Source organism: Saccoglossus kowalevskii, chromosome 13 (assembly GCF_978046115.1).
Source record: "Saccoglossus kowalevskii chromosome 13, keSacKowa6.1, whole genome shotgun sequence".
In the NCBI taxonomy this organism is placed as follows: Eukaryota; Metazoa; Hemichordata; class Enteropneusta; family Harrimaniidae; genus Saccoglossus; species Saccoglossus kowalevskii.
In genome coordinates, this window is record NC_140653.1 from 2,463,358 (window position 1) to 2,579,604 (window position 116,247).

Below are 116,247 nucleotides of genomic sequence, written 5' to 3' on the forward strand. Positions count from 1 at the left end.
CTGCTACCTCCGCTATTCGGCTATCACACCACTGCTACCTCCGCTATCACACCACTGCTAGCTCCGCTATTCGGCCATCACACCACTGCTACCTCCGCTATTCAGCTATCACACCACTGCTACCTCCGCTATCACACCACTTCTACCTCCGCTATTCAGCTATTACACCACTGCTACCTACGCTATCCAGCTATCACACCACTGCTACTTCCGCTATTCAGCTATCACATCACTGCTACCTCCGCTACTCAGCTATCACACCGCTGCTACCTCCGCTATTCGGCTATCACACCACTGCTACCTCCGCTATTCAGCTATCACACCACTGATACCTCCGCTATCACACCACTGCTATCTCCGCTCTTCAGCTATCACACCACTGCTACTTCCGCTATCTCACCACTGCTACCTCCGCTATTCGGCTATCACACCACTGCTACCTACGCTATTCAGCTATCACACCACTACCACCTCCGCTATCACACCACTGCTACCTCCGCTATTCAGCTATCACACCACTGCTACCTCCGCTATCACACCACTGCTACCTCCGCTATTCGGCTATCACACCACTGCTACCTAAGCAATTCAGCTATCACACCACTGCTACCTGCGCTATTCAGCTATCACACCACTGCTACCTCCGCTATTCAGCGTTCACACCACTGCTACCTCCGCTATTCGGTTATCACACCACTGCTACCTTCGCTATTCAGCTATCACACCACTGCTACCTCTGCTATTCGGCTATCACACCACTGCTACCTAAGCTATTCAGCTATCACATCACTGCTACCTCCGCTATCACACCACTGCTACCTCCGCTATTTGGCTATCACACCACTGCTACCTCCGTTATTCGGCTATCACACCACTGCTACCTCCGCTATTCAGCTATCACACCACTGCTACCTCCGCTATCACACCACTGCTACCTCCGCTATTCGGCTATCACACCACTGCTACCTCCGCTATTCAGCTATCACATCACTGCTACCTCGGCTATCACACCAGTTCTACCTCCGCTATTCAGCTATCACACCACTGCTACCTACGCTATTCAGCTATCACACCACTGCTACTTCCGCTATTCAGCTCTCACATCACTGCTACCTCCGCTATTCAGCTATCACACCACTGCTACCTCCGCTATTCAGCTATCACACCACTGCTACCTACGCTTATCAGCTATCACACCACTGCTACCTGCGCTATTCAGCTATCACACCACTGCTACTTCCGCTATTCAGCTCTCTCATCACTGCTACCTCAGCTATTCAGCTATCACACCACTGCTACCTCCGCTATTTGGCTATCACACCACTGCTACCTAAGCTATTCAGCTATCACACCACTTCTACCAACGCTATTCCGCTATCACACCGCTGCTACTTCCGCTATTCAGCTATCACATCACTGCTACCTCCTCTATTCAGCTATCACACCACTGCTGCCTGCGCTATTCAGCTATCACACCACTGCTACTTCCGCTATTCAGCTATCACACCACTGCTACTTCCGCTATTCAGCTATCACACCACTGCTACCTAAGCAATTCAGCTATCACACCACTGCTACCTGTGCTATTGAGCTATCACACCACTGTACCTCCGCTATTCAGCTATCACACCACTGCTACCTCCGCTATTCGGTTATCACACCACTGCTCCCTTCGCTTTTCAGCTATCACACCACTGCTACCTCCGCTATTCGGCTATCACACCACTGCTACCTAAGCTATTCAGCTATCACACCACTGCTACCTCCGCTATCACACCACTGCTACCTCCGCTATTCGGCTATCACACCACTGCTACCTCCGCTATCACACCACTGCTACCTCCGCTATTCGGCTATCACACCACTGCTACCTCCGCTATTCAGCTATCACACCACTGCTACCTCCGCTATTCGGCTATCACACCACTGCTACCTCCGCTATTCAGCTATCACATCACTGCTACCTCGGCTATCACACCACTTCTACCTCCGCTATTCAGCTATCACACCACTGCTACCTACGCTATCTAGCTATCACACCACTGCTACTTCCGCTATTCAGCTATCACATCACTGCTACCTCCGCTATTCAGCTATCACACCACTGATACCTCCGCTATCACACCACTGCTATCTCCGCTATTCATCTATCACACCACTGCTACTTCCGCTCTCTCACCAATGCTACCTCCGCTATGCGGCTATCACACCACTGCTACCTAAGCTATTCAGCTATCACGCCACTGCTACCTGCGCTATTCAGCTATCACACTACTGCTACCTCCGATATTCAGCTATCACACCACTGCTACCTCCGCTATTCGGTTATCACACCACTGCTACCTTCGCTATTCAGCTATCACACCACTGCTACCCCCGCTATTCGGCTATCACACCACTGCTGCCTAAGCTATTCAGCTATCACACCACTGCTACCTCCGCTATCACACCACTGCTACCTCCGCTATTCGGCTATCACACCACTGCTACCTCCGCTATTCAGCTATCACATCACTGCTACCTCGGCTATCACACCACTTCTACCTCCGCTATTCGGCTATCACACCACTTCTACCTCCGCTATTCAGCTGTCACATCACTGCTACCTCGGCTATCACACCACTGCTACCTCCGCTATTCAGCTATCACACCAATGCTACCTCCGCTATTCAGCTATAACACCACTGCTACCTTCGCTATTCAGCTATCACACCACTGCTACCTCCGCTATCACACCACTGCTACTTCCGCTATTCAGCTATCACATCACTGCTACCTCCACTATTCAGCTATCACACCACTGCTACCTCCGCTATTCGGCTATCACACCACTGCTACCTGAGCAATTCAGCTATCACACCTCTGCTACCTGCGCTATTCAGCTATCACACCACTGCTACCTCCGCTATTCAGCTATCACACCACTGCTACCTCCGCTATTCGGTTATCACACCACTGCTACCTTCGCTATTCAGCTATCACACCACTGCTACCTCTGCTATTCGGCTATCACACCACTGCTACCTAAGCTATTCAGCTATCACACCACTGCTACCTCCGCTATCACACCACTGCTACCTCCGCTATTCGGCTATCACACCACTGCTACCTCCGCTATCACACCACTGCTAGCTCCGCTATTCGGCCATCACACCACTGCTACCTCCGCTATTCAGCTATCACACCACTGCTACCTCCGCTATCACACCACTTCTACCTCCGCTATTCAGCTATTACACCACTGCTACCTACGCTATCCAGCTATCACACCACTGCTACTTCCGCTATTCAGCTATCACATCACTGCTACCTCCGCTACTCAGCTATCACACCGCTGCTACCTCCGCTATTCGGCTATCACACCACTGCTACCTCCGCAATTCAGCTATCACACCACTGATACCTCCGCTATCACACCACTGCTATCTCCGCTCTTCAGCTATCACACCACTGCTACTTCCGCTATCTCACCACTGCTACCTCCGCTATTCGGCTATCACACCACTGCTACCTACGCTATTCAGCTATCACACCACTACCACCTCCGCTATCACACCACTGCTACCTCCGCTATTCAGCTATCACACCACTGCTACCTCCGCTATCATACCACTGCTACCTCCGCTATTCGGCTATCACACCACTGCTACCTAAGCAATTCAGCTATCACACCACTGCTACCTGCGCTATTCAGCTATCACACCACTGGTACCTCCGCTATTCAGCTTTCACACAACTGCTACCTCCGCTATTCGGTTATCACACCACTGCTACCTTCGCTATTCAGCTATCACTCCACTGCTACCTCTGCTATTCGGCTATCACACCACTGCTACCTACGCTATTCAGCTATCACACCACTACCACCTCCGCTATCACACCACTGCTACCTCCGCTATTCAGCTATCACACCACTGCTACCTCCGCTATCACACCACTGCTACCTCCGCTATTCGGCTATCACACCACTGCTACCTAAGCAATTCAGCTATCACACCACTGCTACCTGCGCTATTCAGCTATCACACCACTGCTACCTCCGCTATTCAGCGTTCACACCACTGCTACCTCCGCTATTCGGTTATCACACCACTGCTACCTTCGCTATTCAGCTATCACACCACTGCTACCTCTGCTATTCGGCTATCACACCACTGCTACCTAAGCTATTCAGCTATCACATCACTGCTACCTCCGCTATCACACCACTGCTACCTCCGCTATTTGGCTATCACACCACTGCTACCTCCGTTATTCGGCTATCACACCACTGCTACCTCCGCTATTCAGCTATCACACCACTGCTACCTCCGCTATCACACCACTGCTACCTCCGCTATTCGGCTATCACACCACTGCTACCTCCGCTATTCAGCTATCACATCACTGCTACCTCGGCTATCACACCAGTTCTACCTCCGCTATTCAGCTATCACACCACTGCTACCTACGCTATTCAGCTATCACACCACTGCTACTTCCGCTATTCAGCTCTCACATCACTGCTACCTCCGCTATTCAGCTATCACACCACTGCTACCTCCGCTATTCAGCTATCACACCACTGCTACCTACGCTTATCAGCTATCACACCACTGCTACCTGCGCTATTCAGCTATCACACCACTGCTACTTCCGCTATTCAGCTCTCTCATCACTGCTACCTCAGCTATTCAGCTATCACACCACTGCTACCTCCGCTATTTGGCTATCACACCACTGCTACCTAAGCTATTCAGCTATCACACCACTTCTACCAACGCTATTCCGCTATCACACCGCTGCTACTTCCGCTATTCAGCTATCACATCACTGCTACCTCCTCTATTCAGCTATCACACCACTGCTGCCTGCGCTATTCAGCTATCACACCACTGCTACTTCCGCTATTCAGCTATCACACCACTGCTACTTCCGCTATTCAGCTATCACACCACTGCTACCTAAGCAATTCAGCTATCACACCACTGCTACCTGTGCTATTGAGCTATCACACCACTGTACCTCCGCTATTCAGCTATCACACCACTGCTACCTCCGCTATTCGGTTATCACACCACTGCTCCCTTCGCTTTTCAGCTATCACACCACTGCTACCTCCGCTATTCGGCTATCACACCACTGCTACCTAAGCTATTCAGCTATCACACCACTGCTACCTCCGCTATCACACCACTGCTACCTCCGCTATTCGGCTATCACACCACTGCTACCTCCGCTATCACACCACTGCTACCTCCGCTATTCGGCTATCACACCACTGCTACCTCCGCTATTCAGCTATCACACCACTGCTACCTCCGCTATTCGGCTATCACACCACTGCTACCTCCGCTATTCAGCTATCACATCACTGCTACCTCGGCTATCACACCACTTCTACCTCCGCTATTCAGCTATCACACCACTGCTACCTACGCTATCTAGCTATCACACCACTGCTACTTCCGCTATTCAGCTATCACATCACTGCTACCTCCGCTATTCAGCTATCACACCACTGATACCTCCGCTATCACACCACTGCTATCTCCGCTATTCATCTATCACACCACTGCTACTTCCGCTCTCTCACCAATGCTACCTCCGCTATGCGGCTATCACACCACTGCTACCTAAGCTATTCAGCTATCACGCCACTGCTACCTGCGCTATTCAGCTATCACACTACTGCTACCTCCGATATTCAGCTATCACACCACTGCTACCTCCGCTATTCGGTTATCACACCACTGCTACCTTCGCTATTCAGCTATCACACCACTGCTACCCCCGCTATTCGGCTATCACACCACTGCTGCCTAAGCTATTCAGCTATCACACCACTGCTACCTCCGCTATCACACCACTGCTACCTCCGCTATTCGGCTATCACACCACTGCTACCTCCGCTATTCAGCTATCACATCACTGCTACCTCGGCTATCACACCACTTCTACCTCCGCTATTCGGCTATCACACCACTTCTACCTCCGCTATTCAGCTGTCACATCACTGCTACCTCGGCTATCACACCACTGCTACCTCCGCTATTCAGCTATCACACCAATGCTACCTCCGCTATTCAGCTATAACACCACTGCTACCTTCGCTATTCAGCTATCACACCACTGCTACCTCCGCTATCACACCACTGCTACTTCCGCTATTCAGCTATCACATCACTGCTACCTCCACTATTCAGCTATCACACCACTGCTACCTCCGCTATTCGGCTATCACACCACTGCTACCTGAGCAATTCAGCTATCACACCTCTGCTACCTGCGCTATTCAGCTATCACACCACTGCTACCTCCGCTATTCAGCTATCACACCACTGCTACCTCCGCTATTCGGTTATCACACCACTGCTACCTTCGCTATTCAGCTATCACACCACTGCTACCTCTGCTATTCGGCTATCACACCACTGCTACCTAAGCTTTTCAGCTATCACACCACTGCTACCTCCGCTATCACACCACTGCTACCTCCGCTATTCGGCTATCACACCACTGCTACCTCCGCTATCACACCACTGCTAGCTCCGCTATTCGGCCATCACACCACTGCTACCTCCGCTATTCAGCTATCACACCACTGCTACCTCCGCTATCACACCACTTCTACCTCCGCTATTCAGCTATTACACCACTGCTACCTACGCTATCCAGCTATCACACCACTGCTACTTCCGCTATTCAGCTATCACATCACTGCTACCTCCGCTACTCAGCTATCACACCGCTGCTACCTCCGCTATTCGGCTATCACACCACTGCTACCTCCGCAATTCAGCTATCACACCACTGATACCTCCGCTATCACACCACTGCTATCTCCGCTCTTCAGCTATCACACCACTGCTACTTCCGCTATCTCACCACTGCTACCTCCGCTATTCGGCTATCACACCACTGCTACCTACGCTATTCAGCTATCACACCACTACCACCTCCGCTATCACACCACTGCTACCTCCGCTATTCAGCTATCACACCACTGCTACCTCCGCTATCATACCACTGCTACCTCCGCTATTCGGCTATCACACCACTGCTACCTAAGCAATTCAGCTATCACACCACTGCTACCTGCGCTATTCAGCTATCACACCACTGGTACCTCCGCTATTCAGCTTTCACACAACTGCTACCTCCGCTATTCGGTTATCACACCACTGCTACCTTCGCTATTCAGCTATCACTCCACTGCTACCTCTGCTATTCGGCTATCACACCACTGCTACCTAAGCTATTCAGCTATCACATCACTGGCTACCTCCGCTATTCGGCTATCACACCACTGCTACCTCCGCTATTCAGCTATCACATCACTGCTACCTCGGCTATCACACCAGTTCTACCTCCGCTATTCAGCTATCACACCACTGCTACCTACGCTATCCAGCTATCACACCACTGCTACTTCCGCTATTCACCTATCACATCACTGCTACCTCCGCTATTCAGCTATCACACCGCTGCTACCTCCGCTATTCGGCTATCACACCACTGCTACCTCCGCTATTCAGCTATCACACCACTGATACCTCCGCTATCACACCACTGCTATCTCCGCTCTTCAGCTATCACATCACTGCTACCTCCGCTATTCAGATATCACACCGCTGCTACCTCCGCTATTCGGCTATCACACCAATGCTACCTCCGCTATTCAGCTATCACACCACTGATACCTCCGCTATCACACCACTGCTATCTCCGCTATTCGGCTATCACACCACTGCTACCTACGCTATTCAGCTATCACACCACTACCACCTCCGCTATCACACCACTGCTACCTCCGCTATTGAGCTATCACACCACTGCTACCTCCGCTATCACACCACTGCTACCACCGCTATTCGGCTATCACACCACTGCTACATACGCTATTCAGCTATCACACCACTGCTACCTGCGCTATTCAGCTATCACACCACTGCTACCTACGCTATTCAGCTATCACACCACTGTTCCCTACGCTACTCAGCTATCATAACACTGCTACCTCCGCTCTTCAGCTATCACACCACTGCTACCTCCGCTATTCAGCTATCACACCACTGCTACCTAAGCTATTCAGCCATCACACCACTGCTACCTAAGCTATTCAGCAATCACACCACTGCTACCTCCGCTATTTAGCTATCATACCACTGCTACCTCCGCTATTCAGCTATCACACCACTGCTACCTACGCTATTCAGCTATCACACCACTGCTACCTGCGCTATTCAGCTATCACACCACTGCTACCTACGCTTATCAGCTATCACACCACTGCTACCTGCGCTATTCAGGTATCACACCACTGCTACTTCCGCTATTCAGCTATCACACCACTGCTACCTGCGCTATTCAGCTATCACACCACTGCTACCTACGCTATTCAGCTATCACACCACTGCTACCTGCGCTATTCAGCTATCACACCACTGCTACCTACGCTTATCAGCTATCACACCACTGCTACCTGCGCTATTCAGCTATCACACCACTGCTACTTGCGCTATTCAGCTCTCACATCACTGCTACCTCCGCTATTCAGCTATCACACCACTGCTACCTCCGCTATTCGGCTATCACACCACTGCTACCTAAGCTATTCAGCTATCACACCACTTCTACCAACGCTATTCAGCTATCACACCGCTGCTACTTCCGCTATTCAGCTATCACATCACTGCTACCTCCTCTATTCAGCTATCACACCACTGCTACCTCCTCTATTCAGCTATCACACCACTGCTACTTCCGCTATTCAGCTATCACATCACTGCTACCTCCACTATTCAGCTATCACACCACTGCTACCTAAGCAATTCAGCTATCACACCACTGCTACCTGCGCTATTGAGCTATCACACCACTGTACCTCCGCTATTCAGCTATCACACCACTGCTATTTCCGCTATTCGGTTATCACACCACTGCTCCCTTCGCTTTTCAGCTATCACACCACTGCTACCTCCGCTATTCGGCTATCACACCACTGCTACCTAAGCTATTCAGCTATCACACCACTGCTACCTCCGCTATCACACCACTGCTACCTCCGCTATTCGGCTATCACACCACTGCTACCTCCGCTATCACACCACTGCTACCTCCGCTATTCGGCTATCACACCACTGCTACCTCCGCTATTCAGCTATCACACCACTGCTACCTCCGCTATCACACCACTGCTACCTCCGCTATTCGGCTATCACACCACTGCTACCTCCGCTATTCAGCTATCACATCACTGCTACCTCGGCTATCACACCACTTCTACCTCCGCTATTCGGCTATCACACCACTGCTACCTCCGCTATTCAGCTATCACATCACTGCTACCTCGGCTATCACACCACTTCTACCTCCGCTATTCAGCTATCACACCACTGCTACCTACGCTATCCAGCTATCACACCTCTGCTACTTCCGCTATTCAGCTATCACACCACTGCTACCTCCGCTATTCGGCTATCACACCACTGCTACCTCCGCTATTCAGCTATCACATCACTGCTACCTCGGCTATCACACCACTGCTACCTCCGCTATTCGGCTATCACACCACTGCTACCTCCGCTATTCAGCTATCACATCACTGCTACCTCGGCTATCACACCACTTCTACCTCCGCTATTCAGCTATCACACCACTGCTACCTACGCTATCCAGCTATCACACTTCTGCTACTACCGCTATTCAGCTATCACATCACTGCTACCTCCGCTATTCAGCTATCACACCGCTGCTACATCCGCTATTCGGCTATCACACCACTGCTACCTCCGCTATTCAGCTATCACACCATCGATACCTCCGCTATCACACCACTGCTATCTCCGCTATTCAGCTATCTCACCACTGCTACCTCCGCTATGCGGCTATCACACCACTGCTACCTACGCTATTTAGCTATCACACCACTACCACCTCCGCTATCACACCACTGCTACCTCCGCTATTCAGCTATCAAACCACTGCTACCTCCGCTATTCGGCTATCACACCACTGCTATCTACGCTATTCAGCTATCACACCACTGCTACCTGCGCTATTCAGCTATCACACCACTGCTACCTACGCTATTCAGCTATCACACCACTATTACCTACGCTACTCAGCTATCATACCACTGCTACCTCCGCTCTTCAGCTATCACACCACTGCTACCTCCGCTATTCAGCTATCACACCTCTGCTACCTAAGCTATTCAGCTATCACACCACTGCTACCTCCGCTATTCGGCTATCACACCACTGCTACCTCCGCTATTCAGCTATCACACCACTGCTACCTACGCTATTCAGCTATCACACCACTGCTACCTACGCTTATCAGCTATCACACCACTGCTACCTGTGCTATTTAGCTATCACACCACTGCTACTTCCGCTATTCAGCTATCACATCACTGCTACCTCCGCTATTCAGCTATCACACCACTGCTATCTCCGCTATTCGGCTATCACACCACTGCTACCTAAGCTATTCAGCTATCACACCACTGCTACCAACGCTATTCAGCTATCACACCGCTGCTACTTCCGCTTTTCAGCTATCACATCACTGCTACCTCCGCTATTCAGCTATCACACCACTGCTGCTTGCGCTATTCAGCTATCACACCACTGCTACTTCCGCTATTCAGCTATCACACCACTGCTACCTCAGCTATTCGGCTATGACACCACTGCTACCTCCGCTATTCAGCTATCACACCACTGTTACCTCCGCTATTCGGCTATCACATCACTGCTACCTCCGCTATTCGGCTACCACACCACTGCTACCTAAGCTATTCAGCTATCACACCACTGCTACCTGCGCTATTCAGCTATCACACCACTGCTACCTCCGCTATTCAGCTATCACACCACTGCTACCTCCGCTATTCAGCTATCACACCACTGCTACCTCCGCTATTCAGCTATCACACTCTGCTACTTCCGCTATTCAGCTATCACACCACTGCTACCTCGGCTATCACACCACTGCTATCTCCGCTATTCAGCTATCACACCACTGCTACCTCCGCTATCACACCACTGCTACCTCCGCTACTCGGCTATCACACCACTGCTACCTCCGCTATTCAGCTATCACATCACTGCTACCTCGGCTGTCACACCACTGCTACCTCCGCTATTCAGCTATCATACCACTGCTACCTACGCTATTCAGCTATCACACCACTGCTACTTCCGGTATTCAGCTATCACATCACTGCTACTTCCGCTGTCTCACCACTGCTACCTACGCTATTCAGCTATCACACCACTACTACCTCCGCTATCACACCACTGCTACCTCCGCTATTTAGCTATCACACCACTGCTACCTCCCCTATTCATCTATCACACCACTGCTACCTCCGCTATCACACCACTGCTACTAATCTATTCAGCTATCACACCACTGCTACCTGCGCTATTCAGCTATCACACCACTGCTACCTCCGCTATCACACCACTGCTACCTACGCTGGTCAGCTATCACACCACTGCTACCTACGCTATTCAGCTATCACACCACTGCTACCTCCGCTATTCAGCTATCACACCACTGCTACCTCCCCTATTCATCTATCACACCACTGCTACCTCCGCTATCACACCACTGCTACCTCCGCTATTCAGCTATCACACCACTGCTACCTCCGCTATTCAGCTATCACACCACTGCTACTTCCGCTATTCAGCTATCACACCACTGCTACCTCAGCTATTCGGCTATGACACCACTGCTACCTCCGCTATTCAGCTATCACACCACTGCTACCTCCGCTATTCAGCTATCACACCACTGCTACCAACGCTATTCAGCTATCACACCACTGCTACCTCCTCTATTCATCTATCACACCACTGCTACCTCCGCTATCACACCACTGCTACCTCCGCTATTCAGCTATCACACCACTGCTACCTCCGCTATTCAGCTATCACACCACTGCTACTTCCGCTATTCAGCTATCACACCACTGCTACCTCAGCTATTCGGCTATGACACCACTGCTACCTCCTCTATTCAGCTATCACACCACTGCTACTTCCGCTGTCTCACCACTGCTACCTCCGCTATTCGGCTATCACACCACTGCTACCTCCGCTATTCAGCTATCACACCACTGCTACCTCCGCTGTCACACCACTGCTACCTCCGCTATTCGGCTATCACACCACTGCTACCTAAGCAATTCAGCTATCACACCACTGTTACCTGCGCTATTCAGCTATCACACCACTGCTACCTCCGCTATTCAGCTTTCACACCACTGCTACCTCCGCTATTCGGTTATCACACCACTGCTACCTTCGCTATTCAGCTATCACACCACTGCTACCTCTGCTATTCGGCTATCACACCACTGCTACCTAAGCTATTCAGCTATCACATCACTGCTACCTCCGCTATCACACCACTGCTACCTCCGCTATTCGGCTATCACACCACTGCTACCTCCGCTATTCGGCTATCACACCACTGCTACCTCCGCTATTCAGCTATCACACCACTGCTACCTCCGCTATCACACCACTGCTACCTCCGCTATTCGGCTATCACACCACTGCTACCTCCGCTATTCAGCTATCACATCACTGCTACCTCGGCTATCACACCAGTTCTACCTCCGCTATTCAGCTATCACACCACTGCTACCGACGCTACCCAGCTATCACACCACTGCTACTTCCGCTATTCAGCTATCACATCACTGCTACCTCCGCTATTCAGCTATCACACCGCTGCTACCTCCGCTATTCGGCTATCACACCACTGCTACCTCCGCTATTCAGCTATCACACCACTGATACCTCCGCTATCACACCACTGCTATCTCCGCTCTTCAGCTATCACATCACTGCTACCTCCGCTATTCAGATATCACACCGCTGCTACCTCCGCTATTCGGCTATCACACCACTGCTACCTCCGCTATTCAGCTATCACACCACTGATACCTCCGCTATCACACCACTGCTATCTCCGCTATTCGGCTATCACACCACTGCTACCTACGCTATTCAGCTATCACACCACTACCACCTCCGCTATCACACCACTGCTACCTCCGCTATTGAGCTATCACACCACTGCTACCTCCGCTATCACACCACTGCTAACACCGCTATTCGGCTATCACACCACTGCTACATACGCTATTCAGCTATCACACCACTGTTCCCTGCGCTACTCAGCTATCATAACACTGCTACCTCCGCTCTTCAGCTATCACACCACTGCTACCTCCGCTATTCAGCTATCACACCACTGCTACCTAAGCTATTCAGCCATCACACCACTGCTACCTAAGCTATTCAGCAATCACACCACTGCTACCTCCGCTATTCAGCTATCACACCACTGCTACCTCCGCTATTCAGCTATCACACCACTGCTACCTGCGCTATTCAGCTATCACACCACTGCTACCTACGCTTATCAGCTATCACACCACTGCTACCTGCGCTATTCAGGTATCACACCACTGCTACTTCCGCTATTCAGCTATCACACCACTGCTACCTCCGCTATTCAGCTATCACACCACTGCTACCTACGCTATTCAGCTATCACACCACTGCTACCTCCGCTATTCGGCTATCACACCACTGCTACCTAAGCTATTCAGCTATCACACCACTTCTACCAACGCTATTCAGCTATCACACCGCTGCTACTTCCGCTATTCAGCTATCACATCACTGCTACCTCCTCTATTCAGCTATCACACCACTGCTAACTCCTCTATTCAGCTATCACACCACTGCTACTTCCGCTATTCAGCTATCACATCACTGCTACCTCCACTATTCAGCTATCACACCACTGCTACCTAAGCAATTCAGCTATCACACCACTGCTACCTGCGCTATTGAGCTATCACACCACTGTACCTCCGCTATTCAGCTATCACACCACTGCTACTTCCGCTATTCGGTTATCACACCACTGCTCCCTTCGCTTTTCAGCTATCACACCACTGCTACCTCCGCTATTCGGCTATCACACCACTGCTACCTAAGCTATTCAGCTATCACACCACTGCTACCTCCGCTATCACACCACTGCTACCTCCGCTATTCGGCTATCACACCACTGCTACCTCCGCTATCACACCACTGCTACCTCCGCTATTCGGCTATCACACCACTGCTACCTCCGCTATTCAGCTATCACATCACTGCTACCTCCGCTATCACACCACTGCTACCTCCGCTATTCGGCTATCACACCACTGCTACCTCCGCTATTCAGCTATCACATCACTGCTACCTCGGCTATCACACCACTTCTACCTCCGCTATTCAGCTATCACACCACTGCTACCTACGCTATCCAGCTATCACACCACTGCTACTTCCGCTATTCAGCTATCACATCACTGCTACCTCCGCTATTCAGCTATCACACCGCTGCTACCTCCGCTATTCGGCTATCACACCACTGCTACCTCCGCTATTCAGCTATCACACCATCGATACCTCCGCTATCACACCACTGCTATCTCCGCTATTCAGCTATCACACCACTGCTACTTCCGCTATCTCACCACTGCTACCTCCGCTATGCGGCTATCACACCACTGCTACCTACGCTATTTAGCTATCACACCACTACCACCTCCGCTATCACACCACTGCTACCTCCGCTATTCAGCTATCACACCACTGCTACCTCCGCTATCACACCACTGCTACCTCCGCTATTCGGCTATCACACCACTGCTATCTACGCTATTCAGCTATCACACCACTGCTACCTGCGCTATTCAGCTATCACACCACTGCTACCTACGCTATTCAGCTATCACACCACTGTTAACTACGCTACTCAGCTATCATACCACTGCTACCTCCGCTCTTCAGCTATCACACCACTGCTACCTCCGCTATTCAGCTATCACACCTCTGCTACCTAAGCTATTCAGCTATCACACCACTGCTACCTCCGCTATTCGGCTATCACACCACTGCTACCTCCGCTATTCAGCTACCACACCACTGCTACCTACGCTATTCAGCTATCACACCACTGCTACCTACGCTCATCAGCTATCACACCACTGCTACCTGCGCTATTTAGCTATCACACCACTGCTACTTCCGCTATTCAGTTATCACATCACTGCTACCTCCGCTATTCAGCTATCACACCACTGCTATCTCCGCTATTCGGCTATCACACCACTGCTACCTAAGCTATTCAGCTATCACACCACTGCTACCAACGCTATTCAGCTATCACACCGCTGCTACTTCCGCTTTTCAGCTATCACATCACTGCTACCTCCGCTATTCAGCTATCACACCACTGCTGCCTGCGCTATTCAGCTATCACACCACTGCTACTTCCGCTATTCAGCTATCACACCACTGCTACCTCAGCTATTCGGCTATGACACCACTGCTACCTCCGCTATTCAGCTATCACACCACTGTTACCTCCGCTATTCGGCTATCACACCACTGCTACCTCCGCTATTCGGCTACCACACCACTGCTACCTAAGCTATTCAGCTATCACACCACTGCTACCTGCGCTATTCAGCTATCACACCACTGCTACCTCCGCTATTCAGCTATCACACCACTGCTACCTCCGCTATTCAGCTATCACACCACTGCTACCTCCGCTATTCAGCTATCACACTCTGCTACTTCCGCTATTCAGCTATCACACCACTGCTACCTCGGCTATCACACCACTGCTATCTCCGCTATTCAGCTATCACACCACTGCTACCTCCGCTATCACACCACTGCTACCTCCGCTATTCGGCTATCACACCACTGCTACCTCCGCTATTCAGCTATCACATCACTGCTACCTCGGCTGTCACACCACTGCTACCTCCGCTATTTAGCTATCACACCACTGCTACCTACGCTATTCAGCTATCACACCACTGCTACTTCCGGTATTCAGCTATCACATCACTGCTACTTCCGCTGTCTCACCACTGCTACCTACGCTATTCAGCTGTCACACCACTACTACCTCCGCTATCACACCACTGCTACCTCCGCTATTTAGCTATCACACCACTGCTACCTCCCCCATTCATCTATCACACCACTGCTACCTCCGCTATCACACCACTGCTACTAATCTATTCAGCTATCACACCACTGCTACCTGCGCTATTCAGCTATCACACCACTGCTACCTCCGCTATCACACCACTGCTACCTACGCTGGTCAGCTATCACACCACTGCTACCTACGCTATTCAGCTATCACACCACTGCTACCTCCGCTATTCAGCTATCACACCACTGCTACCTCCCCTATTCATCTATCACACCACTGCTACCTCCGCTATCACACCACTGCTACCTCCGCTATTCAGCTATCACACCACTGCTACCTCCGCTATTCAGCTATCACACCACTGCTACTTCCGCTATTCAGCTATCACACCACTGCTACCTCAGCTATTCGGCTATGACACCACTGCTACCTCCGCTATTCAGCTATCACACCACTGCTACCTCCGCTATTCAGCTATCACACCACTGCTACCAACGCTATTCAGCTATCACACCACTGCTACCTCCCCTATTCATCTATCACACCACTGCTACCTCCGCTATCACACCACTGCTACCTCCGCTATTCAGCTATCACACCACTGCTACCTCCGCTATTCAGCTATCACACCACTGCTACTTCCGCTATTCAGCTATCACACCACTGCTACCTCAGCTATTCGGCTATGACACCACTGCTACCTCCTCTATTCAGCTATCACACCACTGCTACTTCCGCTGTCTCACCACTGCTACCTCCGCTATTCGGCTATCACACCACTGCTACCTACGCTATTCAGCTATCACACCACTACTACCTCCGCTATCACACCACTGCTACCTCCGCTATTTAGCTATCACACCACTGCTTCCTCCCCTATTCATCTATCACACCACTGCTACCTCCGCTATCACACCACTGCTACCTCCGCTATTCAGCTATCTCACCACTGCTACTAATCTATTCAGCTATCACACCACTGCTACCTGCGCTATTCAGCTATCACACCACTGCTACCTCCGCTATCACACCACTGCTACCTACGCTGGTCAGCTATCACACCACTGCTACCTACGCTATTCAGCTATCACACCACTGCTACCTCCGCTATCACACCACTGCTACCTCCGCTATTCAGCTATCACACCACTGCTACCTAAGCTATTCAGCTATCACACTACTGCTACCTGCGCTATTCAGCTATCACACCAGTGCTACCTCCGCTATCACACCACTGCTACCTCCGCTATTCAGCTATCACACCACTGCTACCTCCGCTATTCGGCTATCACACCACTGCTACCTCCGCTATTCAGCTATCACACCACTGCTACCTCCGCTATTCGGCTATCACACCACTGCTATCTAAACTATTCAGCTATCACACCACTGCTACCTCCGCTATTCAGCTATCACACCACTGCTACTTCCGCTATTCAGCTATCACACCACTGCTACCTCAGCTATTCGGCTATGACACCACTGCTACCTCCGCTATTCTGCTATCACACCACTGCTACCTCCGCTATTTGGCTATCACACCACTGCTACCTCCGCTATTCGGCTATCACACCACTGCTACCTAAGCTATTCAGCTATCACACCACTGCTACCTGCGCTATTCAGCTATCACACCACTGCTACCTCCGCTATTCAGCTATCACACCACTGCTACCTCCGCTATTCGGCTACCACACCACTGCTACCTCCGCTATTCATCTATCACACCACTGATACCTCCGCTATCACACCACTGCTATCTCCGCTCTTCAGCTATCACATCACTGCTACCTCCGCTATTCAGCTATCACACCACTGATACCTCCACTATCATACCACTGCTATCTCCGCTATTCGGCTATCACATCACTGCTACCTCGGCTATCACACCAGTTCTACCTCCGCTATTCAGCTATCACACCACTGCTACCTACGCTATCCAGCTATCACACCACTGCTACTTCCGCTATTCAGCTATCACATCACTGCTACCTCCGCTATTCAGCTATCACACCGCTGCTACCTCCGCTATTCGGCTATCACACCACTGCTACCTCCGCTATTCAGCTATCACACCACTGATACCTCCGCTATCACACCACTGCTATCTCCGCTCTTCAGCTATCACATCACTGCTACCTCCGCTATTCAGATATCACACCGCTGCTACCTCCGCTATTCGGCTATCACACCACTGCTACCTCCGCTATTCAGCTATCACACCACTGATACCTCCGCTATCACACCACTGCTATCTCCGCTATTCGGCTATCACACCACTGCTACCTACGCTATTCAGCTATCACACCACTACCACCTCCGCTATCACACCACTGCTACCTCCGCTATTGAGCTATCACACCACTGCTACCTCCGCTATCACACCACTGCTAACACCGCTATTCGGCTATCACACCACTGCTACATACGCTATTCAGCTATCACACCACTGTTCCCTGCGCTACTCAGCTATCATAACACTGCTACCTCCGCTCTTCAGCTATCACACCACTGCTACCTCCGCTATTCAGCTATCACACCACTGCTACCTAAGCTATTCAGCCATCACACCACTGCTACCTAAGCTATTCAGCAATCACACCACTGCTACCTCCGCTATTCAGCTATCACACCACTGCTACCTCCGCTATTCAGCTATCACACCACTGCTACCTGCGCTATTCAGCTATCACACCACTGCTACCTACGCTTATCAGCTATCACACCACTGCTACCTGCGCTATTCAGGTATCACACCACTGCTACTTCCGCTATTCAGCTATCACACCACTGCTACCTCCGCTATTCAGCTATCACACCACTGCTACCTACGCTATTCAGCTATCACACCACTGCTACCTCCGCTATTCGGCTATCACACCACTGCTACCTAAGCTATTCAGCTATCACACCACTTCTACCAACGCTATTCAGCTATCACACCGCTGCTACTTCCGCTATTCAGCTATCACATCACTGCTACCTCCTCTATTCAGCTATCACACCACTGCTAACTCCTCTATTCAGCTATCACACCACTGCTACTTCCGCTATTCAGCTATCACATCACTGCTACCTCCACTATTCAGCTATCACACCACTGCTACCTAAGCAATTCAGCTATCACACCACTGCTACCTGCGCTATTGAGCTATCACACCACTGTACCTCCGCTATTCAGTTATCACACCACTGCTACTTCCGCTATTCGGTTATCACACCACTGCTCCCTTCGCTTTTCAGCTATCACACCACTGCTACCTCCGCTATTCGGCTATCACACCACTGCTACCTAAGCTATTCAGCTATCACACCACTGCTACCTCCGCTATCACACCACTGCTACCTCCGCTATTCGGCTATCACACCACTGCTACCTCCGCTATCACACCACTGCTACCTCCGCTATTCGGCTATCACACCACTGCTACCTCCGCTATTCAGCTATCACATCACTGCTACCTCCGCTATCACACCACTGCTACCTCCGCTATTCGGCTATCACACCACTGCTACCTCCGCTATTCAGCTATCACATCACTGCTACCTCGGCTATCACACCACTTCTACCTCCGCTATTCAGCTATCACACCACTGCTACCTACGCTATCCAGCTATCACACCACTGCTACTTCCGCTATTCAGCTATCACATCACTGCTACCTCCGCTATTCAGCTATCACACCGCTGCTACCTCCGCTATTCGGCTATCACACCACTGCTACCTCCGCTATTCAGCTATCACACCATCGATACCTCCGCTATCACACCACTGCTATCTCCGCTATTCAGCTATCACACCACTGCTACTTCCGCTATCTCACCACTGCTACCTCCGCTATGCGGCTATCACACCACTGCTACCTACGCTATTTAGCTATCACACCACTACCACCTCCGCTATCACACCACTGCTACCTCCGCTATTCAGCTATCACACCACTGCTACCTCCGCTATCACACCACTGCTACCTCCGCTATTCGGCTATCACACCACTGCTATCTACGCTATTCAGCTATCACACCACTGCTACCTGCGCTATTCAGCTATCACACCACTGCTACCTACGCTATTCAGCTATCACACCACTGTTAACTACGCTACTCAGCTATCATACCACTGCTACCTCCGCTCTTCAGCTATCACACCACTGCTACCTCCGCTATTCAGCTATCACACCTCTGCTACCTAAGCTATTCAGCTATCACACCACTGCTACCTCCGCTATTCGGCTATCACACCACTGCTACCTCCGCTATTCAGCTACCACACCACTGCTACCTACGCTATTCAGCTATCACACCACTGCTACCTACGCTCATCAGCTATCACACCACTGCTACCTGCGCTATTTAGCTATCACACCACTGCTACTTCCGCTATTCAGTTATCACATCACTGCTACCTCCGCTATTCAGCTATCACACCACTGCTATCTCCGCTATTCGGCTATCACACCACTGCTACCTAAGCTATTCAGCTATCACACCACTGCTACCAACGCTATTCAGCTATCACACCGCTGCTACTTCCGCTTTTCAGCTATCACATCACTGCTACCTCCGCTATTCAGCTATCACACCACTGCTGCCTGCGCTATTCAGCTATCACACCACTGCTACTTCCGCTATTCAGCTATCACACCACTGCTACCTCAGCTATTCGGCTATGACACCACTGCTACCTCCGCTATTCAGCTATCACACCACTGTTACCTCCGCTATTCGGCTATCACACCACTGCTACCTCCGCTATTCGGCTACCACACCACTGCTACCTAAGCTATTCAGCTATCACACCACTGCTACCTGCGCTATTCAGCTATCACACCACTGCTACCTCCGCTATTCAGCTATCACACCACTGCTACCTCCGCTATTCAGCTATCACACCACTGCTACCTCCGCTATTCAGCTATCACACTCTGCTACTTCCGCTATTCAGCTATCACACCACTGCTACCTCGGCTATCACACCACTGCTATCTCCGCTATTCAGCTATCACACCACTGCTACCTCCGCTATCACACCACTGCTACCTCCGCTATTCGGCTATCACACCACTGCTACCTCCGCTATTCAGCTATCACATCACTGCTACCTCGGCTGTCACACCACTGCTACCTCCGCTATTTAGCTATCACACCACTGCTACCTACGCTATTCAGCTATCACACCACTGCTACTTCCGGTATTCAGCTATCACATCACTGCTACTTCCGCTGTCTCACCACTGCTACCTACGCTATTCAGCTGTCACACCACTACTACCTCCGCTATCACACCACTGCTACCTCCGCTATTTAGCTATCACACCACTGCTACCTCCCCCATTCATCTATCACACCACTGCTACCTCCGCTATCACACCACTGCTACTAATCTATTCAGCTATCACACCACTGCTACCTGCGCTATTCAGCTATCACACCACTGCTACCTCCGCTATCACACCACTGCTACCTACGCTGGTCAGCTATCACACCACTGCTACCTACGCTATTCAGCTATCACACCACTGCTACCTCCGCTATTCAGCTATCACACCACTGCTACCTCCCCTATTCATCTATCACACCACTGCTACCTCCGCTATCACACCACTGCTACCTCCGCTATTCAGCTATCACACTACTGCTACCTCCGCTATTCAGCTATCACACCACTGCTACTTCCGCTATTCAGCTATCACACCACTGCTACCTCAGCTATTCGGCTATGACACCACTGCTACCTCCGCTATTCAGCTATCACACCACTGCTACCTCCGCTATTCAGCTATCACACCACTGCTACCAACGCTATTCAGCTATCACACCACTGCTACCTCCCCTATTCATCTATCACACCACTGCTACCTCCGCTATCACACCACTGCTACCTCCGCTATTCAGCTATCACACCACTGCTACCTCCGCTATTCAGCTATCACACCACTGCTACTTCCGCTATTCAGCTATCACACCACTGCTACCTCAGCTATTCGGCTATGACACCACTGCTACCTCCTCTATTCAGCTATCACACCACTGCTACTTCCGCTGTCTCACCACTGCTACCTCCGCTATTCGGCTATCACACCACTGCTACCTACGCTATTCAGCTATCACACCACTACTACCTCCGCTATCACACCACTGCTACCTCCGCTATTTAGCTATCACACCACTGCTTCCTCCCCTATTCATCTATCACACCACTGCTACCTCCGCTATCACACCACTGCTACCTCCGCTATTCAGCTATCACACCACTGCTACTAATCTATTCAGCTATCACACCACTGCTACCTCCGCTATCACACCACTGCTACCTACGCTGGTCAGCTATCACACCACTGCTACCTACGCTATTCAGCTATCACACCACTGCTACCTCCGCTATCACACCACTGCTACCTCCGCTATTCAGCTATCACACCACTGCTACCTAAGCTATTCAGCTATCACACTACTGCTACCTGCGCTATTCAGCTATCACACCAGTGCTACCTCCGCTATCACACCACTGCTACCTCCGCTATTCAGCTATCACACCACTGCTACCTCCGCTATTCGGCTATCACACCACTGCTACCTCCGCTATTCAGCTATCACACCACTGCTACCTCCGCTATTCGGCTATCACACCACTGCTATCTAAGCTATTCAGCTATCACACCACTGCTACCTCCGCTATTCAGCTATCACACCACTGCTACTTCCGCTATTCAGCTATCACACCACTGCTACCTCAGCTATTCGGCTATGACACCACTGCTACCTCCGCTATTCTGCTATCACACCACTGCTACCTCCGCTATTTGGCTATCACACCACTGCTACCTCCGCTATTCGGCTATCACACCACTGCTACCTAAGCTATTCAGCTATCACACCACTGCTACCTGCGCTATTCAGCTATCACACCACTGCTACCTCCGCTATTCAGCTATCACACCACTGCTACCTCCGCTATTCGGCTATCACACCACTGCTACCTCCGCTATTCATCTATCACACCACTGATACCTCCGCTATCACACCACTGCTATCTCCGCTCTTCAGCTATCACATCACTGCTACCTCCGCTATTCAGCTATCACACCACTGCTACCTAAGCTATTCAGCTATCACACTACTGCTACCTGCGCTATTCAGCTATCACACCAGTGCTACCTCCGCTATCACACCACTGCTACCTCCGCTATTCAGCTATCACACCACTGCTACCTCCGCTATTCGGCTATCACACCACTGCTACCTCCGCTATTCAGCTATCACACCACTGCTACCTCCGCTATTCGGCTATCACACCACTGCTATCTAAGCTATTCAGCTATCACACCACTGCTACCTCCGCTATCACACCACTGCTACCTCCGCTATTCGGCTATCACACCACTGCTACCTCCGCTATCACACCACTGCTACCTCTGCTATTCGGCTATCACACCACTGCTACCTACGCTATTCAGCTATCACACCACTGCTACCTCCGCTATCACACCACTGCTACCTCCGCTATTCGGCTATCACACCACTGCTACCTCCGCTATCACACCACTGCTACCTCTGCTATTCGGCTATCACACCACTGCTACCTACGCTATTCAGCTATCACACCACTGCTACTTCCGCTATCACACCACTGCTACCTCCGCTATTCGGCTATCACACCACTGCTATCTCCGCTATTCAGCTATCACACCACTGCTACCTCTGCTATCACACCACTGCTACCTCCCCTATTCATCTCTCACACCACTGCTACCTCCGCTATCACACCACTGCTACCTCCGCTATTCAGCTATCACACCACTGCTACCTAAGCTATTCAGCTATCACACTACTGCTACCTGCGCTATTCAGCTATCACACCAGTGCTACCTCCGCTATCACACCACTGCTACCTCCGCTATTCAGCTATCACACCACTGCTACCTCCGCTATTCGGCTATCACACCACTGCTACCTCCGCTATTCAGCTATCACACCACTGCTACCTCCGCTATTCGGCTATCACACCACTGCTATCTAAGCTATTCAGCTATCACACCACTGCTACCTCCGCTATCACACCACTGCTACCTCCGCTATTCGGCTATCACACCACTGCTACCTCCGCTATCACACCACTGCTACCTCTGCTATTCGGCTATCACACCACTGCTACCTACGCTATTCAGCTATCACACCACTGCTACTTCCGCTATCACACCACTGCTACCTCCGCTATTCGGCTATCACACCACTGCTATCTCCGCTATTCAGCTATCACACCACTGCTACCTCTGCTATCACACCACTGCTACCTCCCCTATTAATCTCTCACACCACTGCTACCTCCGCTATCACACCACTGCTACCTCCGCTATTCAGCTATCACACCACTGCTACCTAAGCTATCACACCACTGCTACCTCCGCTATTCATCTATCACACCACTGCTACCTAAGCTATTCATCTATCACACCACTGCTACCTCCGCTATTCAGCTATCACATCACTGCTACCCCCGCTATCACACCACTGCTACCTCCGCTATTCAGCTATCACACCACTGCTACCTAAGCTATCACACCACTGCTACCTCCGCTATTCATCTATCACACCACTGCTACCTAAGCTATTCATCTATCACACCACTGCTACCTCCGCTATTCAGCTATCACATCACTGCTACCTCCGCTATCACACCACTGCTACCTCCGCTATTCAGCTATCACACCACTGCTACTAATCTATTCAGCTATCACACCACTGCTACCTGCGCTGTTCAGCTATCACACCACTGCTACCTCCGCTATCACACCACTGCTACCTACGCTGGTCAGCTATCACACCACTGCTACCTACGCTATTCAGCTATCACACCACTGCTACCTCCGCTATTCGGCTATCACACCACTGCTACCTCCGCTATTCAGCTATCACACCACTGCTACCTCCGCTATTCGGCTATCACACCACTGCTATCTAAGCTATTCAGCTATCACACCACTGCTACCTCCGCTATCACACCACTGCTACCTCCGCTATTCGGCTATCACACCACTGCTACCTCCGCTATCACACCACTGCTACCTCTGCTATTCGGCTATCACACCACTGCTACCTACGCTATTCAGCTATCACACCACTGCTACCTCCGCTATCACACCACTGCTACCTCCGCTATTCGGCTATCACACCACTGCTACCTCCGCTATCACACCACTGCTACCTCTGCTATTCGGCTATCACACCACTGCTATCTACGCTATTCAGCTATCACACCACTGCTACTTCCGCTATCACACCACTGCTACCTCCGCTATTCGGCTATCACACCACTGCTATCTCCGCTATTCAGCTATCACACCACTGCTACCTCTGCTATCACACCACTTCTACCTCCCCTATTCATGTCTCACACCACTGCTACCTCCGCTATCACACCACTGCTACCTCCGCTATTCAGCTATCACACCACTGCTACCTAAGCTATCACACCACTGCTACCTCCGCTATTCATCTATCACACCACTGCTACCTAAGCTATTCATCTATCACACCACTGCTACCTCCGCTATTCATCTATCACACCACTGCTACCTAAGCTATTCATCTATCACACCACTGCTACCTCCGCTATTCAGCTATCACATCGCTGCTACCTCCGCTATCACACCACTGCTACCTCCGCTATTCAGCTATCACACCACTGCTACCTCCGCTATTCAGCTATCACACTACTGCTACCTAAGCTATCACACCACTGCTACCTCCGCTATTCATCTATCACACCACTGGTACCTAAGCTATTCATCTATCACACCACTTCTACCTCCGCTATTCAGCTATCACATCACTGCTACCTCCGCTATCACACCACTGCTACCTCCGCTATTCAGCTATCACACCACTGCTACTAATCTATTCAGCTATCACACCACTGCTACCTAAGCTATTCATCTATCACACCACTGCTACCTCCGCTATTCAGCTATCACATCACTGCTACGAGCCTTATTGATATAAATAAAAAAATGGACTTCATGAAAAGGAAAAAAACTACTCTGTTGTAACCGGATACTACGTTATGACGAGATACTGAATAAATAAATACAAAAACAGCAATATTAAACTATATAATGTTGTATAAAAGATCTGGTCCCGAAGGTATAGTAAATAAAATGCCGAAAAACTGTAATGAATATATTTATTACTTGTTCAATTCAATGTTATTGTCCGGTAAATATCCAATCAGCTGGAGCACCTAATAATTTATCTCTAACTAAATTGTGCAACAAAACGACGCTGTTATGGAGGCATTTTCTTGCTGTACTCAACAAAACTTTCACTAACATTTTGAAAGATGGCAATGAAATGAACATTATTCTTGAAGCTGGGTTTCGTGGGGAGTACAGTGTCATCGACAACATGTTTTCATGGCAGTGCCTTGTACAAAAATATGTATCGATAAAGAGCGGTGTTTATTCTGTGTTTTTATTGATTTCTCAAAAGCATTTTAATCGGGTGAACATACACTTTTATTTCACATAGTAGTTTCTTATGGTTTACATGGTAATGTACAATGTGATTCGTGAAAAAGGGGTTTACAGATTATTATGAGTGTAAAATAGGCACTAGACGGGGGTGTAAGCTCAGTCCACTTTAAATTTATTTAACTTGTTTGTAGACGAACTTGCTTCATATATGAATACGTTAAAAAATGGGGACATATCAGTGATTTTAATATTCTTACGTACGCTGGACACGTCACAGAAGTAGCTAACTTACCATTCAAGTCATAACTAGCAATGGAATATTATGTGATCGTTGGGGCATGCATGTAAATTTAGCAAAATGATGATTTTTTTGGATTACTTTGGCCACCCGCCAAGGAAATTATTTCTTCGGAAGTTTCTCTCCCTAGTACTACAAATTACGACCAGGGAAGTCCCATTCAGAAAAGCCTCTATATATTGTTTGATGTACGGTTGTGCCGGTCTTATGTTATGACGCAGAATTAGGGGCATGAATACATGAATAACATGAGAAAAAGCACATTTAAATATCTTTTGATTATTAATTGGTGTTAATTAATGCAAATACGGTTGTTCCTTTTTAGATGAATGTGCTAGATTGTCTCTTCATTGTGTATATGTGAAACGTAGTGTGTCATATTAGTTTATATTGTTAAATATAGATACAACACGTTAACTAAGAGGTTGCTACGTAATACTGGGAAAACTAGAATCAACAGGGAGGATTACTTGGAAGACCAAAATTTACATTTATGTTAATGTACAGGTTTGGAATAATGTAGAATACTGCATTGATGTATATATATATTTTTTTATTACAGAGAACAATCAATCTACTAATACAGAAGCGATTATTGGTGATTTCACGCACGATGTCTGTTGAAAATCAATCGACAGATTGTGTCATGTTTGGATGTTTGAAATATAACGGAAAAGAATATTATATATGTATCTAGTGTTGACATTAAAAGAGTATATATGGCCAATGTTAGAATTCATTACTTAAAATGTGCGAAACTAGGTTAATGCGCTTTTAAGCTCTGTTTAATGACGGCATCTGCCATGCCACTTTAAACTAGTGTGTGACGTGACAATAATATAATTACAATAAAAAGGGCTAACCTCAAAGAGAAGATCAGGGGCCTCCACAGTCGACATATACCTTGTTTCGTCGTATATATAATATTTATCACAACATTTAGTGAAGTCTTGAAGGCGTTCAACAAATAACAAATTGGACGAAATTCCTTGTATGTATTTATTATCCGCGAATTGTAAACAGATTCCGTTGGATATGCAAGCACAATCCCGTAGGCTTATCTGATATTCAACTATTATAAATCTGTCTCAGTTTCATGTCATTGAGTAGTTTTAGCTTCGATGCAGAAAGAATTTGATCGCTAATCAACTGTAACATTTAAACTATCATACAGCGTACTTAAGCTGGACACAATCCAGCGCATCCTACTCAACATGCCCAAGGAGGCCACACGCAAGTTGATAATAATGATTGATTGTGACATGTACGATAATACATAACTGTGCTGAATGGTTTATATGGAATAGACAACAGTAACATAAGAATAGATGATGTATTGTATAGTGTATGGGAAATAGACAACAACGAGGGAATAGATGATGTATTGTATAGTGTATGGAAAATAGACAACAACGAAGGAATAGATGATGTATTGTATAGTGTATGGGAAATAGACAACAACGAAGGAATAGATGATGTATTGCACAGTGTATGGGAAATAGACAACATCGAAGGAATAGATGATGTATTGCATATAGTGTATGGGAAATAGACAACATCGAAGGAATAGATGATGTATTGCACAGTGTATGGGAAATAGACAACAATGAAGGAATAGATGATGTATTGTATAGTGTATGAGAAATAGACAACAACGAAGGAATAGATGATGTATTGTACAGTGTATGGGAAATAGACAACAACGAAGGAATAGATGATGTATTGCATAGTGTATGGGAAATAGACAACAACGAAGGAATAGATGATGTATTGCATAGTGTATGGGAAATAGACATCAACGACGGAATAGATGATGTATTGCACAGTGTATGAGAAATAGACAACAACGAAGGAATATATGATGTATTGCATAGTATATGGGAAATAGACAACAACGAAGGGATAGATGATGTATTGCATAGTGTATGGGAAATAGACAACAACGAAGGAATAGATGATGTATTGCATAGTGTATGGGAAATAGACATCAACGACGGAATAGATGATGTATTGCACAGTGTATGAGAAATAGACAACAACGAAGGAATATATGATGTATTGCATAGTATATGGGAAATAGACAACAACGAAGGAATAGATGATGTATTGCATAGTGTATGGGAAATAGACAACAACGAAGGAATAGATGATGTATTGCACAGTGTATGGGAAATAGACAACAATGAAGGAATATATGATGTATTGTATAGTGTATGGGAAATAGACAACAACGAAGGAATAGATGATGTATTGCACAGTGTATGGGAAATAGACAACAATGAAGGAATAGATGATGTATTGCACAGTGTATGGGAAATAGACAACAATGAAGGAATAGATGATGTATTGTATAGTGTATGAGAAATAGACAACAACGAAGGAATAGATGATGTATTGTACAGTGTATGGGAAATAGACAACAACGAAGGAATAGATGATGTATTGCATAGTGTATGGGAAATAGACAACAACGAAGGAATAGATGATGTATTGCATAGTGTATGGGAAATAGACATCAACGACGGAATAGATGATGTATTGCACAGTGTATGAGAAATAGACAACAACGAAGGAATATATGATGTATTGCATAGTATATGGGAAATAGACAACAACGAAGGAATAGATGATGTATTGCATAGTGTATGGGAAATAGACAACAACGAAGGAATAGATGATGTATTGCACAGTGTATGGGAAATAGACAACAATGAAGGAATAGATGATGTATTGTATAGTGTATGGGAAATAGACAACAACGAAGGAATAGATGATGTATTGCACAGTGTATGGGAAATAGACAACAATGAAGGAATAGATGATGTATTGCACAGTGTATGGGAAATAGACAACAATGAAGGAATAGATGATGTATTGCATAGTATATGGGAAATAGACAACAACGAAGGAATAGATGATGTATTGTATAGTGTATGGGAAATAGACAACATCGAAGGAATATATGATGTATTGCATAGTATAGGAAATAGACAACAACAACGTGTGAATACATGGTGTATTGCCTGATCTATATGAAATAGACCACAATAACATGTGAATACGTGGTATACCAGCCTCATCACTGATCATAATGATGTGACACGTATACATATAGCGTCACTATGATCCTGGTTCTCCGAATGTTCAGAAAAATGTGCACTAGATACATGGCCTAGAGTTGTTTATCGTTGGACGATTAAAAAATCTCAACCTATCGCCATAAATATATAATATAAATATATTACTAAGTCATTCACATCTCAGGCAATAATTTGAAAATGCTATCTGGAACGTGAGAGTACAAACAGTACATACTCATATCATAATTATTTATTACTCTATTTATTGTGGCGTATTTTTTCTTTTCATGATTTGAAGACTTTGGTGCACCTATCTCCACCAATGGGTTCTCATTGTTCTTTATTACAAATGGAAGCGTTACTCGGTCGATGATCATGGACTATAAAGAATTGGACAGTTAGAAAAACAATCAAACAACAAGTTTATATGAGCGCTGAAGAATGGAAAGAAATGCGCTTAAGTTTAGGTTGTTTAACCTAAGATTTGATATTTCTTTAGATATACACAAATGCAATATATTGCATCAAACTACATGTATATCGGCGTAGATAATTTATTGGTACTGAAACTCCAAATGTAAGTCTCAATTAAACGAAACAACATCGATGACATTTTAAAGAACATTTGTGGTTGTATTGCTATCACTCTCACCCAATAATTGGATAAACGATAAGTATTGAGATTTCGATCGGCGGCTGTTGGTGTCGTATGGATTAACTGCCGTCACAGTTTGAACACATCAATTATCAGTCTTGTCATAGCGTTTTTTTGTGACACTGAGATTAAAATCCAATTATTGCTTTGCCATTTTGTGTATGGTAACGTCTCCGTATGATTTATAGCAACATGTATACAAGAATTAACAAGGGATTTTAATTTGCTATATTTTCTTTTTCAACAAATCCCGAGTTATCGATCACGGATGGCAGCTTGTAATAACATTTGTTTTTGTCAGGACAAGGTTTGCTCAGTATAATTGGCACACTGGCAGTAAATGCAATCATATACCTTAGAAAAGGTCTATGGTGCAATCAGAGTACCGGATAAAATATTATACAAAATATTTACCTCGGCGAAGGTTGATACACAGATCGGGTCAACCCGACAACATCATTGAAGCAGAACATATCTTTGCTCACACAGACCGTTGTATCAACATGATGATATGGAGGGCTGTGTCAATTCTATAGCACGCTTTTGGTCCCGAAAAAGAGGTGGCATTATGTTGTCGCACTGTCACGATGTTGTATACGCCGCTAAGTCTTGAATGATGCAAAGTAACTGCCGTGTTATTTATCTAGGCAATAGACAAACTAGTAAAAACACTAATTAATACGTTGGAATATTTACAAAAATCCTCACCTCAAAAAAATTGAGAAGACCATCTTTCAGAAAACACAGTTCACATTATCAACTCTATCCTTGGAGAAGTGTAATGCGATTAGAAACAACAACGTATAATTGCACAGACTGCAAAAACTCACATGGCAACAAACAGACCAGTTACCACTTTATGACCGTGGTGGATAAGGCGTACTCTCACTTGTGGGTCATAAAATAAAACGACACTCAAAGTGAAGCCGTGTGCAAGAACAATACTCCCATTAGATGTGACGTATGCTATGTGCGTGGCAGTGTACGTAGCTTCACTCAATCCCCAGTTTAGTGCACAGAGCGGCTACTCAATACTATCGATGAATACGAGTGATTGTATTATCTCTTACAGACACTTTTGAAGGGGTATTATTTGACGAGCGCGTCGTATCCTTGTCCAAAATAACTATACGTAGCAGGGACTCATGAAGCACTTGTTCAACAATTCAACTTTTTATTTATTTTTTATCACACCCAACGACGTGACGACGACCTCGTCTGAACAGTAAATACAGCACACGACGTACAATTACACAATGACGTCACAATAGTAACTATGGTGACACTAATGACAAATTTTGGAAACAATATTTGGGACGGTTTAATTCAAATCCCCCAAAGTGCGCAATAGTTATCTAACGATACAACCTTGCAGTACTTGTTATAGTTGAACGATTCATTGTCAAAATCACTTAGATCGATGCCAACTCCATTTTGTCCTAGAGGGCGACAATGTTTTTTTTTTTTATTATGTTTGTTCGACGACTCCTTCAATTTTTTAAAGTTCGTAAATATCTCTCCCTATAACCTATCACACATACTGTTAAATGTCATGAGATGGGAAACTAAAACATGAATCCGCCGACGACTATCAAATGACCAACTACACAGCCCTGCACTGCGAGAATCGCTCTATTCCAGAACACGCATAAGAAACAATGTCTCGTCACAGTTAAGGTAGCGGGACTATTATTGCATACTTGTGTTTATCTTCTAATTGTGACCAAATGACTACAAATAGACCCAGGAAAGTATATTTTTTTAGAATCGCCAGACTTCAAGCTTTACAAAGGTGTGTTTGCCATGCCCATATCTGCATTCTATGACCCGTTACTTAATCAAAGGTGAAAAATTACTTTTTCTGTAAAAAAATAAATTACGCATTTATGCTGGCGATAAGAAATTTTTTTTTCACTTTTCCTAGTTGTTCAATAGTCTGGTAAATTGAATGTGTCTGGTCAGTTTTATGCAAGCAACGCGTTTTAAAAAATAGTGTGCTGAATTTCAATTACTGTTTTAGTCGCATTGCCCCCAACTCAAACCACAACTCGTTGGTAAATAATCGATGAAATAGTTTGTCTGGACACATTCAAGTTCCTCTCATTGTCACCTTAAGCTGTGAAAATTTGGTGTTAATCCGACGACAATAAGTATACGTTATTTTTTGTTAAAGACCTTGTACATTTGTATTTTGAAAAACATAAACTCCTAGAAAACGTCCATGAAGTAACAGCAAAGATTTTCAAGCTTGTTTATCGGCACAATCAATTTGTTTTCCCATCAAGGTCTGCTTTAACATGTGTAGGGACATCCAAATGTGTAAGGCTATTGGAAACCAAAAAATAAAGGAATGGGATAGCTATAATTGGATAAATTCGGCATATGAAAACACCAAAATCAATGATTTTTTTTAGTGGCTGTGTGACCTTGTGTCTGACCATTCATATGCAAATGACTAATCTGTGAAACAAACAGGGGCGGAGACAAACCACCCAAATGTTTGGAACACTCATTGTGTGTCAGATAGCTACTGATAACACATACTAACATTGCTTTGTCTTGAGTTTATCTTTGAAACTTATAGGCACACAGATTAAACCTGTGTTGTTGATTTTGGAAAACACTACTGAAGCTGCCTTGCTTCCCTTCAGAAAATCTACATTTTAACCAACTTACATGGCATTCTATGTTATGTTGACTTTATCACATGAAAGTTTATAGTGCAATTCATCAATTAATAAATAAATGTGAAAATCATAATTTTCAACACAAATAATAGTCTCGCTACCTTAAGGTAGAAGCCTACTCATAAATTAAAAAACCCAGAATTTATTCATTTTGCAACAAACTGTACTCCAAGGCAATATAGGCATATTGACTTAAAAAAAGTTGGGGGTCACCAGCCTTATTTTGGAGATATTGATGGTTTTATTTTAGTGGAAAGTCGCCATTTTGGCACTATCATAATGCTTTTACCATAGGTTCCTATGGCAGAGATATTATGCAATATCTCAAAATCTAGCCTGGTGACATAGGCTGAAAAAATCATATATTGTTAATGAAGGAGTACTTTTTGTTGTTCTGAATTTTTTTAAAAATCTGGGTTTTAAAAAGTGTCAAAAAATGCAATTTTTCTTTAACAAGGTGTTCTATGGAATTGTTCTAAAAATAGCGATTTTCAAGAAATATTAGAACACGTTTCTCTAAAAACTTAACTGTAACACACAAAATAATGCTATTTCATTGTATCATGAGACATAGTCATGCGATTTATGACCAATTTTGTCAAAAAATTGTGAGTAGGCTTCTACCTTAAGAAAACACAACCACAAGGGTAAACACAGTACATCTCAAGTCCAGATCACCTTACGACATATTTTTCATTTCACTGACACGGCCCCTTGTTGTAATACATCTAGATGTTACCACAATAGTTTCCCAAAATGCTGATACTTACACATAATGAGTGTTCTAATGATAAGGGCTTGTGTGAAAGTGTGAAATTTTCCCACAATCCAATGCAAAACAACTTCTACAAACTATCACAGCTTTCCATTCATTTTTCGACGTTCAAACTTTTTTCATTTTGAAGCCATTTTTTGTTTCTAACTTTCATGACTTTTCAATCAACTTTTTTTTTTTTTACAAATTCTCTAATTATAATTATTTTAGACTTTCCATCCAACGTGTCAATGCACTTCAACTAACTTTTTCTACTTCCCAAACAACTTTTTTTTCTTTCACGAATTGTCCGTTTACTTCGTGACGTTCTAACTTGTATAGGTTTCGAGGTGACAGAATTATGGCGAGGGGCGTGATCTAACCGACTTAGTACTTGGCCAATCAGCAAGAGAAAAGATTTGTATTAGCCAATCAAATGACATTTTGACAGCAATCAAACTTGTGAAATAATATTTAAGTACCTTAATGTTACATTTTGTTAAAATGTTGCAACGATTGCCTATGTGCTGCCAGTAGAATCGAGTATGATCAATGTTAGTAGACTCGCTTGAGTGGTCAGTGCTCATAATTTACACACGCCATGGTTAAATTGGAGTCCGAAGTAGAGGCACAGTTTGACTTAAATTTTACATTGGAAGATTTAGAGAAGTTTTATTTTGATGACATCAGTATCATTGTGAAAAAAAAAATGACAATGAAATATTGTGGTTTTCTGTAATTCAATGTTGGTGACAGTTATCTGTAATATTTGGGAATTCATTTGGTGTATGTTCTTAACACTAACCTAACTACAGGAGGCATGCTACATTGGCTTTTAGTGTTATGTGATCACAATACAGTGTTGTATGATCAGAATGGCAAAGTCAGGACTTTCATTTTACAAAAAAAGAATGCAAATTTAGCCTTTTTAGGATGAGTGAAATTCATGGTAATTTTCAAGATCATGCTAAAAGGATTTAAAACTATTTTCTTTTGTAGAAAAACCAACTTTTTGTAGGATCAGCAAGTTACTACTCCGAAACAGTTGTAAATTAACAAGACACCACTTGGCTGTAAAGATGGTGGTCGTTTTGTGTGGAATTCATTTCACTGATTTGACTAGTTGAAATTCACTGAATTAATCATAAATTGTTAAACAAAAAAGATTTTTAGAATAGACCAGAATTCAATTATTTTTCTATTTGCAAGGACCAATTTTTTAGTCAAGCAGTGAAGTGACCAATACAAATTTAGCTAGTAGTTTGTGAATACATATTGTATTAGACAAGGGAAGTACAAATAGACTGAATTTATATTCAATGATCTATAGCAAAATTAGAGAAGTTGTAAGATAGCAAGTAATTATTTTGGAAATTTGATTAATTAGGAATGTGGATTTATGTTTAAAATAATCGACCTGCTGGCATAGGCAGAATGTTAATTCACTAGACAAGCTAATTATTGAACAAATATATAAATTAAAAAGTTTATTTCTAAAAAGTCCACTACAACAAATGAAAATTACAGAACACATTCACATAAAAAATTTAAAATGTACATTGATTGTAAAATAGTTATAAATGTAAAATGAATTTGGACAAAGCTATGTATTTACAAATATTGCAGCACAAGGCAACTGCAAGACTTGGTATGCATTTTCAGTAGTGAAATTAATAATTGTACAAGGTTTTGAGTAACAAACTCTTATTTCAAGAGAAACGAGCATAGAACTAGTTTACATTATCACTTTTATTATTCTACTATTGAAAAATTTAGTTACATGATATGCACTTTACCTTATAAAGGCCTTAGTTACACCAAGTAAAAAGAATTATGTATCTTGATTCAGTACTTTTGTAACAATAATATGACCACAAGTCAAGAAAATCATGTATACAGCTTTAAAGACCGAATTAAAACAAATATTGTAAAGAAGCAGTGTGCCAAACAGCTGTGAATATGATTATAAATTACCCCACTATGATGCTTGATCTGCAAATTCCGTTACTATTGATGATTTTAGTTCAGATATACAGCTAATCTTCATAAATTTACTGCTGTTGTATTTATTTCTCACAGCCTGTTAAAAGAGAAAGAACTTGGTTATACAAATAACAGGTTTTATGTTTAAACTAAATGTATACTGTAAAACGATTAATTATTCACTGGGTTTTAATTTTCTTATTTCGCTGACTGGAAAATGCGCTAAATTAAAACTTACTGAATATGCCTGAAACTGTAAATCAGTGAAATTTTAATCCAGTGAAGATTAGTAATTTTACAGTAGCATGATTTGGAGAGATGTGCACAAGGCATTAAATTATTCTTAATGTAGGAATAAGTAATTGATCTCATTTTTAAGAGAAAAATGTTAATTATACAAAACCCATTTGAATTTATTAAAAATTGAAATGGAATATAGTTAATCATTTTTTTTTGCAGTAATAGGACATAATTATTGCACTGGAAATCCTGTTTTGTCACAGAAAGGGTTAATATTTGGTAATGTTGAATAATCATTACAGAATTTATATATTGTATAGAGTATTCTTGGGTTGGGACTAATAAAACTTGCCTGTAATTTGGAATTTTCTGACTTCACCAATTGCTTGCACATTTTCTTAATGATAGGCAACACTTTTTCCTCTGAGTATGTACTATAATAATAAAGAGTGTCCGTCTGAAAAAAACAAAACATGAATGTTAAGATAGTACCACAGAATAAGCAGTTAGCAATGGATTACTGTGAATGGAAGGTAGAATCTTATCAAGTACATTTCTGAAGGAAATTCATTTGCAACTAAAGTGGAGTTTTAATTACAGTTTTGCCTTACAATTAAAGGGGAGGACCAAAGAAAATAAGCAATTTTAAAGAAACATACCCATGTTGAAGATTCATCTAGAAGTTTCATGGATAGACACAAAGCAGCAGCTGCTATTTCTGAAGGATTGTATTGCACAAAGCCATACTCTTGTAGAGTCAATTCCATTAGGTATTTGGCTAAAGTGTGTTTCTGAGCATCAACCTGAAATATCAAATTATTCATTAAAGTTAAATATTTACAATTTGTGATGCATTAATTAACAAATTATGTTGGAGAAACAAAGACGTTCTTGTGGTAAGAAGCTTCAAATACTATAATTGCTCACCATTTATGAAGTTTGACATAAATTGTTGACAAATACTTACACCACCAGCTTTGGAATTTCTTCTAAGAAAATGTAAACAAAGTGGTTTGCCAAGGCTGTAGTCTATAGTTTTCAACATCATGCATTCCATGGCTCTTATCTGGCTTTTTGTGTAAGCATTATCTGTGATGTAGACAAAGTCTCCAATCTCTGGTGCGTACATTTCTTCATATTTTGAAGCTATGAACATTGCTGTTACTCCAACAAGTTGTAATTTGCTTCGAGACACTTGTTGGATCTGCAGGGACAGACAATATAACAAAGCAGAGATGAAGGGAAAGAATTAAAAACAATTCAAATTATACAGTAAATAAAATTTAGTAATTAGTTTTTTTAATGAAACTAGCCAGATATGCACGTTTGGCAATGGCATCAAGAAGTTAAATGGCCAATGTTTTACCTGCAAAAATCTGTCTAATATGGATACAGTGAGGAAGAGAGTTTCTTGCAAGAGATGAAATCTCAAATGAACTTGGACTAGCCAATCAATGAGAATTGAGCGCATACGTGCATTGATCTCTTGATCTTCCATGTAATCACCACGAACTTTAAATTCTTGCTGCAAGTATAAAACAGTTTGGTTCAATATATTTTAGTTCACATAAACATTCATGCCATGAACAAATCGATGCAATAAAATAAAGTGTTTGATTATAGAAGCACAACAAGGCCAATAAATCATTTCTCTTCTTAAAGAAGCATAAATTTATCAATGTTGGTGTTCAAGACCATTAACTAGGGAAAAAAAACCAAGAACAAATGCTTACCTCTAGGTGAAGCATATATTTGTAAATGTCATTAACATATTCACTAACAAGCTGTGGGTTCTCATGATCATCTTTGTCTATGTCTTCCACATTTGCTAGTTGTTGTTCTGAGAAAGCTTGCTTAATCACTTCCATGATAGGTGGACTGGGTGATCTTTTCTATAAGGAAGAGTAAATTGAAGAAATTAGAAGGGCCATTGAACAATTTTCTTGAATTAGCAACTTTGATTTTTATGGCATGTGCTATGACAACAATAATTTTCTTTCACACTTTTAGTGTAGGGTAGGATTGGATAGGATTCACTAACCTGTACATCTTTCTTAGTTGGTATATTTTCTTTTGACACATTCTCTACTACTGGTTCTAATGCAGATGCTGGTTTTAGAGATGTTGATCTTGCAAGCTGAAAGTATTAAAAAAAACACAATAATTTCTGTGAAAGCCATTTGTAGTATAGCAGCATTTATTCGCATTACTGAGGTGTCAATTTAGTAAAAAATAAATGCAAACTCTGATAACAATTAAGAGTTTATTTCCGAGAGGGGAACGAATAACATGCATTTATTAAAGCCCACAAACAACTAGCATTACAAATCCTACCTTCTTTCCTCTGGTTACATTTTCTTTGTTGATTACATTACCAATAGCTCCTAGTGCTGATCTTCCGGTTCCAACGTTGGAGAAACTTTTGGATTTCTGTACAACAAGGTCATTTTCCCTGCTAGGAAGTCTGCTCTGGAGTGCGGTCTGGAAAAGTAAACAAAGAACGCAAAGTTTATGTCCGTTCTTTAACAGTGTTCGAATTATTCTAGAACTAAAGCGGGAAATCCACCTAACTTATAGAAATTGGACGCCATACAACAACATTAGTTATGTTTAAGTAAACTTAGCACCTTGCAGTTTAGGGGGAAACACGCAAGGTCACTTTCCGTTGTTAAAAACAAATACTGTAGAATACTTTATTTTCGCTTGGAATTTATTTTCGCCATTTTCGCTGAAGGGATTATTCCGTGAAAATAAAATCCAGTGAATATACTTTTTTTCCTATATTTCACATAAAACTCATCAAAAATCAGTGAAAATAAATTCCATACAAAACGCCCAAAAAGCCTTTTCAGCGAAAATTAATTCCAGCGAAAATAAAGTATTCCACAGTAGTAACATCATGGAACATTTTTGAAATTTATCAAGCAAGTACTAATTATAAAGTACTTCCGGTTTTTAAACAAATATTTTATGAATATATACACACTCCAACGGCAAACTCGTCCAGTCGCAACACGTCATTACCAGCAAAGGTAACAAATTGAAGTAAAAACAAGTACGCCGCCATTGCTAATGAAAGTAACAATTAATCAAATTATGGTCTTTACCTCCATGGTCAAATGAAGTTTGAGCTGAGCATTGGACCAACTGAACGGGGAGTTGAGACAAAGTGTGTACTTACGGCGTTGCTTCTAGTGCGGTAAGCCATTATTCTTAAAAAGGTGGTACAGTCAAGAGAATATCCGAACAAAAACTTGTTAATCAACGTTTGCAAAGATTTTACGCTAGCAGTATGCAATTCAGGGAACACGTCTCTTTCACAAGTGAATGGAAGCTACTGAAGAAGAACTCGGAGAATTCTCTTTTGAATACACCCTCGTTTGCTGTGATTGGCTTATCTTGTTTACTAGCATGTTCATTGATTGGTCGAACTCGCAATCACGTGATAGCAACTGGTCCGCAACTATTTGTTGACAGGTGGAGGAAAGCGAACTGGAGGAGAGAAACAATCAGATATTTAAATTAGGGTCATTGGGTCAAGTCAGCAATGCCGGTAATTTGATTAACTAGAGTAGAACACAGTCCCTCAGGTGTTGTGGGACTGTGAGTAGAAGATGTAACCATGAAAGTAAAAAAAATGTGACACTGATCAGCTCAACTTTACAACACCTCACAATTCGATACTGTAGGTTCATTTCGATAGCGCACAGTTAGTGTACGCCGTCTAATAATCTACACGGCTGTGCGTGTCTCCCGATTTGGATTAAAAACATTTGTTGTGGATTTGTTGACGTTTTTAGTTCCCGTTCGGACGGGAAGTAGTGTTTTTGGTTATGTGCGTGCGTGTGTGCGTGCGTGCGTGCATCGTCATATTTCAGACACACTTTGATGGATTCCATTCAAATTTGGTACACATACATGAAGGTATACATATGCACGTGAAGTTGTTTTGAGATTAGATCAATTTTGAGCGTTTGGCAGCTATTTTAAACCCGAAATTGTGCGGATTCTGATTAAGATGGACTATAAATTACATGCATCTAATACAAAGTTGTTTTTATGTTGTTAAATTGATGTCAATAAAGTAGTAGTATTATGTTGGTTTGTCAGAATGTTACCTTTATTCGTATTTTGTTTGATATCCTGATTTGATTATGATTGCAATAAAGATATCAGTATTTTTACCACGTACCTTGATCATGCTAAACGGGGCATGATCTTCGGGTTCAGGGAATGTGTTCTACTGTTGCATCATGGGAGTGAATTCGCTTCAATGAGGTAAATGGTAAACAACCTCATGTAGAACAATTTTTTTATGGCTGCTCTCTGCGACTTCGCGCTAATACTGAATAGTTTGAAGATCAATAAATTATTTGGTAAGTACATGATATATTTGTAAGTACTATGATATATGAATGTTTGGGACTTTGCCGATCTATGGAGGTAATTTGTTCGGTGATCACTGCACTGCGATGGCCGTCATTTGTGTCAACGATCGAAATTACAATATTGAGCAATAACACTAAAATATATTCTATTTTTGCTGTGTGCCATGTGAATTATGCACGCTTCTAACCACAAGGCGTGTATTTTAACCGTTTTTGTGGACCGGACGTTCCCGGGAGAAGCCCGGGCGGTCCCAGGAGTCGTTTGGTGGGATTCTCCCACACTGTCTACATTACTGGTATTCCGGTATCTATCTTTTAACAAGTTAATTATTTTCAAAAATAATAAGTTTCCTGTGATCGATTTTTTTTGTCTGATGGGCGCATTTTTTTTATTTTGAGTGGAATGTATGTCAACATTCTCATTTTAACGATGTCTCGCCATGTCACAGTCTATGTTCTGAATGTTAGTCGGCAACGGTCGACAGGGTGATTTTAGGGATGTGCAAAGCAGGCAGATTTGTAGAAATTGGCATCAGCAAATGCTGTATTTGAAAAAAAATCACTGTGATGGAACAATGAAATTTCGTAGCATATTGGAAAGATCTTGGAGGTTTGTATCGTCACGTCATCGCATCCCGAAGACTGGCTACACTATTCGAAGTGCACTGTCAATATATATGACACGGTCAGAACAACTGAATGGTTTAAAATTTTACTATTTTGACGATGTAACTGGGTGTTTATCTAACTGCAATTTTTAAATGACCTGAATTAGTGTACGTTAATATCGTGACTACCTTCAGTGCTTTTCGTGAACACGGACGCCATCTTTAATATTTTAAGTCCGTCTTGTTGCTATCACAGCGCCATCTACGTCCAATGTGACTTGTTTGAACCTATTTGTTTAAATGTACTTTTTTTTTGCTTTTTTACAGGATCTGTGTTTAAAAGAAGATTTTTTTGTCTTTAATTTTTTTCTGTATTTAGTACTGTACTCCTCTCACCAACTGTTTTAGAGAGGCTTGCAGGTGTCAGTTGTTAACATACTGTCACATACACTGCTTACCAAGGTACTCCAGATTGAACCAGTATACATTATACCATAATATACCATATCTTTACCATACTATTAGTACCGTAAAATCTCTATTAAAAGCCGCATCCCTAATAGAAGCCGCACCCATTATTTTTGAACAATTGAGACCCAAAAATTTACCATTTCTCATATGTGTAGATGCTCTAATAGAAGCCACATCCCCTCTGTTGCATTGTACCATTTTAATAGAAGCTGCGGCTTTTAATACAGATTTTACAGTACCATATAAATTATCGTACAACAGTACCATATCCAATATTATATTACAGAGAAGACTTTCTGACTGAGAAATCATGCACATAGAAGTATGTATTTGGTCTTCTGAATTTGTCATTGTATACAAACTAAAGTTTGTAATAAAAAGATTTTTTCCTGTGTGGATTATGCAACTTTATTTGTACTATATGAGAATGATTCTGTTGCTAAGTGGTGATATAGAAAGCAATCCTGGTCCTACTTCAAACTGACATAACAGGTCAAGGTAAATTAGTGATTGCAGGTAATGTTCATCAAGGTTCAACTAAATATTTGGGTACCACATCTGGAGCCAGTACATGCAGCCCTGGTATATTCAATGATTATGGATGCTGCTAACTGGAACAGTGCGAATATTGATAACATACTAGATATAGGGCAATTGTTGTATTTAAAACTTTATCCTAACAGGCATACCAAAGATTCTAGTACATATTTACAGGTTGCTGATTTAAATAGTTGCATTTCATTTGGACCATATCATTTTAGCTGTATTCCATGCACATCAATTTTTGGGTGCCTTGCTGAAGTTGACTTTGACATTGACAGTGCATTTCAGGCATTGGACACTGCATTAAAACATGTTTTTGAAAGTACTGCTCATGCCATTATTATTGTCAAAGACTATGGGTTGGGCATATTTACTGATAAGACTATGTTCTATGTTTTTGATTCACATAGCAGAAATGGCCAAGGTTACATGGATAGTGATGGAAATGCTGTTGTGGTTGTTTTTCATAATTTAACTCAAGTTGCTGCCCATATCCAACACTTAACCACCACTTTAACCAAACAATCTCTTGATGTCGTAGTATTTGAAATTACCCCATTCCAACTTAATAAGTTGAACAGTCGCCCAAACTTAAGTTACAATCTGTCATCAATAGTTATTTGAAATTCTAAATAAACGAAATAGTATGCATACCTGTTACATAATGAAATAACCCAAACCACCATATATCCCTGGACAGCTAGTTGAAAGATTTGATGCGACGTGAAGCCTTTCACCTGAAAGATTACTAATTGTACCACTTTTGGTCATGTGACCATTCTTTTGGCCCCTCCAGATAACTATGCTTGTACTGAAGAGGTGCACGTAATTTTAAAACTGGAGAAGCAGGGTTAGGATAGGTGAGGGTGCCACTTGCACACTCTCACCAGCACATTTATTAACTGCTATTAAAAACGGACCTCTCAAATTGACCAGCTTAACGCTGAAGTTGATGAGGAGATGGAGTTTTCTCTTAACTTTCAAAAATTGGAAAAAGAAGGGGGTTTGCACTCACAACCAGAACAGCTACAGCCTCTAACTAGATATTGCGATTTTTTTGGGGAAAAAAGGGTCATATTGACGTAAAGTGGTATGCATTGAATAGTTATGAGCAAATGAAAAAGTCTTGTTTTTTATGTAAAATAGTTTAGGCAATATGACCGATTGCAAATCAAAAATTTGTTCTTGTACTTGCTTTAAAGTATAGGTTTACAGTTTTTGTCTGCTAACACAGGATTTTTACCTGAAAACCTACACTTTCTCCTTGTGTTTCTAATCAATACACTGCCATATTACATTCCAATCATAAACGTCCCTTTAAGTACATTGCTGTATACACTGAAGAATTAAGTAAGCTATGCATTTGGAAGTCTGATTTAAAGTGCGATAATTGTCGTGCCACGCATGCACGATATATATGGGTCTCATATAAACAAAGATGGCGACTTTGACTGATCAAGCTTTAATTGGGTATTTTTTAGGTGATTGGATTTAAGGTATCAAAGAAGTCACTGGCAATAATTAGTACAAGTTTGGCGACCAGGTCAAAGCTCATACTTGCGCATTGGATTTTGGAAAAATCTGTTTATCAACACTAATGTCGCACATGCACAACACGACGACTACCTCCCTCTAATTTGCCTTCAAACTTGATCACTGTAAACCAAATTTGGTGTTTTTCCATGTCATTGCACCCAGTACTCAGTTTCAAGTATTTATACAGGCATAACCTGTATTTGAAGGGTTTTTTAGCACTTTGTAAATACTTGAAAATTGTCAAGACAAGTTTAGAACATGAAGATCAATTTTAACAGTTTGAACGGGAACTGTGTCACTTTCAATGACTTGTTTTTTTCGTTTTCACTTGTCGGTCGCTATCCATGCCGAGAGACCACCGACGAAATTACCATGGAGTTACCAAACTTTACCGACACAGAATGGACACAGTACCTCTATGACCACATGGAAAAATAAAACAATGTCTGTCGAGATGCAGAAAGCTACTTTATTGTCGAAATTTGGCCTAAAAATGATTTGCCACTAGTGTCCATGCAAGTAAAATGTAGAAAAATTGTCGTTCAGAAAATATGTGTGCTAATTCTATTTCCTCCCTTTATATACACAGGGGGACGTCGCAATAATCGTAGTTGGTCATAATTTTGGCCGTATTTTATCATTTTTAGGCCAAATTTCGACAGGATACATGTCCTCCAACAGTCTGTGTATGTGCGTGCGTGCATCTGTCCGTTCGTCCGCCTGTGTGTGCAACCGTGCAGAGTTGTATTTCAGAATCTTTTGGACCAATTTCATTCATTCTTTGCATGTGCCTAGTACCATAGACCTTAGAAAACAGGGACATGCTACTGTAGGTATCCCTTTCATGTAACCTTAGTTATAATCCTCTACCCAATTAACACCTTAGTGAAACTGACAATAAAGCTATGTCAACACCACTGTTACATCCTCTCCTGTTACATAAGACAAACATGGCAGCCAGGGAGTAGCTACACAAAATGAGCCAACTTTGTGGTTAGAATATAATCAGAAAAATTACATTTGATTAAAACTGAATAGCCAAGCCCATTCCATTGATACAAGTGAAACTAAAAATTGCAAAGTTAAGTTGTTATTCCACTATGAAAACAGTAAAGGGAAATAAAAATGGGCAGTTTTCTCTCCAAGAAAACAAAACTGCCTAAATGTAAACAATGACCTGTCAAAATTTGTGTCATTATAACAAGTGGATTTTTCATCATATTTAGAGCAGATATAGCATAGTGCACTCGTTATACACTGACTAATGTGAATATTGGCACAGCATAACTTATCAAACATATAAAAAAAGCATAGAAAGGTAAGAACTAAAACTGTTTCAGATGTATAGGTATATGTATTAATGGAATTATCTATACGGGGGATTATAACCCACATTGCACACAGGAAACTGGATTTTCTTTTGTCTTAGAAGTTGCATGTCCCTGTTTTCTAAGGTCTATGCTAGTACTTTATGTGGGACATATCATTTTTATGATATTTTATCTTATTGTCTTTCTTGTTTTTTCTTTCATCCACACTTTACTGTAATTTAACTCAAGATCCTATAAAGGATACAATATCAATAAAGTTTATTATTATTATGCACATGCAGTGGTTTAGTGATTCGATTCAAAATGGCCGACTGGCAGCCATCTGTCTTTTGAAAATGTTGTATTTTGGACATGTCAGTTTTCATTCAATATTGGTACATAGATTATACATGTTGGGATAAATGTCCATGACGATTTGTTTCAAAATCGGATCAAGGATATCTGATTGACAGCCATCTGACTTTTTTGCCTTACTACAGTCACTTGGGGGCTGAAAATCAATAAATACTAATTTAAAAAAAAATCATCCGCTATACATATATAAATAAACAAGTTATGAAACATGGCACAGAGTAAATCGACACCCCGTCGGTTTCTAATTTTGATTTCTTACCTTAAAATGCAAAACAACAATTTTAGAGGGAATCAGGTGTTGCGTTAATAACCATTGTTCATAATCGCTAACTTGGTTTTATTCAAAACTGGACAAATCCCGCGTTTTCTGATGATATCCGACGATTTCATGAAGTACGCATACTCATTTTCAGCCAATCAGGCATACCGTAACAGCGAGTATTTCCTTGATTTACCCAGAACTCTGTGCGAACTCTCCTTGATTCTGGCTGTTGGCCATTTTCGTTCATGTCAATTCTATTTGCAATATGATCAAATGTGGCCGACTGGCGGCCATCTTGTTTAAAATATGATAACTTGGACATGCTTTCACTTGTCAGGCAACACAGTCTGTTGTATACTCCACTTTGGACTCAAGTTTCAAGGACACGCTCGCAACAACCTCTCCACTTTAATATGACAAGCACAAAGAGAACTTTCACAAATTTAACGGGGACTGTGTCATTTTCAATGACTTGTTTATAAAATGGCCTTAGCACATAACAGAATGTCAAAGAGCTCCAAGGTAACATGCTTTTGAAAAAGGAATATCGTATATCCTGTGTACCTTCATTGATTTGGCAAGATGAAAAGATGGTTAAAGCAGCAACATGCATCTCTAACACTGTTCATTTGTACAGTTCAATATTTGTTTCTCATTCTATCTTGTATGGCATACTTCACAAAACTGATGAGTAATGTTGTGAATGAGTCATCGTTAAATGCAATGATTATGTAAAATCAATATTGCAATATGTACTGTAGTTTATCGTTGCTGTAGAAATCAGCCACCAGTCGGTCAAAAGGACCTAGTTTGTTTTTGGCAATGATAAACAAAAAAATACACCGACAGAAAATTGTGTTCCTGTTTTGTTGAGACCACCTATATTCCATTTTCCCTTACTGGAGAACAAAACTGCATGTCTGGTTTATAAAGTGTAACACTGATATCTACTGTCATCCTTTGTCAAATGTGTTAAATACAGGCAGCAGTTAAACCATTTAATTTACATGCCTTTGTGAAATACTGTATTACATGTATGCTTGACTATATTAAATATACTAATTCATGAAAAGTGTATGTACCAGTATTTGTCATTGTGAGTAATGAAGTGCAAGTTATTACATGTATAGCATGATGACCACTGCCCTTTAATCTTTACTTTGACGACCCTTTAATGTTGCTCAGAACCACTTTCATTACCAATATGTACATTAACATACAAGTCCCATAGCAACAGGACACTCCATGATGACCATCACCTTTTAAGTTTGACATCTGACATTTATTGAAAAATGGCATGAAATGTTCAAAATACTTTCTGAAATTTGGTGTGCAGTCTATTGGATAAGTACCTTACAAATAGAGGTTCATGATTAGTCGCATGGTGTGCTCTAAAAATTGGGATTGAATACAAACTGTAAAAAAGACTTGAAATTAGGGTACACAATGTATTTATTATGGCAAAACATGTAACATTAGCAATCATGATTCTGATGTGAAGCAATTCAATCGTGTATACAGTGAGGACCCTTGACAGGCTGATGAGATGGAATGTGCCGTGTGGTGGATTAAATCCATGACTACCCTTTACCCATGAATGCTAAAATGATACTGACAATCAAGGAAGAGAAATAACAGAAAAACAGTGTTCACATACCAGTGCTAACATTTCATTTAATCTTAAAATAAGTACAATTCATGTGATTTATTTACATTTGTTACAAATTGGGTTCATAAATAAGCTATAACATGGGGTAGCCACCAACTGTGTTGATGAAAACATCTACGATCGTGATTTATCCATTGAAATTAGGCACTAACTTTTGGTTGTGTCCATCTCGAGCCAAACTGAGCTATGTCAAATATGCAACATTCCAATACAATGTTTTATTTGGAGATCATTTTTCCGCCAGTCTGCCATATTTAATCAAATTTTAGTTATAAATCAACAGCCGAAAACACGTTTTTTTTTTGGAGTGAAGTGGGTCACCTCTTTCTATGTGCTATTTGTCATTTACTGTAAAAGGATTAATTATTCACTGGGTTTTAATTTTGCTTATTTCGCTGACTGGAAAATGCGCTAAATTAAAACCCACTGAATATATGTAAAATTTAGCAGAGAACACATCGTCTAAATGATAAAACAGAGTATTTAAAACCCACTGAATATGCCTGAAATGGTAAATCAGCGAAATTTAAACCCAGTGAAAATTAGTCATTTTAAAGTACTTGATGGAAATCAATTCTTAACACAAATTAAAATATTTTTGTACAAAATTTAATAATAAACTACACATTCTAACTGGTATTTATTGCATTGCACCAGTGTTGCAAACAAGTTCATGATACAGCTCATATGAAAGTGCATGTGTACTTTATGTTCAATGTATTTCTCTGGAACAGTATTTGTTGAAATTTGATCTATTATGTTCCATGTATGTCTGAAAAGTCTGCATGATCAAGATCTAGAATGACAGGAATGTTAGGATCTTGATTTTTTAGCTTTTAAATTAGAATCATTTGGTCATCTTGAATTGTATCGATTATGTATATATTTAACATGAGATGTATAATGTACATGTGAAGTCTGAACATGTTAAGGTATGTCAATGATATGGATCCTAAAATGTAACAGGTTTGAATAAAATCCATTTACACACAATCAAGATCTGGTCCGAAAATGACAAATGCTTGATTTTGAAGAATTTTATGCATTAAAATGGCTGCCATTCGACAATCTTAAATTGAATCATGAAACAAGTACACATGCATATGTATCCCATGATATACGTGTGAAGTTTGAACATGATTGGTTTAGGTAAGTGCGAAATATGGATTCACAGAGGTGACCAGTCATAACACTGAGTATATGAACCAGACAATATTGTCAATGAGCAAGGATAGTTGAGTTATCCACACTAGCAGTGTACTGTTTGTTGCAAGGAATTGATAAATTATGATAGATTGAAAGCTTTGTAGGAGCATTGCAGGATTGTGTGGCCTCAGTGTGTGTTCAAAAAATATGCTAAATCATAACATTATTCAACTATTGTCTTCAGTGTTCTGACGAAGTCCAACTTTTAAATATGGATCTAAATGTTGAAAAATTTGGCGTGGCAGTAAGTTGACTAAAGTCCTGATCTCCAAGATGGCACGGATCTGTAAAAACAAACAAATAAACATTTAATACAAAGATCCTTCAATGGTCAAGAATACCAGTTTTGTGATTTCAATTTGCTTTGTTAATAATTGGGATGACCAATATGCAGAGCAAATAAAACCATACCTATGTGGTATATGCAGCATTTGTCCTGAGTGTGAGCTTTCTGAATCCTTCTGTCTTTCTTTCCACCCTTCTGTTAATTTATATAATCGAGACGGATCTCTCTGAACTTGAACTTTGACCTGGAGGCAGTAAACATTCAATAGATTACAACACAGTACTACTCTTTATTTTGCTCAGTGCAGAAAACTTCTGTCATACAACAAAATTGTTTTACCTGTCCCTTCAGTTTTTCTAATTGTTGTTGTTTCTTCTGCCATGCAGCTTCCTTGGCTTTCTCTTTTGCTTGTTTCTCTATCAATCGCCTCTGATCTCTTTCTTGAAAACGTGAAATCTCAGCCTCCGCAACCCGTCGCTTCTCCTCCAGCTCAATTTCTCTTCTAATCTGCATCTCAATATGTTGATTTTCCTCTTCCTCCTTCTTCTGCTTGGCATATTCTCTCACTCTTGACTTGAGTTCCAACTGCAATAAATATAAAACATTTTAGATTTCAGGAATTCCATTTGTGGGTTATGCTTCTAAATTTCAGATGGGTAAACACTATTTGACACTGCATAGGTGTAATTCAATTTTACAAGTACAGTTTGATATACTGAACATACATTGGAAGTTAATCTTTCAAAGAAATCGCATAATAATACAAGTCATTGTCAATGACACGTCCCCGTTCCGTTCATATTTGAGTGACATATACATTCAAAGCAGATCATGACCGAAATGCACCTGCATATTTACCACACATTGTGCTAAATCTGAACAAAATCCATCCATGCATGACTGAGATCCGGTTCTGGAATTGTGAAAATACGTGATTTTGATGCATTTTCGGCCTTAAAATGGCCATCATTCCACTATTGTTAAGCAGATCATGAAACAAATGCACATATCTATTTGTGACATGATGTACCATGTGTGTGTGAAGTTTGAACTTGATCAATCCAGACATGTCTTGGATACGGATCCAGAACTGAATTCTTTAACAAAATGGCCGCCAGTCGGCCATTTCAAACTTGATCCGAAAAAAAAAAGACGTGCATCAAGGTCCTATTATGTTTAATGTATGTACCAAATTTGAACAAAATCCATCCATGCATAACTGAGATACGGGTCCGGAATGGTGAAAATGTGCGATTTCAATGCATTTTCGGCCTTAAAGCGGCCCCCATTTGGCTATCGTTAATGAGATCATGAAACAAATGCACAGACATATTTGTGACATGATGTACCTTGTGTGTGTGAAGTTTGAACTTGATCAATCCAGACATGTCTCGGATACGGATCCAGAACTGAATTCTTTAAAACAAAATGGCCGCCAGTCAGCCATTTCGAACTTGATCCGAAAAAAAAAATGACGTGCATCAAGGTCCTATTATGTTTAATGTATGTACCAAATTTGAATGAAATCCGTCCATGCATAACTGAGATCCGGGTCCGGAATGGTGAAAATGTGCGATTTCAATGCATTTTCGGCCTTAAAGCGGCCGCCATTTGGCTATCGTTAATGAGATCATGAAACAAATGCACATACATATTTGTGACATGATGTACCTTGTGTGTGTGAAGTTTGAACTCGATCAATCCAAACATGTCTCAGATACGGATCCAGAACTGAATTCTTTAAAACAAAATGGCCGCCAGTCAGCCATTTCGAACCCGATCCAAAAAAAAAAATGACGTGCATCAAGGTCCTATTATGTTTAATGTATGTACCAAATTTGAACGAAATCCGTCCATGCATAACTGAGATCCGGGTCCGGAATGGTGAAAATGTGCGATTTTGATGCATTTTCGGCCTTAAAATGGCCGCTATTTGGCTATCGTTAATCAGATCATGAAAAAAATGCATGTGCATATGTCCCATATAATGTGTGATGTATGAGTGAAGTTTGAACTTAATCGGTCCATGCATGTTCGAGATACAGGTGATCACGGACGCATGGACGCACACAGGGCAAAACATAAGTCCCCGTTTTCGGACTGCGTCCGAACGGGGACTAATAATATCAGCACACCATAATATAGGTATAGTTATGTCTGCAATTCTGTAGATTAAAATTACAAGTTTCTTGATTCTGTAAATAGAAACGTCTTCTCTATCATGTATTTTTCTATGATGCAATGTGTGAAACTGAGTGAAAACATTTGTTTTGAGATAGTGATATTTGAGAAAAGGTTGTAGTAGCTATACATGTACAGTAAATAAACTAGGTAAATAAACCGTACAAAACAATTTCCCAGATTTCATAACTTCATTGAAATATGACTGCATCTAAAACAATAAGAAATCACCTGTCTTTTTCTTTCTTTCTCTCTGTTTTGAGCGTGTCGAAGTTGTTCTTTCATTTTCTTCTCTTCTTCTTGCATGCGTTCCAACTCTTTTTGCACCTGAAGACAACATACAAGTACATGTACTAGTAAATGATTCAATTGTATATGACCCACTAGGTGTTCTTAAAAAGGGATATACACTTAATTTGGGAGAGGGCAATGAAGGGTAGGGCTAGGAGTTACAGTTAGGATATGGATGGGGTGCAATTTAAAATCTTGTTGTAAATGGTATTCAAATTTATTATGACAAGATTGCATACCTTCCACGCATTTAATTTTTCCATTTTTTCTATTTTTTCCTTCTCCATTTGTTGAGCTTTTTTCTGCTTTGTTTCTTCATCATCACTGCTCTCAATATCATCTTCACCAACCTTAGATATCAACTCCTCCTTCTCAGCCTGAAAGAAGAAATCAAAGTAAGCACTCCTGTGTGCTGAAGATATTGAAGGCATGAGTACAAATAAGGAATAGTGTATTTACCATATATTTACATTTAAAACATTTGTTCTATAATTGTAGCAAATACAGCAATGTTCAGGGTGGTTTCAAGTTATTAAACAAATATAAATGGTTTAACAACTCAACTCTGCTTGCTCATTGACAAGTCAATGTATGACTTAATATTTTGGTAATATATCTTGTCAGATAACAAAATTATAGCACCAGTTGCATGTCCCTTTCTGCAACAGTACATTAGATATTATAGTTATGCATTTATTGAGGTCACATCGTCATCTAAATATTAGTCATATCACATTGATCTCAACTAAAAGCTAATCAGGTTTGTGCATTATCCCAGTGTACATGTATCTATGTACCATGTTTCATCAAAACCTGTTGAATGGTACTTGAGAAACAAGTGACAATGCTTAAAATTTGCTAATTAATAAGCAAATTAGGGTATTAATATGAACTAGACTTTAACCAAAAACTAATCAGGTCTGTGCAATATCTTGTGCCTCAAGATTCCTTTAAAATCCGTTGAATGGTTCTTCAGAAAAAAATTTAAAATCTTAAATTTGGCTAATTAATATGCAAATTAGGTAATTAATATGCACTAGACTTTAACCAAAAACTAATCAGGTCTGTGCAATATCCCAGGGCATCCATGTATCAAGTTGTACCAAGTTTCAAATCTGTTGAATAGTACATGACAAACAAATGAAAATGTTTAACATTGGCTAATTGATATACAGATTGGATAATTAATGTGCATGGATTCACAAACTAATCAGGTCTTCGCAATATCCCAGGGCATCTATGTACCAAGTTTCATTGAAATTTGTTGAATAGTACATCAGAAACAAATGAAAACACTTAAAGTTGGCTAATTAATCTGCAAATTAGGTAATTAATATGCACAGGGCATCTGTGTATCATGTTTCATTGAAATGTAATGATTAGAACTTGAAATAACACACACACAGACAGACACACTAACTGCAATGACTCCCATTGTGTGCATCACACACGAAAGTCAAAAACTGACATTTGTATCTACAGTGTTATAATAAGTACCAACCATGGTTAGTAAAAAAGACAGTTAAAAGGTGTGTGCCTAATCCCTCGAGAATGCGTGTCACGCTGTATACACCCTCTATCGCTTGAGATTTCAAGGTCCACCATTTTGTTTATTTCTTGTGTCGATCACTTGATGTCCCGCGAATTTGAATTTGTTAGCTCGTTTTTGATAGAATATCCACGTTTAGTGCACAAGCTCTAGGAGAACTATACGTACATTTCGAATGAGTACTGTAAAATCTGTATTAGAAGCCGCGGCTTCTATTAAAATGGTACAATGCAACAGAGGGGATGCGGCTTCTATTAGAGCATCTACACATATGAGAAATGATGAATTTTTGGTTCTCAATTATTCAAATAGAATGGATGCGACTTCTATTAGGGATGCGGCTTCTAATACAGATTTTACAGTACTCTTTGTGACTATGATAACATTCAGAATCGAGAATCGTCATTTATCGTTTTCACTGTTGTGTGTGAGTAAGCTTGGGTCCCGGAAAAAAAAGTGACGAAAATTCTAAAGTCATTATTTTAAAATACATTATATTATGAAAAATACTACCAAATGAATTTTTAGTATACTACTGTGCATACTTATGACGGTTGTATGTGATTTGGGGGCTTATTAGAGTAAAATTGATCGGTGTGTTTTCGGGTCACTGTATTTTGTTTAAAGTCTACACTTTTTTTTTGTATACGCCGTAAAAATCGTTAAAAATGTATTCAACATTTTCCGCCAGTTTCATAAAATGCCTGTTTAATTGATCTTGTCTGTCCTTGTTTCAGTTTTTTAGCAAATTGTTCATGTTGCAATATTCAGCATGCCGTTAAATGCGGTTTTAGTCAACACAAAATCTTTTGGACACGTTGAACTCTCGGTACAACTTTCTAGCAGTCTCTTCGCCAAAATAAATTTTTCGAACCCTTTTTAACTGTTCTTAATTTCATTGGAACTGCCTGTTGTTGCATATTTGGTCTGCTTACATGCATTTTGTAGGGCATGGACGGGTTATTTCAGTTATCTTATCGCATGGCTGAAATATAAACATTTGTATGGTTTCTTTGACATCTTTTTTCTGATCATGAGTTGTTGGTTTTTTTATTTCAGTTTTCTGCTGATTTTGTTTTTAGAAACGAAAATGACATACAAGACTGTCAAATTTGTATTGAGTTTAAACTGAGCGACAGGTTTTGTCAGGATTCACTGGAACAACTTACACTTTTTTAACTTAAAGCATCGACAAAATGGCGTGCAGTTGTTGATTGCAATGAACTCTGGGGGAAAATGATGTCATATTTGCGTGATTTCCTGTCTACATTTTATGTATGATTAGTCTATCTTTATCACAGATTAGAACGTCTTTTGTTTCAAATGTTTACCCGTGACATGCATCCAATGAAAAGAACATGGTTTGTTTCCTAACCGTCTTTTTTAGTAACCGTGTACCAACCATTGGCATTTAGTTCAAACTTTACAGACAGAATCTTTAAAGGACTGACTTGATCACAACACAAATGTACTCACACACATTGATCTGTCTGTGTTTTAGTAATTAAATCTTCTGTTGAAGGAACAAAACAGTTATGGAAAACTTTTATCAAAGAGTTTACCTTTTTCTGTATTTTCCATTTTTGTATTCCAATTTTCTTTTTATCCAACAAGGCGAGGTATTCCTGATACCAATTCTCATGTTCTTTCACTTCCAGCATTGTGCGACCTGGGAGTGAATTGAGTGCCACGTCTAAAAATGACTGTTTACCCTACAAATGAAATAAACATGTGAAAGGTACATAACATCAATGACAAAAATACTGATAACGATAAACACATGTTTGGGCAAAGTCTCTCCACAAGAGAGGACTGTGGTTTGGGTCAAATTGCAGACATGAATGAAGTACATAAAGGGGAACCGCTCAATTCCATGGATTGCACCAAAGAATCATGGGACATTATTGTTTATGTTGTTTACAATGTTAATCTATCTTTTGTTATCCATTGTTATTTTGATCCAGAAAGTAAACTTGTTGTAAGATTAGGCTTAACTGGAAGGTGCCCCTTTAAGGAATTTGTTTTCTGAATGAGTGTGATGCTTCAGAACATTCTTTGTAGTGGCAAATAAATTTGACAGGTCCACACTTGTGATAATAGGCACTAAAGTAACTATTCAAGACTGAGGGTATATGGTGAGGGTTTGGGTTAAAGCATGGCTCCACAATCCCAGGTATTGCACCAGTGCATCATGGGAAATGTAATTTGCATGGTCTACCCAGTTGTTTACTTGGTACACAGCTGTTAAATTTCAACTGGAGGTGTTAATTTCGTAAGCTAACATCGTACATTATGCTATTATCTGATTTCAAAGGACCCATTGAATAGCGTTATTCAATGCTCATGGGGCTCACGAAATCTTTTGAAAGCAGTTGGGCTCCTTATATAGTTCTGTGCGCATACAGTGCAGTGTCATAAATTAATTGTGTTTTTTTGAATGACCTGCACAATGTAGTTATCGCACAGTACAAATTAAAAAAAAAAAAAAAATTTGTGATACGGTTCTGTGGCACGGGCATACCCAGTTGCCCAACACCCAATATGTGCACGACTCATATGTTACAAAAAGGTCTTGAACACTGACAATGTTTTCAGTCACCAATCATTTTACTGTGTGTACTAGTATGTATTTCAGGGTACATAACTTTTTTATTTATTTCGAGACACATTTGTACTTTGTCGGGAACGTCATATATTAAATTTGAGAAATAGACTTGACATATTGTTGGGAACACATTTGTTAACGAGCACCTCAAAAGGACTCAGCTATTATCATGTTATCATGACCAACCAGGCCTGTCACATTCGCCAATGAACTAATCTAGGCCAGTACCCACAGCTTGGTTCGTCTTTTTATTGACAGTAGGGTGAAAATCATCTTTTTTTCTTCTCCTAACAGACCTAGTTCACTTCTGTTGAAGAATCGAGCAAGTTTACAAGCCCTGAGACCGTGAATGTCTTTCTTTGCACACATACATATATACATAGCTCAAAGCATATCATTTATTAGCTCCATGATATCATCAAATCCTCCATGATATCACTTATATCATCAAATCCTCCATGATATCACTTATATCATCAAATCCTCCATGATATCACTTATATCATCAAATCCTCCATGATATCACTTATATCATCAAATCCTCCATGATATCACTTATATCATCAAATCCTCCATGATATCACTTATATCATCAAATCCTCCATGATATCACTTATATCATCAAATCCTCCATGATATCACTTATATCATCAAATTCGTAATTACATAAACATACTCAGGATTAACACCTTGCATTTGCATAAACCCATGACTGACAGTCATTTTAAGCAGTCAAAACGACTGTTTGAATCATGCTTTCCTGTCGCTTTTACGCGAAAATCGAGCTGACATCGTTTTGAACTTGTATTGTGGATATATTCATACTTGTATGCGAAATGAAAATAATGCACCACAGGCATTAAGATTGTTGGAAAGAGTGATTTTACAGAGCACCTCAAAACGACGTTTCATGCTTGAGTGTCATTTGCATACTGAAAACTGGTGGCCATTTTTCTATTTATACACCCGGAGCCATGGTTTAAGGGAATATATAGAGGGTGTGTCAGTGTTCTCCCCTGACTTCATGTCAAACATCACAGCTAATTTGCATAACAATACAATTGAATAATACTAACTTGCATAATGTTATTTGCATAATACTTAGTTTCCCCAACAAACATTGTGATATGATAACTACAAAGAGATATTTTTATATATCTCGTATAGTTTATATCATTTAATTGCATTATATTTTATGTGTGTATCAAGTCAAATGAAGCGTGAAATAGAACAGCAAAAAAAAAATGGAAATACTGTATTTTTGCTTGGAATAAATTTTCGCTGGAAAATAATTCAGTGAAAATAAATTCCAGTGAATATACCTTTTTCCCTATATTTGACATTCAACTTATGAAAAATCAGTGAAAATTAATTCTATAAAAAACACCCAAAAAGTTTTTTTACAGTACTTATAGCCAGTCAGTAAATATATTGTTATCCATGGAGGTTATTCGTTCATCATTATTTTGTGTAGTGCCCATGTAACTGTCAATTCATATACATTTTTTGGTTAAATTTGTGAGATTGCGAGTTATCAAAATAATGATGAAATTAATAAATCAATAATGACAAATGTTTTTTTTCTACAACGGCATTTCAAAACTAAAGTCTGTGATTTTTTTTAACTTATACCTCATGCGTAACAATACAATCACTCATGGACGTACTAACATAGATCGTCCATGGATCACCATAACATTGTCAGCTGCTGTTGCGATCATTGCTCTGACTTTTTGGTGAATTTTTTTTTAGAAATTACATCAACGAGATGTTGTTTTAAACATCGCGGAAAAGTATGCACTCTGCGCCGCCATCTTTGTTACCTGAATCTTAATCCCCATTGTAACCCAGCATGCATCGGTCTTGATGTCACAACGTGTGCCTTAGGTTCCTTGGTAATGAGGCACTCTATGAATGAGGTACTTTTAGAGGTCAGGGTTTGTTTCTTCTTCGGTCATCTCGTCTGCAGTTGAATCATTTTTTCACCGATTTATTTACAGTTTTCTTTTCAATGCGACTTAATTTCACTTGTTTTTTTTTAATTTTTGGTAATTAGTGTTAGTGGCGAAGAAGTAGTAAAAACTGCAATTAACCGCAGTGCATGTCACACGCAACGTAATATTACCATAATTGGTATAGTACAGGTGTGATGGTTCAAATACCAAAATGGCAACAGTAACAGAAAGACTTCCCTGGCGGCGATGATGACATACGAACCAGGAGCTAACAGATGAGGTTTCAACTGGTACTGGTATTATTATACTCTGCAAACGTCAAGTACAATAACGCGGTAAAACCCCACTACTCCAATAACTAGATACTTAAACTCCAATACAATTCAACGAGATCTCCGATCTGATCTCAGTGCTGAACAACTCCCCTATATATACCCACACTGTCTATAAATAGACCATTACATCAGCATACATAATGAGTCTGGAATTTACTATAACTTTCTAGAATGTTCCATTACCTTCTATTGCCTCCTACAGTGTTCTATTACCTATTCAACCAGTTTCTAAAAAAAATCTAGAATATTCCACCCAGACACAGTACGGTTCTAGAACATTCTCAGTGACACGGAAGTGGTAAATAAGTCGTATGCGACAGTGCAGCAAATGGGGATAGATTACCCCACACATGCTCTTTTGTTAGATTTGATTACCTTTCGATCAATACATGTTATTGTTTTAAAGTTGTGCAAGACAAGACTGACACTTGTAAACAATAAAATTGTGAATAGGATTTCAAGGAAGCAATGCAGCTGTTTGTCTAAGCGATGCAGGAAAATATAGAGGGTATATGGTGAGAGTTTGGGTTAAAGGAAACAAGCCATGCATGGCACAGTCCGGGTTAGTTACCAAATTTAAGATATATAGTTTTGTTTAAACATGTAGTACTTTAGTAATATAGTTGGAACATAAACATGTCAGAAGAATGGATCCAGAAGATGATGCTTGATTATGATGATTTTTTAACATTAAAATGATTGACTTCTTGTATCTGATCGTCAAACGTGTACTTGTCCATATTGAGAAATATTGCTCTGGAACAGCATTAATTAAAACCAAATCAGCCATTTTGAATAATGTATATATCTATAACATGATGTAAAACAGATATATAAAATTTGAACATAATCAGTCAAGGCATATCAGAGATATGGCTCGAGAAGCGCATTCATTTAAACAAAATGGCCACCAGTCGGCTATTTTCAATCCGATCTGAAAAATTAAATGATGTGCATCACGAACCGATAATCTCTAATGTAAACCCAAGATTCAGTTCTGGAATGCCAGAAATGCTTGAATTTTGATGATTTTTTAGCACGAAAATGGCTGCAATTTGGCCATTTTGAATCAGATAGTCAAACCAATATATCTCTGTCATGATGTATAATGAATATATAAAATTTGATCATAATCAGTTCAAGCATGGCAGAGATATATGGCACTAGAACTGCTGCAGTCATTAAAACAAAATGGCCGCCAGTCGGCCATTTTAAATTGGATCCGAAAAATAAAATGATGTACCAAGTTTGAACAAATCCATCCATAAATGCTTGATTTTGATGATTTTTTAGCACAAAAATCAGATCGTGAAACAAATTGATGTGCATATGTCCTCAATATTATGTATAATGTATATGTAAAGTTTGATTGTGATTGGTCCAGACGCATGCACTGACACACGGACGCACAAAGGTCAAAACATAAGTCCCCGTTTTCGAACTGCGTCAGGGACTAAATATAGAGGTATGTGGTGTGGGTTAGGGTTGAGGGAAAATATAGAGGGTATATGGTGAGGGTTTGGGTTAAAGGAATATAGAGGGTATATGATGAGGGTTTGGGTTAAAGGAATATATAGAGGGTATATGGTGAGGGGTTGGGTTAAAGGAATATATAGAGAGTACGTGGTGAGGGTTTGGGTTAAAGGAATATATTGAGAGTATATGGTTAGTGTTTTGATTACAAGATGATTATTCATACCTTGTGTCTATTTCTGAATTTAAGGAAAGTCTGGTGGTCATATTCATCCCAACCACCTCTGTGACCGCCAGTCTGCTGTAAAAATCTCTGTGAAATGAAGTTTATAGTTGTTAATATTAATGATTTTTACCATAAACATATATCACATACAATGTCTCACAGTGCCTAAAGTCCCATACTGAGGGACACATATCCCATACAATGTCCCATAGTGCCTACAGTTCCATACAGTGAGACCCATATCCTATACAATGTCCCACACAGTGCCTACAGTTCCATACAGTGAGACCCATATCCCACAGAATGTCCCACACAGTGCCTACAATTTCATACAGTGAGACCCATATCCCATACAATGTCCCACACAGTGCCTACAGTTCCATACAGTGAGACCCATATCCTATACAATGTCCCACACAGTGCCTACCGTTCCATACAGTGAGACCCATGTCCCATACAATGTCCCATATTGCCTACAGTTCCATACAGTGAGACCCATATCCCATAGAATGTCCCACACAGTGCCTACAATTTCATAGTGAGACCCATATCCCATACAATGTCCCACACAGTGCCTACAGTTCCATACAGTGAGACCCATATCCTATACAATGTCCCACACAGTGCCTACCGTTCCATACAGTGAGACCCATGTCCCATACAATGTCCCATATTGCCTACAGTTCCATACAGTGAGACCCATATCCCATAGAATGTCCCACACAGTGCCTACAATTTCATACAGTGAGACCCATATCCCATACAATGTCCCACACAGTGCCTACAGTTCCATACAGTGAGACCCATATCTCATACAATGTTTTACACAGTGCCTACAGTTCCATACAGTGAGACCCGTATCCCATACGATGTCCCATAGTGCCTACAGTTCCATACAGTGAGACCCATATCCCATAGAATATCCCACACAGTGCCTACAATTTCATACAGTGAGACCCATATCCCATACAATGTCCCACACAGTGTCTACAGTTCCATACAGTGAGACCCATATCCCATAGAATGTCCCACACAGTGCCTACAATTTCATACAGTGAGACCCATATCCCATACAATGTCCCACACAGTGCCTACAGTTCCATACAGTGAGACCCATGTCCCATACAATGTCCCATAGTGCCTACAGTTCCATACAGTGAGACCCATATCCCATAGAATGTCCCACACAGTGTCTACAATTTCATACAGTGAGACCCATATCTCATACAATGTCCCACACAGTGCCTACAGTTCCATACAGTGAGACCCATATCCTATACAATGTTTCACACAGTGCCTACAGTTCCATACAGTGAGACCCATATCTTATACAATTTCCCACACAGTGCCTACAGTTCCATACAGTGAGACCCATATCTCATACAATGTCCCACACAGTGCCTACAGTTCCATACAGTGAGACCCATATCCTATACAATGTCCCACACAGTGCCTACCATTCCATACAGTGAGACCCATGTCCCATACAATGTCCCATATTGCCTACAGTTCCATACAGTGAGACCCATATCCCATAGAATGTCCCACACAGTGCCTACAATTTCATACAGTGAGACCCATATCCCATACAATGTCCCACACAGTGCCTACAGTTCCATACAGTGAGACCCATATCCTATACAATGTCCCACACAGTGCCTACAGTTCCATACAGTGAGACCCATGTCCCATACAATGTCCCATATTGCCTACAGTTCCATACAGTGAGACCCATATCCCATAGAATGTCCCACACAGTGCCTACAATTTCATAGTGAGACCCATATCCCATACAATGTCCCACACAGTGCCTACAGTTCCATACAGTGAGACCCATATCCTATACAATGTCCCACACAGTGCCTACCGTTCCATACAGTGAGACCCATGTCCCATACAATGTCCCATATTGCCTACAGTTCCATACAGTGAGACCCATATCCCATAGAATGTCCCACACAGTGCCTACAATTTCATACAGTGAGACCCATATCCCATACAATGTCCCACACAGTGCCTACAGTTCCATACAGTGAGACCCATATCCTATACAATGTCCCACACAGTGCCTACAGTTCCATACAGTGAGACCCATATCTCATACAATGTTTTACACAGTGCCTACAGTTTCATACAGTGAGACCCGTATCCCATACGATGTCCCATAGTGCCTACAGTTCCATACAGTGAGACCCATATCCCATAGAATATCCCACACAGTGCCTACAATTTCATACAGTGAGACCCATATCCCATACAATGTCCCACACAGTGTCTACAGTTCCATACAGTGAGACCCATATCCCATAGAATGTCCCACACAGTGCCTACAGTTCCATACAGTGAGACCCATATCCTATACAATGTCCCACACAGTGCCTACAGTTCCATACAGTGAGACCCATATCTCATACAATGTCCCACACAGTGCCTACAGTTCCATACAGTGAGACCCATATCCCATACAATGTCCCACACAGTGCCTACAGTTCCATACAGTGAGACCCATATCCTATACAATGTCCCACACAGTGCCTACAGTTCCATACAGTGAGACCCATATCCCATACAATGTCCCATACAGTGCCTACAGTGCCTACAGTTCCATACAGTGAGACCCATGTCCCATACAATGTTTTACACAGTGCCTACAGTTCCATACAGTGAGACCCATATCCCATAGAATGTCCCACACAGTGCCTACAGTTCCATACAGTGAGACCCATATCCCATACAATGTCCCACACAGTGCCTACAGTTCCATACAGTGAGACCCATGTCCCATACAATGTTTTACACAGTGCCTACAGTTCCATACAGTGAGACCCATATCCCATAGAATGTCCCACACAGTGCCTACAGTTCCATACAGTGAGACCCATATCTCATACAATGTTTTACACAGTGCCTACAGTTCCATACAGTGAGACCCATATCCCATACAATGTTTTACACAGTGCCTACAGTTCCATACAGTGAGACCCATATCCCATAGAATGTCCCACACAGTGCCTACAATTTCATACAGTGAGACCCATATCCCATACAATGTCCCACACAGTGCCTACAGTTCCATACAGTGAGACCCATATCCCATAGAATGTCCCACACAGTGCCTACAATTTCATACAGTGAGACCCATATCCCATACAATGTCCCACACAGTGCCTACAGTTCCATACAGTGAGACCCATGTCCCATACAATGTCCCATAGTGCCTACAGTTCCATACAGTGAGACCCATATCCCCATAGAATGTCCCACACAGTGCCTACAGTTTCATACAGTGAGACCCATATCCTATACAATGTCCCACACAGTGCCTACAGTTCCATACAGTGAGACCCATATCCTATACAATGTCCCACACAGTGCCTACAGTTCCATACAGTGAGACCCATATCCTATACAATGTACCACACAGTGCCTACAGTTCCATACAGTGAGACCCATATCTCATACAATGTTTTACACAGTGCCTACAGTTCCATACAGTGAAACCCATATCCCATACAATGTTTTACACAGTGCCTACAGTTCCATACAGTGAGACCCATATCCTATACAATGTCCCACACAGTGCCTACAGTTCCATACAGTGAGACCCATATCTCATACAATGTCCCACACAGTGCCTACAGTTCCATACAGTGAGACCCATATCCTATATGATGTCCCACACAGTGCCTACAGTTCCATACAGTGAGACCCATATCTCATACAATGTCCCACACAGTGCCTACAGTTCCATACAGTGAGACCCATATCCTATACAATGTCCCACACAGTGCCTACAGTTCCATACAGTGAGACCCATATCCTATACAATGTCCCACACAGTGCCTACAGTTCCATACAGTGAGACCCATATCTCATACAATGTCCCACACAGTGCCTACAGTTCCATACAGTGAGACCCATATCCTATACAATGTCCCACACAGTGCCTACAGTTCCATACAGTGAGACCCATATCCTATACAATGTCCCACACAGTGCCTACAGTTCCATACAGTGAGACCCATATCTCATACAATGTCCCACACAGTGCCTACAGTTCCATACAGTGAGACCCATATCCTATACAATGTACCACACAGTGCCTACAGTTCCATACAGTGAGACCCATATCTCATACAATGTTTTACACAGTGCCTACAGTTCCATACAGTGAGACCCATATCCTATACAATGTCCCACACAGTGCCTACAGTTCCATACAGTGAGATCCATATCTCATACAATGTCCCACACAGTGCCTACAGTTCCACACAGTGAGACCCATATCCCATACAATGTCCCACACAGTGCCTACAGTTCCATACAGTGAGACCCATATCTCATACAATGTCCCACACAGTGCCTACAGTTCCATACAGTGAGACCCATATCTCATACAATGTCCCACACAGTGCCTACAGTTCCATACAGTGAAACCCATATCCTATACAATGTCCCACACAGTGCCTACCGTTCCATACAGTGAGACCCATGTCCCATACAATGTCCCATAGTGCCTACAGTTCCATACAGTGAGACCATATCCCATAGAATGTCCCACACAGTGCCTACAGTTCCATACAGTGAGACCCATATCTCATACAATGTCCCACACAGTGCCTACAGTTCCATACAGTGAGACCCATATCATATACAATGTCCCACACAGTGCCTACAGTTCCATACAGTGAGACCCATATCTCATACAATGTCCCACACAGTGCCTACAGTTCCATACAGTGAGACCCATATCCTATACAATGTACCACACAGTGCCTACAGTTCCATACAGTGAGACCCATATCTCATACAATGTTTTACACAGTGCCTAGTTCCATACAGTGAGACCCATATCTCATACAATGTTTTACACAGTGCCTACAGTTCCATACAGTGAGACCCATATCCTATACAATGTCCCACACAGTGCCTACAGTTCCATACAGTGAGACGCATATCCTATACAATGTCCCACACAGTGCCTACAGTTCCATACAGTGAGACCCATATCCCATACATCGTCCCACACAGTGCCTACAGTTCCATACAGTGAGACCCATATCCCATACAATGTCCCACACAGTGCCTACAGTTCCATACAGTGAGACCCATATCTAATACAATGCGTCTCATACAGTGCCTACAGCCCCAAGGATTGGGAAACATATCCCAGACAATGTCCCGCACAGTGCCTATAGTCTTATGCAGTGAGAAACATATCCCAGACAATGTCCCGCACAGTGCCTATAGTCTTATGCAGTGAGAAACATATCCCAGACAATGTCCCGCACAGTGCCTATAGTCGTATGCAGTGAGAAACATACACCAGACAATGTCCCGCACAGTGCCTATAGTCTTATGCAGTGAGAAACATATCCCAGACAATGCCCACGGAGTTCATTTACATAGGTGTGTGTGGTACTATGGTATTCACCTCAAATGCTGCTACTTCAGGCGGCATATCAGCAATGATGTTCCTTGCTGAAGACAAAGGTTTAGCTGCTTTACGACCTGGGCGGCTGCTGTCAATGACAATGGGTGGAACTTGTGCCCAGCTTTCAAATCTCTTCTCCATGGCAACTACTTCTTGTGAAACACTCAATTCCTCTTTCATAAGCTCTTCATAGCTGCACATTAAATATTAATATCATATTATTTATTATATGAAGGTAGCATTATGAATTGCAATTTAGTTTCATAATGACTGTCAATAAGTATTGTCAATACAACTGTACCACCCAACTGAGTTGAAATCAGGATTCGTCTATAATACTACCGGTATAATACTCAAGAAGCAGAATTTGAGTTCAACACAATCCCAGATGTTATTTAACCAATCAAATAGTGGCAACAAGTTCAAGACAATTTTTGGTTTCAAAAGTGCAATTATTGATTTCAACATGTTATTTTTTTAACAAAATAAAAACTGTCTGAAAACTACTAAACTAGCTATTACAGTACTCTGTTTTATCCATATGCAATGGAATTATATTACATGAAATCCATCAGACTTTCATGACAACATTATCCATCTTATAGCTTTTTATCATATGTTACTAACTATATTTAGAGATATGATACTATTCAACCATACACACCATTGGTAACACTATTCTTTTGGGTGAAAAATATTTTTGAGATCATATATTATCATTAAGGATTTTCAATAAAATACATAATGTATGTTGACCAGTTTTACTACCTAAGGAATTTCCTGAAATGTTTCCTCATTTCACCCAACCTTGCTCTTTAATTGAACAATATTTAGACTTACATTTCCCTTTGTCGTTCTTTGAATGCATTCATACAGCCCTCAATGTCTTCCATTGTTTCTTTAAGTTTTTCAACAACTATAAAAAGAAAATAAGTAAAAAATACATGAATAGTAGCAGTAGTGATATGTCATGGTATTGTATGAATAGTACAAGTAGTGATATGTCATGGTATTGTATGAATAGTAGCAGTAGTGATATGTCATGGTATTGTATGAATAGTAGCAGTAGTGATATGCCATGGTATTGTATGAATAGTAGCAGTAGTGATATGTCATGGTATTGTATTGTATGAATAGTAGCAGTAGTGATATGTCATGGTATTGTATGAATAGTACCAGTAGTGATATGTCATGGTATTGTATGAATAGTACAAGTAGTGATATGTCATGGTATTGTATGAATAGTACCAGTAGTGATATGTCATGGTATTGTATGAATAGTACCAGTAGTGATATGTCATGGTATTGTATGAATAGTAGCAGTAGTGATATGTCATGGTATTGTATGAATAGTAGTAGTAGTGATATGTCATGGTATTGTATGAATAGTAGCAGTAGTGATATGTCATGGTATTGTATGAATAGTACCAGTAGTGATATGTCATGGTATTGTATGAATAGTACCAGTAGTGATATGTCATGGTATTGTATGAATAGTACAAGTAGTGATATGTCATGGTATTGTATGAATAGTAGCAGTAGTGATATTAATAAAGATAATTTATTGCATCCTTAGAAATACAGTGTTTCCATCAGTTTATAGCAACAAAAGTAAGATATTAAAAAACAAAATAACTATAGCAAATAATAAATGATAGATTTTAGTGTTTTTGTTAAGTATCTTTCTCGTTTCTCATTAAGAACGAGCTGTGTATAAGTTCTCCAACAAGTTTGATTACATTTGTGTTAGAATTTTTCATTAAGTATGTAAATTTCTGTTGGTCAGTTTTTGTTTCATCAGGAAACTGTATATTTGAGAATATATCCATTCGTAGTGTGTGATATTTTGGGCATTTGATGAGGAGATGCATTTCATCTTCTATGTCTGCTAAAGTACATTGTTTACAAATTCTGTTTTCCAAAGAAATTTTAGGTTGGGTATGTCTACCCTTTTCTATTGCTAGGCTGTGATTACTTGTTCGGAATCTAGAGACAGAAATTCTATGTTTTAGATTCAGTATAATTAAGTAACTTTCAAAGTTGTAGTTTGTTTTGAATTGAGTATATGTTCTCAACTTAGGTTTATCCATAATTGTCTCCTTCCAGAATTCAATATATTTTTGTTTAATATTGTTTCCTATTCTCTTTATATTTTGTTTTGTTGCATTCAATTTGTCATTGATATTCTTTATATCTAATGTGTTATCTTCCTTATTTAACTCTTTGTAAATTGACATAATCCATGGGAGTTTGCAGTTTATCTGTTCATGGTATGCCTGTTTTGTTAAATTACATTCTGGAAGTTCTTTGATCCGTGCCAAATACTTTATAAGATTTATTTTGATGTCTACTAGTAATGGTAGTTCACCTATTTCTGCTCTACAAGCTAGATTTGATGAAAATTTATTCAATCCAAGCATTCTTTTACTAAATTTCAGATGGGTTTTCTCGATTGGTGTAATGTCCCATTTATTATTTTCTTGAATTTCGAAGCCCCATACATCTGATCCATACATGTATAATAGTATTGGTCTTACACATGTTTTGAATAGGTGTAACATTGTTTTGCAGTCAGTTTCTTTTGGCACAGAAGTCATCATTGCATATAAAGCTCTTGTGGCTTTGTCTGCCAAATTATTTCTTGTGTCGCTGAATTTACCATTCGACTGTAATGATACCCCAAGGTAGTTGTATGAAAATACACAACTAATATTTTGACCTTGATATGTAAATTTTTCAGTATTTCTCAAGTATCCTCTTTTAAATATTACAATTTTACTTTTTGACATATTCACTTGGAGTTTCCAATTTTGGCAATATTTCTCCAAATTATTGAATGATCTCTGTAGACCTTTATTTGTTTCTGATATTAAAACTAGATCATCTGCATAAAACAGTGAGCTAATTTTGATGTTATTAAGTTGAACTTGATCTTGGTCATTGTTTTGTATTGGACTATTTAAGTCATTGACGTATAGATTGAAAAGCATTGAACTCATAACACATCCCTGTCTTACACCTGTGATAGTTTCAAATATCGGAGATATCTTATCACCGAAACGAATGCATGCCTTTGTATTCTGGTACATATTTTGAATTAATTTGTAGATATTTCCAGTAACACCATTATTTAGCAGTTTATAGAATACTAGTAATCCTTCTCTCCACACTTTGTCAAACGCTTTTTTATAATCGATGAAGCAAGTATAAATTTTTTTGTTTTGTTTCAGATATTTATGAACTATATAATTGTTTTTAAGACAAAAATGTGATCAGTTGTCCGGTACCCTTTTCTGAATCCTGCCTGATTGTTGTTTATGATATTCTTGCTTTCTATGAATTGGCATAGCCTAATATTTATTATTGTGCAAAATGTTTTGCCTATACAACTTGACTGATAAGTGATGGTATTGTATGAATAGTACAAGTAGTGATATGTCAAGGTATTGTATGAATAGTAGCAGTAGTGATATGTCATGGTATTGTATGAATAGTACCAGTAGTGATATGTCATGGTATTGTATGAATAGTACCAGTAGTGATATGTCATGATATTGTATGAATAGTACAAGTAGTGATATGTCATGGTATTGTATGAATAGTACCAGTAGTGATATGTCATGGTATTGTATGAATAGTAGCAGTAGTGATATGTCATGGTATTGTATGAATAGTACAAGTAGTGATATGTCATGGTATTGTATGAATAGTACCAGTAGTGATATGTCATGGTATTGTATGAATAGTACAAGTAGTGATAAGTCATGGTATTGTATGAATAGTACAAGTAGTGATAAGTCATGGTATTGTATGAATAGTACCAGTAGTGATATATCATGGTATTGTATGAATAGTACAAGTAGTGATATGTCATGGTATTGTATGAATAGTAGCAGTAGTGATATGTCATGGTATTGTATGAATAGTACCAGTAGTGATATGTCATGGTATTGTATGAATAGTACCAGTAGTGATATGTCATGGTATTGTATGAATAGTACAAGTAGTGATATGTCATGGTATTGTATGAATAGTACCAGTAGTGATATGTCATGGTATTGTATGAATAGTAGCAGTAGTGATATGTCATGGTATTGTATGAATAGTACAAGTAGTGATATGTCATGGTATTGTATGAATAGTACCAGTAGTGATATGTCATGGTATTGTATGAATAGTACAAGTAGTGATAAGTCATGGTATTGTATGAATAGTACAAGTAGTGATAAGTCATGGTATTGTATGAATAGTACCAGTAGTGATATATCATGGTATTGTATGAATAGTACAAGTAGTGATATGTCATGGTATTGTATGAATAGTAGCAGTAGTGATATGTTATGGTATTGTATGAATAGTAGCAGTAGTGATAAGTCATGGTATTGTATGAATAGTACCAGTAGTGATATATCATGGTATTGTATGAATATCACAAGTAGTGATAAGTCATGGTATTGTATGAATAGTACCAGTAGTGATAAGTCATGGTATTGTATGAATAGTACAAGTAGTGATAAGTCATGGTATTGTATGAATAGTACCAGTAGTGATATGTCATGGTATTGTATGAATAGTAGCAGTAGTGATATGTCATGGTATTGTATGAATAGTACCAGTAGTGATATGTCATGGTATTGTATGAATAGTACAAGTAGTGATAAGTCATGGTATTGTATGAATAGTACCAGTAGTGATATGTCATGGTATTGTATGAATAGTAGCAGTAGTGATATGTCATGGTATTGTATGAATAGTACCAGTAGTGATATGTCATGGTATTGTATGAATAGTACCAGTAGTGATATGTCATGGTATTGTATGAATAGTACAAGTAGTGATAAGTCATGGTATTGTATGAATAGTAGCAGTAGTGATATGTCATGGTATTGTATGAATAGTACCAGTAGTGATATGTCATGGTATTGTATGAATAGTACCAGTAGTGATATGTCATGGTATTGTATGAATAGTACCAGTAGTGATATGTCATGGTATTGTATGAATATCACAAGTAGTGATAAGTCATGGTATTGTATGAATAGTAGCAGTAGTGATATGTCATGGTATTGTATGAATAGTACCAGTAGTGATATGTCATGGTATTGTATGAATAGTACAAGTAGTGATATGTCATGGTATTGTATGAATAGTAGCAGTAGTGATATGTCATGATATTGTATGAATAGTACAAGTAGTGATAAGTCATGGTATTGTATGAATAGTAGCAGTAGTGATATGTCATGGTATTGTATGAATAGTACAAGTAGTGATATGTCATGGTATTGTATGAATAGTACCAGTAGTGATATGTCATGGTATTGTATGAATAGTAGCAGTAGTGATATGTCATGGTATTGTATGAATAGTACAAGTAGTGATAAGTCATGGTATTGTATGAATAGTAGCAGTAGTGATATGTCATGGTATTGTATGAATAGTACAAGTAGTGATATGTCATGGTATTGTATGAATAGCAGCAGTAGTGATATGTCAAGGTATTGTATGAATAGTACAAGTAGTGATATGTCATGGTATTGTATGAATAGTACAAGTAGTGATATGTCATGGTATTGTATGAATAGTACAAGTAGTGATAAGTCATGGTATTGTATGAATAGTACAAGTAGTGATATGTCATGGTATTGTATGAATAGTACAAGTAGTGATATGTCATGGTATTGTATGAATAGTACCAGTAGTGATATGTCATGGTATTGTATGAATAGTACAAGTAGTGATATGTCATGGTATTGTATGAATAGTACAAGTAGTGATATGTCATGGTATTGTATGAATAGTACAAGTAGTGATATGTCATGGTATTGTATGAATAGTAGCAGTAGTGATAAGTCATGGTATTGTATGAATAGTACAAGTAGTGATATGTCATGGTATTGTATGAATAGTAGCAGTAGTGATATGTCATGGTATTGTATGAATATCACAAGTAGTGATATGTCATGGTATTGTATGAATAGTACAAGTAGTGATATGTCATGGTATTGTATGAATAGTACAAGTAGTGATATGTCATGGTATTGTATGAATAGTAGCAGTAGTGATATGTCATGGTATTGTATGAATAGTAGCAGTAGTGATATGTCATGGTATTGTATGAATAGTATAAGTAGTGATAAGTCATGGTATTGTATGAATAGTAGCAGTAGTGATATGTCATGGTATTGTATGAATAGTACAAGTAGTGATATGTCATGGTATTGTATGAATAGTACAAGTAGTGATAAGTCATGGTATTGTATGAATAGTACAAGTAGTGATATGTCATGGTATTGTATGAATAGTACAAGTAGTGATATGTCATGGTATTGTATGAATAGTACAAGTAGTGATATGTCATGGTATTGTATGAATAGTACCAGTAGTGATATGTCATGGTATTGTATGAATAGTACAAGTAGTGATATGTCATGGTATTGTATGAATAGTACAAGTAGTGATATGTCATGGTATTGTATGAATAGTACAAGTAGTGATATGTCATGGTATTGTATGAATAGTAGCAGTAATGATATGTCATGGTATTGTATGAATATCACAAGTAGTGATATGTCATGGTATTGTATGAATAGTACAAGTAGTGATATGTCATGGTATTGTATTGTATGAATAGTAGCAGTAGTGATATGTCATGGTATTGTATGAATAGTACCAGTAGTGATATGTCATGGTATTGTATGAATAGTACCAGTAGTGATATGTCATGGTATTGTATGAATAGTAGCAGTAGTGATATGTCATGGTATTGTATGAATAGTAGCAGTAGTGATATGTCATGGTATTGTATGAATAGTAGCAGTAGTGATATGTCGTGGTATTGTATGAATAGTAGCAGTAGTGATAAGTCATGGTATTGTATGAATAGTAGCAGTAGTGATATGTCATGGTATTGTATGAATAGTACAAGTAGTGATATGTCATGGTATTGTATGAATAGTAGCAGTAGTGATAAGTCATGGTATTGTATGAATAGTACAAGTAGTGATATGTCATGGTATTGTATGAATAGTAGCAGTAGTGATATGTCATGGTATAGTATGAATAGTACCAGTAGTGATATGTCATGGTATTGTATGAATAGTACAAGTAGTGATATGTCATGGTATTGTATGAATAGTAGCAGTAGTGATAAGTCATGGTATTGTATGAATAGTACAAGTAGTGATATGTCATGGTATTGTATGAATAGTAGCAGTAGTGATATGTCATGGTATTGTATGAATAGTACCAGTAGTGATATGTCATGGTATTGTATGAATATCACAAGTAGTGATATGTCATGGTATTGTATGAATAGTACAAGTAGTGATATGTCATGGTATTGTATGAATAGTACCAGTAGTGATATGTCATGGTATTGTATGAATATCACAAGTAGTGATATGTCATGGTATTGTATGAATAGTACAAGTAGTGATATGTCATGGTATTGTATGAATAGTAGCAGTAGTGATATGTCATGGTATTGTATGAATAGTAGCAGTAGTGATATATCATGGTATTGTATGAATAGTAGCAGTAGTGATATGTCATGGTATTGTATGAATATCACAAGTAGTGATATGTCATGGTATTGTATGAATAGTACAAGTAGTGATATGTCATGGTATTGTATGAATAGTACAAGTAGTGATATGTCATGGTATTGTATGAATAGTAGCAGTAGTGATATGTCATGGTATTGTATGAATAGTAGCAGTAGTGATATGTCATGGTATTGTATGAATAGTATAAGTAGTGATAAGTCATGGTATTGTATGAATAGTAGCAGTAGTGATATGTCATGGTATTGTATGAATAGTACAAGTAGTGATATGTCATGGTATTGTATGAATAGTACAAGTAGTGATAAGTCATGGTATTGTATGAATAGTACAAGTAGTGATATGTCATGGTATTGTATGAATAGTACAAGTAGTGATATGTCATGGTATTGTATGAATAGTACAAGTAGTGATATGTCATGGTATTGTATGAATAGTACCAGTAGTGATATGTCATGGTATTGTATGAATAGTACAAGTAGTGATATGTCATGGTATTGTATGAATAGTACAAGTAGTGATATGTCATGGTATTGTATGAATAGTACAAGTAGTGATATGTCATGGTATTGTATGAATAGTAGCAGTAATGATATGTCATGGTATTGTATGAATATCACAAGTAGTGATATGTCATGGTATTGTATGAATAGTACAAGTAGTGATATGTCATGGTATTGTATTGTATGAATAGTAGCAGTAGTGATATGTCATGGTATTGTATGAATAGTACCAGTAGTGATATGTCATGGTATTGTATGAATAGTACCAGTAGTGATATGTCATGATATTGTATGAATAGTACAAGTAGTGATATGTCATGGTATTGTATGAATAGTACCAGTAGTGATATGTCATGGTATTGTATGAATAGTAGCAGTAGTGATATGTCATGGTATTGTATGAATAGTACAAGTAGTGATATGTCATGGTATTGTATGAATAGTACCAGTAGTGATATGTCATGGTATTGTATGAATAGTACAAGTAGTGATAAGTCATGGTATTGTATGAATAGTACAAGTAGTGATAAGTCATGGTATTGTATGAATAGTACCAGTAGTGATATATCATGGTATTGTATGAATAGTACAAGTAGTGATATGTCATGGTATTGTATGAATAGTAGCAGTAGTGATATGTCATGGTATTGTATGAATAGTACCAGTAGTGATATGTCATGGTATTGTATGAATAGTACCAGTAGTGATATGTCATGGTATTGTATGAATAGTACAAGTAGTGATATGTCATGGTATTGTATGAATAGTACCAGTAGTGATATGTCATGGTATTGTATGAATAGTAGCAGTAGTGATATGTCATGGTATTGTATGAATAGTACAAGTAGTGATATGTCATGGTATTGTATGAATAGTACCAGTAGTGATATGTCATGGTATTGTATGAATAGTACAAGTAGTGATAAGTCATGGTATTGTATGAATAGTACAAGTAGTGATAAGTCATGGTATTGTATGAATAGTACCAGTAGTGATATATCATGGTATTGTATGAATAGTACAAGTAGTGATATGTCATGGTATTGTATGAATAGTAGCAGTAGTGATATGTTATGGTATTGTATGAATAGTAGCAGTAGTGATAAGTCATGGTATTGTATGAATAGTACCAGTAGTGATATATCATGGTATTGTATGAATATCACAAGTAGTGATAAGTCATGGTATTGTATGAATAGTACCAGTAGTGATAAGTCATGGTATTGTATGAATAGTACAAGTAGTGATAAGTCATGGTATTGTATGAATAGTACCAGTAGTGATATGTCATGGTATTGTATGAATAGTAGCAGTAGTGATATGTCATGGTATTGTATGAATAGTACCAGTAGTGATATGTCATGGTATTGTATGAATAGTACAAGTAGTGATAAGTCATGGTATTGTATGAATAGTACCAGTAGTGATATGTCATGGTATTGTATGAATAGTAGCAGTAGTGATATGTCATGGTATTGTATGAATAGTACCAGTAGTGATATGTCATGGTATTGTATGAATAGTACCAGTAGTGATATGTCATGGTATTGTATGAATAGTACAAGTAGTGATAAGTCATGGTATTGTATGAATAGTAGCAGTAGTGATATGTCATGGTATTGTATGAATAGTACCAGTAGTGATATGTCATGGTATTGTATGAATAGTACCAGTAGTGATATGTCATGGTATTGTATGAATAGTACCAGTAGTGATATGTCATGGTATTGTATGAATATCACAAGTAGTGATAAGTCATGGTATTGTATGAATAGTAGCAGTAGTGATATGTCATGGTATTGTATGAATAGTACCAGTAGTGATATGTCATGGTATTGTATGAATAGTACAAGTAGTGATATGTCATGGTATTGTATGAATAGTAGCAGTAGTGATATGTCATGATATTGTATGAATAGTACAAGTAGTGATAAGTCATGGTATTGTATGAATAGTAGCAGTAGTGATATGTCATGGTATTGTATGAATAGTACAAGTAGTGATATGTCATGGTATTGTATGAATAGTACCAGTAGTGATATGTCATGGTATTGTATGAATAGTAGCAGTAGTGATATGTCATGGTATTGTATGAATAGTACAAGTAGTGATAAGTCATGGTATTGTATGAATAGTAGCAGTAGTGATATGTCATGGTATTGTATGAATAGTACAAGTAGTGATATGTCATGGTATTGTATGAATAGCAGCAGTAGTGATATGTCAAGGTATTGTATGAATAGTACAAGTAGTGATATGTCATGGTATTGTATGAATAGTACAAGTAGTGATATGTCATGGTATTGTATGAATAGTACAAGTAGTGATAAGTCATGGTATTGTATGAATAGTACAAGTAGTGATATGTCATGGTATTGTATGAATAGTACAAGTAGTGATATGTCATGGTATTGTATGAATAGTACCAGTAGTGATATGTCATGGTATTGTATGAATAGTACAAGTAGTGATATGTCATGGTATTGTATGAATAGTACAAGTAGTGATATGTCATGGTATTGTATGAATAGTACAAGTAGTGATATGTCATGGTATTGTATGAATAGTAGCAGTAGTGATAAGTCATGGTATTGTATGAATAGTACAAGTAGTGATATGTCATGGTATTGTATGAATAGTAGCAGTAGTGATATGTCATGGTATTGTATGAATATCACAAGTAGTGATATGTCATGGTATTGTATGAATAGTACAAGTAGTGATATGTCATGGTATTGTATGAATAGTACAAGTAGTGATATGTCATGGTATTGTATGAATAGTAGCAGTAGTGATATGTCATGGTATTGTATGAATAGTAGCAGTAGTGATATGTCATGGTATTGTATGAATAGTATAAGTAGTGATAAGTCATGGTATTGTATGAATAGTAGCAGTAGTGATATGTCATGGTATTGTATGAATAGTACAAGTAGTGATATGTCATGGTATTGTATGAATAGTACAAGTAGTGATAAGTCATGGTATTGTATGAATAGTACAAGTAGTGATATGTCATGGTATTGTATGAATAGTACAAGTAGTGATATGTCATGGTATTGTATGAATAGTACAAGTAGTGATATGTCATGGTATTGTATGAATAGTACCAGTAGTGATATGTCATGGTATTGTATGAATAGTACAAGTAGTGATATGTCATGGTATTGTATGAATAGTACAAGTAGTGATATGTCATGGTATTGTATGAATAGTACAAGTAGTGATATGTCATGGTATTGTATGAATAGTAGCAGTAATGATATGTCATGGTATTGTATGAATATCACAAGTAGTGATATGTCATGGTATTGTATGAATAGTACAAGTAGTGATATGTCATGGTATTGTATTGTATGAATAGTAGCAGTAGTGATATGTCATGGTATTGTATGAATAGTACCAGTAGTGATATGTCATGGTATTGTATGAATAGTACCAGTAGTGATATGTCATGGTATTGTATGAATAGTAGCAGTAGTGATATGTCATGGTATTGTATGAATAGTAGCAGTAGTGATATGTCATGGTATTGTATGAATAGTAGCAGTAGTGATATGTCGTGGTATTGTATGAATAGTAGCAGTAGTGATAAGTCATGGTATTGTATGAATAGTAGCAGTAGTGATATGTCATGGTATTGTATGAATAGTACAAGTAGTGATATGTCATGGTATTGTATGAATAGTAGCAGTAGTGATAAGTCATGGTATTGTATGAATAGTACAAGTAGTGATATGTCATGGTATTGTATGAATAGTAGCAGTAGTGATATGTCATGGTATAGTATGAATAGTACCAGTAGTGATATGTCATGGTATTGTATGAATAGTACAAGTAGTGATATGTCATGGTATTGTATGAATAGTAGCAGTAGTGATAAGTCATGGTATTGTATGAATAGTACAAGTAGTGATATGTCATGGTATTGTATGAATAGTAGCAGTAGTGATATGTCATGGTATTGTATGAATAGTACCAGTAGTGATATGTCATGGTATTGTATGAATATCACAAGTAGTGATATGTCATGGTATTGTATGAATAGTACAAGTAGTGATATGTCATGGTATTGTATGAATAGTACCAGTAGTGATATGTCATGGTATTGTATGAATATCACAAGTAGTGATATGTCATGGTATTGTATGAATAGTACAAGTAGTGATATGTCATGGTATTGTATGAATAGTAGCAGTAGTGATATGTCATGGTATTGTATGAATAGTAGCAGTAGTGATATATCATGGTATTGTATGAATAGTAGCAGTAGTGATATGTCATGGTATTGTATGAATATCACAAGTAGTGATATGTCATGGTATTGTATGAATAGTACAAGTAGTGATATGTCATGGTATTGTATGAATAGTACAAGTAGTGATATGTCATGGTATTGTATGAATAGTAGCAGTAGTGATATGTCATGGTATTGTATGAATAGTAGCAGTAGTGATATGTCATGGTATTGTATGAATAGTATAAGTAGTGATAAGTCATGGTATTGTATGAATAGTAGCAGTAGTGATATGTCATGGTATTGTATGAATAGTACAAGTAGTGATATGTCATGGTATTGTATGAATAGTACAAGTAGTGATAAGTCATGGTATTGTATGAATAGTACAAGTAGTGATATGTCATGGTATTGTATGAATAGTACAAGTAGTGATATGTCATGGTATTGTATGAATAGTACAAGTAGTGATATGTCATGGTATTGTATGAATAGTACCAGTAGTGATATGTCATGGTATTGTATGAATAGTACAAGTAGTGATATGTCATGGTATTGTATGAATAGTACAAGTAGTGATATGTCATGGTATTGTATGAATAGTACAAGTAGTGATATGTCATGGTATTGTATGAATAGTAGCAGTAATGATATGTCATGGTATTGTATGAATATCACAAGTAGTGATATGTCATGGTATTGTATGAATAGTACAAGTAGTGATATGTCATGGTATTGTATTGTATGAATAGTAGCAGTAGTGATATGTCATGGTATTGTATGAATAGTACCAGTAGTGATATGTCATGGTATTGTATGAATAGTACCAGTAGTGATATGTCATGGTATTGTATGAATAGTAGCAGTAGTGATATGTCATGGTATTGTATGAATAGTAGCAGTAGTGATATGTCATGGTATTGTATGAATAGTAGCAGTAGTGATATGTCGTGGTATTGTATGAATAGTAGCAGTAGTGATAAGTCATGGTATTGTATGAATAGTAGCAGTAGTGATATGTCATGGTATTGTATGAATAGTACAAGTAGTGATATGTCATGGTATTGTATGAATAGTAGCAGTAGTGATAAGTCATGGTATTGTATGAATAGTACAAGTAGTGATATGTCATGGTATTGTATGAATAGTAGCAGTAGTGATATGTCATGGTATAGTATGAATAGTACCAGTAGTGATATGTCATGGTATTGTATGAATAGTACAAGTAGTGATATGTCATGGTATTGTATGAATAGTAGCAGTAGTGATAAGTCATGGTATTGTATGAATAGTACAAGTAGTGATATGTCATGGTATTGTATGAATAGTAGCAGTAGTGATATGTCATGGTATTGTATGAATAGTACCAGTAGTGATATGTCATGGTATTGTATGAATATCACAAGTAGTGATATGTCATGGTATTGTATGAATAGTACAAGTAGTGATATGTCATGGTATTGTATGAATAGTACCAGTAGTGATATGTCATGGTATTGTATGAATATCACAAGTAGTGATATGTCATGGTATTGTATGAATAGTACAAGTAGTGATATGTCATGGTATTGTATGAATAGTAGCAGTAGTGATATGTCATGGTATTGTATGAATAGTAGCAGTAGTGATATATCATGGTATTGTATGAATAGTAGCAGTAGTGATAAGTCATTGACTCACTGAATGAATAGTACAAGTAGTGATATGTCATTGACTCACTGAATGAATAGTACAAGTAGTGATATGTCATTGACTCACTGAATGAATGAATTAACAGAATCTTAATTTAGATAAAATGCCAAATATTGTGAGAATATACTTTCCTTTGAATTAGCAAATTTATAAATTATTTGACACTTTTGACACTATTTCATAGTACACATGTGGTCATTGTATACTCCCCTGAACAACAGTGTGCCACATGGTAGCTATTAGCACACAATACATGTAACAATTAAACCAAGCTACTTACATTCTGGAGTTGGTTTAATGTCCTTCAGTTCACGCTGAAACTTTCCAACACTTGATCTCATTTTGTCAATTTGTTGTTTCACCTTCACCTCTAAGAAAAGAAACACAATTTGAGTGAGTGGTTGAAAACTGTGTACAATGTACATTCTTGTCATGTAAGAACTGTCTTGTATTGTGTACCTCCCTCACACTACTCAATGTTACTAATTTACTAATAAGATTGTAAGACATTCATAAATATACATATCAGAAACAGACAACCTATAATGTATAATATTTGGAGGATATGGCAACAAATTTGAAAATTGAAAAAATCAATTTAGAAGGGAGATGATATAAAAAAAACAAGCCATGCATGGCACAGTCCCCGTTAGTTATCAAATTTAAGACATAAAGTTTTGTTTATAGTAATATAGCTGGAATATAACCATGTCAGGAATATTTTTTAACATTAAAATGATTGACATTTGTATCTGATCGTCAAACAAGTACTTGTCCATATTGAGAGATATAGCTCTGGAACAGCATTCAAAATCAGCCATTTTGAATACATGTATATATATATATATATATATATATATATATATATAACATGATATATAAAATTTGAATATAATCAGTCAAAGCATTTAAGAGATATGGCTCTAGAAGCCCAATCATTAAAACAAAATGACCTGTAATGTCTAATGTATGTTATAAGTTTGAACAAAATCCATCCATAAATGCAAAAAATGCTTGATATTTGAGGATTTTTTTAGCACAGAAACAGCCACCATTTGGCTACTTTGAATAGGATCGTCAAACCAATATATCCGTATATCTATGACATGATGTATAATGAATATTAAAAATTTGAACATAATCAGTCAAAACAAGTCAGACATACAGTACTCATTTCGCCCAACCTCCCGCCTGCTTCCGGATTTCGATCGCTTTTTTTTTGCTCGCTTTGTTCAATTCGACCGGACAATTTCCGCTTTATTTTCGACCGCGCAAATCCAGAAGTATCGCTCGCCTGACAACGCAATTGTCTGCATTTACAGTTCATTACCTATTGTTTCATGTACAAGTGTATCATTTTTGTTTTTATGATGTCAATATAAGAATAAATACAATCAGAAATTTATAGAACGACCGTTGAAAAAATATGGTGGATCACACTGCCATATAAAATTGGTAATAATACATACACGTAGTAAAAATGTCCACCATAAACAAGATCGAACCAAACATGTGAAATCAAATACGGCACTGACACAGACACATGAATATAATATGAAATAAAACCATTCTATTTTTGGTGGAGAGCGAAAAATGTCGTTGAGTAACCGTGTGTAGGGTGACGGTTGACATGCACGCATGGTTTGGGTTTAACACGGGTCAAGTTGTAATTATGTTAAAATCTGTGGCACCTATAACAATTGAAGAATATCTGCAGGAATAGTAAGACTGTGAAAAAAACGACCAATCGATTGTTATAAAATGACCGTAGTGTACAATTTGTCAAATAAATACAATACTTGCAAATGTAATGTCGGCCAGCGCCCGTCTTACTTGTCCGAAATTTTTTAACTAGGCGGCTGGCAAGCAGACTAACACGTTACATAAACTTGTTGATTTACAATTATGGTTTTTATTTTTGCGCCCAATGTCTCGTTATAAAATAAAGGATTCAAATTTTGCAGGGTATTCCGTTTTGCGAACTCTGGGCGAAATACTTTCATGAGCTGTACGTAGTTCACTTACAGCCAAAACAAAGTCAGCTTGGACATTAAGTTGTGAGACGCGACAAAACAAACGCTGCCAGTGATAGTGAATAAAAGAACAAAATAAACGCAATCAAAGGCGCCGACCACACGCTTTGGAAAAAAATAGAACGCGTTGCCAAGTGGAATCGCACCTGCATCTCAACGACGTCTCTGGTCATGAGCAGGGTAAACGACGTCTCTGGTCATGAGCAGGGTATGCCGTGTCTTAGAAAACTTGAAAGTTAAAAAGGAATCAGTATCGGGGAACCATTCACAATGTTTGTGTGAAAAATCCCACGCGAATGTTCGTTGTTTTTCTGTTACACACATTATGGTACCTGAATCCCGATTAATTCATAAATATGAATCGGTAAGGGTAAATTTCCTGCAATCCTTCAAGATTAAATTTGCCTCTGAAAATCTTTTTAACGATGACCTGGAAGATTGCCATGATTGAGTGCCATAATTTTGGTTTTAAGATTTATTCAGTATAATAATACAAATGTTCATCCCAACAGAGGTGGACATACAGTTTTAGCATCAGGAACCTGTAATGTCTAATATATGTACCAAGTTTGAACGAAATGCATCCATAAATGCCAGAAATGCTTGATATTTGATGATTTTTTAGCACAAAAATGGCCACCGTTTGGCCATTTTGAATAGGATCGTCAAACCAATACATCTGTCTATCTATGACATGATGTATAATAAATATTTAAAATTTGAACATAATCAGTGAAAGCAAGTCAGACATACATGTATGGCCTGAGAACCACATTCATTAAAACAAAATGGCCGCAATTTTGAATCTAATCTGAAAAACAAAATTATTTGCATCAAGGTCCCATAATGTCTAATGTATATACTAAGTTATAACAAAATCCATCTGTAAACAGCCGAAAAATGCTTGATTTTTATGATTTTTAGCACAAAAATGGCCGCCATTCAGCCATCTTGAATCAGATCCTGAAACAAATTGACTTGCATATGCATAATATCATGTATGATGTATGTGTAAAGTTTGATTGTGATTGGTTCAGGCATTTCTAAGATACAGGTCCGGACGCACGCACAGACGTATACACGCACGCCAGGAGGTCAAAACATAAGTCCTCGTTTTCGAACTGCGTCCGAACGGGGACTAACAATTACAAATGGGTGTTTATCAGAAAACCAATTCTATAGGAAATGCTTCACAATGAATTTTGATTAGGAAGGCAAAAATGCTTGACCAAGTTCTGACCAAGATATTATAAGAATACAGTAACCATGGCATTTGGTATATGGTACATCAACGTATATTGGGAAATGGGTGAAATAAAGCAGGTTAATTTTTGGTATTTATTTATGAAGGTAGTTTTCATTCATGCTACAAATAACCTAGTAAAATATATACAGAAGATAAGTTACTTTCAGCTTTTCTTTCATTGTTTAATTTCAATTCAGCCTCTTCTAGAATGCAAAATAATTTGCGGAATTCACTTCTTTTGTTGTATAGATGGGTATTCTTCTCTCTGTCCATACCAAGAATTCTGTTGAAGAAATTTAACAGGTTGTGAAAACATTGAAAGTGACATTGAACCACTATTTAGTTATTTTGTTGCTGATAAACTTTACAAACATAGCAAAACTATTGAAACCTTGCCCGCAAGGGAATAGTTCATACAACTGGTTCAGTTAAGACCAAGAATTGGCTAAATGTTCTACACTTTTTCTACTTTCTACTTGCTGTTGTATATTTGTCCTTTTCAATCTCATTGCATATTGAATATCTTTCCTTCTCTAGTTGTGAGATATTTTGCCTCTTTATTTTTTTTTCTTAACTGACGATAACATTGGTCTTTACATTTCTGTTTTATATATTGTCTTGTATATTCCCTCTTATGATCAATAACATCAGCTTTCACATGCATCTTTTTTATTTCATCAAGCTCAATTTGCCTGACTGTGTGTAATTCTTTACTTAACATATCATATTGAAGGGATGAACTAACATCAGTCTTATGCCAAAAAAAAAATTGTTTTGTTGCCCTCAGTGGCCGACCAAAAAATACAAAATATCGAGTCACGTTTTTTTTTTTTTTTTTTTTTTTTTTTAATACATGTTTATTGTGTATGCATTAAACAGTGTTTATGACATGAATCTCGCATGTTTATCACGTGACTTCGTGTGACGAAGGAAAGCACTTTTACGGACATTTGAGTTAAATAAGGACCGCGTTGTTGAACCGATTCAATGCAATGCTGTTAACAATACCGATGACGTCATATCTTCAAGCCGTACACCGACTCAGCGAGTGATGGCGGACATTCCTTCATTCATAGACTCTTCTGACCAGGTTCTTTCACAGGCTTTGTCCGGGGATCGACAAGTGACCGTTCCGGATGACGAGGTTCGCCGCGATATAACTGAATTACGTCAAAATTTGCAAGGTTTGCGCGAGTCAGTCGATGCAATACGTCAGCTCCAAGAAACCAATATGGCGGCCTCCACCAGCCTTGGCAACAACGACGGCACTGGTCTTGCAAATTCGTCAATGAGCCTAGTAAGAGAGACATCTCCGACCAACATCGGGTCAACTAGTAGTCATTCAATTGAAAAGAATAAGTTTGGTGTTTCTTCGAACGATCTGCCTAAAATAGTGTCCATTTCAACAACACTCAAGAAGAAAATAATCGAAGGTAATTATGTTAATCTCGCTGCCTTATTGATACCTGCTCATGAACTTTCAGAGAACAGATTGATTACTGACTCGATGGGAAATGAAATTAAGATTAAAGGGAACCCGGACCCACGTTTGAACAAGTCTTTGACACTTAGTGAATTTCTCATGGCCTTTGGGAAATACAAAGCCGTAATGTGTGAAGCTTACCCTGGGAGACGGGAGGAGTTAGAACTCTACACTACAGATATCATTGCCATGGCCAACAGTTTTGGAGGTGGTCTTTTTTATGATTACCTGGTGGAGTTCACCACCAGAGCAGCTGCATGGTGGCAGCAGCAGAATATTAATATTGATTGGTCAGTCAGAGATACAGATATTTTTATGAGGCTTACAGCTGGGCGTAAAGCAGCGGCATGTTCACTTTGCTAGAGTTCATTGCATTCGCAACATTTTTGTCCACGTAAACACTCTGTGCGTGACAATCAAGATTTTTCAGCTCGTGGCTCTATGGATGTCAGAGGTAGAGTTCGTTTGTTTCAAGGGGGACGTGAAATTTGCAATAATTACAACTTTGAGAGGGGTTGCTTCCGTTCTCAGTGTCCTCTATTGCATGTGTGTAGTTCATGCAGGGAAAACCATTCAGCAAGTAAATGTTCAAAGGCACAACCCACAAGCAAGCCCCAACAATCTAAGCAATGACTACCCACAACAGCTAGAGCACCAATTAAGGTGGATAAATTGGAACATGATCTTCGTTTACATCCAGATAGGGATTTTGTCTCACACTTATGTTCAGGCCTTCGACATGGTTTTTTGACTGCTAGTTATGAGTGCCGGAATAATTTCTCTGCCCAGAAGGATATCCACATACTGTATCTAGACTGTTGCAAGTAGAATTAGATAAGTGCTACCTAATAGGCCCATATGACACTCCGCCATTTCCTATTTATAGAGTTAGTCCACTGTATCTAGACTGTTGCAAGTAGAATTAGATAAGTGCTACCTAATAGGCCCATATGACACTCCGCCATTTCCTATTTATAGAGTTAGTCCACTGGGAATAGCAGAAGGCAAGTACTCTAAGAAGAAAAGGCTAATTGTGGATCTATCAGCCCCACATGATCTGTCAGGGGTGCCGAGTTTAAATGAGTTGATTGACAAGGAGCTTTATTCTCTGTCATATATTAGAGTAGACGATGCCATAGCCCAACTACAACTTTTAGGCACACATGCCTACATGTCAAAATATGATATTACGGATGCTTTCAAGCAGATTCCTTTGCATCCCTCCATTTGGCACTTACATGGTGTTAAGTGGAAGGGGAAGTACTACTTTTTCGTCAGGCTTGTGTTTGGCAGCAGATCAAGTCCAAAGATTTTTGACCGGCTTTCGCAGGCAATATGCTGGATTGCTAAACATAAGTATAACGTAAATTTTATCATCCACTTACTTGATGATTTTTTAACAATTGACGCTCTTGAGGAGGATGCCATACGTACTATGGCTATCATGACTATGTTGTTTTCGTCTTTGAATATTCCCCTAGCACCTCACAAAACAGTGGGTTCTTTACTTGAGCTAGAGTACTTAGGGATAATGTTAAATTCTGCAGATATGGTTGCCTTTCTACCAGGCATTAAGAAGGACAGAATAACTAATATTATAGCATCACTGACAACAAGAACTACAGTGACCAAGCGCGAGTTATTATCATTGCTAGGGCATTTAAACTTTGCAGCTAGAGTAGTTCCGCCGGGGCGGTCATTTATATCCTATATGCTGCAGCTGGCATCATCTGTGCGTAAACTTCATCATCATGTGACTTTAAACAAAGATTGCCGCATGGAATTGACTATGTGGAAAGTATTTCTGCAGAATTGGAATGGTATACATATGTTTCTTGATGCTGAGCTGGTCAATGCATCTGATTTGCAAATTTATACAGATGCTGCATCCACAGTGGGTTTCGGAGGATTCTTCCAGGGATGATCAGCAGAGATGATCGGTTTGAAAGATGATGCATTTTCCATGGCATTCTTAGAATTATATCCTATTGTCATAGCTGCCTTGTTATGGGGTAGCTATTGGTCACAGAGGCGCATTAGGTTTAACTGTGATAACCAGGCTACGGTGTATATTATTAAGAAGGGAAGGGCATCTTCACGGTGCCATGATATCAATAAACTTATGCGTCGTCTCACTTTGACAGCTATGGAAAATAATTTCATTATCACTGCACAAACCTACCCGGAGTTCGAAATGACATTGCTGATTCACTCTCCCGTTCGCAATTACAGAAGTTCCGCTGCCTGGCTCCTACGGCTCAGCTGCAGAAAACACTTTGTCCACCATACTCAGAAGTGATCCATGTTTAGGTCAGGAAGTTAAACAATTGTGGAATTCCTCAGTGACGGAGAAGACTAGACAAGTTTATAAGACTGGTTTATCACATTTTATCAGGTTTAATTTGATGCATAATGTTCAATGCTCAGTGACTTGTCTTCCTACGATTTCTGAGAATGTGCTTTTGCTTTTGCTTTTTGTAACGCATTGTTTCAGACGTTTACACTTAAGTGCGTCTACTATACTATTGTATATTGCTGGAGTTAGGTTTGCTTATATTGAGTCTGATGTACCGAATCCCTGGAAATGTAAAGGCGGTGAACTTTTGAGGTTAAACTTATTGCTAAAAAGGCAATTAAACATGAACAACGTCCTGTAGGTAGGATAAGATCACCTTTTACAGCAGATATTGTAGCAAGTTGTGTGGAAACACTAAGAATGGGAGTATTCACACCTTACATAGACTGCCTTTTAGAAGCAGTTATTTTGTCAGCTTTTTTCGGCTTCTTACGTTGCGGGGAATTTACTGTTTCTAATTTTTTTTCGATTCGAGACTGAATTCATGTGTTGAAGATGTTACGTTTAGTGGCAACGTTTGTGCCTTCCTTAGACTTAAAGCGTCTAAGACAGATCATTGCCATAAAGGCACCATCATTACTCTGTACTCTAATGATCACTTGTGCCCAGTTTCGGCCTTGCGGAGTTACTTAACACAGCGTTACGAAATTCCACCTAATGTTAAGCCAAGTGATCCTTTGTTTATTTTACCTGGTAATCGTTCTTTGACACGAACAGTTTTCTTGCAGTATTTGCATCAGCTATTAAGCTTAATCGGATTGGATGCCTCTCTATATACAGGGCATTCATTTCGTATCGGTGCAGCATCAACAGCAGCCAAAGTGGGCATTCCTGATCACATGATTAAAACACTTGGTCGTTGGACCTCAGACTGTTATACTAGGTACATTCGTGTCTCAGGTGAATCATTAAGTGAGGCCTAATCTGCACTAGTCCATGATTGTTAGAAACAATTTAGTTTTGGATATGGAGTAGTGTCACATTTAGTATAAATGTACTTTTAGTGGAGGAGAGGAGTTTATATTGAGTAGTGTAGTTCTATTTATGTTTTTACATGTGCATGTTTATTTATTAGATTGCCTGTAGTATTTTCAGGTATATTTAAGTGTTTTCTTTTATTTGCGTTCTACTTTACTATTTCATCTTGGGGGTCTCTCTGCAGTTGGTCATCTGCATCGTTTGGGGGCTTTGCTTTTAGGTGGGCAATTTTCCCCCCAAGATAAACATTGTAATCCTCAATGGGCCATTCCAGTTTATATCTGCACCCCCCCCTGTTGATGAGGTCGGATTTCCAGCACTGTATGATGGGGAAAATACCCCGGAATTCCAACTGTATATGGAGAAACAGAATCTGGAAATCCAGACGAGTATGGAAAAACAAATTCTGGAAATCTAGGCAGTTATGGCTACTAAATTAAATATGGCCTAGTTTATCTCACCACATAGCGGTTGATGAGGTTGGATTTCCAACACTGTATGACTGAAAAAACTTGGATTTCTGACTGTATTGGGCCAGTATGAAATAGTTATTTCTGAAATTAGATAATGATGGTGGGACGAATGAGCTCATCAACACCGTGAATCAGGACTAGTTTGGATTTCCTTTATCAGATATAAAATTTTGAACTTGGTAAATTAGCATATAAGAGTGATATTTGGAAATCCAACTCTGTATGGTGTCACAAAGGAACTCATCAACACCATAAGTAGGACCTATAGTTTTGGATTTCCATCACTGTATGGTGAATGGTGATTTGGAAATAAAACTTTGTATGACTCATACACCCATGGAAATTATACCCTGTATGAAGTAAACACACAAACTCATCAACAGGGGGGGGGGTGCAGATATAAACTGGAATGGCCCAATACTAGTTCATATCTCATTGTTCATATCATTGTAGTTACAGTGCTCGCTGTTTCTTCCTCATAGCTAACTGATTTTTTTGTAGTTGCAGTCACGCTGTTTCTACCTGTAGAGCTACCTCTACCTACTAATTCTTGTTCTTGTAGAGCTACAGTCACGCTGTTTTTCTACCTTGTAGTTGCAGTCATGCTGTTTCTACCTGTAGTTGCAGTCACACTGCTTCTACCTACATTTACTAATTCTAACAATATCATTTGAGGGCTAGTATAGTTTTTTGAACAATGTCGTTTTACATGCTTTTATTTCAGTTAAATATTTATTTCTCTTTGTGTTTATTCTACTGTTTTCATGTCTGGGTGCTCACCGTGTCACCATGCAGTGTGTATCGCCTATTGTTATGTTTCATGTCTGGGTGCTCACCGTGTCACCATGCAGTGTGTATCGCCTATTGTTATGTTTCATGTCTGGGTGCTCACCATGTCACCATGCAGTGTGTATCGCCTATTGTTATGTTTCATGTCTGGGTGCTCACCATGTCACCATGCAGTGTGTATCGCCTAGTGTTATGTTTCATGTCTGGGTGCTCACCATGTCACCATGCAGTGTGTATCGCCTAGTGTTATGTTTCATGTCTGGGTGCTCACCATGTCACCATGCAGTGTGTATCGCCTAGTGTTATGTTTCATGTCTGGGTGCTCACCGTGTCACCATGCAGTGTGTATCGCCTAGTGTTATGTTTCATGTCTGGGTGCTCACCATGTCACCATGCAGTGTGTATCGCCTAGTGTTATGTTTCATGTCTGGGTGCTCACCGTGTCACCATGCAGTGTGTATCGCCTAGTGTTATGTTTCATGTCTGGGTGCTCACCGTGTCACCATGCAGTGTGTATCGCCTAGTGTTATGTTTCATGTCTGGGTGCTCACCGTGTCACCATGCAGTGTGTATCGCCTAGTGTTATGTTTCATGTCTGGGTGCTCACCGTGTCACCATGCAGTGTGTATCGCCTATTGTTATGTTTCATGTCTGGGTGCTCACCGTGTCACCATGCAGTGTGTATCGCCTAGTGTTATGTTTCATGTCTGGGTGCTCACCGTGTCACCATGCAGTGTGTATCGCCTAGTGTTATGTTTCATGTCTGGGTGCTCACCGTGTCACCATGCAGTGTGTATCGCCTAGTGTTATGTTTCATGTCTGGGTGCTCACCGTGTCACCATGCAGTGTGTATCGCCTATTGTTATGTTTCATGTCTGGGTGCTCACCGTGTCACCATGCAGTGTGTATCGCCTAGTGTTATGTTTCATGTCTGGGTGCTCACCGTGTCACCATGCAGTGTGTATCGCCTAGTGTTATGTTTCATGTCTGGGTGCTCACCGTGTCACCATGCAGTGTGTATCGCCTATTGTTATGTTTCATGTCTGGGTGCTCACCGTGTCACCATGCAGTGTGTATCGCCTAGTGTTATGTTTCATGTCTGGGTGCTCACCGTGTTACCATGCAGTGTGTATCGCCTATTGTTATGTTTCATGTCTGGGTGCTCACCGTGTTACCATGCAGTGTGTATCGCCTATTGTTATGTTTCATGTCTGGGTGCTCACCGTGTCACCATGCAGTGTGTATCGCCTAGTGTTATGTTTCATGTCTGGGTGCTCACCGTGTTACCATGCAGTGTGTATCACCTATTGTTATGTTTCATGTCTGGGTGCTCACCGTGTCACCATGCAGTGTGTATCGCCTATTGTTATGTTTCATGTCTGGGTGCTCACCGTGTTACCATGCAGTGTGTATCGCCTATTGTTATGTTTCATGTCTGGGTGCTCACCGTGTCACCATGCAGTGTGTATCGCCTAGTGTTATGTTTCATGTCTGGGTGCTCACCGTGTCACCATGCAGTGTGTATCGCCTATTGTTATGTTTCATGTCTGGGTGCTCACCGTGTCACCATGCAGTGTGTATCGCCTATTGTTATGTTTCATGTCTGGGTGCTCACCGTGTCACCATGCAGTGTGTATCGCCTATTGTTATGTTTCATGTCTGGGTGCTCACGGTGTCACCATGCAGTGTGTATCGCCTATTGTTATGTTTCATGTCTGGGTGCTCACCGTGTCACCATGCAGTGTGTATCGCCTATTGTTATGTTTCATGTCTGGGTGCTCACCGTGTCACCATGCAGTGTGTATCGCCTATTGTTATGTTTCATGTCTGGGTGCTCACCGTGTCACCATGCAGTGTGTATCGCCTATTGTTATGTTTCATGTCTGGGTGCTCACCGTGTCACCATGCAGTGTGTATCGCCTAGTGTTATGTTTCATGTCTGGGTGCTCACCGTGTCACCATGCAGTGTGTATCGCCTATTGTTATGTTTCATGTCTGGGTGCTCACCGTGTCACCATGCAGTGTGTATCGCCTATTGTTATGTTTCATGTCTGGGTGCTCACCGTGTCACCATGCAGTGTGTATCGCCTAGTGTTATGTTTCATGTCTGGGTGCTCACCGTGTCACCATGCAGTGTGTATCGCCTATTGTTATGTTTCATGTCTGGGTGCTCACCGTGTCACCATGCAGTGTGTATCGCCTATTGTTATGTTTCATGTCTGGGTGCTCACCGTGTCACCATGCAGTGTGTATCGCCTATTGTTATGTTTCATGTCTGGGTGCTCACGGTGTCACCATGCAGTGTGTATCGCCTATTGTTATGTTTCATGTCTGGGTGCTCACCGTGTCACCATGCAGTGTGTATCGCCTATTGTTATGTTTCATGTCTGGGTGCTCACCGTGTCACCATGCAGTGTGTATCGCCTATTGTTATGTTTCATGTCTGGGTGCTCACCGTGTCACCATGCAGTGTGTATCGCCTATTGTTATGTTTCATGTCTGGGTGCTCACCGTGTCACCATGCAGTGTGTATCACCTATTGTTATGTTTCATGTCTGGGTGCTCACCGTGTCACCATGCAGTGTGTATCGCCTATTGTTATGTTTCATGTCTGGGTGCTCACCGTGTCACCATGCAGTGTGTATAGCCTATTGTTATGTTTCATGTCTGGGTGCTCACCGTGTTACCATGCAGTGTGTATCGCCTATTGTTATGTTTCATGTCTGGGTGCTCACCGTGTTACCATGCAGTGTGTATCGCCTATTGTTATGTTTCATGTCTGGGTGCTCACCGTGTCACCATGCAGTGTGTATCGCCTATTGTTATGTTTCATGTCTGGGTGCTCACCGTGTTACCATGCAGTGTGTATCGCCTATTGTTATGTTTCATGTCTGGGTGCTCACCGTGTCACCATGCAGTGTGTATCGCCTATTGTTATGTTTCATGTCTGGGTGCTCACCGTGTTACCATGCAGTGTGTATTGCCTATTGTTATGTTTCATGTCTGGGTGCTCACCGTGTCACCATGCAGTGTGTGTGTATCGCCTATTGTTATGTTTCATGTCTGGGTGCTCACCGTGTCACCATGCAGTGTGTGTGTATCGCCTATTGTTATGTTTCATGTCTGGGTGCTCACCGTGTTACCATGCAGTGTGTGTGTATCGCCTATTGTTATGTTTCATGTCTGGGTGCTCACCGTGTTACCATGCAGTGTGTATCGCCTATTGTTATGTTTCATGTCTGGGTGCTCACCGTGTCACCATGCAGTGTGTATCGCCTATTGTTATGTTTCATGTCTGGGTGCTCACCGTGTTACCATGCAGTGTGTATCGCCTATTGTTATGTTTCATGTCTGGGTGCTCACCGTGTTACCATGCAGTGTGTATCGCCTATTGTTATGTTTCATGTCTGGGTGCTCACCGTGTCACCATGCAGTGTGTATCGCCTATTGTTATGTTTCATGTCTGGGTGCTCACCGTGTCACCATGCAGTGTGTATCGCCTATTGTTATGTTTCATGTCTGGGTGCTCACCGTGTTACCATGCAGTGTGTATCGCCTATTGTTATGTTTCATGTCTGGGTGCTCACCGTGTTACCATGCAGTGTGTATCGCCTATTGTTATGTTTCATGTCTGGGTGCTCACCGTGTCACCATGCAGTGTGTATCGCCTATTGTTATGTTTCATGTCTGGGTGCTCACCGTGTCACCATGCAGTGTGTATCGCCTAGTGTTATGTTTCATGTCTGGGTGCTCACCGTGTCACCATGCAGTGTGTATCGCCTATTGTTATGTTTCATGTCTGGGTGCTCACCGTGTCACCATGCAGTGTGTATCGCCTATTGTTATGTTTCATGTCTGGGTGCTCACCGTGTCACCATGCAGTGTGTATCGCCTAGTGTTATGTTTCATGTCTGGGTGCTCACCGTGTCACCATGCAGTGTGTATCGCCTATTGTTATGTTTCATGTCTGGGTGCTCACCGTGTCACCATGCAGTGTGTATCGCCTATTGTTATGTTTCATGTCTGGGTGCTCACCGTGTCACCATGCAGTGTGTATCGCCTATTGTTATGTTTCATGTCTGGGTGCTCACGGTGTCACCATGCAGTGTGTATCGCCTATTGTTATGTTTCATGTCTGGGTGCTCACCGTGTCACCATGCAGTGTGTATCGCCTATTGTTATGTTTCATGTCTGGGTGCTCACCGTGTCACCATGCAGTGTGTATCGCCTATTGTTATGTTTCATGTCTGGGTGCTCACCGTGTCACCATGCAGTGTGTATCGCCTATTGTTATGTTTCATGTCTGGGTGCTCACCGTGTCACCATGCAGTGTGTATCACCTATTGTTATGTTTCATGTCTGGGTGCTCACCGTGTCACCATGCAGTGTGTATCGCCTATTGTTATGTTTCATGTCTGGGTGCTCACCGTGTCACCATGCAGTGTGTATAGCCTATTGTTATGTTTCATGTCTGGGTGCTCACCGTGTTACCATGCAGTGTGTATCGCCTATTGTTATGTTTCATGTCTGGGTGCTCACCGTGTCACCATGCAGTGTGTATCGCCTAGTGTTATGTTTCATGTCTGGGTGCTCACCGTGTCACCATGCAGTGTGTATCGCCTATTGTTATGTTTCATGTCTGGGTGCTCACCGTGTCACCATGCAGTGTGTATCGCCTATTGTTATGTTTCATGTCTGGGTGCTCACCGTGTCACCATGCAGTGTGTATCGCCTAGTGTTATGTTTCATGTCTGGGTGCTCACCGTGTCACCATGCAGTGTGTATCGCCTATTGTTATGTTTCATGTCTGGGTGCTCACCGTGTCACCATGCAGTGTGTATCGCCTATTGTTATGTTTCATGTCTGGGTGCTCACCGTGTCACCATGCAGTGTGTATCGCCTATTGTTATGTTTCATGTCTGGGTGCTCACGGTGTCACCATGCAGTGTGTATCGCCTATTGTTATGTTTCATGTCTGGGTGCTCACCGTGTCACCATGCAGTGTGTATCGCCTAGTGTTATGTTTCATGTCTGGGTGCTCACCGTGTCACCATGCAGTGTGTATCGCCTATTGTTATGTTTCATGTCTGGGTGCTCACCGTGTCACCATGCAGTGTGTATCGCCTATTGTTATGTTTCATGTCTGGGTGCTCACCGTGTCACCATGCAGTGTGTATCACCTATTGTTATGTTTCATGTCTGGGTGCTCACCGTGTCACCATGCAGTGTGTATCGCCTATTGTTATGTTTCATGTCTGGGTGCTCACCGTGTCACCATGCAGTGTGTATAGCCTATTGTTATGTTTCATGTCTGGGTGCTCACCGTGTTACCATGCAGTGTGTATCGCCTATTGTTATGTTTCATGTCTGGGTGCTCACCGTGTTACCATGCAGTGTGTATCGCCTATTGTTATGTTTCATGTCTGGGTGCTCACCGTGTCACCATGCAGTGTGTATCGCCTATTGTTATGTTTCATGTCTGGGTGCTCACCGTGTTACCATGCAGTGTGTATCGCCTATTGTTATGTTTCATGTCTGGGTGCTCACCGTGTCACCATGCAGTGTGTATCGCCTATTGTTATGTTTCATGTCTGGGTGCTCACCGTGTTACCATGCAGTGTGTATTGCCTATTGTTATGTTTCATGTCTGGGTGCTCACCGTGTCACCATGCAGTGTGTGTGTATCGCCTATTGTTATGTTTCATGTCTGGGTGCTCACCGTGTCACCATGCAGTGTGTGTGTATCGCCTATTGTTATGTTTCATGTCTGGGTGCTCACCGTGTTACCATGCAGTGTGTGTGTATCGCCTATTGTTATGTTTCATGTCTGGGTGCTCACCGTGTTACCATGCAGTGTGTATCGCCTATTGTTATGTTTCATGTCTGGGTGCTCACCGTGTCACCATGCAGTGTGTATCGCCTATTGTTATGTTTCATGTCTGGGTGCTCACCGTGTTACCATGCAGTGTGTATCGCCTATTGTTATGTTTCATGTCTGGGTGCTCACCGTGTTACCATGCAGTGTGTATCGCCTATTGTTATGTTTCATGTCTGGGTGCTCACCGTGTCACCATGCAGTGTGTATCGCCTATTGTTATGTTTCATGTCTGGGTGCTCACCGTGTCACCATGCAGTGTGTATCGCCTATTGTTATGTTTCATGTCTGGGTGCTCACCGTGTTACCATGCAGTGTGTATCGCCTATTGTTATGTTTCATGTCTGGGTGCTCACCGTGTTACCATGCAGTGTGTATCGCCTATTGTTATGTTTCATGTCTGGGTGCTCACCGTGTTACCATGCAGTGTGTATCGCCTATTGTTATGTTTCATGTCTGGGTGCTCACCGTGTTACCATGCAGTGTGTATCGCCTATTGTTATGTTTCATGTCTGGGTGATCACCGTGTTACCATGCAGTGTGTATCGCCTATTGTTATGTTTCATGTCTGGGTGCTCACCGTGTTACCATGCAGTGTGTATCGCCTATTGTTATGTTTCATGTCTGGGTGCTCACCGTGTCACCATGCAGTGTGTATCGCCTATTGTTATGTTTCATGTCTGGGTGCTCACCGTGTTACCATGCAGAGTGTATCGCCTATTGTTATGTTCGCTGTTTTTTCTTGTGTAGTGCAGCTTAGGTGGGACACGGTGAGCGTCCCTTATGGCAATAAAATATTTTATACTGAAACTTGAGTGTTTGTGTCGTAAATACATGTTTATTGTGTATGCATTAAACAGTGTTTATGACATGAATCTCGCGTGTTTATCACGTGACTTCGTGTGACGCAGTCTTTAGTTTGTAGCCATTTGCATTTCAGGCCTTTTTGACATTTGCAATTCGACAGATAGTTGGTGCACAATATTAAAAATATCATCGCACCAAGTATTTTCTTAACTAAATAAAAACATTATTTTGAATCAAAAACAATACGTTTGTTGTAGTAAATACAATTTTTAATACATGAAATGCACACAATTTTATTGAATTTACAAAACGTGACATTTTGTATTAAAAATCTCATCCGCTTACATCACAAACAAAAGGACGCCTTTTGCACGTTCTTTTAGCGCTTGTTTGTCATCGACTTTACGTACATGCGTACAGCGGTAGCGAAAGTGGCGAACACGTTTGCTGTGTGCATGACAGCAAAAGCTGGATCAACTATTGAATTTGAAATTTAGTTTAAAAAAAAAAAAAAAAAAAATCCGATCGACCTACCCAATTTTTCGACTTGAGGGCAACATAAGTTGTTTTTTTTTGGCCTTATTTTGAACCTGATTTTTCACATCAGTAGTTAAATCTAGCCAAGTATGTATGTGACATGGTTCTTGACTGTAATTGGTGGGTTCATAAAAATTACTATTTATTTCTATCAACTGATAAAATAACATGTAAGCCTGTTCTTTTAAAACATTTTCGATATCAATAAGTGTTACGCTATCATCATTGAATTTATACCAGTTATTATCAGATGCTTTAATACAGGCATAGTAATTTAATGGATTAGACTGATGTACTATTACACCATATAACTTGTATAAAGTATTACCATAGTAACTGTTGCTTACATACTCAGACATGTTTAAATTTATTTCCAAAATTTGAAAAACATTTCAACTGTATAACAAGGTATGGTGGTACCTAATACTTGATTGGTCACATTTTTTACAATGTTATGAACTTTGTTGCATTGACTACACAAATATTCATGTATTGTTTCTTCACTAAAATAATCATTAAGGCAATGTGAAATAGAAACTGGTTCACTATTACTAAAATATGTGATAGGAAGTTGTAAAACCGTAAACATTATTAAATGAAAAATTTAATTCAGATTCCAATAGTTTGTTCAGTGTTTCTCACATAAACATCTGTTCACTTAACAGAAATATTGATAATTTCAAACTGCTTTATGAACTTGCCTTATTCTACAATGCACAAGTCATTGAAAATGACACAGTCCCCATAAAATTTTTGAAAGTTCTCTTTTTGCTTGTTATATTGAAGTAGTCGTGAGCGCGTCCTTGAAATATGAGTCCCAAGTGGCGTATACAACAGATTGTTTATTAACATCAAATTCGATCATGTGTTGCGTGACGACCCCTCCGGTTTAAGACATAGCAAAGAAAAACATAGATCACAAGTGAAAGCATGTCCAAGTTATCACATATTAAACAAACAAGATGGCCGCCAGTCGGCCATATTTGATCAAATTGCAAATTGAATTGACATGTACATGTATCCATTTATGACATGTGTGAAACAGGCCTTTGATGTACTGAGTAAACTTAATATTAGACACTCTTTTAGTTTAAGTTACATTCTATCACTCTTGGGCCCAACTTTAGCCGTGGGAACTGTCAAGTACTAAGGTAACAACTGTGATTCTATATCACAAGATGATGACAAGTTTCAAGGGCGGTTCCCCTATAAAGTATATGTAATTAAAACTGCCCATCTTCAGTAAACAGATACACATGAGAAACTATGTGTTTATTGTTGCATTACCAATGACATTGACCAACAGCTGCTAAACTAACATTTAGTCAGTCCTCGGTGAAACTTTTAGCAGTCAACAGCTCAAGTATGAGGCTCCTGCAAGATGACACGGTACATTGTACTGTTACATACAGTCAATGATAGCTGGAAAGACCACAGACTATAGGGGTTACAAATGACTCTGTATCCAATGATGGAACCTACTCTATGGAGGCTACCTATTCCTGATCTTTGCCAGTACCTGTGTGTCACTGCTTGACTACTTGCTGTCTGCTACCGCATTGAGCTCCAGATCTGAACTTGCTACAATAACTTTACTCAACTGCGCACAGCTATTCTCCTCATCTCCATTGTGTGGGAGAACTACAATGTATGCTTGACTTTCATCACATGATCATCACTGAAGTTTGACACTGACTCTTTATTATCATTTTTCACTAAGCTGATCAGATAAGTCTTTCTTTTTATATGCTAGCACATTAATTGTGATAGGGATATTTAGTATTAAATCCAGTTGTTATTATTTTATTCGAATGTATATTGTGCTTTATTATGTCAGTCTGCCCCTATAAAAGTTCCATCTTGCCTTCCCGACTCCTTCAGAGACCATTTTGAAATCCTAGCCTAGACCGCCAAACCACGTCTACCACACATGCTAAATATAAATGAAAATGATACATGGGTGACAGAGATATAGTAATATGGCCAAAAATAAAAACAGCCGTTATTCGGGCATCTTTGATCTGATTATGAAACAAAGTGACATGTATGATGTATGTGCCAAATACGAATAAAAATATAGTAGTAAGGCCAAAAAGTCAGATGCCTACCAGTCAGCCATCTTTGATCCAATAGCGAAAGAAATTGTCATGGACATGTATTCTAACATATATAATCTATGTACCAAGTTTGAATGAAAACTGACAAAGCATGTCCATAATACAACATTTTCAAAAAACAAGATGGACGAATAGAGACCGAATTATAATTGGAATATCATAAATTTGGCACTTTAATAATCCACAACTGTTTCATATCCCATCAGGGTACATTTGAACGTAACATTAGAAATAATGGAAGGGGAGGTGGTGTGGGTGCTTTTATACACAATTATATTGATTATCGACTTCTAAACTATAATGTAAACCAGAGAGTTTGTGAATAGAAATTAAGTCTGGTAAAAGGAAAATAGTAGGTAGTTAGAGAATTAAAGATATCATCACAAAATGAACAAATCTCAGAGAGGTCCACATGTAGTACCTATATATGTACCCGATTCGGCTGATACCCTGCCCATCCTAAACCCCGCCCATGGGCAATGTTTCAAATAGTGGGCGATGTTTTGGTCCACACATTGCCTGACTGAACCAACAAACATTTTTACAGACCCCAATTTTATCATCGGACATCTTGTATCGAGCGCGCTATTTCAAATATGACGCTAAAATAATTCACTGTAAAGTCGAAAAGCATTAAAACTTCAATAAAACCAATGCTGTATACGAATTGTTGTTGCGTATTATGACTCGTTAAAATACATTTCACTTACGTTTATTACACTCGAATAAAGTCTACGCTTGAAAAGAATGTTATTTACGAAGTTTAAAATATACAAGCCTTCCTGGTTCGAGCCTCTTGGTTGTTATCAGTAATGTTTAATCTTTGTCTGTGTCGCATTCCAGACAAAAAGTCGGTAAACAAGAAATGGGCGAACTAAAATGTCTCCTACGTTTCACATGCGACATGATTATAAAAAAACACAGAGTTAAGCGGTCATGTACGTTCTATAAAGCTAACCTTGTACACATAATCTTGTACTGACATGTTTTTTGTCCAAAAAAGACGTTCCCTTTCAGTTAACCCCCAGTTAACTCTTCGCGTTCATGGTATTTGTGAGAGTTGAAAGATTTTTTGAGCACATGACAAGTAACTATATTGATTTGCGTCAAGCTGGATGACCCGAATTTAAATATCAGTGCGTGAACTATGGAAGTCATTGCCCAATGCCGTACGTAATTCTAACGCGTGGTTATTAGAGTTCAGTCGAAATGTACATGAATATTGCGATTGAAGTGCGCTGTCCAGAGTTTATTATATTATAGTAAAATTTAACTTGACGCATGGTATGGTTTATATTACATGTTACTTCATTTCGAATAAAAAAACCACCATTGGAACATCGATGAATCACAAGTATTTAAAATATTGTCTGTACTATCATTTTTAATGATTTAAATGCGCCCATGTTTATGTTTGCGTAACTATTACGAATTCAACGCATTATCAAGTCAGTTATATTGAAATATTCACAGACCCAATACCCTGGGTCAGCATCCTAACAATAGTAAAAATTAACTTGAGTTTGCGTAATTATCATGAAAGCAATACATTACAAAGTTGAAATATTCAGAGCTGGTACAATATTGTAAACAAATTTGCGTAATTAGAAAAGCAGTGCACTAAGTAAACGACGTTGATATATTCAAAGCCAGTACAGAGTTGCATACAAGTTGCGTAATTACAGTACGGTCGGATTATAGAAATTTTACTAGATCGATGCGCGGACCACAAAAGAAAAAGGTTGCTAAGGTAATGCGCCAGCTCAGCGCGTGACTTGGGGTCAAACTTCGGTCAACACACACTTGATGCCAGCATCACCGCGCAGCAAGTTTCGCAAAGTATTTGAAGTTCAATTGCGTCCCAAAATGATGTCGCTGATCAGCCAGTTGTTGCAACGTGTGTTGTGTCATGTCCATGATGCACCCCGTTTCGACTTTGACTTGCTTTTTTTTCTTTGTGCATGTTCTTGTTCACGTAAAATGCGACCTCTCACCAACGTATTAAAACACTTTGAATTTATACTTTGCATGATTATATTTGGCCAACGCGAAACATTATTTTAAACATTATTTTTTCTAGACCATTTTTATCAACGCAGGGTTATTTTTCCAGACAAGATGGGCCTCGTAATATCTGCCAAAAGATCGTCCGGGTGATCTAAAAAAAAACGACTCCTCCATAAGATCGCCCAGGGCGGGGTATCAGCCGAATCCGGTAATATCAAAGCAATTGGACTTGCGGTTTTTAACAAGAAGTTGAAAATATCACTTTTTACCAAAAATGACAAAAATATTCACCAAAATTAGAGAATTAAAGATATCATTACAAAATGAACAAATCTGAGAGAAGTCCATATTTAGTACCTATATATGTAATATCAAAGCAATTGGACTTGCGGTTTTTAACAAGAAGTCGAAAATGTACTTTTTACCAAAAATGCCAAAAATATTCACCAAAATTGGAGAATTGAAGATATCAACATGAAATGAACAAGTCTAAGAGAGGTCTACCCAAGATACATATACACCAAGTATCAAAGCATTCAGGCTAGTAGTTTTCAAGAAGAAGTCGAAAAAGTAAAACATTGACACAGACGACGGACAATCACTCATACATTTTGTATGATAAGCTCCGCTTGACAAAGTCAACAGCGGAGCTAAAAAACTTATCCTACCAGCCACAGTGTCGGCTACCGCTGGCTACGGTAGCAACCCAAGCCAGAAACCCGGACAGGAAAGGCAGGCTTTCCAAGCAGAGCCGCTAGACTTCATCCCCGTCGACACATTACCTCGGTCACATGGTTTGTGACGTAAGGGAAAAAAATTATGGGGTCATGGGGCTTCCCCTGACCTAGATTTTATCTCTCCGTCATTGGCAGAATCGCTGATTGATGCCTACAGTTCAAAATAGTCAGTTTGACTATGATTTGGTAAGAATGTAGCTTGTAAATGCTGGAGTATGTACAATATATATACTGTAGAATACTTTATTTTCGCTTGCAATTTATTATCGCGGAAGGGATTATTCCGTTTTTTTGTTTACTGTACTGTTAGGCTGTGACTCGCATGCTCTTAATTCCTGCATGTATTTACGATTTTATTCACGTTTTAGTCTAAAACTCTTTTTTCTTAAGTCAAGTTATTCTAAATATTGATAATATTGAAATGACACTTATATAATTGTGCAAGTTAAATTAATACTGTAAAGAGGTTAATTATTCACTGGGTTTTCACAACAATTACAAAACAACTATTACACCATGGATTTTCTCGTTAAATCCTGATACAGATTAGAGAGATTGAATTTGAAAACATTCAAATTACTTTTCTTTAACTAAAAAAGCTTTACAACAATTATGTTTTAACTGAAAAAATAATTACTCCATATCTCATCAATTATGCAAAAAAAGTGCGCTAATATTGAACTTGGTTATCTTTACACCTTTGTTTATACCATATATAAATTTGTAACCGATGCTGTAAAAATTACCTGAGTTATCGCGTCCACAAGAGAAAACCAATCAGTAGCCATCTCTCATTAATTATGCAAGTATAATGCATCAGTATCAAACATGAAACCGATCATGTAAAATTATTTGAGTTATCACACCCGTAAGTCACACCGACAACAACGACAACACCAAAATCTTTTCCTTACTATACCAGTGTTCTCCCCAGGAATTTAAACCACTGTGGCGGACTAATTTGCATATGATTTGCATATCATTTACATAATAATAGGTACGTCGGACAATAGTCCTGGTCGGAAGCGTGGCAAGATCCCTGATAGCTACGTATTTCTTTCTATATTTCGTAATACAGTTCACAGGATGAACAATGAAAAAAGCACTGTGGCGGTCTTACTAATCACCGTGGCGGCTCGAGACCACAGTGGCGGGCAAGAAAAGCAGCGTGGCGGCACCGCACACAAATTGAATGCTGGGGAGAACACTGCTATACCTTACCCTTCGTTTACACTACACTATGGGCAAGACAAAGTTGATACTTTCGATTTTGACATACATGTACTTTTAAGAATTACTGAGAAACCTCAGTTTATGCAAACAAACAAAGCAGCACTATTTGTGTATATACATGACAAGCATTTCCAGTCAGTACATACATGAAATGTTTATGCCATTCAGTCTTTGGTTGCAATATACTGATTGTTCTCTAACCATTAATTATTCAAATGTCTAGGAAGGTCTTATACTGCAAATGTTCTCTTTAAACAAATTGGTCTTGACATACATGTACAGTATCTGAGAAAATGACAGACATACAGACAGACGTGTAAATGGGACCCAAATTAGTAATCCCCATCTTTAGATATTCTCAAAATGAGAACCAGAACACAGTCTAATACAAATGCCATTGCACTCACTTCTGTTCCAGCTGATCAATATCTTTAAGTAGCTGCATCTTCTTTGCATGCTCAGTTTTAGACTTCCATGCCCATGTTTTCCTGTCACTTCCTTCATTGCTTGCCTTAATGAAACAAAAAAATGTAAAGGCTGTAATTTATAAATAACCATTTATAATGTCAGTTATTTTTTTCAAGTCCAGTGGCTAGGAGTGATTATTTAGTGATTAGATTAAACTTTTACTTTCCTAATATTGTCAGTATGATCAGTGTGTTGGATTCAACTTTCTTAATGTTGTCAGTATGATCAGTGTGTTGGATTCAACTTTCCTAATGTTGTCAGTATGATCATTGTCTTGAATTAAACTTTCCTAATGTTGTCAGTATGATCAGTGTGTTGGATTCAACTTTCTTAATGTTGTCAGTATGATCAGTGTGTTGGATTCAACTTTCTTAATGTTGTCAGTGTGATTAGTGACTGTGTGTTGGATTCAACTTTCTTAATGTTGTCAGTGTGATTAGTGACTGTGTGTTGGATTCAACTTTCTTAATGTTGTCAGTGTGATTAGTGACTGTGTGTTGGATTCAACTTTCCTAATGTTGTCAGTATGATCAGTGTGTTGGATTCAACTTTCATAATGTTGTCAGTATGATCAGTGTGTTGGATTCAACTTTCTTAATGTTGTCAGTATGATCAGTGTGTTGGATTCAACTTTCTTAATGTTGTCAGTATGATCAGTGACTGTGTGTTGGATTCAACTTTCTTAATGTTGTCAGTATGATTAGTGACTGTGTGTTGGATTCAACTTTCTTAATGTTGTCAGTGTGATTAGTGACTGTGTGTTGGATTCAACTTTCATAATGTTGTCAGTATGATCAGTGTGTTGGATTCATCTTTCATAATGTTGTCAGTATGATCAGTGTGTTGGATTCAACTTTTCTAATGTTGTCAGTATGATCAGTGTGTTGGATTCAACTTTCCTAATGTTGTCAGTATGATCAGTGTGTTGGATTCAACTTTCCTAATGTTGTCAGTATGATCAGTGTGTTGGATTCAACTTTCTTAATGTTGTCAGTATGATCAGTGTGTTGGATTCAACTTTCTTAATGTTGTCAGTATGATCAGTGTGTTGGATTCAACTTTCCTAATGTTGTCAGTATGATCAGTGTGTTGGATTCAACTTTCTTAATGTTGTCAGTGTGATTAGTGACTGTGTGTTGGATTCAACTTTCTTAATGTTGTCAGTTTGATCAGTGTGTTGGATTCAACTTTCTTAATGTTGTCAGTATGATCAGTGTGTTGGATTCAACTTTCCTAATGTTGTTAGTATGATCATTGTGTTGGATTCAACTTTCTTAATGTTGTCAGTGTGATTAGTGACTGTGTGTTGGATTCAACTTTCCTAATGTTGTCAGTATGATCAGTGTGTTGGATTCAACTTTCCTAATGTTGTCAGTATGATCATTGTGTTGGATTCAACTTTCTTAATGTTGTAAGTGTGATTAGTGACTGTGTGTTGGATTCAACTTTCCTAATGTTGTCAGTATGATCAGTGTGTTGGATTCAACTTTCTTAATGTTGTCAGTGTGATTAGTGACTGTGTGTTGGATTCAACTTTCCTAATGTTGTCAGTTTGATCAGTGTGTTGGATTCAACTTTCCTAATATTGTCAGTATGATCAGTGTGTTGGATTCAACTTTCATAATGTTGTCAGTATGATCAGTCTGTTGGATTCAACTTTCTTAATGTTGTCTGTATGATCAGTGTGTTGGATTCAACTTTCTTAATGTTGTCAGTGTGATTAGTGACTGTGTGTTGGATTCAACTTTCCTAATGTTGTCAGTGTGATTAGTGACTGTGTGTTGGATTCAACTTTCATAATGTTGTCAGTATGATCAGTGTGTTGGATTCAACTTTCCTAATGTTGTCAGTATGATCAGTGTGTTGGATTCAACTTTCTTAATGTTGTCAGTGTGATTAGTGACTGTGTGTTGGATTCAACTTTCTTAATGTTGTCAGTGTGATTAGTGACTGTGTGTTGGATTCAACTTTCCTAATGTTGTCAGTATGATCAGTGTGTTGGATTCAACTTTCCTAATGTTGTCAGTATGATCAGTGTGTTGGATTCAACTTTCCTAATGTTGTCAGTTTGATCAGTGTGTTGGATTCAACTTTCCTAATGTTGTCAGTATGATCATTGTGTTGGATTCAACTTTCTTAATGTTGTCAGTATGATCAGTGTGTTGGATTCAACTTTCTTAATGTTGTCTGTATGATCAGTGTGTTGGATTCAACTTTCTTAATGTTGTCAGTGTGATTAGTGACTGTGTGTTGGATTCAACTTTCTTAATGTTGTCAGTGTGATTAGTGACTGTGTGTTGGATTCAACCTTCTTAATGTTGTCAGTATGATCAGTGTGTTGGATTCAACTTTCCTAATGTTGTCAGTATGATCAGTGTGTTGGATTCAACTTTCTTAATGTTGTCAGTGTGATTAGTGACTGTGTGTTGGATTTAACTTTCTTAATGTTGTCAGTGTGATTAGTGACTGTGTGTTGGATTCAACTTTCATAATGTTGTCAGTATGATCAGTGTGTTGGATTCAACTTTCTTAATGTTGTCAGTTTGATCAGTGTGTTGGATTCAACTTTCATAATGTTGTCAGTTTGATCATTGTCTTGAATTCAACTTTCATAATGTTGTCAGTATGATCAGTGTGTTGGATTCAACTTTCCTAATGTCAGTATGATCAGTGTGTTGGATTCAACTTTCTTAATGTTGTCAGTATGATCAGTGTGTTAGATTCAAGTTTCTTAATGTTGTCAGTATGATCAGTGTGTTGGATTCAACTTTCCTAATGTTGTCAGTATGATCAGTGTGTTGGATTCAACTTTCCTAATGTTGTCAGTATGATCAGTATGTTGGATTCAACTTTCCTAATGTTGTCAGTATGATCAGTGTGTTGGATTCAACTTTCCTAATGTTGTCAGTTTGATCATTGTCTTGAATTAAACTTTCCTAATGTTGTCAGTATGGAGTGTGTTGGATTCAACTTTCTTAATGTTGTCAGTATGATCAGTGTGTTGGATTCAACTTTCCTAATGTTGTCAGTATGATCAGTGTGTTGGATTCAACTTTCTTAATGTTGTCAGTGTGATTAGTGACTGTGTGTTGGATTCAACTTTCTTAATGTTGTCAGTGTGATTAGTGACTGTGTGTTGGATTCAACTTTCCTAATGTTGTCAGTATGATCAGTGTGTTGGATTCAACTTTCCTAATGTTGTCAGTATGATCAGTGTGTTGGATTCAACTTTCCTAATGTTGTCAGTTTGATCAGTGTGTTGGATTCAACTTTCCTAATGTTGTCAGTATGATCATTGTGTTGGATTCAACTTTCTTAATGTTGTCAGTATGATCAGTGTGTTGGATTCAACTTTCTTAATGTTGTCTGTATGATCAGTGTGTTGGATTCAACTTTCTTAATGTTGTCAGTGTGATTAGTGACTGTGTGTTGGATTCAACTTTCTTAATGTTGTCAGTGTGATTAGTGACTGTGTGTTGGATTCAACCTTCTTAATGTTGTCAGTATGATCAGTGTGTTGGATTCAACTTTCCTAATGTTGTCAGTATGATCAGTGTGTTGGATTCAACTTTCTTAATGTTGTCAGTGTGATTAGTGACTGTGTGTTGGATTTAACTTTCTTAATGTTGTCAGTGTGATTAGTGACTGTGTGTTGGATTCAACTTTCATAATGTTGTCAGTATGATCAGTGTGTTGGATTCAACTTTCTTAATGTTGTCAGTTTGATCAGTGTGTTGGATTCAACTTTCATAATGTTGTCAGTTTGATCATTGTCTTGAATTCAACTTTCATAATGTTGTCAGTATGATCAGTGTGTTGGATTCAACTTTCCTAATGTCAGTATGATCAGTGTGTTGGATTCAACTTTCTTAATGTTGTCAGTATGATCAGTGTGTTAGATTCAAGTTTCTTAATGTTGTCAGTATGATCAGTGTGTTGGATTCAACTTTCCTAATGTTGTCAGTATGATCAGTGTGTTGGATTCAACTTTCCTAATGTTGTCAGTATGATCAGTATGTTGGATTCAACTTTCCTAATGTTGTCAGTATGATCAGTGTGTTGGATTCAACTTTCCTAATGTTGTCAGTTTGATCATTGTCTTGAATTAAACTTTCCTAATGTTGTCAGTATGGAGTGTGTTGGATTCAACTTTCTTAATGTTGTCAGTATGATCAGTGTGTTGGATTCAACTTTCCTAATGTTGTCAGTATGATCAGTGTGTTGGATTCAACTTTCCTAATGTTGTCAGTATGATCAGTGTGTTGGATTCAACTTTCCTAATGTTGTCAGTATGATCAGTGTGTTGGATTCAACTTTCTTAATGTTGTTAGTATGATCAGTGTGTTGGATTCAACTTTCCTAATGTTGTCAGTATGATCAGTGTGTTGGATTCAACTTTCTTAATGTTGTCAGTATGATCAGTGTGTTGGATTCAACTTTCCTAATATTGTCAGTATGATCAGTGTGTTGGATTCAACTTTCCTAATGTTGTCAGTATGATCAGTGTGTTGGATTCAACTTTCTTAATGTTGTCAGTGTGATTAGTGACTGTGTGTTGGATTTAACTTTCTTAATGTTGTCAGTGTGATTAGTGACTGTGTGTTGGATTCAACTTTCATAATGTTGTCAGTATGATCAGTGTGTTGGATTCAACTTTCATAATGTTGTCAGTATGATCAGTGTGTTGGATTCAACTTTCTTAATGTTGTCAGTATGATCAGTGTGTTGGATTCAACTTTCTTAATGTTGTCAGTATGATCAGTGACTGTGTGTTGGATTCAACTTTCTTAATGTTGTCAGTATGATTAGTGACTGTGTGTTGGATTCAACTTTCTTAATGTTGTCAGTGTGATTAGTGACTGTGTGTTGGATTCAACTTTCATAATGTTGTCAGTATGATCAGTGTGTTGGATTCATCTTTCATAATGTTGTCAGTATGATCAGTGTGTTGGATTCAACTTTTCTAATGTTGTCAGTATGATCAGTGTGTTGGATTCAACTTTCCTAATGTTGTCAGTATGATCAGTGTGTTGGATTCAACTTTCCTAATGTTGTCAGTATGATCAGTGTGTTGGATTCAACTTTCTTAATGTTGTCAGTATGATCAGTGTGTTGGATTCAACTTTCCTAATGTTGTCAGTATGATCAGTGTGTTGGATTCAACTTTCTTAATGTTGTCAGTGTGATTAGTGACTGTGTGTTGGATTCAACTTTCTTAATGTTGTCAGTTTGATCAGTGTGTTGGATTCAACTTTCTTAATGTTGTCAGTATGATCAGTGTGTTGGATTCAACTTTCCTAATGTTGTTAGTATGATCATTGTGTTGGATTCAACTTTCTTAATGTTGTCAGTGTGATTAGTGACTGTGTGTTGGATTCAACTTTCCTAATGTTGTCAGTATGATCATTGTGTTGGATTCAACTTTCTTAATGTTGTCAGTGTGATTAGTGACTGTGTGTTGGATTCAACTTTCCTAATGTTGTCAGTATGATCAGTGTGTTGGATTCAACTTTCCTAATGTTGTCAGTATGATCATTGTGTTGGATTCAACTTTCTTAATGTTGTAAGTGTGATTAGTGACTGTGTGTTGGATTCAACTTTCCTAATGTTGTCAGTATGATCAGTGTGTTGGATTCAACTTTCTTAATGTTGTCAGTGTGATTAGTGACTGTGTGTTGGATTCAACTTTCCTAATGTTGTCAGTTTGATCAGTGTGTTGGATTCAACTTTCCTAATATTGTCAGTATGATCAGTGTGTTGGATTCAACTTTCATAATGTTGTCAGTATGATCAGTCTGTTGGATTCAACTTTTTTAATGTTGTCTGTATGATCAGTGTGTTGGATTCAACTTTCTTAATGTTGTCAGTGTGATTAGTGACTGTGTGTTGGATTCAACTTTCCTAATGTTGTCAGTGTGATTAGTGACTGTGTGTTGGATTCAACTTTCATAATGTTGTCAGTATGATCAGTGTGTTGGATTCAACTTTCCTAATGTTGTCAGTATGATCAGTGTGTTGGATTCAACTTTCTTAATGTTGTCAGTGTGATTAGTGACTGTGTGTTGGATTCAACTTTCTTAATGTTGTCAGTGTGATTAGTGACTGTGTGTTGGATTCAACTTTCCTAATGTTGTCAGTATGATCAGTGTGTTGGATTCAACTTTCCTAATGTTGTCAGTATGATCAGTGTGTTGGATTCAACTTTCCTAATGTTGTCAGTTTGATCAGTGTGTTGGATTCAACTTTCCTAATGTTGTCAGTATGATCAGTGTGTTGGATTCAACTTTCTTAATGTTGTCTGTATGATCAGTGTGTTGGATTCAACTTTCTTAATGTTGTCAGTGTGATTAGTGACTGTGTGTTGGATTCAACCTTCTTAATGTTGTCAGTATGATCAGTGTGTTGGATTCAACTTTCCTAATGTTGTCAGTATGATCAGTGTGTTGGATTCAACTTTCTTAATGTTGTCAGTGTGATTAGTGACTGTGTGTTGGATTTAACTTTCTTAATGTTGTCAGTGTGATTAGTGACTGTGTGTTGGATTCAACTTTCATAATGTTGTCAGTATGATCAGTGTGTTGGATTCAACTTTCTTAATGTTGTCAGTTTGATCAGTGTGTTGGATTCAACTTTCATAATGTTGTCAGTTTGATCATTGTCTTGAATTCAACTTTCATAATGTTGTCAGTATGATCAGTGTGTTGGATTCAACTTTCCTAATGTCAGTATGATCAGTGTGTTGGATTCAACTTTCTTAATGTTGTCAGTATGATCAGTGTGTTAGATTCAAGTTTCTTAATGTTGTCAGTATGATCAGTGTGTTGGATTCAACTTTCCTAATGTTGTCAGTATGATCAGTGTGTTGGATTCAACTTTCCTAATGTTGTCAGTATGATCAGTATGTTGGATTCAACTTTCCTAATGTTGTCAGTATGATCAGTGTGTTGGATTCAACTTTCCTAATGTTGTCAGTTTGATCATTGTCTTGAATTAAACTTTCCTAATGTTGTCAGTATGGAGTGTGTTGGATTCAACTTTCTTAATGTTGTCAGTATGATCAGTGTGTTGGATTCAACTTTCCTAATGTTGTCAGTATGATCAGTGTGTTGGATTCAACTTTCTTAATGTTGTCAGTGTGATTAGTGACTGTGTGTTGGATTCAACTTTCTTAATGTTGTCAGTGTGATTAGTGACTGTGTGTTGGATTCAACTTTCCTAATGTTGTCAGTATGATCAGTGTGTTGGATTCAACTTTCCTAATGTTGTCAGTATGATCAGTATGTTGGATTCAACTTTCCTAATGTTGTCAGTTTGATCAGTGTGTTGGATTCAACTTTCCTAATGTTGTCAGTATGATCATTGTGTTGGATTCAACTTTCTTAATGTTGTCAGTATGATCAGTGTGTTGGATTCAACTTTCTTAATGTTGTCTGTATGATCAGTGTGTTGGATTCAACTTTCTTAATGTTGTCAGTGTGATTAGTGACTGTGTGTTGGATTCAACTTTCTTAATGTTGTCAGTGTGATTAGTGACTGTGTGTTGGATTCAACCTTCTTAATGTTGTCAGTATGATCAGTGTGTTGGATTCAACTTTCCTAATGTTGTCAGTATGATCAGTGTGTTGGATTCAACTTTCTTAATGTTGTCAGTGTGATTAGTGACTGTGTGTTGGATTTAACTTTCTTAATGTTGTCAGTGTGATTAGTGACTGTGTGTTGGATTCAACTTTCATAATGTTGTCAGTATGATCAGTGTGTTGGATTCAACTTTCTTAATGTTGTCAGTTTGATCAGTGTGTTGGATTCAACTTTCATAATGTTGTCAGTTTGATCATTGTCTTGAATTCAACTTTCATAATGTTGTCAGTATGATCAGTGTGTTGGATTCAACTTTCCTAATGTCAGTATGATCAGTGTGTTGGATTCAACTTTCTTAATGTTGTCAGTATGATCAGTGTGTTAGATTCAAGTTTCTTAATGTTGTCAGTATGATCAGTGTGTTGGATTCAACTTTCCTAATGTTGTCAGTATGATCAGTGTGTTGGATTCAACTTTCCTAATGTTGTCAGTATGATCAATATGTTGGATTCAACTTTCCTAATGTTGTCAGTATGATCAGTGTGTTGGATTCAACTTTCCTAATGTTGTCAGTTTGATCATTGTCTTGAATTAAACTTTCCTAATGTTGTCAGTATGGAGTGTGTTGGATTCAACTTTCTTAATGTTGTCAGTATGATCAGTGTGTTGGATTCAACTTTCCTAATGTTGTCAGTATGATCAGTGTGTTGGATTCAACTTTCCTAATGTTGTCAGTATGATCAGTGTGTTGGATTCAACTTTCCTAATGTTGTCAGTATGATCAGTGTGTTGGATTCAACTTTCTTAATGTTGTTAGTATGATCAGTGTGTTGGATTCAACTTTCCTAATGTTGTCAGTATGATCAGTGTGTTGGATTCAACTTTCTTAATGTTGTCAGTATGATCAGTGTGTTGGATTCAACTTTCCTAATATTGTCAGTATGATCAGTGTGTTGGATTCAACTTTCCTAATGTTGTCAGTATGATCAGTGTGTTGGATTCAACTTTCCTAATGTTGTCAGTATGATCAGTGTGTTGGATTCAACTTTCCTAATGTTGTCAGTATGATCAGTGTGTTGGATTCAACTTTCTTAATGTTGTCAGTATGATCAGTGTGTTAGATTCAACTTTCCTAATGTTGTCAGTATGATCAGTGTGTTGGATTCAACTTTCCTAATGTTGTCAGTATGATCAGTGTGTTGGATTCAACTTTCTACATGTTGTCAGTATGATCAGTGTGTTGGATTCAACTTTCCTAATGTTGCCAGTAAGATCAGTAACTGTGTGTTGAATTAAACTTTCCTAATGTTGTCAGTATGATCAGTGTCCAAGAAACGTATCGAGCGCCTGTGGTCGGATAAGTAAAAAGATGGTAAACAACATGTCTGCGATCAACGGAACTGCGCTGCACTTCATATTGAAACCTCCGTTTTCTATTGTTTTGGTGATTATCCCTAGTCTGACAGATAATTACACAGCATTGAAATCAGGGATTTGTTCAACGGACAAGCCGGGACCTGTCAATGCTGTCAGCGCTGATCGTAGTGAAAATAGGACTGTGGACAATGCGATTCGAAAACTGGTTATTTTACCACCACGCGGTTATATACTTGTACTTTCAGCATACCAGTCAATGCATGAATAACTATTAAGACTTAAATTCCTGATATTATGAAAATTGAGTTGAAGGATTAGATAGAAAATGTGCAACAACAGATGTAAACAATGAGATCATTTACCTTTGCAACGGAGGCAGCCATCTTGAATACTCTTATGTTCGTTATTTCGTTACTCTGTTAAAGACTGCCATCAACGTCAGAGCAATGCGTTCCAGTTTATTTAACTTTTCGAGACGAGTTATGTACGGAAGCCTAATAGGGCCACGCTTTGTAAAAAAATAAAAAATATTATCTCGTTATTACGATGTAGGGAAGTTCGTTTTTCGAGAAAAATAAAATTTTATCTCGTTATTACGATGTAGGGAAGTTCGTTTTTCGAGAAAAATAAAATTTTATCTCGTTTTTACGATGTAGCGAAGTTCGTTTTTTGACAAAAATAAAATATTATCTCGTTATTACGATGTAGCAGAGTTCGTTTTTCGAGAAAAAATAAATTTTATCTCGTTATTACGATGTAGCGAAGTTCGTTTTTCGAGAAAAATAAAATTTTATCTCGTTATTACAATGTAGCGAAGTTCGTTTTTCGAGAAAAATAAAATTTTATCTCGTTATTACGATGTAGGTCGTATCTGTGAGGTTCTATTCGTGAGGTCGTATCTGTGAGGTTCTATTCGTGAGGTCGTATCTGTGAGGTTCTATTCGTGAGGTCGTTTTTGTGAGGTTCTATTCGTAAGGTCGTATCTGTGAGGTTCTATTCGTGAGATCGTTTTTGTGAGGTTCTATTCGTGAGGTCGTATCTGTGAGGTTCTATTCGTGAGGTCGTATCTGTGAGGTTCTATTCATGAGATCGTATCTGTGAGGTTCTATTCATGAGATCGTATCTGTGAGGTTCTATTCGTGAGGTCGTATCTGTGAGGTTCTATTCGTGAGGTCGTATCTGTGAGGTTCTATTCATGAGATCGTATCTGTGAGGTTCTATTCATGAGATCGTATCTGTGAGGTTCTATTCGTGAGGTCGTATCTGTGAGGTTCTATTCGTGAGGTCGTATCTGTGAGGTTCTATTCGTGAGGTCGTTTTTGTGAGGTTCTATTCGTAAGGTCGTATCTGTGAGGTTCTATTCGTGAGATCGTTTTTGTGAGGTTCTATTCGTGAGGTCGTATCTGTGAGGTTCTATTCGTGAGGTCGTATCTGTGAGGTTCTATTCATGAGATCGTATCTGTGAGGTTCTATTCATGAGATCGTATCTGTGAGGTTCTATTCGTGAGGTCGTATCTGTGAGGTTCTATTCGTGAGGTCGTATCTGTGAGGATCTATTCGTGAGGTCGTTTTTGTGAGGTTCTATTCGTGAGGTCGTTTTTGTGAGGTTCTATTCGTGAGGTCGTTTTTGTGAGGTCGTTTTTGTGAGGTTCTATTCGTGAGGTCGTTTTTGTGAGGTTCTATTCGTGAGGTCGTATCTGTGAGGTTCTATTCGTGAGGTCGTATCTGTGAGGTTCTATTCGTAAGGTCGTATCTGTGAGGTTCTATTCGTAAGGTCGTATCTGTGAGGTTCTATTCGTGAGGTCGTATCTGTGAGGTTCTATTCGTAAGGTCGTATCTGTGAGGTTCTATTCGTAAGGTCGTATCTGTGAGGTTCTATTCATGAGATCGTATCTGTGAGGTTCTATTCATGAGATCGTATCTGTGAGGTTCTATTCGTGAGGTCGTATCTGTGAGGTTCTATTCATGAGATCGTATCTGTGAGGTTCTATTCATGAGATCGTATCTGTGAGGTTCTATTCGTGAGGTCGTATCTGTGAGGTTCTATTCGTGAGGTCGTATCTGTGAGGATCTATTCGTGAGGACGTTTTTGTGAGGTTCTATTCGTGAGGTCGTTTTTGTGAGGTTCTATTCGTGAGGTCGTTTTTGTGAGGTTCTATTCGTGAGGTCGTTTTTGTGAGGTTCTATTCGTGAGGTCGTTTTTGTGAGGATCTATTCGTGAGGTCGTTTTTGTGAGGTTCTATTCGTGAGGTCGTTTTTGTGAGGTTCTATTCGTGAGGTCGTATCTGTGAGGTTCTATTCGTGAGGTCGTTTTTGTGAGGTTCTATTCGTGAGGTCGTATCTGTGAGGTTCTATTCGTGGGGTCGTATCTGTGAGGCTCTATTCGTGAGGTCGTATCTGTGAGGTTCTATTTGTGAGGTCGTATCTGTGAGGTTCTATTCGTGAAGTAGTATCTGTGAGGTTCTATTCATGAGATCGTATCTGTGAGGTTCTATTCGTGAGGTCGTTTTTGTGAGGTTCTATTCGTGAGGTCGTATCTGTGAGGTTCTATTCGTGAGGTCGTATCTGTGAGGTTCTATTCGTGAGGTCGTATCTGTGAGGTTCTATTCGTGAGGTCGTATCTGTGAGGTTCTATTCGTGAGGTCGTATCTGTTAGGTTCTATTCGTGAGGTCGTATCTGTGAGGTTCTATTCATGAGGTTCTATTCATGAGATCGTATCTGTGAGGTTCTATTCGTGAGGTCGTATCTGTGAGGTTCTATTCGTGAGGTCGTATCTGTGAGGTTCTATTCGTGAGGTCGTTTTTGTGAGGTTCTATTCGTAAGGTCGTATCTGTGAGGTTCTATTCGTGAGATCGTTTTTGTGAGGTTCTATTCGTGAGGTCGTATCTGTGAGGTTCTATTCGTGAGGTCGTATCTGTGAGGTTCTATTCATAAGATCGTATCTGTGAGGTTCTATTCATGAGATCGTATCTGTGAGGTTCTATTCGTGAGGTCGTATCTGTGAGGTTCTATTCGTGAGGTCGTATCTGTGAGGTTCTATTCGTGAGGTCGTTTTTGTGAGGTTCTATTCGTAAGGTCGTATCTGTGAGGTTCTATTCGTGAGATCGTTTTTGTGAGGTTCTATTCGTGAGGTCGTATCTGTGAGGTTCTATTCGTGAGGTCGTATCTGTGAGGTTCTATTCATGAGATCGTATCTGTGAGGTTCTATTCATGAGATCGTATCTGTGAGGTTCTATTCGTGAGGTCGTATCTGTGAGGTTCTATTCGTGAGGTCGTATCTGTGAGGATCTATTCGTGAGGTCGTTTTTGTGAGGTTCTATTCGTGAGGTCGTTTTTGTGAGGTTCTATTCGTGAGGTCGTTTTTGTGAGGTTCTATTCGTGAGGTCGTTTTTGTGAGGTTCTATTCGTGAGGTCGTTTTTGTGAGGTTCTATTCGTGAGGTCGTATCTGTGAGGTTCTATTCGTGAGGTCGTATCTGTGAGGTTCTATTCGTAAGGTCGTATCTGTGAGGTTCTATTCGTAAGGTCGTATCTGTGAGGTTCTATTCGTGAGGTCGTATCTGTGAGGTTCTATTCGTAAGGTCGTATCTGTGAGGTTCTATTCGTAAGGTCGTATCTGTGAGGTTCTATTCATGAGATCGTATCTGTGAGGTTCTATTCATGAGATCGTATCTGTGAGGTTCTATTCGTGAGGTCGTATCTGTGAGGTTCTATTCGTGAGGTCGTATCTGTGAGGTTCTATTCATGAGATCGTATCTGTGAGGTTCTATTCATGAGATCGTATCTGTGAGGTTCTATTCGTGAGGTCGTATCTGTGAGGTTCTATTCGTGAGGTCGTATCTGTGAGGATCTATTCGTGAGGACGTTTTTGTGAGGTTCTATTCGTGAGGTCGTTTTTGTGAGGTTCTATTCGTGAGGTCGTTTTTATGAGGTTCTATTCGTGAGGTCGTTTTTGTGAGGTTCTATTCGTGAGGTCGTTTTTGTGAGGATCTATTCGTGAGGTCGTTTTTGTGAGGTTCTATTCGTGAGGTCGTTTTTGTGAGGTTCTATTCGTGAGGTCGTATCTGTGAGGTTCTATTCGTGAGGTCGTTTTTGTGAGGTTCTATTCGTGAGGTCGTATCTGTGAGGTTCTATTCGTGGGGTCGTATCTGTGAGGCTCTATTCGTGAGGTCGTATCTGTGAGGTTCTATTTGTGAGGTCGTATCTGTGAGGTTCTATTCGTGAAGTAGTATCTGTGAGGTTCTATTCATGAGATCGTATCTGTGAGGTTCTATTCGTGAGGTCGTTTTTGTGAGGTTCTATTCGTGAGGTCGTATCTGTGAGGTTCTATTCGTGAGGTCGTATCTGTGAGGTTCTATTCGTGAGGTCGTATCTGTGAGGTTCTATTCGTGAGGTCGTATCTGTGAGGTTCTATTCGTGAGGTCGTATCTGTTAGGTTCTATTCGTGAGGTCGTATCTGTGAGGTTCTATTCATGAGGTTCTATTCATGAGATCGTATCTGTGAGGTTCTATTCGTGAGGTCGTATCTCTGAGGTTCTATTCGTGAGGTCGTATCTGTTAGGTTCTATTCGTGAGGTCGTATCTGTGAGGTTCTATTCGTGAGGTCGTATCTGTGAGGTTCTATTCGCGAGGTCGTATCTGTGAGGATCAATTCATAAGGTCGTATCTGTGAGATTCTATTCGTGAGGTCCTATCTGTGAGGTTCTATTTGTCAGGTCGTACCTGTGTGCTTCTATTCGTGAGGTCGTATCTGTGAGGTTCTATTCGCGAGGTCGTATTTGTGAGGATCTATTTGTCAGGTCGTTTTTGTGAGGTTCTATTCGTGAGGTCGTATCTGTGAGGTTCTATTTGTCAGGTCGTACCTGTGTGCTTCTATTCGTGAGGTCGTATCTGTGAGGTTCTATTCGCGAGGTCGTATCTGTGAGGATCAATTCATAAGGTCGTATCTGTGAGATTCTATTCGTGAGGTCCTATCTGTGGAGTTCTACTAGACAGATTGTATCAGTGAGGTTCTATTCGTGAGGTGGTATCAGTGAGCTTCTATTCGTGAGGTCGTGTCTGTGAAGTTCTATTCATGAGGTTCTATCTGTGGTTATATTCATGAGGTATATAGCGTGCACATACATCAATTGCATTTTACATCATTTTTATTTCATTATTCTTCTATTTATTTAATATAAATAATAAATATCACTTTTATGGCATATTTCTGATAAAAGATGTATAGCAAAGATTTATAAATCTTTGAATAAAGTTATTATTGTA

At 39.9% G+C, this 116,247-nt stretch overlaps 2 protein-coding genes and 1 long non-coding RNA gene across 3 annotated transcripts; 1 reads left to right on the forward strand and 2 right to left on the reverse strand.

Moving 5' to 3' along the window:
- Positions 1 to 35,427: 35,427 nt before the first annotated feature.
- Positions 35,428 to 39,521, reverse strand: ccnb (cyclin B). Its single transcript, NM_001165008.1, has 9 exons — positions 39,374 to 39,521; positions 38,527 to 38,673; positions 38,234 to 38,329; positions 37,926 to 38,084; positions 37,559 to 37,717; positions 37,160 to 37,396; positions 36,852 to 36,995; positions 36,545 to 36,649; positions 35,428 to 36,049 (listed from the first exon to the last, which is right to left on the reverse strand). The coding sequence occupies exons 1-9, from the start codon at positions 39,398 to 39,400 to the stop codon at positions 35,948 to 35,950; spliced, it is 1,176 nt and encodes a 391-aa protein (NP_001158480.1). The 5' UTR covers positions 39,401 to 39,521; the 3' UTR covers positions 35,428 to 35,947.
- Positions 39,522 to 40,484: 963 nt separating this feature from the next.
- On the forward strand, positions 40,485 to 42,065 carry LOC146734923 (uncharacterized). Its single transcript, XR_014931283.1, has 2 exons — positions 40,485 to 40,568; positions 41,516 to 42,065. It is a non-coding gene; the product is annotated as an uncharacterized LOC146734923 (long non-coding RNA).
- Positions 42,066 to 48,689: 6,624 nt separating this feature from the next.
- LOC100377612 (coiled-coil domain-containing protein 112-like) lies at positions 48,690 to 111,396 on the reverse strand. Its single transcript, XM_085506860.1, has 13 exons — positions 111,346 to 111,396; positions 101,968 to 102,071; positions 82,330 to 82,451; positions 79,170 to 79,259; positions 65,736 to 65,811; positions 64,896 to 65,088; positions 59,462 to 59,548; positions 54,430 to 54,579; positions 51,558 to 51,695; positions 51,259 to 51,354; positions 49,186 to 49,431; positions 48,972 to 49,090; positions 48,690 to 48,844 (listed from the first exon to the last, which is right to left on the reverse strand). Exons 1-13 carry the CDS (start codon positions 111,364 to 111,366, stop codon positions 48,814 to 48,816), a joined length of 1,473 nt encoding a protein of 490 aa, XP_085362986.1. The 5' UTR covers positions 111,367 to 111,396; the 3' UTR covers positions 48,690 to 48,813.
- Positions 111,397 to 116,247: the final 4,851 nt, after the last annotated feature.

Bases quoted from the DNA above. Each gene is read 5' to 3' on its own strand.
- ccnb (NM_001165008.1), bottom strand. From the start codon at position 39,400: ATGGCTTACCGCACTAGAAGCAACGCC. The intron at 37,397-37,558 runs GTAAAACATTGG...CTGTCCCTGCAG, and splicing joins TATTAGACAGATTTTTGCAG to ATCCAACAAGTGTCTCGAAG. The intron at 36,996-37,159 runs GTAAGTATTTGT...TTGATATTTCAG, and splicing joins GAAATTCCAAAGCTGGTGGT to GTTGATGCTCAGAAACACAC.
- LOC100377612 (XM_085506860.1), bottom strand. From the start codon at position 111,366: ATGGCTGCCTCCGTTGCAAAG. The intron at 65,089-65,735 runs GTAAGTCTAAAT...TTTAATGTGCAG, and splicing joins AAAGAACGACAAAGGGAAAT to CTATGAAGAGCTTATGAAAG. The intron at 59,549-64,895 runs GTGAATACCATA...TTCATTTCACAG, and splicing joins CTGAAGTAGCAGCATTTGAG to AGATTTTTACAGCAGACTGG.